This window comes from Macaca nemestrina, chromosome 11, assembly GCF_043159975.1.
Source record: "Macaca nemestrina isolate mMacNem1 chromosome 11, mMacNem.hap1, whole genome shotgun sequence".
NCBI classification, from domain to species: domain Eukaryota; kingdom Metazoa; phylum Chordata; class Mammalia; order Primates; family Cercopithecidae; genus Macaca; species Macaca nemestrina.
In genome coordinates, this window is record NC_092135.1 from 89595393 (window position 1) to 89739571 (window position 144179).

The following is a 144179-nucleotide window of genomic DNA, read 5'->3' on the forward strand; positions in this document are numbered from 1 at the left end:
CTATGGTAAATACTGGCTAGCTGTTTGCCAAACTTGCTTGATTTTCCTTCTGAGTACAGAGATAGGCTACATTTCTCAGCCTCCCTGGAAGTGAGGTAAGGACATGAGAATGAATTCTTCCCAAAGGAATGTGGCAGAAGTGATACAATCCTGCACAATGCTTCCAGGTCTGGCCTAAAATTACCTCTTACACAATTCTCAAGGCTCTCTCCTTCCTTATTTGCTGATGGTGTGTCAATGCAGGGTGAGCTTGGAAGGCATTTGTGAAAGACAGCAGAGCATTTGTCAGGCTGTTTCTGAAGAACTGTGGGGCAGAATACCCTTCATTCCCACTGGCTTGAACTGATATCAGATTGACAAATAAAATTCTATTATGTTAAGATACTGAGATTTGGGGGTTATTCATTTTAGTGCTAGCATAATCTTAACTAATAGAGATATTAGCATTGAAACTGAGGTACTACTCTGTAATAAAAACCTAAAATATGTGGAATCAGCATCGGGTAGTGAGGACATTAATGTCAGAGGATAGGAAGATGGAGACTCATGTAATACAGTGGTAAAATATGTGTTAACTACTCACAATAGCAAAGACATGGAGTCAGCCTAAATGCCCATCAATGACAGATTGGTTAAAGAAAATGTGGTACATATACATCATGGAATACCATGCAGCCATAGAAAAGTATGAGCTCATAGTCTTTTGCAGGAACATGAATGGAGCTAACCGGAAAACCAAATACCGCATGTTCTCACTTACAAGTGGGAGCTAAATGATAAGAACTCATGGACACAAAGAAGGAAACAACAGACACCAGGGTCTACTTGAGGGTGGAGGGTGGGAGGAAGGAGAGGAGCAGAAAAGATAACTCTTGGGTACTGGGCTTAATATCTGGGTGATGAATTAATCTGTACAACAAATCCCATGACATGAGTTTACCTGTATAACAAATGTGCACATGTACCCCCAAACCTAAAATAAAAGTTAAAAAAGAAGTAAGGAAGATAAAATCTGTGTTAAAACTGTCACCGGAAATAGCATAAAGGCAGCCAGGTACTTATAGAGCCTGTAGCTCTAGGGAAAGAGATTGGAAAACAGAATTTTGTGATACATGTTGGTGGTTACTGGCTTCCATTAGGAAGGTATTAGAAGAAAAAGAAAATGAATCAGTAAATAGCTTGACAGGTTCCAAGCAGAAATAACAATAAATAGAGAGAAGAAATTTGGGGCATCAAAGAGATTGAAACACCAACTGTTTTTAGATTCCAAACAATAGGAAATACAACTAAAGGTGTAGTTTTTTCCTCCCAAACCGTGTGACTTCAGGGATGCTGGCATCAAATTGGGTGCATGTAAGAGAGGCATGAAGCTGAGGAAGCAAGGAAAGAAATAACGGATAATAGTTATGTTTATGAAAGAACTTTGGGTAGGGTTCCACATAAGCCTAGACTTAAAAAGCCATTGACTGCCTGAGCCTTAAAATCACCCTTGAGGCCGGTTGCGGTGTCTCACGCCTGTAATCCCAGCACTTTGGGAGGCTGAGGCGGGCGGATTACGAGGTCAGGAGATGGTGACCACAGTGAAACTCTGTCTCTACTAAAAATACAAAAATTAGCCGGGGGCGGTGGCGGGCGCCTGTAGTCCCAGCTACTCCAGAGGCTGAGGCTGGAGAGTGGTGTAAACCCGGGAAGCGGAGCTTGCAGTCAGCCGAGATCGCGCCACTGCACTCCAGCCTGGGCGACAGAGCGAGACTCTCTCAAAAAAAAAAAAAAAAAAAATCATCCTTGAGCCCCCGGACAGACAGAGAAGTTTCTTATCAAACGCAGAATCAGGGTCGAGGAAAAGCACTCATTCACTCTCAAGTAGGGCCTTCGGGATTCACGAATGATTCTATTTACATGAAATATTCAAAAAAGGTACATCTATGGAAGTAGGAAGCAGATTAGTAGTTCCTCGGCATTAGGGTGGGAGTTACAAATGGGCATGAGGGGCCTTTGCAGGGTACTGGAAATATTCTAAAGCTGGATGGTGGTGAGAGTTGTACAACTGTGTGAATTTACTAAAAATCATTGAATCGTATAGTTCAAATAAGTAAACTTTACGATATGTTAATTCCATCTCAAAACAACCTTTTAAGATAAAAACCTGTGCTGGGATGGATCCAGAAGCCAGCCCCAGTGGCCGCCTACTTCTCTTGGACTGGGAGCTGACTCTGGTATGCTCTCTACTGGCGGGGTGTTGCCGACCCAGTGTGCATGGATTTAATTGCAATGGAGAAATAGTCATGGGGACATGTCCCTTAACTGTAGCCCTACCACAGGGTGTCTGTAGCCCCATGGTGAGGTGTCTGTCTATAGCCCCGTTGCTGGGTGTCTGGATTGGTGATTATCCTAGGTGCTGCCAATGCCTCTTTCCTTCTCCCCACTGCTTCTGTAGCCCTATGGTGGGGTGTCCGTAGCCCCATTGCCTGATGTCTGTTTGTAGCTTCACCATGGGGTGTCGGTGTCTATAGCCTCATTGCTGGGTGTCTGTTCGGCTCTTGGGAGGTCTTGGCTCTTTCTAACTAGTAGGAAGAGTCCTGGTTTGGGAGACTTCTTCTCCATCAAGATGATTTCGAGGAGGTTTCTCAGACGGAGAAAAGGAGGATAGTTTGGAAGGGATACTCTTGGAGTTCTTGGTTGGGAATCTGATTTGGAAGGCCTTCTGTCCCTCTCGTCTGTGTATTTGCATATGTGGAAGGGATCCCAGAAGGGGTTGCGGATGGAAGTCCAACAGGCCTAACTCAGGGAACCCTCCTTATTTGTCTGGTCACATTCAGTGAGCCCTAAAGAAAGCTCAACAGGCCTGTCTCTTGGGGCCTCTCTCTGCTCTTCACTTTACCCAGAGACCCCATGTGAATTACCATTCAGAGGTCACCTATCCCCACCTGCAATGGATCCAAGGCAAAAGGGACCAATGGGAAAAAGTTTGAGCTTTGCCAGGTTGATACTGGGTGCTGAAGGAGGTGCTATGTTTGTTTTGATGTGTGTATTGCTGGGATGGGAAATGATAATTCAGTTTCCCATACCGCCTGTTGGGTAGCATCTGGCAAAGTAAGAATCGTGCTTATGGTTCCATAAAACAGGAAAGGGTGATTTTTTCTTGAAAAGTGGCTTGAACCCCACAGCTATGGCGCAGTGAGCAGGGCCAGCAGAAGCCACTCTGTTCTTCTGGAAGCTGCAGAGAAAGGGAGCCCGGAAGCCTGGTATGCCGGCAAAAATGATAAGAAATTCTTACCAGCCAAGTTCCTGGTCTTTCTCTCTCTCTCTGTCTGGGTAAATGGTAAACGTCACTATTTGTCTCTCTACAAAGATTTGATTAAGAAAAAGGATTTGTGAGACTAGTCTTAAGCGGTAGCAAATCTGGTGTACTTTGTGCTAAGAATTTGTCTTTCTGTATTCTGTAATGGAGAAAGGAGTATCACCGGATAGAATGTGGGTTTAGGACCCTTCTAAGCCTGCTTTTCAAGTCAGCCCATCAGGCTTATGAGTCACAAACTTTGCTACAGGTCTCTGAAACCAATACTGTATGAAATTTCTCTGTCTTGTTTTGTTTCCTTAAGAGCTTAACCTTGTGACCATGTGGGGAGACTTTCTCTTGGGTTCCACCATCAGAGGACAGGAATTTTGAGGTTCATGTCATAGTTAACCCTAAAAATTTCCTTGGGCCGTTAAAAGCCTTTGCAAGCTTCAAATTTGCTTCTCTAGGCTCCTTCTGGGAAGAGCAATAGAAACTGCTCATTAGCTAAGGCTTTGCTTTTTGACAATGGCGGCCTGGCTTCTATCCTTGGCTTCTGAAATGACTCCTTTCTGTTTTTTTATTTATGTAACTTTGCCATTTATTGAGGTTTTTTCCCCCCTCATGGATAGTTTCTGATTTCCCGTCTTGAATTTTCCTTTCTCTAAACGACCCTGGGGAAGATTCTAAATCTTGCAAAAAAAGAAACTGCTTACCACGTCTTTGAGACACCTGTGTCCCTGGTTAAATTATAACCTTAGTTATAACTGATTAATTTCATGTAGGAAGTTACCTGTGGTAGAATTCAAAAGTAAAAAATATTGGCCACTTGGCATGGCTAGAGTTGGGGAATAAAAAAATTTTAAAGGACTTTTTTTTAAGAGTGCTATGGTTAAAAGTCAGCTTAATTAAAAGTGGATAAACAAGCTATAGGCATATTTAAAAGGCCTCTATGGTTTTCTCTTCTTGGAACTTGTTTTTCTGGAAAAAGGTTTTTTCTTCTCAGTTGATGGAATTATTTTTCTCCATTTTCTTTCTTTGTCCACTCTTAACGCACACACAACAGGCTCTTCTGGTAGCCTGGGACTCATTGGGAAAAAGGAGAAGGCACCACAGACCCCATTTTGGGTAAAACCTCCATTTTCCTCATGAAACCCCAGGAATTAAAAACGGGTAGATCCCTCTCAAAATCAAAGTCTCTGTTCTGTTTTGCATTGTGTTATCTGATGGTTTTGAGTTTTAGGGGTATCAGAAATTACTTTGCATTGTGAGAGAGCTTTGGTGTGTAATAACTAGGTAGGAAATATGCTTTAAGGGATGGCTAATAGTAGTTATGGAGGGATACTTGACCCTTTGCACACTTGGATCAGACAAGCACGCTATTGTCCACCTGGAAGATAAGGAAACATCTCCACCCTACACTGGAAGATAAGATCCCCATGGGGGATGGACTGATGACAAAACAGGTTGATTGGCTTTGGGTTGTCTTGCAATGAAATGTCTGGTAAAAGCACTGCACTGTCTTCTTCAGTAGTATTTCCTTCCTTCTGGGGATCCAGAATCCAGTATAATATGGCAAGCTTAATTTTGGGGATATGTCTTTGCCTTCAGCTGCTTATTTACTGCTTATTTGGCCCTAGAAATGCATGCTTTCCTGGCCCTGTTCCTCCAAGGGCTCCACTCTGAAGCCAGTAATCCAATTAAGAAACCGGCAAATGAAAACTCTTACGAGTGCCAAATCTTCTGTCTGTCTGTATTTATAAGTGTTGGGTGTCTGTGTTATGTTTATATATAAAAGAACTCTGATTAATTGGCTTTGAAAACTAAGCACTTAAATCAAATATTTTGTCAGAAAAATAGAAAATTTAATGCCTTTTTGTTCATGTGACTTTAGCAATCTTTTGGAAATAATGACAGTTTTAAAGAGTATTGGTAATGGCTGGGCCCAGTGGCTCCCGCCTGTAATCCCAGCTCTTTGGAAGGCCGAGGCAGGCGGATCACCTGAGGTCAAGTGTTTGAGACAAACCTGGCCAACATGGCAAAACCCCATCTCTACTAAAAATACAAAAATTAGCTGGGCGTGGTGGTGGGTGCCTGCAACCCCAGCTATTCAGGAAGCTGAGGCAGGGGAATCACTTGAACCCCGGAGGCAGAGGTTGCAGTGAGCAGAGATTCCATTGTGGGACTTGGTCTCAAAAAAAAAAAAAAAAAAAAAGCCTTGAAAATGTAGACATTTGGTCTAAATTAAGGTCAGATATCAGATTTGCTATGTGCTTTAAGGTCAAACTGACTAGATTGACTTTGTAGGACTAACAGCCACAAGATTAGAAATTATGGCTTAGGAGTCATGCAGGGAGAGGCAACAAGATTCTGACCACTCCTAAACTGCTCCTAAGATCAGTGCTTGAGATATTTTGCAGACCCTGCACTTGATGGATCAGCTGACCCCACCCAGATCGATAAACTGGCTCATCTGATCTTGCCGCCCCCACCCAGGAACTGACTCAGCACAAGAAGACAGCTTCAACTCCCTGTGATTTCATCCCTGACCAATCCGCACTCCTGGCTCACTGGCTTCCTCCCACCCAACAAGTTATCCTTCAAAACTCTGCTCCCAGGCCAGGCCCAGTGGCTCACGCCTGTAATCCCAGCACTTTGGGAGGCCGAGGCGGGTGGATCACAAGGTCAAGCGATCAAGACCATCCTGGCCAACATGGTGAAACCCTGTCTCTACTAAAAATACAAAAATTAGCTGGGTGTGGTGGTGCATGCCTGTAGTCCCAGCTACTTGGGAGGCTGAGGCAAGAGAACCATTTGAACTTGGGAGGCGGAGGTTCCAGTGAGCCGAGATCACGCCACCGCACTCTAGCCTGGCGAGGGAGCAAGACTCCCTCTCAAACCAAACCAAAACAACAACAACAAAAAACTGCTCCCCAAATGTTTGGGGAGACTGATTTGAGTAATAATAAAACTCTGGTCTCCCTCGAAAGAAAAATAAAAAAAATTTAAAAAAAACCTGTGCTAGTGATCACAGAGGAAAACAAGCACTTGGTAAGCATGAAATTTGGTGTAACATCTTTGGGGACATCTAGTAAAACCTATTCATATTTCAAATATTTATGTCGTCTTTCCTAGCAATTCCACTTCTAGGAATTTATTGTAAGGAAATGGATATGTGATACAAGGTTGTTTCTTGTAAAGTTGTTTACAATATTGAATAGTAGAAATAAATGTCAATCAATAAGGGATTAGTTAAATCACATTAGGATCCATCCAAACATGGAAATAGTCTACAAGTCTTTCCATGGAAATCTTACTGTAGTTACATGGAGAACTATCTAACAACAACAACAACAATGCAGTTCAAGTATGGTGTTTATGGTATGGACCTATATATGTTTACCAAAACATAGGGGGTATGCTATGACATGAATGTTTGCATCCCCCCAAAATTCATATGTTGAAACCTAATCACCAATGTTATGATATTAGGAGGTAGGGCCTTTGGGAGGTTGGGGGGAGTGGTCAAGAGGGAGAGTGGAGCCCTCATGAATGGGATTAGTGCCGTTATAAATGAGGCTCCAGAGAGCTGTCTTGACCTTTCTCCATGTGAGGACATATGGAGAAGCTGTCCTTTCTATGAACCAGGAGGCAGGCCCTTACCAAACACTGGATCTGCCAGCACCTTGATCTTGGACTTCCCAGCCTTCAGAACTGTGAGAAATAAATGTTTGTTGTTTATGAGACACCCATTTATAGTATTTTGTTATAGCGGCCCAAATTTACTAAGACAGGGTATGAGAGTAGAGGTTCCAACTTTTACTTTTCCTGAAATAAGTGAATTCCTTTTAGCCATTACATATTATCAGGCAAATAGCAACAAAGACATATATACTTTGGAAACAAGTGTGAAAATAGTTAAATTTGTGTGCATGTGTGTAATACATTTGATATTAAATAATCCATTTGACATACATTTTCACATTTTAATCTGGCATTGATGAATTAAATCTTATAATTCACCTTTGTTTAGTTTGTCCTGTGAACTGATTTATATTAATAAGTTAGTACCATAAATAAAATCTGGTCTGTGTTCTGGAGAAGATTCAACTCTGTGATACAAGACATAGGATCATAGTATCTTTTTTTTTTTTTTTTTTTTTGAGACGGAGTCTCGCTTTGTCGCCCAGGCTGGAGTGCAGTGGCCGGATCTCAGCTCACTGCAAGCTCCGCCTCCCGGGTTTACGCCATTCTCCTGCCTCAGCCTCCCGAGTAGCTGGGACTACAGGCGCCCACCACCTCGCCCGGCTAGTTTTTTTTTGTATTTTTAGTAGAGACGGGGTTTCACCATATTAGCCAGGATGATCTCGATCTCCTGACCTCGTGATCCGCCCGTCTCGGCCTCCCAAAGTGCTGGGATTACAGGCTTGAGCCACCGCGCCCGGCCAGGATCATAGTATCTTAAAAAAAATGGGCTAAAATAGGTGTGATTTGACGTAAAGGTCAGTCCTTCAAGCTTCTCCTTCACAATCACCTAAAGAAAACTGAAAAGAGGGCATTTAGAACTTGATTTCTACCATGAAGGAAAGGCAGAAAGAATTTGTACATTTCTTTCATATAAGTAAATATTTAAGAAATTTACACATCAAATACACTGGGAGAAAGAAATGTGACTCTAAACACCTATTTCTCACAGTATGTTACAAACATATTTGCTTGAGGGATTTATGATATTTGTTGATAGATGCTAAAATCCAAAGTATCTTTCTGTACATAGATCAATCAAATTTAGGATAAAAATGAGTACATATATCAGCTCACGTATCAAACTTTTATGAATAGATTGGAGCCACTCTTGGGGGGCAGATAAGAAAAAGCCCCTCAAAAGGCAATTATTTTTCGAGCTTCTTCAGCATTGGCAGCAGGAAAAAACTGTGCTAGAAAGTAGTACCACCTTGCAGTTATTTCAAAAAGGAGCAAAAGTAGCATATTCTACTTGCAGCATGACCTAAATTCTAGGTCATGTAGATATCCACAGAAAACGATGAATTTAAATGAACAAAACCTGAATTGACAAGTTACTAACAAATTGGTAATTAGACATTGTTTGGAACCAATGACTATTCATGACAATAAAAATAGGGTGTTTGTAAGAAGGAGAGAAACACTTGGATATGAAGCATGGGACATTAACTGCCTGAAAAATAGAAAATAAGGAGGCTATTTGGGAGATAAAGCACTGAACTTTTATTTCATTTAAGAAACTGTGGTTCCTTTGAGTCCTTCTGTAAAGATTAAAGGCTTTTCTTAAAATTTAAAAGAATTCTAAATTTTTATATAGACAGTGTTTAGAATTGTATTATTTGTTTCAGCAGGTTACCATTTTCCCCTGTCATATCCTTTGACTGGGCAGTATGTTGTAGCATCATATTCTTATTCCTTGAGATCAGATGTTTTTAAACTTAGACTGTGAGGCAGGAGAAGCATCTGCATGGCAGGGCATCCTAGGCTCAAGGAGTGGCTGAGGGGTTGGGCATCTCACTGGCAGTGTTGCTGCTTCTTCTCCCTAACACGTACCTGCTCCCCTTCTTCACTGTTTTATTTATTTATTCATTCATTCATTTATTTAGAGATGGAGTCTTGCTTTGCTGCCCAGGCTGGAGTGCAGTGGTGTGATCTCAGCTCACTGCAACCTCCGCCTCCTGGGTTCAAGCGATTCTCCTGCCTCAGCCTCCCAAGTAGCTGGAATTATACAGGCACGCACCACCAAACCTGTTGGTCAGGCTAGTCTTGAACTCCTGAGCTCAGGTGATCCACCCACCCTGGCCTCCCAAAGTGCTGGGATTACAGACATGAGCCACTGTGCCAGGCATTCACTGTTATTTTGACTTTGAGAACAGTGGTTAGCAACTTTGGATGCACATTGGCATCACTTGGGGAGTTTAAAATAGTGATTTCTGAATCTCAGTGCCAGGAAGTCTGACTTAATTGGCCTCAGTGTGGTTTGGACACTAAGGCTCCTACACGTGCTCAAGTGATGCTCACCTACAGCTAATGTTGAGAGCCACTTCTGTGGCCTGCAATTTTCAGAGCATGATCCCCGGACAGGCAGTAGGGCGGCACCATGGAACATGTTAGAAATGCACCTTCTTAGGCTCTGCACCTAGACCTACTGCCTCAGAAACCCTGGGGTGGGACCCAGCCATCTGTGTGTTAACAAGCCCTCCAGGTGATTCTGATGCACACTCAGAATGAGAACCACAGCTTAGAGGAATGAACCCTTTACTGGTAAGAGGGAAGCAAGGATGAGTGGGAGAAGGTGGCAATTGTTCACCTATTTTTAAATATTCCAAACAAGGGGATTTGAATGCTTTTTCCCTGTGCTATGTTCCTTCACAGGTTTTACTGTGTAACTGATGACATCACATCAAATATGTCCATTATGAATGAGTTTCCTGATTCTTCCTCCAAATTAATATTTTTAGACTTGTCAGCTCTTGGGGGATTAGACACTAGTGAAAATGGTGTCATTAGCTATACACAGTAGATGGTATTCTGTATCATCTGACAGTGTTGTGAAGGTGAAATGAATCGGAAACGAACTGTTGTCAAGTAACTTAGTTTCTTTTTTTTAAGGTTCTGTAATTTTTTATGATTACTGTAACTACAGATATAGTTAAGACTTCTAGTCAAAGAAATTGTTTAATAAATATAAATCCCAAGGGAACACTAAAGATGCTATCTCTTATGTGTTAGAATCTCCAAATGAGGTAAGTTTCTTCAGTTAATAGCACTACTTGTCTCTAAATTATTTTCCCTTCTATATCTTCTACATATTATATTATTTCCCTGTTGCTGGGGTATGGTAAATGCACTTGATAGCAATAGCTTAAGCATTTCCTGAGAATGACCCTGTATGGCAACGCACATGAATGTGTGTTCGGAGTTCCAAGCTAAGGGATCAGGGATTGGCCAACTGGGAGATTCACTCCTTTTCAATAAGAAATATCTGAGCACCCCCCTCTCTACTCTGCACCCACCCCAGGCCATGGAATGCAAGCCATGCAGGGGATTGTTTTGGGTTAAGTGAAGGTTGCCAGGTGGAGAAAAATGCTATATAAACCGCACTCCTTTTGCAAGCAGTTGCGGATCTGTTCAGCCCACCACCATTGGACTCTTTATTCTGTATGTAAGGCCCCAGTAAGACCCCATGTCTCCTTTGGTGGCTCTGGGTCTCTTCTTGGGCCTCTTGAATCTGGTACCTTCCCCCACTGGAGTCAATGGGATTTGGAACAACAGCTGGTATAGTATGTTACCACAAATCTGGGTCAGAAACCCAAAAAGGGTTTAACACCAAAGAAGGTGTTAGCAAGGCTACATTCCTTCAGGAGGCTCTAGGGGAGACTGTGTTCTTGCCTTTCTAAGCTTCTTGGGGCTGCCTGCATTCTTTGGCTTGTGGCCTCTTGCTCCATCTTTAAAGCCAGCACTGGAACATCTTCAAAGTGCTGACTCTGACCTGTGAGCCTCCTCTTATAAGGATCTTTCTCACTACATCTGGCACACCCAGATGATCCAAAGAATCAAGCATCCACCACAATTTTTTTTTTTTTTTTGAGATGGAGGCTCACTTTGTTGCCCAGGCAGGAGTGCAATGGTACAATCTTGGCTCACTGCAACCTCTGCCTCCCAGGTTCAAGTGATTCTCCTGCCTCAGCCTCCCTAGTAGCTGGGATTACAGGCATGTGGCACCATGCCTGGCTAATTTTTGTATTTTTAGTAGAGATGGGGATTTACCATGTTGACTAGGCTGGTGTCGAACTCCTGACCTCAGGTGATCCACCTGCCTCGGCCTCCCAAAATGCTGGGATTACAGGCATGAACCACCATGCTCAGGCCCATTACAAATTCTTAATCTTGTCTGTCAAGTCCTTTTTGCCACATAAGATAACATTTACAGATTCAGGGAATTAAGATGTGGACATCTTTGTTGGGGGCTATTATTTCCTACCACATGTATAAAGAGACAAAGGGAATGTTCTCTGAGAGACTCCTGGGGACTTAACTGTAATGGACAGTTAAAGTAGCTCCTTAGAGGGCTTGACAAAGTGGTACACTTCAAATTGTTGTGTGCTTAAAAATCTCCAGGCGGTGGCCGGGTGCGGTGGCTCATGCCTGTAATCCCAGCACTTTGGGAGACCAAGGCCGGCAGATCATGAGGTCAGGAGTTCGAGACTAGCCTGACCAATATGGTGAAACCCTGTCTCTACTAGAAATAAAAAAATTAGCCGGGCACGGTGGCACTTGCCTGTAATCCCAGTTACTCAGGAGGCTGAGGTAGGAGAATTGCTTGAACCAGGGAGACAGAGGTTGCAGTGAGCCAAGATAGCGCCACTGCACTCCAGCCTGGGTGACAGATTGAGACTCTGAAAAGACAAAACAAAACAAAACAAAACAAACAAACAAAAAACCTCCAGGAGGTTTGTTTAAAAAATACATGCTCCGGAGTCCTCCCTTCAAAGATTCTGATTCAGATTCAGTAGAGCCATGGTTCAAATGGGCAGATGTTGCCTTATGTATGTGCAAACTCCCATTCCCCTGTCCCTAGCAGGGCTGCCATAGGTGACTCAGTTCAGGTGAGCCCTAGAGCTTACCTACAGAAGCTGATGGGAGGGCAGTGATGGAAAAAACCACAGAACCCACACAACTTTACAGCAGCAGCATGATTAACTCGGGGTGGACTCAGCGTGGACATCAGAGTTACTGGGGGGAATTAACAAAATACCGCTTTCCTGAGCCCCACTCTCAGAGACTGTGATTCCAGAGGCCTGGGGAGGGACAAGGCTTGTGCTGGTGAAAAAATCCTCCCAGGGGATTCTGACTAAGCACCACTGCCACAACCTCCATAGCAGCCTCCGGATCCTTGGTGGTCCTACCTGATCCAGCTGTGCCCAGGCAACTCTCCTGTATTCAAAAAATGATGAGCAAATATTCCTTTTTTAGTGACCGATTAAACTATAGATCGTAATGAATCTCCATTTTGTATCTCTAATTCTTTTTTCAGAGGCTGGCACACAGTGGGCACCCAACAAATGTTTTTGGAATGAGTCAGTGGTTCTCGGACTTTACTCTGCATCAGCATCACCTGGAGGGCTTGTTGCAACACAGATGCTGGGTCCCACCCCTAGAATTTCTGACTCAGTCGGACTGGGTGAGGCCTGGGATGTGCAATTCTAACAAGTCTCTGGGTGCTGCTGGTGCAGGAGATCCCATTTTGAGATTCCTGGAATAAATAAAGTTTGAATTGTGAAAGTTCTAATTCTTTTATTACAAAATGGAAATGTTTCTTTTTTCCTTTTTTTTTTTTTATTTTGAGACGGAGTCTCACTCTGTTGCCCAGGCTGGAGTGCAGGGGCACGATCTTGGCTCACTGCAACCTCTGCTTCCCGGGTTCAAGTGATTCTACTGCCTCAGACTCCCAAGTAGTTGGGATTATAGGCTTGCACCACCATGCCTGGCTAATTTTTGTATCTTTAGTAAAGATGGAGTTTCACCATGTTGGTCAGGCTGGTCTCGAACTCCTGACCTCTGGTGATCTGCCTGCCTCAGTCTCCCAAAGTGTTGGGATCACAGGTGGTGAGCCACCACATCCGGCCAAAAAATGGAAATGTTTCTATGTGGTCATGGGATTTAAAACTTTCCCCAGTTTTTGAGTTGCCCTTACTTTTTCATCATTTCAATTTTTTTCCTTTAAAAATTTTATCTTTGTGCAGTAAACCACCATGGCATGTATATACCTATGTAACAAACCTGCACATTCTGCACATGTACCCCAGAACTTAAAGTATAATAATAAAAAGGAATTTATATTCTAGAAATTGAAACAGAAAATCATATTTTTCCTGTAATAGCTGCCCTATAATGCTTTGTTGCTTGTTTCTTCTCTATATGTGAATTCCCTAGAGACAAAGCAATTGAAAATATTGGAGGAGTTCTTGTTGGTAAAGAATGTTTTCAGACTCATACTTAGCATTGTGGAGATATAACCTAACAGTAAATTATTTTCTCTTAACCTGAAGCTTACAATTTAGTTTGCATTTTTGATTTTTTGGTTAGTTAATTTTCTTTGTCATACTCCTTAAAGTGAGTAAAAATATTAAAAATAATGGAAGATAGTCACAGATACATTATGACCTCAGTCACTGCTAGAAACAGCACAATTAAGAAAAGTAAGTACTACTAAGTGATTTGTCCAATTTGCCTGAGACTTGGTAGTGGACACTTTTTTATTATAGAAATATAAAATTCATCCACTATATATTTTCAGAAAATGTATTTCTTTGGAAGACTAGCTGGTGCCCCCTCCCCCCACTATATTTATCCAGTAGAGATCTACATAGAGATTGATAGCCCTTATATGTATTTTTTTCAACCTAAGAAATCCTTAAGATTTAAGGATAGCTTTTCTTATTCATACAAAATTATAGCAATGTGCTTTCCTCAGAAAGAACTCCCTAAAGTTTGGATCAACATTGCAGACAGCCTTATGCCTTTGAATCTGGGTGTAGTAACAGTTGCTGGTGGTGAAGTAATAAAATGTATTGATTTTATTTATTGTACTCCCATGAAAAGGCTGTATAACTGGATTGATGGAATAGAAGATTACTGGAAATACTTATATAGGGCTGGGAAACTTTAATCTTGTACACAGTGCAGAATTGGACTATATTGCTGGGCTGAAAGGAGGCATCTTGTAAGAAAGAACTCTTCGTAATGAACTACTCTTGCAAAGCTATTCATCATAAATAACATTTTTATTGAGTGCTTACCATGTGTGCAGCACTGTATTAGATCTTTTTCTAAAGTGTAAGTTTTCTTTTTTGGCCTGTTATGTACTTTTATAAGATAAATTGGTAAAAAAAATTACCATTACCCCATATAATTCAACATAAAACACTTATTAAGGTATTATTTGCTTATGATGATGTACATGGATCATAAATGTACGATTAGATCTATTTTTGACAAAGCCATGCACTCCTGTAATATACAGCATCATCAATCAAGACAGACATTTTCATCTCTCAGAAAGTTCCCTCAAACTCCTTTCCCATCAGACACGCTCCCTTCCTCAAATAACCACTGATCTGTTTTCTCTCTGTATGCTCTCCTTTGTGTCTGGCTTCTTCGGCTCAGTGTAATGCTTTTGAGATTCAACCCTGTTGTGTGTATCAGTGGTTCATTCCTTTCTAGTTCTGAGTAGTAATCCAATGTACAAGGTACATACAAATTTGCTATGTACCGCTGAGGTTTCCCCAGTTGAGTGGGAGCATAGACAGGATCTAAGAGTTATCCTTTAGCTATTTTCTCCACTCGTCATACTTTAAGACTTAATATTCAAGCCATTGTTCCTTGAGGTGCAAACCTTGGACCTCCTTCATTAGCACTACTAGAGCTCCACTACTGGATCTGAGCTAATCAGATCAGAATTTAAATACAAGAGAGAGGACCCGCTATTTCTAGCAACCTCCCTCTTTAGGATGCTTCTGAACATTATTTGATACTATTTCTTTAAGCAAGTTTTTATGAATATAAAGGGTTAAGGAAAGGGCTAGAAAAATGGGAAACAAAATGTCCAAATTGCTCCCAGTAATTAATGTTGATGCATTACAACAGGGGGCAGACTGTGTGAGGTGAAGCAGCAGGCTCCTAGGGCCAGGCTTAATTAATTAGAGACAGAGAATCAGACTTGAGCAAGTTACTTCACCTCTCTGAGCCTGAAAAGAAGGGTGTGGGCAAAACAGAAGGGAAGAAGGTGAGAAGAGAAGAAAATAAGCCTCTGTCAGCTCATGGTGTCTCAAAGAGGCAGAAACATTTCAGTTTAAAGAAAACCAAAGCCTTCCTTGCTTTTCCTGATCACTCTTCCCACCTGCTATTTCCCTGAAGGCTGCAAGCCTCACCTGTTATTTTCCACGTTGCTGCCTCCCAGCAGAAATGGGAGTACGGTTCAAAATTAAAAGAGCAGCATATCAGTGCTTCTGAATCACAGGCTGAAAAAACACAGTCCAAAGAAATGGGATCTTTTCTCTCATGTGTGGTGATAAGGTGCTTAAATGTCAACTTGAGAAGAACAAGATAAATAATAGCAATGAGCCATGTGATGCACCCAAAAATGTCAGGCTGGTGCCACATGCTGTCCAGTAAAATATTTTGAATGATCTAGGGGTGGGGATGGGAGTATATACTTTTTATTTATGCAGTTTATTCTATCTTTAAGTGCCAAACTGCAACAAAACATTTTCATCACTGTGGTGAAATGTCTGGCTATCTCATGGTTGCAGTCGCTGCATAGACACTGTGCACAGATAAACACACATCTATTTCATCTGTCTTTGTTCAACATGTCTTCAGGCGTATCTCCTGGGCTGCCACCATCACCCGACTATCCCGGAGGGTGGGACTCAGAGCTTCTCGGGCTACCTGTCAACAGGCTAACACATCCCCACACACTGCTCACCTTTGCCCTTCCTCTCTTCTCAGGGTTTTTGGGGAGAGGGGAGATGAGGTAACTGAAGCCATCTTGACCATTGTCCTAGCCAGACCTTTCCTCTTCCTCAAGGGAAAGGCTTCTACCTGCAGTTAGTCAGGTCCACTGGGTATTTTAGAATATAGGTTATATTACATATCATTAATGGAATAAAATCTGACAAAAACACAAATTTTTGTTAGTAGTAATATTAATATCTATATATTTTAATAAACTATATTATATTTCTATTTTGAGACATGTATACTATACTTGTAAATAAAAAATTAATGTTGATATTTTTAGAAATCATAATTTTCACTGTAAGAGAAAGGAGATAACGAGTATAAATTTCATTTTCTTTTTTTGAGACGGAGTCTTGCTCTGTCTCCCAGGCTGGAGTGCAGTGGCATGATCTCAGCTCAGTGCAAGCTCTGCCTCCCAGGTTCACGCCATTCTCCTGCCTCAGCCTCCCAAGTAGCTGGGACTACAGGCACCCGCCACCATTCCCGGCTAATGTTTTGTATTTTTAGTAGAGACGGGGTTTCACCGTGTTAGCCAGGATGGTCTCGATCTCCTGACTTCATGATCCGCCCTCCTCGGCCTCCCAAAGTGCTGGGATTACAGGCATGAGCCACCGTGCCCAGCCTAAATTCTTCTTTTTTTTTTTGTTTGACGTGGAGTCTGGCTCTATCGCTAGGCTGGAGTGCAGTGGTGTGATCTCAGCTCACTGCAACCTCCACCTCCCGGGTTCAAGTGATTCTTCTGCCTCAGCCTCCCGAGTAGCTGGGACTACAGGCACACACCACTGCACCCAGCTAATTTTTGTATTTTTAGTAGAGACGGGGTTTCACCATGTTGGCCAGGATGGTCTCGATCTCTTGACCTGGTGATCCGCCTGACCCAGCCTCCCAAAGTGCTGGGATTACAGGAGTGAGCCACTGCACCTGGCCACGAGTATAAAATTTAAAAGAAAAACTTGGGTTGTTTTTTATTAAATTTGAAAGTGAACTAATTGAATATTGAAATTGAAACTTGAATTTGATATGTAAAATATTCAAACATATTTGGGATATAAATATAAGTTCTTAATGTCTTTAAAATGTTTTTTAAAAAACCCAGAAATAGTAAGAATCCAGTCACACGAGAGTGTTAATACCTACACGATGGGCTCTGAATACTATTCTTTACTAAAAACAAGTAGTTCTTGGAGGAATAACTGGTTCCAGGGGTGGGGTGGGAAATGACAAACCAAAAATGAATCACCTTATTATGCTGGGAAGTAAGGAAGCTGACCACTGGCCAATGGTGGACAATTTCACCATCAAAAAGAATAATGATGGCAATTTATTGAAACTCACTAATTAAATAAAAATTCATGAATTTGTAATACCCCAAAGAGAAAGCCAAAGTAACAAACAAAACTCATTTGTCACAGCTGGAGGTAGTCCATCAACTTCGTACTCTGAAAATTAATAATTAACAGGAAAGAATTAGGTCTTGATCTGCATTTTCTGTGAAAACTCTATTTGTAAGTTACAAAATAGTTGATGAGAGAGAGCTATTCTGACAGAAGTATTCAAATAAATGTAGAAAGAATGATAGAAAAATCACCATTTTACAACATGTAGCGAAATCACTGATTTAGGAAATGAGTATCAATGGCTGCTAAGACTAAAAAGTAAAATATTAATGAGGAGCTGGACATTCCGAGGGTGCCAAAGGGTCATACAACAACTTTACAACCAGGGATCAGGCAGTCACCACCTGAATCTGTTGATGAGTCTTAGCACTATTGAAAGCAGGGCAAATGGGTATTATTTACTTTCTGATGGGATGTAATATGAAGCACACAGTACCACCTTGAAGCATCCATGCCACAAATTTTAGCCCTGAATCTAACCAAGCCTTCATATGTAACTTATAGGTTATAGGGCATGGAAACAGATTGAAAAAAAATCTACAGAATCCAGAATTTTCTGGGACAGCTACCCAGTCTGTTTAAAAAAGCCACTGCTTGAATAAGTGGCAGTTGGGAAAATGATCATGCCTTGTGGTTATCACAAGGCATGATGACCTCTTTTGTCTCATGACAAAAAACACTTAAGAGCAACCTCAACTACAGCAAAAGAAACCCTCCACCTTCCTAGTTATTTCTGTGTCTTGAATGTGCACATGTACATATGTATTCTAACTAAAGAGTGTGGTTAGTATGTTGAGTGCTTAGTGTTTCTACTGACCTCTTGTGAAGAATGCAGCTGGCTTGTGATTCCTGCACTCTTTCCCAAATTCTCTGCCCTCTCCTTCTCACCTGCACTGAAGTTCATGAAACTAGTAGCAATTATAGGGGTATAAACAGAAATAGTTCTGTCAGAGGTGTTTGAACTAGAGCAACTCCATCTTGAATAGGGGCTGGGTAAAATATGGCTGAGACCTACTGGGTTGCATTCCCAGACACTGAAGGCATTCTAAGTCACAGGATGAGATAGGAGGTCAGCACAAGATACAGGTCATAAAGACTTTGCTGATAAAAACAGTTTACAGTAGAGAATCTGGTCAAAACTCACCAAAACCAAGATGGCCAGAAGAGTGACGTCTGTTCATCGTCACTGCTACACTCCCACCAGTGCCATGGCAGTTTACAAATGCCATGGCAACATCAGGAAGTTACCTTATATGATCTAAAAAGGGGAGACATGAATAATCCACCCCTTGTTTAGCATATCATCAATAAATAACCATAAAAATGGGCAACCAGCAGCCCTTTTATTCCTTTACTTTCTTAACAAAGTTGCTTTCACTTTAGGGACTCACCCTGAATTCTTTCTTGCACAAGATCCAAGAACCTTCTCTTGGGTTCTGGATCGGGACCCCTTTCTGGTAACAGTTCTAACTCAAAATAGAGCTTCTCTGAGGTAGTCACATATTCTGGGCATCACAGAGTCCAATGTTATAACATACACCAGATAATGTTTGTGAGTAATAACAATGGTTATAGTTGCATATACTGAGATAAAAGTCATCAAATCTCATCCTCTATGATGGAAATCCGTTTCTGTGCTGTGCAGGATTGTGCTTCAGGGGTCTAAAAAATTTCACCCTAACTGTGTGCAGAATACTAATACTTGATTAGAGCTCTCTTTCTATCAAATGCAGGTAGTTCTAATGGGAATCATGGTCCAAAATATGATACAAATCTCACTGAATCAGCACCCTCAGGCCCCCGTTAAAAAATCTGGAACATTTATATGTGTGTGTGTATCCATCCAGGTTCATTTAACTATTATAGTCACACTGTCAGAATTATTCTGATTTATTTAAAATTTTAATTGGTTGAGTTTCTTAGTGAATAGGTAGATGTGGAGCAATTCCAAGTAAGTGGCAGAGATTAAATATCCTTAAACCTTAATAGGACTATTAGTGTATAAAATAAATTTAATTATGTAATAGCCTATAATCTACCTAGATCAGTGATTGTTTCTTCTCCTTCTCTCGTTCCCTCTTTCTCCCTCTGCCCTTCTCCAGATCCGCTTGAGAATCTTATTAATGTCAGGGTTCCCTTCTGAAAAAGATGTAAACATGAGAAAAATTAGTCCATAATTTCAGAGGGCTCCTGTCAACTCCCCCACTGTGGCAGATGGTATCTTCTGTAGACAGCCACAATAACAGCTCCCATCCCACATGCTCTTCTGCCATGGGATTTGCTGCTCTCCCACCAAGAGGTAGAGTCTAAGTTTTTTCCTCTCACTTCTGGGCATTCCTGAGTGATTTGCCGAACTGAAAGAATGCAGTAGAAGAAATTTTCTAGGACCTCCAAGGTTAGATCGTAAGAAGCCTTGTGGTTTCCACCTGGGAGTTTTGGAGTGCTTGCTCTTGGGACACACCCCCTTACCACACAGCTGCCATCCTGTTAGGGTCACAAGCTGCAAAGAGAGGTCACATGTGGCCCCTCTGGTTGGCACACTCAGAGCTCATAGCCAACAACTAACATCCATTGCCAGAGCTGTGGGAGGGAGCCATCCTGGTCATTCATTCCAGTGAGGTCTTCATTTTGACCTCAGATAACAACTGACTGCAGCTGGATAGAAGAGCCCATTCTAGCCCAGCTGACCCACACAAGGAAGAGCAGTAATAATAAATGGTTGTTTTCAGCCACTGAGTTTTTGGGGTGATTTATTACATAGCAAATACAACAAACTGTAACAGCCACCACCCCTGTTGAGAACCACTGCTCGTAATGATTTATTGAGAAAAGGCAATAAGTAACATTTATAAAGTTCAGCTAAAAATTATAAAGCCCTACAACACTAGCTGTATATTTGTGCATCTTATAGAAATCACTACCTAAGTTTGTACAACACTGAGAGCGCTTCTGATATGAGAGGGTTTGGCTTTTTATTTTATTTACAAATCAATAAGAGTAAAACTTGCTGTTCAGAAAGTGTTCTCCCACTTCCACAAGTAAGTAAGTGTAACGTCTGAGTAGTGTTCTACATTGGATTTAATGTTTCAGAATGCAGCAATATATCTCTTTGCCCCTCTTTTTTCCTCCCTTCTCTTTTTCCCTCTCTTACCTTTGTTCCCATCTTGTCCCCTTCCATCCCTATTTATATACACATATAAACCACATACATTAATTACTATATTACTTATGTTCTATGTGGTCAATATTGCAAATCCCCTTATCCCCAACTGACTGCCTAACACTGACTACCTTGATTTTATTTATTTATTTATTGAGACACAGTCCCATGTGTCGCCCAGACTGGAGTGCAGTGGCACTGTCTCGGCTCACTGCAACCTGTGCCTCCCAGGTTTAAGCTATTCTCCCGCCACCACACCCAGCTAATTTTTTGTATTTTTAGTAGAGATGGGGTTTCACCATATTGGCCAGGCTGCTCTTGAACTCCTGACCTTGTGATTCACCTGCCTTGGCCTCTCAAAGTGCTGGGATTACAGGCATGAACCACTGCACTTGGCCAACTACCTTGATTTTAATACCAGGTAACATTAAGAAAAATCTTTTGAAAAGAATGTGTTATATGCTTTGACCCAGAAATTCCACCTTTAGATATTTTTCCTTAGAAATTAATAGTTAATTTGGAGATTTAGTCACAAGGATGTTTATCACAACTTTACATATTATAGGGGAAAATTAGAAATAACCTACATATACTTCAATAAGCGACTTAATAAATGATGGTATCATGTGCTACAAAATAATATGCAACAATTAAAATTAGGTAAATCTATTCATACTGACACAGCAAGATGTTCAGGATATATTGCTAAATGAACAAAAAAAGCAGGCCAGGAACCCTGACTTACGCCTGTAATCCAGCACTTTAGGGGGCTGAGGTGGGCAAATTGCTGGGCTCAGGTGTTCAAGACCAGCCTGAGCAACATGGTGAAACCCTGTCTCTACAAAAAATATAAAAATTAGCCGGGTTCGGTGGTACCTGCCTGTAGTCCCCACTACTTGGGAGGCTGAGGCTGGAAGATTGCTTGAGCCTGGGAGGTTGAGGCTGCACTGAACTGTGTTTGTGCCAGTGCACTCTGGCCTTTGTGACACAGCAAGATCTCATCTTTAGGAAAAAAAAAGGCAAATTGTGAAACACTAGGTATAATGAAATATTTTAATAAGCAACAATCAAATATGTATGTGCATGTATAGAGAAAACTAAAATTATATATACTGCTGTTAACAGAGGATATGTTTGGGTAGTGAGACGATAGCGTGACTTTCTATTTTCAACATTTTGGTATTACACTGATTACTTTGCAATATTAACAACTTTAACAACGTTTTATTTAGGTTGAAACTTTCTAAGAGAGTAGAAAACAACTGCCCCCCTGCCACACGGGGTGATGTGTTAATTTGATTGTTGTAATCATTTTGCAATGTATTCACATATCAAATCACATTGTACATTTAAAATATATACAGTTTTTGTCAAATACTTTATATTTAAGAAAAATTCATAAAATAAGATAGACTATACTATTGGAACTTATTATCTCTAAAAGTTTTTTTCTCTGTATATGAAGAAATAATTGAGTAAACTTTCAATGAATCCATGTCCTCATGTACAAACTTAGTTTTGCAAGGAATTCTGTCTTACTTACTATATGTGAATAACTTCTTCTTGGCACCATGCCTCTTATGATTTGTTGATTTGTGGTTTAGGACTTGTGTTACCATATATATTATTTTTCAAAGATTTCAAAATAGTTTTTATATGTGTGTATTCTATATCCTCAATGATATTGTAAATTCCTTGGTTATTGCATTTTCTTTCTATTGTACTATCTTCTGTGATGAATAAACATCAAGTGCTTTGCTGGTTGATGGTATAATTCAGGAGCTGCCAAACTACAGCTCATGGATCAAATTTGGTGAACCATTTGTTTTCGTATAGCCCTCCAGCTAAGACAGGGTTTTACATTTTTAGATGACTGAAAAAAATAACATCTTGTAACACATAACAATTATATGAAATTCAAGTTTCATTGCCCATATACAAAGTCTCATTGGAGTGCAGGTACATTTGTTTACATATTGTCTATAGCTGCTTTCATGCTCCAACATCAGAGTTTTAACAAAGACTGTATGTCCCACAAAGCTGAAAATAATTACTAGTCAGTTTCTTACTAAAAAAGTTTGCCAGCCCCTGAACATAATAAGTGTAAGTAGCATCAGAAAGGTCCCATTAAAAGTGTCCACTATTGTACCTTTAGTAGTATATGATAGATTATATTATTATTCTCAAGTCCTCTCTGCTTCTGTGTAACAGGATTATACATTTATAGCCATGTGGATATGACATTGCAGTGTCATCCAGTAGTATTCTACAAAGTATGCATCCCTGCTCTGATGTCTTTAGGCTGGGTCATTATATGCTTTGGCCAGTGGAACATTAACAGATGTGATGTGAGTGAGGCTTTAAATGTGCTTGCAGAGTTTGGCCTAGGTTCCTGAGCTTCTGTTAGCTGCCATGAGGTAGCAGCCATCTGTTCTGGTAACCATTGGTCCTAGAGTGAGAGACATGCAGAGCAGACCTGAACTTGAAGCCGAGTCAACCCAGCAGGTGTGCAGACCCATGAGTGAGAAATGAAGGTCTCCTGTTGAGAGTCACTAAGATTTGGGGGTTATCTGTTATGCAAAAACTTGACTAATACTGTCGAATTCATCCCTTATTAGTTATGGTGAGATTTGTGTAGCCCTCCTATACTAATAATATAAAAACCGGAAATCTTATTAGGTTTTGAAAGAAGTGATATGGATTACCCCAGGTAACCTGTAAATGTAACATATTTATACTGCTTTATGAGTACAGTCATAAGTTTGAGAAAAGTCTATTTATCTTTTTCACAGAGCTGTTCTAAAGCCTTGAAATCACATTTTCTGTGGATTTATTGTCCAATTGTATAAAAGACACTTGGTTGCTGTTAAAATGAATGAGCTGAACTAGTATGCTTCTCCAATCCTCTACTACTCTTGTCTGATGTATGGGGTGACATGATTTTCTGTATGCATTCTGTTTGTGATTGCTAAGTCTTGAAATGCAAATGTATTTTTACCTACAAAGTGGGAATCTTTTGTTGATATAAAATTTTGCCGTAGTAATAATCTAAATCTATACAAACTTTGTGTTATTTCCCATGGGTATTTAGAATCTGATTATATTAGTGAAGGTGTATAATTTCCTTAAAGCAAGGTTCCTTAACGGTGGCACTATTGACATTTTGAGCTGATTACTTGCTGTGGGGAGCTGTCTGTGCATTCTGCAATGTTTAGCATCCCTGGCCCCTGCAAGTTAGATGCCAGTAGCACATCCCCAGACCCTACTCTTCTTACCCTGTGCAGTCATGACAATCAAAAATGTCTTCATCTGTTGCCAAATGTCCTCTGGCAGGCAAAAATCATCCCATTTGAGAATGACTGCCTTATTAGGGGAGTTCTAATACAGTGTTTTTCATAACTAGTTACACATTATAATAATGTAGTAAGCCTTTTTTAAAAGTCTTATTTTGAGATAATTTCAAAATTACTGAAAAATTGCAATAATAATACACAGAACTCTCATATACCAATTGTTAGTATTTGCCAGATGTGCTTTTCATTCTTTCTCTACATATATACATAAATATTTTACTCTGACTCATTTGGGAATAAGTTGGATACAGGATGCTCCCTTGCCCCTTAATATTCAGTGTTTATTTCCTAAGAACAAGGACATTCTCATACATAGTCCCAGCAGGATTAGCAAAAATAGGAAATTTAAGATAACTACAATATTATCTAATCCACAGTTCATATTCAGGCTTTGCCAATTATCCCAAAATGTCCTTTGTGACTACTTCGTCACTGTCCACAGTTCAATAAAGGATGCACATGGTATTTTATTGTTGTATCTCTTGAGTCTCCTTTAATTTAGAATAGTTTCTTAGCCTTTCATTGTTTTTTTATAACCTCAGTATTTTTCAAGTGTACAGGCGAATTATTTTGTAGAATGTTCTCGATTTGAGTTTGTCTGATATTTCCTCATGATTAGATTCATGTTATGCAATTTTAGCACAAACATTAGTGAGTAATGCTGTAAACTTCTCAGTGCATCTCCTCAGGAGCCACTTGATGAAGGTAAATCCCTTTATTGGTGAGGTTAACGCTGATCATTTGATTAGGATGTATATTAGTTTCCTAGGGCTGCCATAACAAATCATCACAAACTGGATCACTTATAAAAGGTAGAAAGTTCTCTTGCAGTCTGGAGGGCAGAGGTCCAAAAATCAAGGTGTTGCTAGACCCTACTCCCTCTGGAGGGTCTAGGGGAGAATCCTTTTTATGCCTCCCAGCTTCTGTGACTGCCAGCATTCCTGTGGCTGCATCACTTCATTACTCCCTCCATCTCTGCATGGTCATCCCCTCCTTCTCTTTGTCCATGTCTTCTCTTCTGTCTCTTATCAGGACGTTTGTCATTGATTTAGGGTCCATCTGAGTAATCCCAACTTATCTGATCTCAAGATCCTTAGTTTAATTACATCTGCAAAGACCCCCCCGACCCCGCTACCACCACCATTTTTTTAAAAAAATAAGGTCACATCCCAGGTCCTGGCAATTAATATGTGGACATATCTTTTGGGGGTCACCATTCAAGCTAGCACATTTGGTGGCTGCCAGCTTGTTTCACTGTGAAGTTGTTATTTTCTCTTTGGCATTAAAAAGTAACTTGTAGGAAGACTATGTAAATATTTTATTCCTCATCACAATTCTCACCCATTAGTTTTAGGATTTATTGATAATTCTAACTCAACTGGTGATTTTCTAATTTCATCATTCCTTCTAAATTTATTAGTTAGCATTCTGTTTTAAGAGCTTCTCTCCCTCCCTTCTTTCTTTCCTTCATCCTTTTGTCTTAACAATATAGATGTGTTGATTCTCATTTTATTCACTGGGTTATAACCTATTATTAGTTTTATTTTCATGATCAAATTTTGCTACACCTGGCCTGCAAAAGTTTGCTTGCTTCTGTTTCCTTTGACATGATCTCCATCTTTTTGAGGATTTTTTTTACTTTCTGGCACAAAAAAATGTTCTAAGGTCAGGTTTTTCCCACCTCAGCCCCATTTCACTAAGGAGTCACTGGATTCTTTTAGTGGGCAATAGTGGGTTTTTTTTTTTTTTGTAGACACTGGATCTCCCTATGTTGCCCAGGCTGGTCTCGAACTCCTGGGCTTAAACGGTCCTCCTGCCTCAGCCTCCCAAAGTGCTGAGATTACAGGTGTGAGCCACCGCGCCCATCTTGGCAATGATATTTAGAAACCAAGATCTTGGTGTCTCAGGAGCTTTTTAGGAAAAAATGTTTTGCGTTCTACTTTGGGAGATTGTAATACATATATCCTGCGGCAGGGCCCAGAAGAGAGAGAGAGAATGTGTGTGGGTGTATGTGTAAAGTTCCAGGTTGTTCTGTTGCATAACATTGTGTGGGAACCACTGCTGTAATGCATTTAAAACATGATTTAGCTTGTGCTAATTTTTTCAGGCACACATTTTCATCTAAAGGGACAAACAACTGTCTCATATCTTAAATACTGGATACCAGAAAACTAAGCAAGATAAAACCTACAATATCTGAAAGAATTTACTAGGTATTAGATGTCAATGATGGATGTTTAAGATAGAAAATGTGTTGCATAATGTAAAATAAATATTGATTATGAAATCAAGCCAAGTTAGATTCAAGTCTAAATATAATTACAATTTCAATTAAAAGAGAAAGTGGAATTTTTACTTTTAAATTGTATTTCTCTGACTATAATCCCTTTTTCTGTCACTCTCTATCTCACATCATAGAATTCATCACTTTATGGGAAGGGGTACAGGGAACACAAAGGTTTTCACAATGGAATAGAAAAATCATCTATTTCAATACCTGTGCTTGACTATCTTCAATAATAGATAACTCAGAGAAGGAACAAAATTACTTCAGTGAAGTCAACTGTAATGTTGAATAGCTATATCACATTTTGGTATTGAGCGTGAAAAAGCATTTTTTCCTTATGAAATTTTAGGTTAATCTTTTTTTATTTCTTAAAAAAAAGAGCATTCCAAGGTACTAAGATTCATATCGTGGGGAAGAATTTTTTTTCTATCTACAGATGATCAGTGAATATACCGAGACTTTGAGTCTGTAACTTTGCCTTAGTAAAAAGGAATATAATATACCTCCTCTTTCAGAAGATTAATTAGAAGAAAATTCCCCCATTGCAGTGAGAATTATAATTCTTAGCATTAATAAGTAGTAATTGTCATTTTTGAGTATATACCAGGAATTTTACACATTATCTTTGTTTTACCAATAAAGAAACTAAAGTTCAGAGAAATGAAAATTTCCCAAGGTCATAAAGTTAGGAAATGGTTAAGCAGGGACTTCAGTCCAGTAAGGATAGGCTAAGTTATGGTACAGTAACAAACAACTCTCAAATCTCAGCAGCTTATAATAACGAAGGTGTAGCTCACGCTGTATGTGCATTGTTGGTGGGCTGTGGTTCCACTCAGTTACAGATTCACTTTAGAATTCAGGCTGACAGTGAAGCCTCTGTCTGTCTGGAGTTGTAGCAGAGGGGAAGGGGAGCACAGAAAACCACACACTGGCTCTGAATGCTTGTATAATACCTGAGAGAAGGAACAAAACCGCTTTAGTGAAGCCAGTAGTGCTGCTGAACAACTATGTCACATTTCGTTGTTGAACAATGGTATTTTGTATTTCAATAGCCAGAGCAAGTTACAGCTAAACCTGATGTCAGTGAGGTAGAGAAGTAGTGTCCTCTGATAGGGAGGGCCAGCCAAATATTTGTGGACAGTAACAGATTGATGTGTGGATGGCGTCATTTAACCTGAAGCCCATGTAATAGTTCCTTGGCCTTGGCAATTGATCTACATTGATCTACAAACAGAGGGAAGCAGAGACTGTTGTCTGATGATGGCAGAAGACTTGATATTGTTCTTTCTCTAACCAATATGGAGCTGCTGCAATCATTTTTCTACCACAAGGAAAGAAGTGTGACAAAAGCAGGAAGGCAGTGTCGAGAGGAAGGGAGCCACAGCACTGAGGACCCCATGAATCTCTGGAACAGTTCACCCTGAGAGTGGTCCACAGTCTGAACTTTCCAGTTTCATACATTCTCTCAGGTTTAATCCAGTTTGCATAAAATCTTTTATTACTTGTATTTCTAAGACATAATATTAAAATCCAAGGCTTAGCATAGTTCTGAACTGTCTTGAAAGAGGCACACATGTGTATATGTATAATATGCTTAATTTTGTGTAAAGCCAATGTAGCAACATTATGAACATTTTTTTTAAATAAAGAGAAAATGATCTATTAGCATATTACCTAAAACATCAACTATTGGTAGGTTTGTGTATACACTTCCAGTCTCCTCATCCCCACCATGTGCATTTATTTTTACATAGGTTGTTTCATTGCATACAAATAATTTTGTATGCTAGCCTTTTCACTTAAATGTATATTAAAGTTCTTTTCCAACATTGTTGTATAACATTTATAAGGATTGTTGGAACAGCTACATAATATTTCAGCCAATGGCCATAGTATAGTTAGATAAAAATTTTTCCTAATTTTGGACATTTAGGTTGCTTACAGTTTTTTTTATTTCATAGATAATAGTGCCATGCCTGTATAAATGTATGTGTATGAAGGAAAATTGGAAGGGTATATATAAAAACTGATATGATTGGATGCTTTTGTTCAGCCTCTGTGACCTCTAGACCATAAGTTGATGAAACTTACAGAATGTCTTTGTTCTAGAGACTTACACATGTAACACTGGTATCCTTTATTGTGCTAGGATAAAAAATGGTATAAAGATGTTTACAAAATCTTTTTATAAAAATTATGTATAAACATAATTTTTGTTAGATTAAATAATTATTTAGAATAATATTTGGAATAATTGATTAAAATTGAGAATACTAACTTCTGAATGGAAGCTAGTAGGATGGGGGACTTGCTAACATATTAGTAGTAAGTCAGAAGGAAATGCTTATTGCGATAAGTCAATAAAGAATATAGGCACAAATTATCTTGTGCTGGGATCCCCCAATGGCATATGCCATTCATGCAAATGTTTGGCCACTGTCCTCTGAGGAAGGTACACTGAAGGGGTCCAGCTCTATATTGTCCCCTGAGAGGCAGTTTGGTGTTCTGTATGGGTCAGATGGCCCTGCAGGCCTGGCCTGCTCACTGGCCTCCGAGAGCTCTCTGTCTCTGGTCCAGCATGCCCCAGTAACTTCACAGCTTGAACACTTTCCAGAGAACTCAAGATAGTAGTCCCCTTGCTCACCTGAGATTTGTTCAGATTTTTATCTATTTGTTAGAAATCATTAAAAGGGGCTTAGATGTTGGTATTCAACAGTAATGTCCAGGCAGTTCTCCAAGCCTATTTACTTTTCTCAGTCTCTTTTAGGAACTGGAAGACCAGTGGATCCTTGATTGGATGTTGAACTTTGTGGCCCTGCTAATCTTGGTCTAGAGGTACAGGGCTGCAACTGTAGATCTTGATACCTATTTCTCATCCCAGGTCTCTAGGTCTCAAACATGATTTCTTGACAGTGATATTAGCAGAAGCATTTAATCTGTGCCCACAGGGGCATTAACAGCAGGGCCAGTTTGTGCAGTGGATCTGATTTCCTAAATCAGGGAATTGTTCCTTGGCAGGGTGTAGGCTGGCTTGGGACAAAGCAGTTGTGAGGAGTGGACTCATAGGGGTGTATATTAGTAGCTTTTGAGCAGAGAACAAAAAAATGGGCCTACATTTCAAAAGAAGCCTAGTAAGAAAGAATCTGCTCATAATAAAGTTGGTCAAGTAGAGGCTCACGAGAAGAGGCTATACCATCTCTTCAGAGACAGTGGGAGTATAGGTTGATCTAGAAGTGAGAGGATCTGTAGCATCTGTTCCCAGAAGTGGGGACAAGGATTAAGGACTGCCAGTGAAAATTAGACCTTGTAAAACAGACAAAATGCAATTCCATGATCGCTGCATAAATGAGCAACTTGTGCAATCACTTTAACTGAAATGACTAATTATTTAACATATATCTTTGGCTAAATTCCATTCAGAGAACACAGAGAAATAATGGCTTATTTTTTTATTACAAATTTTAAAATGTTTAAATTTTCAACCAATGGTTTTAGTATTATCTTAGATATTGCCTTAGAGTCTGCTTTTATAGCACTTCTCTTCCAAAAAACTTCCAGTATAATGCCAAGAACATTTATCCTTCATAATTCAAATTTGGAGTTATGCCAAAGCCTGTTATAAATTTTATTTTGATATTTGGTTCTGAATATGTAATGTAGACCAACATATCCTTATTCATTTTCAACAAATGCCAAATTTTCAAAGCAGCGTTATACAAGTGACTTCTTTATCAAGACTTTAGGGTCCTCAGGCTATCTCAGGTGCACAAAATGGAAACTCCCTGAGGGCAGGGCCAAGCTTGTAGTATTCAGTGGCTTCTCCTCAAACTTAGTAAGCCCTTTACTGGCTCATTGGATAATACATGCTAATGAATTTCTTCTTATAGCTATATTTACTGAAAAAAAAGGTTAAGGGGAAGTAGAATAATACATTTTATCGGATGAAGGAACTTGAATGAAGTTCCCATTTGGTGAAATATGTGCTTAGCACATAAACAAAGTATATAGCTGTTTAAAAAGAGACAAGAAGCCAAAAAGTTTGTAGCATGTTTTCTCTTTTCAGTATTCCCCAATCTACAGTTTATTATTCCATTTTCTTAAGGGTTTTTCTCTGCACTCTATAATTACCCTGAAGGACCATCACTAAAGGGCGAATCTGGTACTTCTGCTTGCAGAAGTAGCCCCTTGGTACCTCATGGAGATGAAATTCTCAGGCTTTCAGTTCCCATTTGGTAATAGCCCCATGCACATCCACTCTGACAGGCGACTGATTGCTTTTGGCAGCAGAGTGAAGTGTGTGCACAGGAATGGCTGATGGAGGAAACTCTGCAGAAGAATTCAGGAGTGAGGACAGCCTGGACTGGTTGGGAAGGGGGCAGCTAAGAGAACAGGTGCCATGGATGCTGTTCAACAAGAATGGCAACTCAAAGAGCTGTGGATAACTCACAGGGAGCCCAACTGGCATGTCCACCTTCCCCATTTTCTGAGGGAGCCATTGCCCTCCCATGTATTCTTGGAATCCTTATCCACATTGCTTGCCCAACAAACATTCAGTAAAGACAAATGAGAGAACTTGAGAATAATCCAGAATAGCTTGGTACATGGAGAAAAGCAGTCATAGTATACAGCAATTACTCAGAGAGCTAAGAGTCTGAGGTCTTCAATTTTATTTCTGAATAAAAATTTACTTTAAAGTAGAAATATACTTGGCATCTTTAATCAGTCCCCTGTGAAATGGGCATAATTTCATTAATGTATGCCACACAGATGCTATTGTGAAGATTAATTAATGCTTTTAAAATGTGGACTTCAAATTAAAATTATTTCACCTTGAACCAAATAAAAGACCCTTAAAATTAACAGACATGTATATCTATACATGTTAAATACTAAGGAATTTCCTTTCTTTTTTTCTCTGCTAAAACTGAAAAACCCCAAACAATAGGATATTTTTAACCCCACCATGTAACTGTAATTACTAATGGCAGAAACAATGCTCACATAAATGCTGTAAGACTTAGCAATTCCTTGAAGAATCTGATTCATAAGGGAAAAGTGCTCTTCCGCTATTTTAAGCACTTAGGTGCACGTTCTCTGAGTGAGTCTACTGTCATAGCAACTGATTTACCACAGAAAAGCAGGGAAATGTCTTAAGTCAGAGGTGCTTTTCCTTACCCTTTATTTGGGAATCTTTCCTTGACTTTTAGAATTAAGCTTTGTGACTCAGACAACTCTCATGAAAAATTTCATTCAATGAATAACAATTCTGTGGCAGTTAAAAAATTTCTAAAGTGCCAGGTTTAATGGTTCAGATGTTATGGTTTAGCACCTAAGGTTCTGAAAGCATACCAGAATGTCAGATAGTCATGTCTGACATGACTCTCATTCTCAACGAATGAGAAAATGAACCTGTGGGTCTGTATAAATATATACAGAAAATTCAGATTGAGAGAATCCAGACCAGTCTGAAATTTAAAATTTAAAGTTCATCTGGATCATCCTAGTTTTTTTTTTTTTTGAGATGGAGTCACTCTGTCACCCAAGCTGGAGTGCAGTGGCGCGATCTCCACTCACTGCAACCTCCGCCTCCCGGGTTCATGCCATTCTCCTGCCTCAGCCTCCTGAGCAGCTGGGACTACCGGCACCTACCACCATGCCAGGCTAATTTTTTGTATTTTTAGTAAAGATAGGGTTTCACTGTGTTATTTAGGATGGGATCACCCTAATTTTAATCACATTATGGTTAATATGATCCCACATGGAATTACAAACTACTTTACATATTCCAAAAAAGTCAGTCAAATAACCAATAGCCTGAAAAAAGGTATCCCACATTTAGAAACTGAGGGGAAAAAATTAATCCTTTGGGGTAGATGTTTTAGTGGCTCCCCATCAATAAACAATGAAACAATTGGTGAGGCGGGAGATACTATGTAATGACTGTTGTGTGACGATAAAGTTCTAAAAAGGGTTTCATTTCCCCTATATTTGAATTTTCTAAAGTCACAAAGGTTTTGTATAAAATGGCCATAGACATTCACCAAATTAAAGTGTTCAACTTGGGAAAGCATATTAACCTTTTAAAAAAGAGGAGCGTAAGAAAAGAAAATACATACCTGAAATCACTTATACAAAACCCTCAGGGTCCAGAAGTGTTTTGTAATTTAGGACTTTTTGAATCTTGGAGTGATAATAAGATAAATTACACCAAATCATACATAAGATACCCAGTGGGGTCTGGGGTAGAACCCTGTAATGAAACAAATTGATACTGCTTCAGTGAAATGTGTGAACATTCACACTGATTGGGATCAATGGAGATTAAAAATAGCCTCAAGTCAGTTGAGGACAAGCTTTGTTGCCAAATGAGTTCACATCAGGTCAGGTTTTGATGCCAAATGAGTTATGAAAAGTCTTTCATTTATCAAATCTCTTTGGACTTCTAAATAGGTAGAAAAGGGATTGTCAACCTATATTGCCTTATGCAATGGCTACTATACTTTTCCCTCTGCTCATTGAGTACACCTGAAAATATGCACTGTTCAAAAAAGAAAACAGATGAATTAAGAAGTGTTGAAGCTACAAGAAGTTAGCAAAGAAAAATAGAAATATTTAGGAACATCTGCCTTTCAACACAATATTTTTACTGTTTCTAGTAAAAACAATAAGCTGAATGGATGGAAAAACTGACCTGAGATGTAGTGTGATGGTGCATTATTGGCACAAATATGGGCAATTAGGAAAAAACTTCACACAGTAGTGGAATGAGAATGTGAAATGGGGAATAATGTTCTATATATGGGCTGTCTAGCAACAATAGGTATTTTTTAAAGAAAGATTTCAGGCCTGGCGCAGTGGTTCACGCCTGTAATCCCAGCACTTTGTGATCCACTTGAGGTGAGGAGTTCGAGACCAGCCTGGCTAACATGGTGAAGCCCCATCTCACTAAAAATACAAAAATTAGCTGGGTGTGGCGGCAGACTCCTGTAATCCCAGCTACTTGGGAGGCTGAGGCATGAGAATCGCTTGAACCTGGGAGGTGGAGTTTGCAGTGAGCCAAGATTGTGCCACTGCACTCCAGCCTGGGCGACAGAGCAAGACTCCCTCTCAAAAAAAAAGAAATACTTCAAAGGAATTAAATTTAACAGAGTTTGAGCAAAGAACAATTCATGAATCAGGCAACACTCAGAACCAGAAGAGCTAGGAAGAGTCCACCCAGAAGAGTGAGCAGCAAGCTTTTATAGTCTGGACACAGAAGCAAAGTAGAGCAATCATCTGATTGGCTACAGCTAGGTATCTGCCTTATCGGGGCTTGGCGCAATGAGCTGGCTGGCTATGATTGGCTGAAACTCGGCTGTCGGTTATACTTCTAAGTTAAGTTTCAGCTTGTTTACATACTAAGTTAGGTTGCAGTTTGTTATACAGGAATCGCAAAGTATGGACACAACTTCAAGCTAATGCCTCGTGCTTATTTAACAGTATTATCATGTGACAGACAAAGCTGTGGAGAGGCAAAGAGTAAGGGATTTGGCATCAGTTAAACTGAAGTAAGCCTCAACTTCCCCATCTGTGAAGTGGGAGAGTTACAGGTTGTTGGAGGTACAAATAAAACCTGTAAAACACTTAGCACAGTGTTTGGTGTATGGCTAGCAGTGGAAAAAAGAAGCAACAAAAAGTTTTTACAGTTGGTAAAGATACAAATATCTCATTCATCCAGTATGTTTAGTTGACATCAGTGATGTCACTGGATTACACAGAAATGGGCAATATTCTCTATTAGCAATATGCCTCTGATGAGGCCACTCTTAGGAGAAAAATACATTTGAGTGATGTCTCTTGAATAGAAATCTTGCTTCGGTTATACCTTAAAATAACATCAAAGTGACTATAGTAAATCATAACTTAATTGTACATTTAAAAATAACTAACAGTGTAATCGGATGGTTTGTAACACAAAGGATAAACACCTGAGAGGGTGGATACCCCCTTCCCCATGGTGTGATTATTATGCATTGCATGCAGGCATCAAAATGTTTCACGTACCCCAAATATGTATACCTAGTATGTACCCATAAACATTTAATTTTTTTAGAAAAGAAGAAAGAACATTTTTTTTTTTTTGTCATTGTTGTTAAGATAACTAACTTCCCCATTCTGGCCCACTGCCCTAAACTTTCCACTTTGTTTTGTGTGATACTGGGTTTTATATCAACCAGTGTAGAAGCCCCCAGAATTTGGCTACATCTGGGTTCAGAAAACTATTTTCTTCTCCAGTTTTCTGAATTAATCTTATTTCTTGGTTGTCATATCTCATAACTCACATCCTTCTATGTAGTGAATTTTGAGCTTTCTCTTTCCCCTTCATCATAAAGCTACATACCTGAAAGACAGCGAGCCATTCCCTTTTATCACTTTTCTTCAATTTTCACTATAAAACTAATTCATATACTTCGTTGAATTTTCTTTTTAAAAGCACACACACATATATGTGTGAAGTAAACAAGTAAAAGGAAAAAAAATCTACCATGAACTTTCACAGTTTCATTACCTCAGTTCCACTCTCCAAAGATAATTGATGTTAACCATTAGGCCTGTGATCTTCCAAACAACTTTTTAGGTATATCCATAACCATTCACATTTTATGTGTTAGGGAGAAATTTATTGTTGATGACTTAGTAAAAATAAAGTAATTCTATACATACTGTTCTGCAGCTTGGTTTTTTTCATCTTTAAAAATGTACTATGGACATCTCATATTGTTACAAATATAACTTTCCCATTTTTGTAGTAAGTTGTGTTCTTTAAGCATAATTGTGTGTAGTCATTAATTTATTCATTTGTTTACTTAAGTAATATCTGTTGATCATCAAAATGAGGAAAATATGTGCTAGTTGCTGTGGAAAATACAAAGTTGTAAGATACATAGTTTTTGCCTATTAGATTCTTATTATAATCTGGAAAAATAAGACACAAAAATATATAACAATGATATTAAGTAGTATAAGTCAGAAGAAAGTAAATTAACTTTTAAAAAGCTGACCAGGAAGGCTTTTTAGGAGATTTTGGATTTGTACTGAGATTGGAAAGATTGATTGGATTTCAACAAATGTAAAAGAGGTTAAAAAAAATCACATTAGCCAAATCTTCAAGGGAAGAAAAAATAGGACATGTTTAAAGGAAGGTCACCTCATTTTGTCAAATCCAAATGTACTGATTGTAAAACATCTTGATTTCAAAGATATTAAAAAGTGGGAGGGTGGGAAATATTCAAGTTAAATCAAGAAAATATAGCATTTGGTCAATTTGATTGGAGTGGCAGATTTCCAGAAGGTAGAACCAGTGCTAAATCTGAACAGTAAGTAGAGCCGATAATGGAGAATCTTGAATGCCAGGGTAAATCTGATATTTTCTGTTTTTATTTTTTTCCCAGATATTTCTTTTTTATTAAAAGCTATTAGAAATTAGAATGAGACCAGATAACCTAATCTTAAAGAATAAGTCAGCCGGGCATGGTGGCTCACACTTGTAATCCCAGCACTTTGGGAGGCCAAGGCAGGTGAATCTCTTGAGGTCAGGAGTTCGAGACCAGCCTGGCCAACATGGTGAAACCCCGTCTCTACTAAAAATACAAAAATTAGCCATGCGTGGTGGTGTGCACCTGTAATCGCAGATACTCAGGAGGCTAAGGCAGGAGAATCCCCTTGAACCTGGAAGGCAGAGGTTGCAGTGAGCTGAGACTGTGCCATTGCACTCCAGCCTGGGTGACAGAGCAAGACTCCATCTCAAAAAAAAAAAAAAAAAAGTCTATATTCTAGAGTTCTCATTCAAATGATGTCTTTAAAACTATTGGTACATTTTGGCAGCCTCTTCCATTGGCTGTTTCTTTCACTAAAAAGTTAATATTTTAAAAATTAATTTGCTCATGTGTTATTTCATGTGCCCAGTATTATGCTAGGCGCCAGGGTATCATTGGTGAGCAGGACACATTCTTAGCTCCCAGTGCTCATAGCCTGGTTGACAGACTTTCCAGCACCTTCTCCTCACTTCCCAGACATCATCTGCGTCAAACTTTGCCTGCCTATCAACCATTAAAAATAAGCATCACCTAGACGTCACCTTCTGCTGCTTCGGCCTTGTTCCTGGTTTGTGGTTATGATTTCCTGTTTGCCTTGCTGAACTATGATTTCTTGAAATCCCCATGCCCTTTCTTAACTCCTAGGTGACTTTTTTCCCCAATGTACTTTTACTTAAAGCAGAACTATTTACAAATAAAATTTTATTTTTGTTACAGCATCTTCATAATTATTTTCTAAAATTAGAAAAAAAGTTGGCTTTTAGATTCCCTTAGTGTTGATGAAGACAACTGCAATGAAGATGCTGTTGTGGACTTAGAAATATGCTAAAATCCACCACAAAAAGTTTCCTTTTATAAACACATATGGAGAAAATCTCTATTTGGGACAGAATTTGGCATGAAGCTCTGCATTCACACTTAAGATTTTTAGTTTCCTTGAGAAATTGACCCCTCTAGTGTTACGAAATGTCCCTCTTTGTCACTAATAGTATTCCTTCTCCTGGAGTCTACTTCATCTCATGTTAATACAGCTATTCTAGTAGTCAGCCTTCAGGATAGTCCCCAGTCATCCCTACTTCACAGTATATAGACCTTTGTGTAGTCTTCTCTCACATTGTACCACAGTTAGTCTGTGTGACCAATAAAATATGGCAGAAGTGATGTTATTTCACTTCTGAGATTAGATTATAAAAGACTATGGCTTCTGTCACAGCTCCTGCCCTTGCCTCTCTCTCTCTCTCTTTTTCTTGGATCACCTCGGATCACTTCCTCTCAGGGAAGGCATGTCATAAACAGCTCTGTGGAGAATCTAGGTAGCAAGGAGCTGATGCCTCCTGCCAAGCACCACATAACTGGGCTTGGGTGCAGATCCTTCAGACTTGGCCAAGCCTAACTCCTAGACAATAAGAGACCTCGAATCAATACCCGGCCAAGCCACTCCAGATTCTTGACCTACAGAAACAATGAGGTAATAAATGTATGTTGACCACCCCACATTTGGTGGTTGGTCAGGACTCATAAGACTCAAAAGAAGGCTATATTCACAGCTACGGTTTATTATGACAAAGGATACAGAGAAAATAGCAGGATAAATATTTTTACTGGGCAGAGTCCAGAGAGAACCAGTATAGGCTTCAGAGTCTTTCTTCATTAGAGGCCACACAGGATGTACTTTCCCCCTAGCAGTAACTTACAGGAACATGTGTGAAATATCTCTACCCAGGATCCAAAGAATTTTTGGTATGCTGGTCACATAAGCATATCTTGCTATGTGACCAACCATGGCAACTGAAATACAGGACTCCAAGAATGAAGCCAGGTGCACATCATTAATCTTGATACTTGTACGAAGCAACCTGAAAAGCTAGTATAGCACAATCCATTGCTTCAGGTGTACACAACAAAATCATCAATCCCTGACATCCAAGAGCCATGTTCTCCGTGACTGGCAAAGGGTCAATCATGGTTCTAGGTTCTGCTGGAGCCATGCAAGGAATAAAGGACCACATCTGCTCTGTTAACTCTTTCCTCACAAAAGGTGGCCAACAGTCAGCACTAACTGCAAAATATATAGATAAATGAGACTTTAGATAATTCCAGCCCCCAGACTTCAAGTCTTCCAGCTTAGCCTCCAAGCACTTTAAAGAAGAAACAAGCATTCCCCACTGTGTTCTGCCAGGATTCTTGACTCACACAAACTACATGAAATAAGAAATGTTTATTGTTTGAAGCCGCCAACTCTTGGGGTAGTTTGTTATACAGCAATAGATAAATATACAGGGTAGTATTTTCCTGTTCTTTCCAAGTGTGGCAATTTTTTATTGAATGACCAATATGAATTTTATATTTTAGGAAACTGGATTTTGTTGTATTTCATTAAATAGTACTAGGCTTCTGTTTCATTGCTAGCTAAGTTACAAGTAGAATCCTCTTGAGGATTGCTCTCAAGTTTGTTAAGGTGGGTCCAGGACAGTCTTTATCTTAGGGCTAACTTATATCTACTACTAACCTGATAACAGGCCAGGTGCAGTGGCTCACCCTATAATCCCAGCACTTTGGGAGGCCAAGTTGGGCGGATCACTTGGGGTCAGGTGTTTGAGACCAGCCTGGGCAACATGGCAAAACCCTGTCTCTACTAAAAATACAAAAATTAGCCAGATGTGGAGGTGTGTGCCTGTAATCCCAGCTACTTGGGACGCTGAGGCATAAGAATCGCTTGAACCTAGGAGGTGGAGGTTTCAGTGAACTGAGATTGTGCCACTGCACTCCAGCCTGGGTGACAGAGTGAGGCTGTTTCTCAGTAATAATAATAATAGTAAAACTGATAGCTGTCTATAGACTATTTGGAGGATTGGTAAACTTTTTTGGTAGTGGCCACATAGTAAATATTTTAGACTTTGTAGGCCACACACAGTCTGTTGCATATATTTCTTTGTTTTTTCAATCCTTCAAGAATACACACATCATTCTTAGCTTGTGAGCTGCTGAAAAAGTCTGTGGGCTGGATGTGGCCTGTGAGCTGTAGTTTGCCAACACCTGATGTCCTGTGCATTAAGAGGTCTCTCTATTTTGGCTGAAAGGACCATTAACTAGTCCAAGCCTTGTGTAAGTTCCAAATATTTTTCTGCCTACTCATTCTCATGGTTCTTTCCCCAGCCTTGGGTAGTTTCCTGTCATGCTTGTCCAGAATAGCACGCAGTCAAATACCTGAATGAACCTCTCTGTAGATTTCCCAGACCCTGCAGCTCCCTCCTTGATGGTACTCAGGGTTACAAATCCTAAACACCTTAAGCGCTCTGAACTCTGGGTTCCCCCTTCCAGTGCTGTTATTTTCTTACATATAGTTATTCCTCTGTGTTGGTTCCTATGTCTAGCGAATATAAATTTCTAACAGAAACTGTTTCATTCTACTTAATATCTTCCTTGTTAAACACAGTACCATATTAACACATATGCAGATCATCATCGTGCCATTAACAAAAGCTATATCTCAATGGCCACAGGATTTCTAGTTGAAACAAATCTTAAATGATCTATCTGATCTTAGTCCAATTCTAAGCCTTCCTAGTTGTGAACATGTACATTTGAGGGTCATACTCTACTTTTTAAGGTAGCCCATTTCACCATTGGACAGCAATAATTATCAGAAAATGTACTTCATAATGAGCTAAAATATAATTCCTTATCACATGGACTTTTCAGTTCTTATTAAATTTACATTCAACCTAAATCTAGAGGACCTTTTCTTACCAATTGCTGTTAACCCTTGTTGTGCATCATTGATTCAGTCTGTGAATATGTCTTGAGTGTCTTCTCTGTGCCAGGTTCTGTGCTGAGTTTGGGCTGGCAGAGGTGAGAAAAGGGAGGTAATGATTGGGCCTCATGCATCTTTCAGCTTGGTGGGTTATTTAGAGAGAAATCTAAGCATGCAAATATGTGTAAAATTTACAACGTGGTATGTGCCCTGAAGAAGCATGGTGTGATAACACTAGGTATAGGAAGATTTGTCTTAGTCAGGGAAGTTAGGGAGGACATTCTCGAGGAGCTAATGATTTGAGATCTGAAAGCAAAGTGGGAGATAATCAGACAAAATAAAGATGAGAGATTTTTAGGAAGAGAGGTCAGCCTGAGTGAAGGTACTGGGGTGAAAGAGAGCAACTATTTTTAAATCTAAATGTAGGACTTTCAGATAACCCTGTTAAATACTCACTCAATGAATACACTCAATCTCAGAAATATCACTCTATCACTCAGAACATGTTTCTGATATTTTCGGTGTACTTGTAGAAGCAGATTTCATTCCAATATAAGAAAGCATTTTGCATTGCTCTTTGGAAAGGTATTATTGTCCCTACCTCAGGTTTTGTGGGGCCAGAAGCTTATACAGGGCCCCCAGAAGGCCCTTTTTAAGAAAAAAATATAAACTATACACACAAAATTTAGTACAGGGTCTGGAAGAAGACCTTGGCAGTGAGAAGCACCAAATGGAACATTTCATTAGGTTCAGGGTAAAAAATCTACCTACTGTCTTTACAGATTTGGACAAAGGGTATGTGACCATACATTGGTGAGGTAATCAAGAGATTTCATATTGTATAGAAATTTGGACTTCATAGACCTGTAAGTTTCCTCCAGATTCAAACATTTTGTGTTTATTTGGCTTACGTTTGAGAATGGAATAGGTCAAAGTTAGCCTCCTTGCAGTTTTGGCCCCCTGCCCCTACTCAGCTGGTTTGTAGAATGAATTATCTGATGGCCAAACAATGATGGGATGTTGGCTGGATGCGGTGGCTCACATCTGTAATCCTAGCACTTTGGGAGGCTGAGGCGGGTGAATCACTTGAGGTCAGGAGTTTGAGACCAGCCTGACCAACATGGTGAAACTCTGTCTCTACTAAAAATACAAAATTACCTGGGCGTGGTGGCACATACCTGTAACACCAGCTACTTGGGAGGCTGAGGCAGGAGAATCTCTTGAATCCAGGAGGCAGAGGTTGCAGTGAGCCAAGATCATGCCATTGCACTCCAACCTGGGCAACAAGAGCAAAACTCCATCTAAAAAAAAAAAAAAAAGATGTGGTGTTTGGGACTGTGTGGGTGTGGTATGGGTGTGGTGTGGGTGTTGGGGGTAGAGGAGTATATACTTAAGACTCTGAAGTAAATGAATCCTAAAGTTAAATGCCTGGCTTCCACCTCTAGTCAACCGTTTTGTTCTAGCACTCACGTCTCAAGTCATAGAATGAGAGCTAAAATGTCTTATGAATCAAAGGCTGGGTTTGAGTCACATGCCAACCAATGTGTGCTCATGGAGAACACCTCAGTGACAGCCCAGAGACAGCATCTCCACCCCACTCCTGACTATTCACCTCACACCCGATTCCTCTGTCCAGAAGAGGCTTGAGGAGAGGGCATGGATGTTTAGTGCCATCCATCCTCCCTGCTGTGTACATGCATTATGGTGCTTACATGGCACCACTGTCAGAAGGAAAAGAGTGAGTATCGCAAATAAGGACTTCCTACCCCACAACAAAAACAGAATCTTTGCAGCCAATTATGTGCTGAATCATTATTATAAAACAGGAAGAATCCTAATAACAACAAAAGATTAAGAGCAGCACTGTGTATGTATGAGCACTTCTGCATTCCCAGAGCAGTTGTCTGGGCGATTATAAAGCTCTTAGCAAACTTTAATTAGAGCTCACAGGTTGGTAAGTTACATGGCTAAAGTTCTTGCTAGTGTGGTCACCAGAGAAGTAAACTCAGGTGAGGTTAAATGGTCAATTTATGGACACCTGGCCATGCTCATCTGTGTTTGCTTTTCCAGTCTGTCAGGTTCTTTGGAATCTGACTTGTTAGCAGCTCTGCCAGGCCCCATCCCCTTGCTTGCAGGTGCTCATGTCTGAAGCTAATGTGTTAATCTTATCAGCTCACGAGCCTGGGGTTCAGCCACGCCAAGTCTGGACCTGCTGGCTTTCTTTGGAGTCAATCTGCAAGGGACATCTCTGAGCCCAGGGATAACAGTCCTGAAGTCAGTAGATTGCCAGGCATTATGTGGAAACAAGGACGCTGCTTTTCAGTAGGCAATAATTGACTTCAAAGGACTCCAAGTTGGTTTAAGTTTTTTCTATTTTAACATTTAGGAACAGTGGAAAAACATACTTTTTGTTATTTGTGTCTTCTCAGAAATGGTTACCACTTCTAAGAAGATGGGAAAATTTTAAGGTTAGTAAGGAGATAAGAAATGAAATCCCCTTGAGGATATGTAAAAAGCTAGTGCTTTCTGTCGTGTGTGTCTCCCACCCCACCCAGGCTTCTCGGGTGTCTTTGGTTTGTGCCCCATGAGGACACATGTGAGTTCTATCTCAGGCAGGGGCTCTGGGATCAACGGTGGGTGAGTGAGTTTGTTCACCCTGGATTCAGCCTCTGCTCCTTAGGAATTTCTCAAACATTAAGTTTCCTTTAATATTATCCATTCATCAGTATGTTGACACAAATCTACTTCAAATCTATATACATTTTTTTTGGTCCAGCCAACAATTGGGAGAAGAATAGAATATTGTCTATTACCTATCAGGCAAGGGTTGATTGTCGTTCATGTATCCTAAAGCAAGACTTTTAAACTTCACAAGTTTTCATCAGGTCTGGCACTCTGAGGTTTGAGGGAAACAGCAGCTGTCTACCCAGACTTCATCTCATAATCTCCAAAACTGCAGTTCTGTTCCTTCTTACTCTTTTTCCTGGTCTCTTCTGTCCTCATATTCCATATTCTGTCCTCATGTTCCTTCTTTCTCTTCAAATTTTCATTCTCTCTCTAGGCCTTTTCTTTTTATCTGATGTTTTTCCAAAATTATTCGAATCGGGTTTTTACATAGTCATTCATCTTTCACTGTGTTTTTGTTCAAGGATACCCTGATGATTTACTTTTATGCTTTATAAAAAATGTTTTGTGTATAAAAATTCACAATGTATGACTTTTTTTGGTCTCAGCAACTAATTGAACTGATAGATCTAGGAAAGAATTAACAACAATTCCTGGTGTTTTTCTTAACTTTTAACTAATAGCTCAGAAGCCATCTTCCCGTAAGATAATTTTTTTTTTCTTAAATTCCTCATTATTCTTGTGTACATCAAAGCTCATTTCTCTGTCTCCTTGCAGGGTCCAGTCATCTCTTCCTTTCTCGTCAGTGAGTTGGTGGCTCCGTACCTAGAAAACCTTAAAGTTTGCAATAATACAAACAGGTTAAATAAAAGAGTTGTCCTGAGACATGGGCTTTGTGAGGAGAGCCTATGGGATAGCTCTTACTGTTCTCCACTCCAGGCATAATCTCAGGACACTACACCACAGGTGAAAGCTGCCTGGTTAGTGTATTAGTCAGCTCGGGCTGCCATAACAAAGTACCACAGACTGAGTGTGTTAAGCAACAAAAAATTATTTTCTCACAACCCTGGGGGCTAGAAGTCCAAGATCAAAGTGTTAGCAGGGTTGGTTTCTTCGGTGGCCTTTCTCCTCGGCTTGTAGACTGCCATCTTCTTTCTGTGTCTTCACAGGGTCTTCCCTCTGTGCCAGTCTGTGTCCTAATCTCTTTTTATAAGTACACCAGTCCTATCAGATTAGGACCCACACTAATGACTCATTTTAACTTAAATACCTCTTTAAAGACCCTATCTCCAAATACAATCATATTCTGATATACTGGGGATGGGGCTTCAACATGTGAAGTTTGAGGGGGACACAATTCAGCCCATAACAGTATATTAAAAACTCCTCATCTAGATGCCATATTTCCAGCACCAACCAAGCTCCCAAGCACAGCTCTAGCCTATGAAGTCTGTGCAGAAGGTGGGTTATACAGTTCCATCAGGGTCAGAGGTTGCAGCTCCCTCTCTTACATTACAGATTCTCATAACAAATCATAACAAATGTAAACAAGCGGCTTATCTGATTCTCCAAATAGCAGCAAACCAGTGTACAGGGTAATCACCAACCAGAAAAAGCTCAGCTGCGGGGGCAGATGTGCCAACAGCAGCAGGAAGTGACTTCAGCACTAAGCGGGCAGCAGACGAAACCTTAAAAGGGCAAAACTGTATTGTCAGTTACCATGTCACATAATGACAGCCGAGAGTAACAATACTTCTGAATTTGTCAACAGTAGGTGACGTTATTTTTAAAAACCTATAATAGAAGGCTGTGGACGTTTTCTCATTAAATGCTGTATAGATAAAATTGTGTATTTGAGGGCGATACACTTGTTATTGGGGTAATTTACCTATGTAAAAATGAAAATTTCCAAGTTCTGCTGGATAAATGCTTCTTTCTGTATGTATGACAAAGTCCTGCTTGGAGGTCATAAACTTTGCTATAATCCTGGTTCTGAGGGTGGGGGCTTTCCTGTCAAGATGGCCATAAGATTTAGACTGACCTCCCACAGAGGTTCAACAAGGAGTCACTGAGATTCACTAACAGTTTTCAAAAAAGATGTTTATCAGACATCTTTCCATTGAAACCATACCCCCTGTAGTGCACAGTGAATTAATATTTCAATAACTTCTAAAATGTTATGAAGATTGCAATTGTATAGCATTATATTTTGTGTATAGGTGTATTCAAAGTAGTAATCTATTTAGTAAAGACATATGACAATGTTTGTAATCCTGTTGTGGCATTTCCTCCTGTGTTAGTACAACAGGAGGCTTAGAAATGGGTGCAGCCCGGGCATTTCTCACCTGCAAGAGGCCCTACACCTGGCCGTGTGGTGGGCTCAGCCTTTGCCTCCTCTGAATAACCTCCTCTCATTTGTATATTGTGCCTCTGCCCACCTTCTGTCTCATATCATAGTTATTTATGAAGCTGTTTGATCCATCTTACAAGATTGTGCTTTTAATTCCCAATGGCTACCCCCCACTGTTAATGTTAGCTTCTGTGTTGAATCCAGGGGCACTCTATTGCTATCATTCCTCTACAAGAAAAAGCCTAGCTATACCTATTTTTTTTTTTTTTGTATTTGTTAATCCATTTGAGACTTTTGTAGCACTTGTTGTAGCTGCCTTCCAAGGTCAGCCTCAGAATTCTTCTTTAGGCTCAGAGGAAGATTATCCAGAATGCCTTGCAGGAGAATTTGTACAATTCTCTGCAGTGATGTGCTGGCAAATGTTCAACAACTGGTTCTGATTCCTAGTGTTTGCTGGTTATAGATGACGCTGAATGTAGAATTGGGAAAAATATACCCAATTGGCTTTTTCTCCCTAAACATACTTCATAAGCTTCTAGCATACCATTGGTTCACAGCTCAGGGATAATGAGAAAAGCTATTTTGTAAGAAATGGAGAAGCCAATTGAATCCCTTCTCTACCCACAGAAGGCAAGCCTGTAATTAATCTTCACAAAACTGTGTCATTTTCCAGGTTTGCCTCCTCTTCTAATTTCACAAGATGCTGACAAACCCTGGAATAGCTTTAAAGTCATAAGCAATGAGTCATAAATGGATCTACTCAGAAGTTAGGGTCACTAATTGGAAGGCAGCTAAAACTCTCAGAATTGTTACTGCACAGATGCCTACTTTGAGGTTATAATTATTAAAACCCCCAAATTAATTTTTAAAGCATTTGCTGAACTTCGTCCCACTTTACACCTCCATACACTGATGACTTAGACACATGCTAAGGTGCTGTGACTCAACAATTTTTATCAGAGGCAATGGTACCACCCCCTTCCCATCCTACCTCTTTTCCCTACTTCCATCTGCTGGAGTGAGCAGATTTTAAACTTGATTAATTAGATACTTTGTTTTGCTCTATCTCCCTCCCAGCATAATGTTTTGCTTGCAACAGATATAAAAAATATATTGAAGTTGAATTAGCTGATTTCTTATAGTATATGAGAAATCCCTTTTTTCATCTCTCTAAAGGTGCTCATAAATGTTCATAAATACTTGCGTGAACAAGTTGAGACAATTTCTAATCTGAAGGAAACTCTTTGTCCTTAGAAGAACTGGCTTTCCTGTCTTGAACAATAGAGATTGGACAACAGAAGGTATCTGGCCTTGCTCTACCCCTTCCTTGTTATAGTAACAGGGATGTGGTTGTCCATCTCCACAACCACACTCTTCCCAAAGTACTACCACCTCAAGAGCTTTAGCCATCTAGGACCCAAATCTTATGCTTAGCCATGCTGGTTTCTGGGCCTGGAGGGTGGGAAAAATCTGAGTCTTCAAAATATGTAAACCAACTAAAAAGATTGTAGTGAAAAAGATCAGTGTTAGGGAAGATGTGGAGAAACTGGACCCCACATATATTGCTGGTGTGAATGGGAAATGATGGAGCCACTTTGGAAAATAGTTTGGCAGTTTCTAAAAAGTTAAACATAAACTTGCCATATAACCTGCTAATTCTACTCCTGTCTAGCTAGCTACCCAAGAGAAATGAAAACATATGTTCATATGAAGACATGCATGGGAATGTTCATAGCAGTTTTATTCATAATAGCCCAAACTGGAAACCATCCAAACGTCTATCCACTGGTGAATGAGAAAACAAAATGTGATCTATCCATACAATGAAATATTCTGCAGCAATGAAAAGTAAAGAAGTACTGATACATGCTACGGTGTTGAAGGAGCTCAATAACATGATACTAACTGAGAGAAGCCAAACGCAAAAACCTGTTTATTGTACAATTCCATTTATGTGAAATTTCCAGAAAAGGCAAATCTATAAAAAACAGAAAGCAGAATCATGGTTGTTTTGGGGCTGGAATTGGCTATAAGTGGACACAAAAGATCTTTTGGGGGTGATGGAGCGTTGGCAAATTTCACACAACTGCCAATTTATTAAAATTCCTTAAATTGTGTTTTCAAATAGATGAGTTTTATGGTATGTAAATTATGCCTTAACAAAGCTTTTTACAAACAACACAATAAATGAAGACCTTTATTATTTCTATTTAGCTCTTGCTCTTCCTTGTCTGATTACAAATCCCAAAGGGGCTACATGTCACCCAGCTGCATTTTTTCTTTTTACAAGTAGGTGAGGAAACTGGATAAATACGTTGTTGGAACAGGGAGAGGTTTGGCCCAACAAAGCCAATACATTGCCAGAATTTTCTTTAGCTGCAGGCACACTAGTCACCTTATCTGCAGGGGAGGACATGGCTCATTCACTGAGTTATGCCCTGTGCCTACCAGCCTTCCTTTCATGTAGGTGGCTCTGCGGGCGAATGACCAGTGTGTGCTCCTGTTGTCCTATGCATGCTGGGGGATTGTGTTGTATGTAGGGTACTGTACTGTCTTGATCCCAGGAGACAAAGGCACTATTTGTTAAACTGGAGCTAGTCTTACCTTAAAGGATAGGATCATTTCTTTGACCACAGATCTCTACCTTACCAAAGGATATGCCCTTACATCAGACCAAAAAAGAATAGGAAGCCCATAGGGAACCTTCTGATTTTCACCTTGGTCTTCTGATGCTGCCTTTGAAATACACCCTGGAGCTTGCTCCAGAACTAGAACTAGAAGATGACACTTTTCATAGGGGATCAACTAGGAGTTGGGGGGATAGAAACTGGTCAGAAGCCTGTGATACTGTTCCAGTCCCAGGGGAAAACAATAAACTATTTTTTTTTCTTTTTTTTTTGCTTATCAAATTGGCAAACTGGCAAAAGTTGGGATGTACATACTGTTCTAATTTGGAGTACTTAGGAAATAATGGGCTTGAGACCCTAATTTGGGTGGCTTAATTCGTTTCCCGCAATACCTCTACAGAATGTTTCGCCCTGGTGGTTTAGTTCTGCCCTGTGGCTCCAGCTACCTTTCTGTTTTCACATCTTTGACTCCCTTGTTTATACCTGATTTATTTAAAGGTGTATTCACCCTTCTATTTTGTTTAGTTTGATTTTTTTTTATTGTGGTAAGAACACTTACTGTGAGATACACCCTCCCGATAAATGTTTAAGTGCACAAAACTGTGTTGTTAATTACAAGGCACTATGTTGGACAGTAGTTCTCTAGAACTTATTAATCTTGAATAACTGAAACTTTGTTGAACAATAACTTCCCATTTCTCCCTTCCCCCAGCCCTTGGCAACCACCATTCTACTTTCCATTTCTGAGTCTATTTTAGATATCTACTGTAAGTGGAATCATGCAGTATTTGGGCTTCCGTGACTGGTTTATTTCACTTAGTATAATGTCCTCTAGGTACATCCATGTTGTCACATATGGCAGGCTTTCCTTTTCATAAAGGCTGAATAATATTCCATTGTATGTATATACCACATTTTCTGTTTCCATTCATCCATCAGGGGACATGTAGGTTGTTTCCTTATCTTGGCCATAAATAATGAATGTGGGAGTACAGATACTTCTTTGAGATCTTTATTTTAATTCTTTTGGGTATATACCCAGAAGTGAGATTGCTGGATTAAATGGTAGTTCTATTTTTAATTTTTTGAGAAACCTCCATCCTGTTTTCCATAGCAGCCACACCATTACACATTCCCCCCAGCAGTGTACAAGGATTCTAATTTCTCCACATGCCTGCTCACACTTGTCTTGATTTTTTCAAAATATAATGTCCACCTTGTGAGATGATACCTGATTGTGGCTCTGATTTGCATTTCCCTGAAGATTTATATTCACCCTTCTAATACTGGTGCCTGGCAATGCCTAGAACATAGCAGATGCCCACTAAATATTTGTTGAATGAGTGGGTTAAGCCATAAGAAACTCCATCCTCAGTACAAGCACAAATGAAGATACCATATGAGCTATTGGGGACAGGGTGACTATGACACAAAAGCAAAAGGTCTCTGGGCTGGTGGGATTTCTATCCTTCTGGTTTAATATTAAAAGGCTGACAAAAATGGCTAGGACCCAGGGATTTGGACAAGTTCACCATGGTGGAAAGAGATAAGTGTTTTTAGAAGGAGTGAAATTAAAATATTTTGCATATTCTTTTAAAAATCATTACAGTATCTTCAATATTTGGACTTGCTAAATGCTTGTGCTCTGGAGGCAAAAAGCTAGGCATTTTTTTATTCAATCCCTCTCATCCTCCAAGCCTCTGCCTCCACAACTACCTTTACTAAATGTCTGATTTATTCTAGGATAATTTTTTTCAACAAATATTTGTTGTTTCCCTCCCTGCTTTGCATCTCCATAGGTTTTTGCAATCCTTTTGCTCACTCACCCCCCTCATCCCCCATCTCCTGTGACAGCTGCTCTGCCCTTATCTAACCCTTTCCGCAGATGGGGATCTCTGTGGGAGCAGCATCTCTTTGTGTCCCATGCAGAAACTAACACTTAGGTACTAACATTTGTTTACTTGGACTGAATAATCGAATCATTTGATTAGTTTCAGAATAGTTTGTTAGGCAAGGGAGGCAACTCTGATGAAATGGCTTATTTTAAATGCCATTTTATGCACTATTTAAAAATAGCTCTTCTTCCAGAAACTGATGTCTATACATATGTGTTGGGATTCAGTTTAAAATAGAAAAGCATTTTTTCCTAAAAAACTTTCACACTAACTTGATAGTTATAGAGAGAATATTTTCAGTTGACCAAGATTATCAAAACAATGCCTAATTCCAGGAAGAAAGGAAGAAATAGTGGTGAAATTCGACCTCTTTTTAAAATTGCTGCTATGAAAACATACAATCTAGTAAATGATATTTTGTTAGTTTCATACTATCTATAAACAGTTTCGGTGGAAATCTTTGTTTTGTTTTGTTTTGTTTTGTTTAAGGCAGGGTCTAGCTCTGGCATTCAGACTGGAGTGCAGGGATCTCACGGCAGCCTAGACTTCTCCAGGGTTAGCCTCCTAAGTAGCTGGTACTACAGGCCTGTGCCACCACATCTGGCTAATTTTTTGCGTTTTTTGTAGAGATGGAGTTTCACCATGTTGGTCAGGCTGGTCTCAAACTCCTGGATTCAAGAGATCCACCCACCTCGGCCTCCCAAAGTGCTGGGATTATAGATACGAGCCAGCACACAGACCCTGGAAAGCTTTCCTGATATCTTTCCCATACTCCTGTTGGCATGAGTATTTCTGGAAAGACCACAGTTTTCTGCTTGCATCTAGCACAGTGAAAGAAGCAACATCAATTGGGTGATATTTGTGTGAAGTGGATTCTAGTCTTGACTTTGGCAATAAATAAATGAGTGATCCTGAACAAATCTCTCAGGACCTTAACTTCCTTATCTGAATCTGTATTATAAGGCAAGTGAGCATCAGGATCTATGATCTGCAGCTTGTAGGATTTCCAGCCTCCTTCTTATTTACCAATGCCCATGGCTGAGGCTGTTTGGTTCACTTCACTTTCTTGTTTCCTTCTATGCAGCAGTATCCCAACCACTCTCAAAAGAGCCAGAACCAAGTTTCTGGAGGCTGAGCAATGCCCAGGCCAGGATAGGAAGGCTTTCTTGTCATTCTTGGGATGGGGGCAGGGAAGGGGCAGGTGAAGAGACCTAAGCACCCAGGGCAAAGACTGGAGAAGAAATTGCAGTAAGAATGGATTCTGCATGCCCAGCATCTTGGAGTGGAGGGGAAGAGAAAAAAATGGAGTGAGAGCAGAGAAAAGTAGCTGGGCTAGGAGACCTGTGCTCAGGTTGGCTGGGCTCCAAATCCTAGGGCTGTCAGTAGGAAGCTTGGATTCTTACACAATACCCACTCCTTTCCAAACCCCACAAACTCTAGAATAACCCAGCAGACTTGCTGACAGCCAATCCTGGTTTAAAAGCTCCATCACATTAGAGGCTAAGTGTAAATAATACCAAGTGAGGATTAGATCTCTTGGAGGAAAGAACAGGACAGTGTTGTGAGTCTAAAGTGGTAAGAAGCCCCTCTCCATCCTCCCTCACCAGAGGAAGAGTCTGAGAATAGAACTGGGCCCAGGAAAAGAGACCCATGGGATCTTTCCTTTTTTCCCCCAGTTGGAGCTCACGCAAGCCCACCTGGGCCCCAGTGGATTTTGTTCCCTTGGGGGTTTACCTCCATGGCTGGACTTCACACTTCCCCTGGCCCTCATTCTTCTTTGGATTGCATCCATCCCTTTCTTTTTAGCCTGGAGGCAACATCCTTTTAAGTTGGGGAGGGGAGAAAGTTACAAGGGGAGGCAAATAGATGCCACAACTTCAGTTCCTGTGTGATTTTGCTTGGGGTAGACTGGACCTTCCTTCCATTTTTTTTAACAGGTCTAAATAAAAAACCCAACACATAAACAGTGCAGGCAGTGTTTCCCAGCATGAGGTACATCAGGTATTTTAAGGGAACACTATGCTTCTCCATTTCTTCTTAATGCCTTGAGTCTTGCTTTTCAGTCTTGGCTGATAGCTGGGAAATACGGACCTGCATATTGCCTCTGCTTGTCTTATCTAGTATTTAATTTTTTAAAAGCTCTCCTGACAAGGCAGGTAGGCTGATGTTTCCTGAAACATTCTTTACACCACTCCTCCCACAGTTAGACTTTTTTTCTTTTAAAAAGAAAATTGTTTAAAATATATTTCTAATAGCTCATGACTATTAAAATCTAAGTGCTCTGCCCTTTCTGTTAAATCCAGGATCCTATTTTTGCTTCTCCAGGACACGATTGTATTTAGAGTTAGGGTGTTGCTGAGAATGGCAACCCCTATATCACCTACTTTTCACTTTGGGAAAACCCACAGAAAAGTTTCTCTTCGACCTAAGTGTGGAAAACCTTTTGTTTTTTTTTTAAAAAACAGTACATTTTTACACGTGATAATGTGATTTTTATCACAACCATGTTTCTTTTTATATTTTAAATTGATACATATTTGATATACATGTTTTCAGGTTTATGTGATAATTTGATACATTCATATAATCAAATCAGGGTAATTGGGATATCCATCACCTTAAATATTTATTTTTTCTTTATGCTGGGAACATTCAAATTATTCTCTTCTAGCTTTTTTGAAATGTGCAATTGATTAATGTTAACTATACTCACCCTACTGATCTATTGAACACCATTTCATGTTTCTTTTTTACATCGGCCCAACTCTATTATGGTAGTAATTGTGTGAAACCCTAGAGTGTGCCCTGCTGTGGAATAATTCTCATATTGGCCTCATCTTATCATTATCTAACTGTGTGTGTGTATGGTTTGATTTCTCTTAGTTTTGGAAAATGGTGTCTCTCTAATCTGTGTACATTTCAGGCTATTCTTTTTTTCTTTTTTCTGAGATGGAGTCTTGCTCTGTTGCCTGGGCTAGAGTGCAGTGGCACGATCTCGGCTCACTGCAACCTCTGCCTCCTATGTTCAAGCGATTCTCCTGCCTCAGTCTTCCAAGTAGCTGGGACTATAGGTGCCCGCCACCATGCCCAGCTAATTTTTGTATTTTTAGTAGAGACAGAGTTTCATCATGTTGGCCAGGCTGGTCTTGAACTCCTGACCTCAGGTGATCTGCCCGCCTTGGCCTCCCAAAGTGCTGGGATTACAGGTGTGAGCCACTGCATCCAGCCTTCAGGCTATTTTTTTTTAAAAGCTTTTTATTTTGAATTAATTTTTGACTTATCCAAAAGTGCAAACATACAACAGAGAGTTCCTGTGTACCCTTCACCCAGTTTTTTTTTAAATTTTTAATATTGTTCTGTTGAATATGCTTGTGAAAATCACCTAAAATTCTTTTTGAAACAAGTCTCATAGTGAACACTATTTTGAACACTCAGATGTTGTGTGCATCAAAACAAATGGGATGGAAATGACCAATAAGGTTATCTCAGGTAGGGTGATATTGGAAGGATGACCTAGCTTAACACTGAACTGACCCTTCATGTCCCAATAATTTGCTCAAAACTGATTTGATCACAAGCAAATAGGAAGCAAACAATATGTTCCAAAGAAAAGTAGCCAATAGGACAATATGGTTAAAAGTCTTAATTTATGGAAACTGGATTTAAAATATATTAGTAATTAGTATTAATCATGGGATTGAGTCACAACCTTTTATGTGGCTTTAAGCATTTTGTCCACATATCAGATTTTTCTATTTATAATTATAATAACCCTTAATTTGCTTCTGGCCAATGGAATATTAGTCGAAATTATCAAAAAGTCCAACAGTTTAAAGCTTGCTTATATGTGGTTTATATTGAAAGTTATGAAGCATTGTTATGGCATGATCCTATTTTGCAGGGGGTCAGGGGTGTGTGTGTGTGTGTGTGTGTGTTTATAAATGTGTATGTATGTGTATGTGTGTAGGCACGTTAAAAACTACCTGACAGGAAATCACTCAAAGTTTCAACCAGGTAGGTGATTTATAATGTCCTTTTTTTTTTTTTTTTTTTTGCATATCTGTATTTTCTATTTTTTTAGTTGAGTAACATTGCTTTTATACCAGGGGAAAATTAACAAAGCACTGAAATAATAAAATAAAGCATGGAACAAAATATATAATTCCCAGTTTTAATAGATTTCCCTATTACTTGCTCTTTAGGTTGTTTTAGCAAGTCCAATTTTATTGGTTATTTAGGTTGTTTCAAATATATATTGTTGTTGAACAATTCTCTTTTCCAACTTCTCAGTATTGTAAGAAGCAAATAACATAAATAATTGGCAAAAAAGGAACCAATTGTGACAATCAGACAAAAATGCTGATGACGCACAGAGAACTGCCTCACTACCTTGTGATACATACACACTAAAATTACCAACACTGAAAAACCAGTGATTGTATTCACCCATTTTCAATAAGTATTATTTATATCAACTGTTCTGTTGACAAAGTTACTTTTAAAATAAAAGTTTTTACAATAAAGTTTAAAGTAAACTATAAGTACTTTTTATTCGGTCAAATTATCTTTTTCATTTAGCCAAATTGTTTTCAGCCAAATTATCTGCTGTAGTTTATGAAATTTGAAACATTTTGACATTTCCAGTCAGGACTTAATGTGCTGATAATTCACAAAAGTCCTGAGATGTGAAGCAAAAAGAAGGCTTTCATCAATCCTGGGGCCAGTCTACTTTCTGGAATATGTGCATCGTACAATATGAGGAATGAGCAAGGGTTATATTCTGCAGAAAGTTATACAGCAAACTAAACAAATGCAGTAACAGGTGTATGGCTCTGGTGGAAGCTTGGTCAAATTGAAACTGGAACAAGAATAAACCTTTCTTTATTTATACTTTAGGTGACAAGGTAGCACATTTGTACATAATAAGGCTGGCCTGGGGATGGAGGGAGTCCCTGCTCTGACTGTGACTCAGTGAGACTGTCTGCCTGGTCCTAGTCCATGAGAAAAGCACGCTATGATCTCACAGAAGCCTGAAGTGACTCTGAAACTTTGCAATAAAAAGAAAATTTCATCCTTTAAGATGCTGAGTTACCAGAGAAGTCACAAGGATAAAATGAATGATGGAGGTTTCTGGCAGATGTTATCACCATATTCATAGCATGTAGCCTTTCGTGTATATTGGGATGGAATGGGTAAGAGACAGGCTTGGGGCTCAGTCTCCTAACTGGTTAGAAACTAAAGATGCCTTGGAGAGGAGAGTTGAGAGTCCATATTTTTCACAGAAATTCTTTTTGAGCCACATTGACATTCCTAAAACATTGCACATACTGATGCTATGGTTTCAGGGTCATTTGGTCTCTAATACCTGCAAACTTTGCCTCCCCTAGCATAGTTTTAGAGCATTTGTTTAACAACAACACCCCAAACTAAAACCTTACCTGCATAAACCAAGCATATCTGTGGTTTGGAAAACAGGCCAGGAGTTTAGAGTTCTATTTCTAACTATGCAGCTAACTTCCCGAGTGGACTGGAAGAAATCTTTGATTCCTTTGCTCCTTAGTTTCTTCATATTCATCCATCCTTCTGAAAGGTATTCCTTAAGTACCAGGACCCTGTGGATACAAAAATAAATAGAACCTAGTTCCTTTGTCAAGATCCTTGGAATTTAGGGGACAAGACAAACAATAATCAAAGATTGCAATCCAGTGTGGTAAGTTTGTTGTTGGAAGTAGGCACTGAGTGCTAGGGGAGCATAGAGATGGAATGTGAAATCAAGCTTGGAGCTGGGGAGGTGAGTCAGGGACCACATCAAAGGAGTAGTGATATCTTCCTGCAAAGTTAAACTCTGTAAAATGAGAGGGCTTATTAGTGGATCCAGAAGAATATTTAATCTATATTCCTATGTTAATTGAAGAGATGGTAATTTGAGGTCCCTATATAGCGAGAAGTTTTTCCAGAGCTGTAAGAAAGAAGCAAAGTTCAAACAAATTTGCCTAATATATCCATGGCTGCTTATCCCTAGAGAGTGGTCTAGCTCTTAAGATCTTTCTAATATGCTCCAAGAAGAAAATATTTGTTCTTGGGACATTCCTGTCACTTAATATATTTGCCTTTAGACATTTGAAGGGTATCTGGCTTTCATAAGAAATCCCGGTTACCTGTGTCACTTTCCTCTCAACAGCCCCTTTCTTTGCACATTTCCTTGTAATGAACTATGAACTCTAGGTTGAATCATTCAAGTGCTGTAATATTCACATGAAAGCAACACCAAACTTTGTCTCCATTTATAGGTTCATGTCAAAGCTAGTTTTTCACTAAATGTCTCTGGTTACCATTTCATTTGATTTTAAAATAATACTTCACTTTTCTAAAAGTTGATCTGTTCCAAGTCTTAACTCATTGTAGACACAGTTATAAAATCATAAGTAGACAAATAATTCTCATTTCTTGCACATACGTTGGTTTCTTCCCAATGTCCACTTTTCCTCTTCTTTTTCCCAAGAGAGTTCAATTTGTTCCAGGATGGATACTAGTTAGCCAAGGTCAACTTTAAGAATTCTATTCCTTAGTCAGTGATGGACTTAGGAAAGGGCAATTCTGGTCCCTTTGGGAGAAGTCAGCTGGCAAGCCTCTGGAAAAGGTTTCCTTCTCCTAAAAGAGACACAGAAGTTGATGTTCTCTCTCCTTTTTGGGAACATGGGTGCATCTAGATGTGGCCCTGGAACCACAGCAGCCCTATTGCCACCAGCTGGAAGACAAAGCCAACAGTGGGAGAAGACAGAGCTGGTCGAATCCCCCAGGAGTAAAATGTAGCCTGTGGTACCCTTCCTGGACTGTATCCTACTTGGAGTCTTCTTGTTCTGGGAGGCAATAAATTTCTTTGTTATTTAAGCCATGATGAATCAGTGTTTTCAATTATTTGCAACCAAAAGCATCCTAAACAATAGCCAAGTATGCATGGAAGTTCATGCACTTCTCTCACAGAACATTATGTCAGACATTTAGTTCTAGGAAACAGGCTTATCTGATTTCTCAGTTCGAGGAAGCAGGCTTATCTGATTTCCTAGCTCCTGGCAGATTAGAAATAGCAAGTTAGAAATAGAGAAAGTTAGAGACAGGCAGCTGGACAGAGAAGGGAGAGAAACAAAGGCAGAAACAAGAACTCAAGAGGCAGCATTGTGGAGTTATTTAATGCTGGGGCAAACAAGTTCTCCCATCTCTGTAGCTCTTGTGGGTATGAGAGCATAGTTCAGTGACTAACCCATAATGACAGTCATGTGTCTGTCATCAAAGGAAGTTTGTTTTCTGTTTAAAGTACTCTGTTTCAGAAGGGGGTGAAGCTGAATAGTATTTAAAAATATTTCTTTGTAAACAAGGAAAAGCTTACATGATTAAAAGGATAAGCTTATCTGAAAAGGCACACAGAGAACAAACTCACTCCCTGGCTATGCTAAAAAAAATGAGTGCTAATTATACACGCAAATGAAACCTATTAAAAAGTTTGCTTCATCCAGAGAAAAGGGAAGAAAAAAAAAACCAGGCAGTAGTTTGATTGCTGCACAGAACAGCTCATTTCAGTTTTGGTCCCCATGAGAAGCCCCAGCAGAGAAGCAAAGCTAAGAAGTGAGGACATGGTGTTGCTCTTCTGCAAGTGACTTTATTTTGGCTCAACGGCTCAGCAAGCCTGCCTAAGCTGTTTCCTCAGAAGCCTGCCAGTAGGAAGTAAATAAGCTGCTTGACTCTACTCATAGAGGGGGTTGAGCACTCCTAATTAAAATGTAAATAATTCTCAGGGCCAACAGCTTGTAGATGAAAATGACTGGAAAGATCACAGAAACTAAAATTGCACCACGCAAAACAGGTTCTAAGTCTTTGTCTACACAAACACTAAGCCTACCAATTGATTTAGTCACCTCCATGAGAAATCACTGAAGCCAAGTTATTTGCAACCATGCACCAGGAACCAGGTAGCTGCTGCTGTACTCTGGTGACACCATGGACTAAAGCGCAGGGTGACTTGCTTACCAAGTCCACGGGGCATGGACAACTCAAAAAACAAGGGCTTTCCGCAATCAGCTGGTGAATCTGTGGTCCCACACAGCTCTGCCCCAAGGGTTAGGATAGCTCCTCCTGCCCAGCCCATCAGAGGTCTGGCCAGAATCTTCCAAGGCTCATATGTGGAAGATGAGCTATCTGGACAGGCGCCACCCAACAGAGTGTTACCTTGGTTTTAAAATCACCCTTCATTTGAGAAGTACCCTGAAATTTTAATATGCAAATAACAGCTAAATAAAAGGAAAAGCCCAATACAGTTTCTAATTACCAACAAATGCATATGTATCTTACACATGGTAGGTACTCAGAATTTTAAAAAATGATTAAGTGATCTATTAACCTGAGTACTACATGAGGGAAACATAAAGAGAATTAAATAATTTTACTAAGAATGAAACTTAAGGCTATTGAATTTAGTGGTTTTCAATGGCCTTTTTGTTTTCTTCATGCTAGGATAATGCCATACATGCTAGGATTATCTTACTGGTAAATTACTATTGTTGTTGTTAGACAACATTTTGTCGGCATTCTCCTAAACACTCCACATTCATTATTTCATTTTATTGCCACAATAGCGTGGGTACAATTATTAACTCTATGGAAAAAAATGAGGCCTAGAGATGCAGAGTAATTTGTCTGAGGACACAGAATGAGGACATGCTGGGTCACCAGGCAAACATAAGTTCATTCCTATGGCACAACTACATATTTACTGATAATAGTTGTACTGAATTTTTTCCAGATTTTCTTTCATTTTTTTTTAAATAGAAGAGACTGAAGATTCTCTCATCTGCATTCTGATATGTTGTTTTCAGGAAGAGAGAAAACTGGAATCATGCATAGAGGATGGTGAGAAATTATGTATGTTCATCGAGTGTCTCACATGTTTGTCAACAGAAGTGAAAAGATCATGACCCAATTTTAGAGTTACTTATTCAGACAACTCTATTATAATGAGTTACTTCAACACTATAGTGTTCTCCCATTCTAAATTCTAAAAAAAAAAAAATTAATGTTTTTTTTAAATTCTTCTGATGCTTACTTGATTTTTCAGGTTGATTTTTTTGAAAACAGACTTAAACTTTTTTGACATTCTATATTCATTCATTCATTCTTTCATTCACTCACATAATTACTATTTATTGCCTTCACAATATCTGGACAATTCTGTGAGGGTTAAGACACCAGCAGTTTCTGTTTTTCATACAATCTTTCTTGAAAGTTTCTTTTTTCTTCTTCAATAGCTGGTTTGGGTTCACAAGATATACAGGGTTTGATTTTGATGACCTCCAAATGGGTCCAACCTGCACTGCCTTCTGCATATATAAGGTAGCTCATAACCATGTTTTTGAATACTATGTCTTACTATTTTGTGTGTGCGTGTGTGTATATATATGTCTTTTGTAATATATGTATGTTACATATATAACATGCATATGTTAGATGTTACAAACACATGCCCAGTGTTACAGCAATACAAGCTTGCTGGGAAAAAAGTATTAAATCACAAGAAGTGTATAAATTTAAAATGAAATATTTCAGAAATTTTATTGCCAGAGGTAATCAGTTTTAAAAGTTTAGTGTTTTATATTCTATATTTTGAAGTTGACTATTTTGTGAATTCATTGCTCTGTTCCCTCCCCCACTTTTGTGTGACCTCTTTCCTTGTTTTTTTATTGGCCCTCTCTGCTCAATTTGATTCCACTTCCTGCAGTTACTCCTCTGGGTGGGCCCCATCCTGCAAGGGAGTTGCTGTTCTCAGGTCCGCTCTTTGGTGGGTCACTTTGTCTCACATCTTTCAGACACCTAGTTACTTCCCTCTTCATTCACCTGATGGACACTGTCTGTGGTTTGCCCCTACCTGCTTTTATTTAGTGGTTTGGGGGGCTATCTTATAGCCAGTTTGGTTGCATATGTTGTTCATGGGAATTTGGGTTTACTATTTCATTGTTCTGTATGTTTTTATGTAAAATACAGAAAGATTCAAAAGCTATGTTACTGTTACTTCCATCTTCTCAGAGTCTCCCTCTACCATCAGACTTCCTTCTTTGAATAACAGGTTAAAGCTAGTGATGGAAGATGATCAATGTTATCCTTAATTGGCCCCAGACTAATTAATATGGTGCTACTTAAGATAATGTTTGCCAACCTTGCATGTACATCAGCAACACCTTAGGACTGTAAAACTGCTGATCCCCAAGAGCTTTCCTGATTTAATTGGTCTGGGGTAGTGTGTTCTCACATGATTCCAGTGTGTTGATAATCACTGATATGAAGAAAACAAAATTAAAGCATTTCAACTCCCTTAGCAATCTACTGAGACTAAGCCAATTACTGTGTGCTCAATCTGCACATTAAGTGTGGTCCCTTTCCTCACTCTAACCCCCTATGTCTCAGGTGAGGCTGACTCATTCTCCAGAAACTAGAGTACCCAAGTCATCCATACATGACCAATCAGTGTACTTCACGCTTGTCCAAGGATAGACATGTCACCCAAGCTGAATCAATACAAAATTTTCCCCATGATATTCGCTAGAGTTACTATGCATCACTCTCTTTTTATAGAAATTGTGAGCTTCAAGATCAGTGTAAACAACTTCCTTTTGCCATCTTTACCCCCGAATGAGGAGAATCTGCTTGGGAATGAAGCTTAGAGAGGAAAACATTTGACAGGTGGAAAGAGTAAAAAAGTATTCTGATTACACTATTGATGGGATTTTTAGGGGTCCAAATACAATACCTTATTTTACCTAAATTCAGAACAAATTTAGAGATAAATGCAGGCTAGGTAATTGGAAAAGAAATAGTTTTATGATTAAGAAGCTGATTGAGCTCATGGCTTTGGATTGCAGCCCAAAAGAATTCTCTAACACTCTGCTCCTTAGTTTATCTTAGTTCATGCTTCTACTTAGTTCTCCTTAATGCAACAGGCCACTGGCATGGCTGGAATCTTTGGACCTTGTCCTCCACTGTGGACTGCTCAGCACAAGGAAGGCAGATGACAAGACAGACAAACTAATCAGAGAGAATGAAGGGCACTGGAAGAGCTGAACCATGCCCAGATGCCCATTTCTTTCCCAAATCCCCAGTTGGATAACTCTCTCCCAAGTCATGGCTCACAGTTTGGTGAGTTTCTGCTAGATCTTAGATTTCTACTTTCCCGAAGGTAGAAATAAATGAGCACACTGAGAGAAGGTGTGAGGGTTCTGTTCATGCTTGCTCACCCTGAGAAAGAAAACGGGGAATAAGTATTCTCCACTTAAAATTGTTTGAGCTTCTGAATCCAGCAACATATGAAGCCAGCTGTACTCCTGAATTTCCGAGTAGTGATCATATACATTTTCTTTCTTTCTTTAAACAAGTTTTACTTAGGTGTTTGTCATTTGCAAACCCAAAGTCTTAATTAATACATTAACTAGTTTTCTTCTGTTTAATAAAAGTAAATGTCAAGAGCCATGGATGGAGTGACTCTAAGGAAAGACCATCCTTTCTTGTGCTGTAAGTGGGCCTCCTTTGAGTGCACATTAGGCTTCACATGTTGGATTTGGATCTGATTGTCCTTTGGGATCTTCATAACATGGCTTTGTCTGAAGGCCTTCCACTGCTCCTCCACCCCTGCCTTTTGGTCTGGTACAGCAACAGTTTCATTGACACTGGTCCCACTGTGCTGCACCGTCCATTGTAGTTCTATACTTCCGAACCTTTTATAAACAGTACTTTGATTAACGCTCCTCAAGTTATTCTACTTTTAAACTTTGAATGAAGCATCTTTTTCCATTAGGTCACGACTGATAGCAGATCAGTCATTATGTTACTTTGACACAGTCATATCTTGGCTGGCACTAAAATGTTCTTAAGAGTGTTGACATATTCACTTTCAAATATATCTACTATACAAAGGTCAAAACCTTTGAATATATTGTCAGTTTTTTCCCTTGATAAGTACAAAATTTGGCTATTTAAGAGAGATCATGTTTTCACAAGAAATAGTTATTTTCTCTTGGTTAGATTAACAAGAATAATAAAACATGAACATCTAAACGGGAAGAAATATTTGCTTATCTCACAATTCTTCCAGTGGTGAGAAGACCTTAAAATTTTTATTTAGTTGATTTAAACTGTAAATATTATTTTAAGATATCACATAAAAAAGAAAATTGAGCAAAAATTTTTTCTGCGGGGAGGTGTAATATGCTATGGCTTTTTGGGTACTATTCTCAGATGAGTGTATTCATTTTTTCTACTCTTTTCTCTCTTTATTCCTCTTTGACCAAGGGTGAAAAAATCTAAAACGTTATTTCTAACCTCCATTTTTTTCTCATTATCTATCTACTAACTTCATTTGATATTAAAAGAACATACATAATTAAAACTGCTGTTTGGCGCGGAATTTTAAATGGTACTAATGTGCCGCTAACGTTTTCTTTTAGCTACTCAATGTAAACAAGTCAATAGCTTTTGCTGCATCCCCAAAAAAACCAATGAAAAAACATAATAGGAAAAAGAGACACCCCATGCACAATAGTACAAAAGGGCATGCAATATTTATGACCAGCCTTAACAAGAAATGTGCATGACCTAAATGAAGACAATTATACAGCTTTATTGAGAATATAAAGAAGATGAACGATGACAATAAAAGTTAGCCTTTCTGTATTCTTCATGCTGGGCTCTGTGCTCCATGCTCCCCTGTGTCACCTCCTTATCTGTGAAGCAGAGAAGCCCTGTAGTAGCTGGCACACTGCTCGTGAGCCCGACTCAGGCCTCAGGCAATTTACTTAACTTCCCTGTGCTCCAATTTCTGCATCTATAAAACCAGGACAGGGAAAATACATACTTCACAGGATTGTGGTGAGATTTAAATACGTCACTATAAAGTGTTTAGTACAGTGCTGGGCAAATGGCAAGCCCTCGTTTATATTAGTTATGTTCACCATTTCTTATAACAACCCCATGACGCAGGCGCCATTATTATAATCATGTTACAGGAGAGGAAACTGATTATCAGAGAGGATAGCGGCTTGTCTAACGTTATCCAGCAAGTAAGCGACTGAGATTCCTAGGCTGACCTGTCCAACTCAAGAGCTAGGACTTGTGATTTATTACATATCTGTGTTTTCAGAGAAGGCAATGGTCATTTTTATGACACTTTCTGGAATAATTCTAGAGTTAATCTTAAAGAATAAACAGGTAAAGTTTTGTTTTGTTTTGTTTAATTTTTTTTTGAGATGGAGTCTCGCTCTGTTGCCAAGGCTAGAGTGCAGTGGCATGATCTTGGCTCACTGCAACCTTCGCCTCCCGGGTTCAAGTGATTCTCCTCAGCTTCTTGAGTAGCTGGGACTATAGGCATGTGCTACCATGCCGGGCTAATTTTTTTGTATTTTTAGTAGAGATGAGGTTTCACCATGTTGGCCAGGCTGGTCTTGAACTCCTGACCTTAAATGGTCCTCCTGCCTCAGCCTCCCAAAGGGCTGGGATTACAGGTGTGAGTCGCTGGGATTACAGGTGTGACCACTCCCAGCCAGGGTAATGGCAATGTTCTTTATCTTGATTTGGTGGCGGTTAAATGACTATAATCCTAGTCAATTTTTTTTTTCATTATACTTTAAGTTCTGGGATACATGTGCAGAATGTGCAGGTTTGTTACATAGGTATACATGTGCCATCAACCAGTCATTTACCTTAGGTAGTTCTCCCAATGCTATCCCTCCCCTTCTCCCCCAACACTTGACAGGCCCTGGTGTGTGATGTTCCCCTCCCTGTGTCCATGTGTTCTCATTGTCCAACTCCCACTTATGAGTCAGAACATGCAATGTTTGGCTTTTTGTGCCTGGGTTAGTTTGCTGGGAATGATGGTTTCCAGCTTCATCCATGTCCCTGCAAAGGACATGAACTCATCCTTTTTTGTGGCTGCATAGTATTCCATGGTGTATATGTGCCACATTTTCTTTATCCAGTCTATCACTGATGGGCATTTGGGTTGGTTGAAGTCTTTGCTATTGTGAATAGTGCTGCAATAAACATACGTGTGCATGTGTCTTTATAGTAGAATGATTTATACTCCTGTGGGTATATACCCAGTAATGGGATTGCTGGGTCATATGGTATTTCTGTAAACTTTACATTTATAAAGGGTGAATTTTATATGTGAAAATCATACTGCAATGAAACTTGGGGAAAAAGAAGATTTCTATTATTAAAAAGACAAGCAGTCAATTGGGCAGAAATTTATACAAATATGACAGTTACTATGTTTGCTGTACCACCAATCAAACCAAACAATCTATAATCTATGACCCAGCAACATCAGTTCTAAGTACACATCCAGAAATGACTACTTACATCTGCCTAAAGACTTGTAAAAAATGTTCATAGCTGCCTTCTTTATAAAAGCTCTATATTGCAAAAAACCCACATTTCCATCAACAGTAAAATGGGTAAATAAATTGTGGTGTACTTATACAATGGAAAACCACACAGAAATGAAAAAGAATGAACTATACTGCAACCTGGATGAATTTCCCAAACATAATGTTGAATGAGAGAAGCTTGACACAAAAGAGTATGTACAAGATGTTTTCATTTATAAGCCTATAAAACAGGCTAAATTTATCTATACCAATAGAAATTAGAATAGTAATTACTTGGGGGTGGTTACTGCTAACTGGGAAGAAGACTGGGGAGCCTTAGTGTGCTGGAAATATTCTATATCTTGATCTGGGTGTTGGTTACATGGGTGTGTACATGTGTAAAAATGTGTTGAGCTATATAATTAAAATAGGTTTACTTTCCTGTACGTAAATTACACACAAAAATACCTAATCTGAATTAACAAGATGAGCCAAGGATGTGTGATCACTAAAGAAGAAATCAACTGACTTAACTATTATGGACACATAGGTACACACTCCATCTCGGTAATCAAACAACTGTAAATGAAGTTTTAAAAAATATATAATATCTGGGGTTGAGCAGGATGAAGAAGTTATGGGGAAGATCTTGAGATGAAGATTTGTGGGCAAATAACTGTTAAGGAAGTTCTTAAGTGAGAAACCAATAAGGGAGTTGGGGAAGTAGAATAGGAGGAGGAAGAAGCCAAGCAAGGGTCCAATTGCAGGTGAAGTTTCATTCTCAGTCTAAATCCACAGGAGTTCTGGAGTGTAATTGACACTGTATGGTTTATTCTGCATCAAGGCAAATAATCTGGGTGTTCCTACTCCTCTATAATTCTGGGGTTCACTACTTGCTGCCCTGGGGTGAGGGGTGGGACATCAACTCCACCCCACCCCACTTCTGGCCCTCAGTGCATCCTGTCTAATGGTGTCCTGTAGCCCGAGGGTAGATCTCTGAAGAAGCGGTCTGGTGAATTAGGTTAAGAGTTGAGTGTGCGGAAGCTGGGAGATTCGGAGATAAGCAGACAGAAACAATAAAGGGGATCCAGGGAATCCAGTCAGAGCACAATCATGTCTCCAGCACTTATGTTGATGCAAGTTTGGAGATCAAGCATGAGGTTGAAATGACTAGTTATGAATGTTGAGCAACAAAGAAATAAAATGAGGAATGAATGAATGGTCTTTCCCAAAACAAGCCAGTCTTTCCAATAACTTCCCCATACTTTTTTTTTAAAAAAATAGGTGCTTTGTTTCCAAGTTAAACAGAAGATACACATGGGAGATTCATAGACAAAGAGGTGAGGAGTTGATTTGTTCAGAAAACATTCAGATCCTATTCAAATCTTAGAATTTGTTGAGTTATGTATGTGCCACAGAGAAGCACTTGGGTTGTGAAATTGTGTGTTTTTTCTCTCTGGTAGGCTATTTATTTGGTCGCTGTCCATTCTTGTCCTACCTTGCACAGTCATACACGGTCTCTTCTTTGCCAGAGTACTTTACATTTTATTGCATTTGATTTTAATGACATTCTGTGAGAGGGTAGATCAACTGTTTTCCAGATGAGAAAACTGAGGCCAGATAGATTAAATTGTTGCCTCTCAAATTTAACAACACATCACACTACTTGAAAGAGCTTTGTAAACTACTACTTGCAGTGTTTGAAAGTGAGGACTAAACCTGGGTTTTGTTTTAGTTTTTGAACTATTTTTAGAGATCGGGTCTGATTATGTTGCCTGGGCTGGAGTGCATTGGATATTTACAGGTGAAACCATGGTGCACTACAGCCTCAAACTCCCTTTGCTCAAGCTATCCTCCTGCCTCAGCCTCCCAAGTAGCTGGGACTACAGATGTGAGCCACTATGCCTGGCTCTAAGTTCTGTTTTTTAAAAAGCTCCCTAGGTGATCCTGAAGTACAGACAGATTTGGGAGCAAAAGGCTTAAATGATGTTCTTAGGATCCTGAGAAAGATAAGACAACACTCCTTCCTAAGTCATTAATGTATTATTTTATTTATCTACCTATTTATTGAGCATTTACTTTGTGACAAGGATTCTGTGAAATACTGGAAACACAATAGTGAAAAGAGAGTCAAAACCCCCTTGACCTCAAACAAGATTATAGTCTGAGGAAGGATTACAGGTGTAAAGTGGGAGGAGCAGGGTATTGCATGCTGTTGTTCTCAGGACACTATTCATCTTGTTGAATGGATAAAGCCTGCAGTGAACTTGGGGATAAAACAGACATTGAACTAATAATTCCAAAGGCGATTAAGCCTTATAAAACTGGGGGTTTAGTGTATTTTGAGAATGATAATGTCAATCATATTCACATGCATCTTAACATATGAGAGAATCACTGGTCATTTTGGGCCACTGGCATTGTCCTATCAAAATTGCTAACTGGTTGTATATATCAAGTGCTCTCTTTTATGAAAACATTACAGAAGCCCATGGATAGTCTGATGTATGGAAGTGTTTCTGACATTTTGGTCTCAAATTCCACAAAACAGATTAAACTCCTTACTGGAGGAGTTTTTTATAGTTATCTAAACCAAAGGCATTCCTGCAGATAACTTGTCTAGAGTCTAAATAGATATACAATTCCTCCTCTATTCCCCGTCTTCTTCTAATGATCCAGCAGAGGGAGGAACAGGGGAAGTTTTTTTACGATAAGACAGGGAGACATAATGGCATTTGGTGAGGTTGAGCACGCAGATTTTAAGGTTTTAAGGCCTTTGAACAAGTATTCTCCAAAAGCAAGTATGAGTCATCTAAGGCCTGCAGCCCACTACATGGTGAGGACAATGGCCCCTGCATAGAGATTAGAGTGTAAAGGCCTCCCTGGAGCAGGGTGGGAGTCAGCAGTAGCTCCTTGGAAAGTCCAGGGAAGAGATGGAGGGACCCCAATTCTAGCATACTTTCCTCTACACACACTATTACCAACACACACACACACACACACACACACACACACACACACACACACACACCATTAGCCCATAAAGTTGGATTCTTTTTTCTTTTTTTGAGACAGGGTCTCCTGCTGCTGCCCAGGCTGGAGTGCAGTGGCATGATCCCTGCTCACTGCAACCTCTGCTTCCCAGGCTCAAGTGACCCTCCTGCTTCGGCTTCCCAAGTAGCCAGGACTACAGGCACAAGCCACCATGCCCAACTAATTTTTGGACTTTTTGTAGAGATGGGGTTTCACCGTGTTGCCTGGGCTGGTTTTGAACTCCTGCGCTCAAGTGATCCACCTGCCTCGGCTTCCCAAAGTGCTGGGATTACAGGTGTGAGCTACCGTGCTTGGCCAAAGTTGGATTATTGTTGTGTTTAAAAATATAATCCATTTCTTTAAAGCATCTTTATTGTATTTTAAGTAAGCCTCATGGTAATTCTAAACAATAGTTTAGTCTTACTAACACTATTCTTACAGGCTCTTGCCTTTCTGATTTATTGAGCCACAGTGTCTTCTTTCATCTTTTTCATATTTTTTTAGTTCATCAAAATGCTCATGACAATCATGCTAACTTCTTTAATTTTTTTTCCTATATCTTTCTCCTTAGTATCATTTATGATCTTATACTTGGGTCAGGAAGGGATGGAATGGTATTAAGAGTGGAGGTGGTTGGCCAGACGCGGTGGCTCATGTCTGTAATCCTAGCACTTTGGGAGTCCAAGGTAGGTGGATCACCTGAGGTCAGGAGTTCAAGACCAGCCTGACCAACATGGAGAAACCCCATCTCTACTGAAAATACAAAATTAGCTGGGCATGGTGGCACATGCCTGTAATCCCAGCTACTCAGGAGGCTGAGGCAGGAGAATTGCTTGAACCTGGGAGGCGGAGGTTGCAGTGAGCTGAGATCATGCCATTGCACTCCAGCCTGGGCAACAAAAGCAAAACTCTGTCTCAAAAAAAAAAAAAAAAACCAAAAAACAAAAAAACAAAACAAAACAACAACAACTGGAGGTGGTTAAGTGCTATGATTTGAATATGCCCCTAAAGTTCACGAGTTGAAAACTTGATCCCCAATACAACAGTGTTGGGTGGTGAGGCCTAATGAGAGGTGATAAGGCCATGAGGGCTCTGTCCTCATGAGTGCATTAATGCCATTATCACAGGAGTGGGTTTATTATCAGAGGAATGGGTTTCTTATAAAAGGACAAGTTTGGCCTCCTTCTGTCTCTTTCTTATTCTCCCTTTGCCCTTCACCATGGGATGATATAATAAAAGGTCCTGGCCAGATGCTGGCCCCTTGAACTCAGATTTCCCATCTTCCAGAACTGTGAGTCATTTAATTTCTGCTTATTATAAATTACCCAGTCTCGGGTATTCTGTTATAGCAGCACACAAGGACTAAGACATTAACTTTTGGATTTTAAAGTGTTTCCCTGAAGACAGCATAATGTCAACAAAGCAAGTAATTAAGCTGGGTAGGTGCTGATCGCGGGTGAAGAGAATGCCAAGTTGTTAACGCAGCAAGTCATTAAGCAAAGTGACTACCAAACTCAATAAAGCCAGATTTGTCCTGGATAAACTACCCTGGGATAAAACAAAGTTGATTACATTAGGCAAACTTTCACCCAGGGAAAAGGTTAGAAACAAAGGATAACTCAGTCTCAGGGCTGGAGACCTGGAGGTGATGTCAAAAGATCACTGGGTCCCTGCCTCATCTTTAAAGATATGATTGACTGACTCTTCTGGCCTCTATGCCTGGTCCATTCTATTTTTCATAGTTAATTAAAACAGACATATAACTTATTTTTAAAAGTAGTTTACTCCAATGTTCAATTCTTCTAAATTGTTTTTTCTTGTGTCCAGATGAAGGTTCTCTCAAATTTAAAAGTATATATATATATATTTTTTTGGTGAAACTATCTACTTTTGGTGAAGCAATTCTTGAAAAGAATTGTTTATCTGCATTTTCATGAAAGGGATTAAGCCAGCAGGTTCTGGAGCCAGACTGCCTGGGGGAAGAATGCCAACTCAATCGCTTGGGCCTATGGCTTCTTAACCACTTTCTTAACCTGCCTGAATTTCCTCATTGGTAAAATGGAAATATTATACTACCAGTTAGCTACCTCAGGGGGTTGCAATGAGGATTAAATGGGGTAATGCATTTAAAGCTCTTGCTTACTACTGAAAGGTGATAAGTACTCCATAATGGTAACAATAACAATAATAATTATTGGTTTTTTTGAATGTTCTTTATTCTCCAATCTTACTTTGTATGCCAAAATATTTTGCTATATATTATAGATATATATTTTACTATATATATATTTTTTGTTATTAAATATTTCCTATATTTGAAGGTAGTAATTGAACCAGTCAGTTGTCTTCTGCTGAGCATTAAAGAACTAAAATTCTCCTTTGAAAACTTTAGAGTTATCTCATTTTATTCCTGGACAATTGGTCTGAGGTTATTTAACATAGTAGTGGATATCCCTATACACTCAAAAGACTAAGAAATTGGCTGTATTACAGTATTTAAAAAATAACAATGACCTTGAATCATTAAAAGAAAGGCTGCATGATAGTATATTCAAATTTTTCTGAATTTAAAGAAGACTCCATCCAAGATATTTTTTTTCTTAAACCAACTCTAAAAGGGAAAATCAGCAATTACTCAAGTCCTGAGAATACAGTAGTGAGAAATAATACACGTATTCCTTGCTTTCATATTACTTATAGTGTGGTGGGAGAGGCAGATATTAATCAAATAGACATAAAAAGAGGGCCTAATTAATAAGTGAGACAATGCTATAAAGAAATGAAGCATGTTTCTATATGTATAAATTCAAAAGAAGAATGACCTCACTAGGCTTCCCTGAAGAAGTGACACTGAACAGAAACCTAAGGATTGAGTAAGCAATAACCAGGGCCAATGGACAGGGCAGTTAGGCATGGGGAGCAGCTGTAGAAGAGAGCTGTTCTGCCTGAAGGGGTTTTTAGGGGGAAAGAGCTTCAGACAAAAAGAGGATCAGAAAGAAAGGCAGGCTGACTAGGGAGCTGACACCAGGGGAGGAGTACCACTAGATAAAACCAGAGAAGGAACAAGGCCAATCCCTGCAGGCTTTTACAGGCCTTGCTAATGACTGTCACTCTTATCCATAGGAAACTCTGAGATTTTAGGCAGGTTGTGTAGAATATGATCTGGCTTGTATTTTGCAAAGGTGTCTATGACTGCAGTTTGGGGAATGGGCCAGTGAGTTGCTGAAAGAGATCAGTTAAGAGGCAATTGTAAAAGTCTAGGAGAGACGTGCTAGTAACTTGAACTAGGACCTTCATAGTAGAGATGAAAAGAAGTAAACATGTCATAAATATTCATGACAGAACTTAGTGATGGGTAGATAAAGAGGCTGAAGAAGAAGATGTTAGAATGACTCCTACATTTCTGACATGAGTAATTAGAAGGATAGTGACCATCTTACTACATGGTAATAAGAGAACACGGTAGCATCCAGAGTTTGAATGCAAGATTAACAATTTTACTTTGGACGTTTTGAGTTTCATATAATTAGAAGATTTCTGTTAAGCATAGAATGAAAACAAAACAAAAAAATGATGGAGGTCTTGATGGATGTTTCATCCAAACTGTGGTCAATATATTTCTTTAGTGACTGCATTTGTGTTTGTTAGTTTTACTACCTGTCTTTCTAGAACAGTTAGGACAAACATTGCCAACTTCCTTATAACATAGAGAGTAATAATAGCACAGGATCTGGGACAGTCCAGTTGAAGATGTTAGACTGAACACATACATTCGAATCTCTTTCCTTCTGAACCCAGTTGAGAGAACAATGAAATAATTGTTAACAAAACATAAATGCACAAGGACAAAGGGAATGAGATAGGAGACAACAGCAATAAAACTTTAGAAACTGGGAAGCAGATAGACAAGTAGCAACTGAATTAAGACAACCAAGAAAGCTGAATCTTTAGCTTGATGATAACCAACCCAATTTACCTTACAGAGCCCCCCAGAATTGGAGCACATAGCTGGGTGTGGTGTTGCATGCTTGTAGTCCCAACTTCTCAGGCAGCTGAGGTGGAAGGATCACTTGAGTCTAGGAGTTCAAGGCTGCAGTGCTTTTTGATCACACCTATGTAGAGCCACTGCACTTCAGCCTGGGCAACATAGAGAGGCCTTTTTTTTTTTTTTTTTTTTTTTAAAAAAAGAAGCACAGATATCTTAGGAACTATGAATGAGGGTGGTGCTTAAACATGGGATTTGGTGAGACCTCTTTGTAAGTAGCTAATGGATACCGAATTCCCTATTCCTATTCTTTTTTTTAAAATTAATTAATTTATTTTTTATTATACTTTAAGTTCTAGGGTACATGTGCACAATGTGCAGGTTTGTTACATATGTATACACGTGCCATGTTGGTGTGCTGCACCCATTAACTTGTCATTTACATTAGGTATATCTCCTAATGCTATCCCTCCCCCTCCCTCCACCCCACGACAGGCCCAGGTGTGTGATGTTCCCCTTCCTGTGTCCAAGTGTTCTCATTGTTTAATTCCCACCTATGAGTGAGAACATGCAGTATTTGATTTTCTGTTCTTGCAATAGTTTGCTGAGAATGATGGTTTCCAGCTGCATCCATGTCCCTACAAAGGACATGAACTCATCCTTTTTTATGGCTGCATAGTATTCCATGGCGTGTATGTGCCACATTTTCTTAATCCAGTCTGTCACTGATGGACAATTGGGTTGGTTCCAAGTCTTTGCTATTGTGAATAGTGCCACTATAAACATATGTGTGCATGTGTCCTTACGCCTTATACAAAAATTAATACAAGATGGATTAGAAACTTAAATGTTAGACCTAAAACCATAAAAACCCTAGAAGAAAACCTAGGCAATACCATTCAGGACATAGGCATGGGCAAGGACTTCATGTCTAAAACACCAAAAGCAATGGCAATAAAAGCCAAAATTGACAAATGGGATCTAATTAAACTAAAGAGCTTCTGCACAGCAAAAGAAACTACCATCAGAGTGAACAGGCAACCTACAGAATGGGAGAAAATTTTTGCAATCTGCTCATCTGACAAATGGCTAATATCCAGAACCTACAAAGAACTCAAACAAATTTACAAGAAAAAAACAAACAACCCCATCAAAAAGTGGGTGAAGGATATGAACAGACACTTCCCAAAAGAAGACATTTATGCAGCCAACAAACACATGAAAAAATGCTCATCATCACTAGCCATCAGAGAAATGCAAATCAAAACCACAATGAGATACCATCTCACACAAGTTAGAATGGCGATCATTAAAAAGTCAGCAAACAATAGGTGCTGGAGAGGATGTGGAGAAATAGGAACACTTTTACACTGTTGGTGGGACTATAAACTAGTTCAACCATTGTGGAAGACAGTGTGGCGACTCCTCAAGGATCTAGAAGTAGAAATACCATTTGACCCAGCCATCCCATTACTGGGTATATATCCAAAGCATTATAAATCATGCTGCTATAAAGACCCATTCCTATTCTTATCAGGTGGGAGACTGCCTCTCATTTTGGTGCCAAGAACAAATACAAGGACTCTGGATTGGGGTTACCAGGAAAGGATGTAGGGTACAATATTGCAGGCTGGGGATTAAGTATATAAATTGTGTACTGAGACTTCCTCAATCTTCTTCCTTCACTTAGCTCCCAGAACACTGTTAGCCAGGCTTATGTTTTCTTAGCAGAAGGCTGGAAATATTGTCTGGGCAATCTTATCAGCCTGAAAGAAAAGATATTGACATTGGCCCAGTATGTTGGCCTATGTCACATCATCCTGTAGCAAACCCAATGGAGAGTCTCCTCATGCATACAAAACATCCTCTTTTCAATGCTTCATTCTTTTTTTTTTTTTTTTTTTTTTTTTTTTTTTAAATACGGAACGCTTCACGAATTTGCGTGTCATCCTTGCGCAGGGGCCATGCTAATCTTCTCTGTATCGTTCCAATTTTAGTATATGTGCTGCCAAAGCGAGCACAATGCTTCATTCTTAAAATAAAACTAGAGAGCTAGGAATCACTAGATATTTGAGGAAAGCCTATTAATGAAAGATAGAGACCAAACCAAACCAAACAGAAGAAAACAACTTGAAGGAAACAAGCTCTGCTAACAGAACAATAAAATAAGAAAATATATAAAATAGCAGGATTATCTATAAAAGGAATATTCAGTAAGCTCAAAAGAAACCTAGATGTTAAAAAGATGACATTAAAAATAAGAAATTTAATGTAAGAGATAAAAGATAAAGAAATCTCCTAGGAAGTAGAACAGAAAGACTAATAAGGATAATTGAGGAGAAAGGATATATGAAAATTAGAGGATCAGTCCTGGTGATCCAACATGTAATAATAGTATTACTAAAAGAAGAGAACAGAGGGTAGGAAATTATCAAAAATGTGTAACATTGAAATCTTACAATCTCGGTTTTCAGGTTGAAGGGCCCACCAACTACCAGAATGATGGAGAGAAATTCATGTTCACCTGAGAGTATCATTATAAAACTGTCATTGATATATCCTCAATACCTAGAATAGTGCCTGGCACATAGTAGTCACTCTGTAAATTTGTATTGAAGAATTTAAACATTCAGCACAAGAGGGACAAAAAGATGAGACTACAAACTTCTAGAATAAAACAGGTTTAATATTAAAAATGAAGAGCCAGAGTGTCATCTGTCTTCTCAATAGCAACACCTAAATCTAAAAGAGCAGTGCTTTCAAAATTCACAGGAAAAGAGACTTCTATGCCTTGAAAGAGTATTGTGTAGACTGAAGATATTTTCAAATTTATAAGGTGTCTTAGTCCATTTTCTATTCTTATGAGTAAATACTATAGACTGAGTAATTTATAAAAAATAAAGGTTTATTTAGCTCATGATTCTGGAGGCTAGGAAATACAAAAGCACAGCACTGGTATCTGGTGAGGGCCTTCTTGCTGCATCACAGCATGACAAGAACATCACACAGCGATAGGGCAAAAGAATGTCAGCTCAGGTCTCTCTTCCTCTTTTTATAAAGCCACCACTCCCATCATGGGGGCTCCATCCTGATGACCTGATCTAACCCTAATTACTGCCCAAAGGCCCCACCTCCAAATGCCATCAGCATATAAATTTGAAGATTAGGTTCCCAACACGTGAATTTGAGGGACACAGTCAAATCATAGCACAAAGCCTCAAAACATTTACTTTCTTTGCATTCTTTTTCAAGAAGCTACTTAGTTATGTTCTTTACTAGGAAACAAGCTGAGAAAGAGTAAGACATAGGAATCAGGAAACAAGATCCAAGACTAGGAATGACCAGGAGAGTCCCCAGGAGTATGAGGAAGGCAGCCTCCATCAGCTGGGCAGTGTCGGGGAGCAAGTAGTTGCCTCTAGGGCATGAAAAATGGAAGATGGGAGCTAGGGATGGTTGTTTTCCAAGCAAATCTTGTAGAAATATTTGATTTTTAATGCTGAAGAGCATCTTATCCAGATGGAAGCAAGTCAGATTTCCTTGAGAAGATGAAGTTGTTAGAGTCCTAATGCATTTGAATATATTAAAAGGAGATTTCTACAATTGAGGTAGAGTTTGAATTAGTAATAACTACATAGAAAACTAAATGAAAAGCAACAAGATAACTAAGACAATACTTCCAAAAAGTAAGACAAAAATAGATCCCCCTGGCTGGGTGTGCTGGCTCACGCCTGTAATCCCAGCACTTTGGGAGGCTGGAGCTGGTGGAACAGCCTGGCCAACATAGTGAAACCCCATCTCTACTAAAAATACAAAAAATTAGCTGGGCGTGGTGGCAGGTGCCTGTAATCCCAGCTACTCAGGAGGCTGAGGCAGGAGAATCACATAAACCTGGGAAGTGGAGGTTGCAGTGAGCCGAGATCGTACCACTGCACTCCAGCCTGGGGACAGAGCGAGACTCCGCCTCAAAAAATAAAAATAAATAAAAATAAATAAAAAATAAATAAAGCCTGTAAAGCCTTGGACCATTCCTGGTCTACATTTGGGCCTTTTGGGGCTTCCTTTTTGTTTTACTTCTTGCCAATCTGCCTTATTTTATTCACTGTCGTTCCTCAGGTTATCAAATTAACATCACATTTCAGATCAAATCAGCTTCCCAAATGTTTCACCCAATTCACTTTCCTTAGAATTCTGTGTGCTCTCAAATATGTTGAAAGATTATACCAATATCTTGCTGAGTGTCAAAAGCAGATATGATAGGTTCCTATCTGTATGTAGATGGTCAATTCCTCCAGAATACATTTGGAGATCTACTCACTACGTTATAAGTAAGCCAATCCTCACTTTGTTTTTTATTGTCTAGATTTTTAAAAGATGAAAATTTAGTAATATTTTATCAGGAAAAAGGCTTGTTTTAAAAACAACTCTTCCATCATAAATTGACAATTTTATTATTAATTTCTGAAGGTGGCTTTCTCATCTATTATGTGAATTTTACTAGTTTTAAGAGTCAATGTATTTCCGAGTTTTTGGTGGTACTTCACTGTTCCTCCCTCAACAAAGCAACATTCACAGTAAGCCTTTCTGGTGCATAAATTACTCCAATTTGCCAATATAGAAATTGAGGCCTGCTGGCTTGTCTGAAAGTCACAACCAGAAAGTGTCGGGGTTTGGACTCAAGTTCAAGTTTTCTCATTGTAAGCTGAGTGTTCTTTCTACCATGTAAGCTAAGTGCCCATAAGTGTGTTGACAGTCTCTCTGGTCTCAAATTTGTGATATGAAGGTATGGAGTAGATGTTATTTAAATTCATATCAGTCCTAACATCCCATAAATTACTGCAATAGAGGACAAGATTAAACTTGTATTACTATCAATATTTATTCCTTCCACACAGAAACTATGGATTCTACTAAGTGCCAAAAAGTCGATATAATTATGATGTCCCGTTTACTTGCATGTAATTTTTATTCCCTGTCTTATTTGTAAATACCAAGGTTCAAAATGGCCTTGGGTTTTATTTTCACTTTTGCAATCATTTGGGAATTTTATCAAGGCTGAACAAGAGATTTGGAAATTCATAATGCATTTCCCAAGAAGCTGCAACATTGTGAAATTCATGGGGCTCTAACCTTTCTGCTGAGAGAAAGGGAGCTGACTGGACAAGACAGCTCATTTCCAGTAATGTTGCTGGGTAATTCTCTGGAAATAAGGGTGAGGCCATAGTAATCACAGCCCAGTTGTGTGCTTCTGGTTAGAGCCTATATTCAGGGACTATAGTGGGACACCACACAGTCTTTTTTTTTCTCCCTCAGCCCTGGACATTCACTCAGCAAGGTATACTCAGTTATCTAGGAGAGGCCATAAATGATACAGTCCAGCCTAATGCCCCTTGGAAGCTAAGAAGGTACAAAAACCAAATTGCTGCCAATGATAAAGTTTCAAACTGGACACAGATAAGAGACAGAGTGAGATTGCCTTTTGCCTACCTCTTGGCTAAACTGTGTGTAATTAACTGTGTGACCCACTTCTTCAGGCATTCCATGCCACTTGCCAACCACTTGCAGCAACTGGGTAGAGATCTTCTTCAGTCTGAGTGGTTTTAGGTCTTGATAAGTAATAACTCACATCTAATGCTTAAAGACCCGGGATCAAAATCTCCAAAAAATAATTTTGAAAAGCAAATGTCTATGAAACTGGTCTTTGAGTTGGTTATATTTTAAAAGGGGTAATCTCTAACACCCTTCATAAATACCTAAAAGCAATTTCTGAAGGCTATCTAATGCTTTGATTAGAAGTTTCTGATCCTTGAGCATGCCACTACTTAATGAACCATTACTTAAAGTTTATTATTATCAATACTTTGGAGAATCAAACAAAACCATTCTGGCCTTTGTTTTCCCACACGTTCATAACAGAGATGTATAACTGGAAGATGGGTAATAATGGTGATTATATTTCAGATACTGCTCTGAAGCCAACTAAACTTTTACTGTGTATCAACCTGCCTTTAAGTGCTCCCTTTTTAGCAGTACTCTGTCCCCACCTTCTAACATATCAACAGAGCTCTTTCTGTCCTCTCCTCAGGAAGATTTTATCCTGGAAAGAATATGATAAAATTTGTCAAAATGATGTGTAAAAGACTGGTTCTGTTTACTGTGTTCCCTCTTGAAGGGATATTTTCATTTTAGTCACTCTTAGGACAAATGAGAGAGTCTGACATCAAGGTTAACTTTGGGTTACAGAGTGGAAGAGGAAGGGATGAGCTTTCTGTAGACCCTTGTACTACATCTGCAAATGACTGAAATTTAAAGTCATGAAAAAGATTTCTAGATTAAATCTGCAAATGAATCAAGTCTAGAATCGTGAAAAAGAATCATGAAAAAAATGCTTTTAAAGCTGGTAGCAGAGCACATGGTGAATGCTCGATAAATGTGAGTATTTTAATTATAATGTTATCATTATGGGTCCCACTACTGAGCTCCTGAGGGTACTGACTGAACGGAGCATTCATTGATAAGTTCCAGGTGATGGTATAATCCATATTCAGATCTTGTTCAGAGCACACTGGCTTCTGCCCTGGACTGGTAACTAGAAAAGAATGCATTTAGCTTTCCTGACCCTTGCTAATGGGAGCCATCTGAAATACCCTGAGTATTATAATTTTAAGAACTCTGACAGAAAATTTTACAGAACTTTGGATGTATAGAAGTTTCCCTGGAGAGGGTCACAAACCTAGAAACTTTGCTGAGATGTCAAGTTGAATTGAAAGGATCCCAAGGCCAGTGACTAAGTTACCATGCGACCGAGCAAGGCCAGGCAATCTCCTGGCATGTCTCATCTTCCTGATATTGTTATCAACTTGTTTCACATTCAGTCAATGGTATTATTTTGTTACGTGTCCTCCAATTGCTAGTTCTGGTACTCCAAGTAAAGCTCTAAGAAAGTGATTGTTGTTAGTGAGACAATAGAGTTTTAGTGTAAATTAGTGTGTGAAATATATAATATGAAGTTGGTTTTGGTCTGTGACTTGAATGAGTGTTTTATATTAAATAAACGAAGATTAGTGAAAGTTATTTTGTGAGTATTCTCACCCAGTGCAAAACTTGTTCTTGGAGTAAAAATAAAATTTTGGTGAAAGATGGAAAGGCAATAGTTTGTTCTGCAGATATCCTCCTGGGAATGGGGTAAAATGACATATATCTCAGCTTACACATTGCAGCACTTTTTAGAGTTTGTAATATCAAAAAATTGGAAATAACTCAAATGTGCATTAATGAGAGATTAATTGAATAAATTACAGTAAATTCATCAATGCAATAATATGAAGACATAAAACAGAATGAGCAAGCTCTCTCAATATCACTATGGAAAGAGCAATAAGATATAAAGACAAAAAGCAAGGTGAAGAGAGCATTGTAAAAAGAAGTGGAGGAAAGAATATATACATAAATACACATTTGCACAAATTATCTCTGGAATAATGCACAAGAAAATGGTAACTTTGGTGGTAGGGAGGAATGGAAATCACTAGGGAACACAGGTAGTAGAGGAAAATCTCACTATATATACTTGAGTCTTCTGATTTTTAATCTTGTGAATGCATTTTATTCTCTAAAAAATAGATATTTTTTTTTTAAAGAAAAGACAGTGATCTATAGGGTTTAAATTAGTGCCTAGGAAGCAACATGTCTATCAATAGAATGGAAAGAAAACCAAGAAATCATATAAAATTTTTCTGTTTTTCTGAATGTTGGAAATTTTTAAAGTTTCTAGAAATACCCTCTAGAAATGTCAAACAATTATTGTGTCATGAACATCTCTGGCTATTCATGTTTAGTTATATTAGTGAGTGTCCTATTGGAGAATAATAAGGAAAAGCTGATTGATGAATTAGGATTCTTTTCCCCATAGTATATATTAGCAGATCCCTCATCAGAAAATCATTGTAGTGAATATAGTGATTGACCTGTCAACATCCATTCAACTTCACCCTTAAGGTTAGCTGGCATATAGTTGGGCTGCCAGTGGTCGGCCTGGATTAATTAAATCAATCACAGCAATTCCATTTTCCTTGCCAATGTCTACTTGGTTCAGGGATGGGTAAACTAAACCAATCTAGAAAGGACATTAAATAAAAACTGAGGGAATCCTTTAGTTAATAATATATTGGTTCATTCGTTATAATAAATGTTTCATACTAATGTAGGATACTAATGGGGGAGCAACTGAATGAGGAGTATATTAAGAACTCTGTATTTTCTTTGCATTTTTTTCTGTAAATTTAAAGCTGTCCTAAATACACATTTATATAAAAAGAGACTAAAACCAGAAGTGTACACTGTCACCAATTTCTCTATATTTTCAAATTAAGAAGAAATTATTTACTTTTTAAAGATTATTCAGTTTAAAAATTTTTTCCCTCTTTATAAACTATTTCCAGCTTTTTCTTTAATTTTTTTGCTAGTAACCCAAAATTACTTCTTCCATGTTACTTTGAAAATTAGATTATTGGTTCATAGGGCCAATCTAATTAACTTAAACTATCTATATTCTATTCCAAAATTTTTTGTGAATTATTCAAAATAGTGCAGAGTCTCATGTTTTCCATCCTATTATTCTATCATGGTATAAAAACAAATAAGAAACACAGTGTGAATACAATTGCTGAAAAGCATATAAACCTTTTTCATCAATTAAGTTTATTTATTCTTTGAACAAATTTAATGCATGAAACATACTGATAAACTGATGTAGATTGAGAGGCTGTTTAACTTTCTTAACTTGGATATTCTTCATTTATCTGTCTTTTTGGGTCAATAAGAATCCTAATCTTTGATTCTGGCAAAGTTCAGAAACTAATTTTTACCAGTTTTTTTAGATATGATCAGATCTACTTAAGAGTTTCATACCAATTATAAATTCATTGTGTGGTGATTTTAAATCCAGCATATTAAACTGTTAATTTACAATTTGGCCATATTTTCACAGCAACTATTATCTGTTATCTGTTTTTCTTCATAGTTGTTCTCAGTTATTATGGTACTTAGAAAATGGTATTTGTGATGAGATTTCTTGACAGATAATAGGTCATGGCAAGGGGAATTTACTCACTTGAAAAAATGGGGCAGGGTCAGCGCAGATCCCCTTGCACTTATATAAGGTAGGCTTTCCAGTGTCTGCTACACATTGAATCTCTCTTCCTGGGACAACGCTAGATATTGATTGACAAAGGTTCTCTTCCAGAGTTCAGATCAGCATGCTTTTTCTGCAAAGGGTCAAAAAGAAAATATTTTGAATTCTGTGGATCATTTGGTTTCTGTCACAACTACTCAACTCTGCCCTTGTAGACTGGAAGCAGCCTTAGGTTATTTGGCAAGCAAGTTTGGGGCTATAATTTGCTGATCCCTGTTTAATTCTTTTTTTTGTTTGTTTGTTTTAATTTTAATCTCCAAGCAGATCACTCCATTTTAGGGATGAATTCCAGGATAGCTTACATTTAGTTAGAGTTATTTGTAGCTTGTGATGTGATCACATGGTCTTTTATATCAAGTGGTAGAGGCACAGACTCTGGAGCTGGAGAAACATGGTTGGAATTTCAGCTCTCCTCAGCAATAGGTGTGCAGCCTGGAGCCTCGTTCTCCAAACTTCCTTTTCTCATCTGTGGAATGTGGATGATGACCTCTATGATAGAAGGGTGCTGTGATGATTAAATGAGAGCATATGTTAAGAGCCTGGCACAAAGAAAATGTTCAAAAAATATTGGTTTCCTTCTCTAACTCTGCAACAACATTCTCCTCTCTACACACATGTGAGAATTGGGCAACACCCCAATCTCGTCAATACACATTTGCAAGCCCTCTCTCAGATGGCTGACCTAGGAAATTCAAAATTAATTCGAATGAGCTTTAATTTCAGACAGTGCTATTTTTAAAAATTTCTTTTCAGTTTTGGGGAATCCATTTTGTGTAGTTCAGTTCTTGCAACCTCTTGCGTGTTGAAAACAATAGCCACCACAACCACAACATGTGATGATAGCATTTAACCAAAGGCCTTGATTCTGATAACTCTCAGGGAGATAAAGGAAACCTACATACTATCAGATTTTAAAGGGTCACTACTCAAAAGAAATAACATGGAAAAAGTAACAAATTTAGATTTTATCTAATGTTTGATATGACCATGTCTAAGCTTTTAGAATTGGTTTTATTATAAAATTGCTTGGGGAATTCACTTTTAGTGTCATAGTAGTGGGTTGTGAAATCAATATTACTTGAAATTTTTCCCCTTTGAAAAGTTTAACTTAAGAATATGCATACACATATAAGCCACTAGAGGTAGAAAGTACTTTCACAGCAGGAGAATAATTGTGTGTGCTTACTTACTTGTATAAATACACTTAGACACTCTAGAGTTAAGTATATTTAGCATCAGACTTTTTTAGTTGGGGGATATTTAAGTTCTGCCATAATTTTTAAGAAAATAATTTGCTTGCTCACTAGAGAAATTGTTATAATCAATGCTAACACAGCTCTTTAACATGAGTAAAGTAATAGTATCTTCAAAGAACTAGGGTAGTACAAAAGCAATATAATTCGGAGAAATAAAAAGTACCCCAACAGATGAGAGATATTATTGTTTCAAGCATGAGAATTGAAAATTGGGTGTCTTGGTCATGGAGCCTTGTCTTTTATTCCTGGTGTCATAACTCTTCAATATGTGATTCATTGCATTTGTTTCTTGGTTCGTTCATCCGTTCATTTCCTTGATACATAGTTAGTAAAGAATTACCACTTGTGAAGCACTATGCTAAGTGCTAGGAACCATAATTTATTCAGAGACAGACACATAAATTATCAATTACAATATGTTTTATATGTGCTACTACAGAAATATGTACCAAGAGCTGAGAGAGTAGTACAGAAATAAAGATTCATTCTGAAGGGGCTAGACAAGAGTGTATGGGGAAGAAATGGTCAGAGAGGCTTCATAGAGAATGCAAATGACTCTTGAGCTGAGTAAAGAAGCTCTTCAGGGTTTTTTGAGGATGACAAGACCAAGAATTCTAAACAGGGTAAACTACATGATCAAAATCAAAGAAGTATAGTAATGTACTTTGAATGTGCTTGTGAGTAGTTTGATGTAGCTGGAGCAGGGGCTTTATGGTGGGGAGTGGGTGGAGGTTTTATGCCACAGTATAAATCTTCGTCCTTTATCCAGTTGGCCAGTGATCCTTTGGCTACCATTCTAGTTTTTCTCTATAATGTCTAGTTTTCAATGGCCAAAACCCTAGATGTATTAGTGAAGTGTTTTTAGGTTTCAAGGAGCACAAATATGCCTCTAACTTTTGGTGATTTCAATTTATTATCAGGATACGAATACATTAGGAAGCAAGTATAGGAAAAATTTTAATGGAATAATCAGGCCTTATGTGAAGCTGGAGCATTGTTCATTGGTCTCCAGAATCACATATTAATGCAACTCTGATATCCTAAGAGCAGTAATAGAGGTTGTCGTCCCACGGACTTCTCTCTTTGCTTCTTCCTCCTTCTGTTACTATTGTACTCTCTAAGTCTCAGTTTATCTGGTTCATGGTTTCTATTTACTCATTGCTTCTACTAACTTATGAGCCTGCTTAGTCTCTGCTTGGTTTCCTGGTTCCTACACTACTTTGCTCTGTGCATCCCTCCCTGTGTACTTTTGTTCAGGAAAGAATTAGCAATAGGCCCAAGACTGCTATTCCTAGAAATCTCCTTGCAAGGTTGGCTACTGATGGGTATCTGGAAACTTAGGTTCCAGCAGGGTTCTGGCCATGCCCTAAATGATAAAAGTGGCCCACTCTGTCTAAATTGTTAGTATAAACAGCATAGTTTATTATGCTAACCACCTGCTTTCCTTCTGGCAGTCAGGGCTTTGGTATATGCCAGGAAAAGGGTGCCTCTGTGACAACCCCACAATCAAAACCTTGAGCTTCCCTGGTAGGCAGTATTTCACACCTGTTGCCACAACTTGTTGTAGAGGAATAAAGTGCCTCTTGTGTGACTCCACTAGGAGAGGACTCTTGGAGGCTTGCTTGCAACTGGTTTCCTCAGACTTTGCCTTATATGCCTTTCCCTTTGCTGAATTTGCTCTGTATCCTGTCACTGTCATGGCTATAAGTAGGACTATATGTTGAGTCCTGTGAGTCCTCCTAGCAAATCATTGAACCTGGTAGGTGGTCTTGAGGACCCCTACACCGCTTTGCTTTGGGATTCTTAGAATATCTTATTCACAGCACATTACCTGGTCTTTACTATGCTTGACCCCTGGCTATCTCTTCATTCTCATCTGATACCCCTCCTCTCATTCTAATTATGCTGGATTCCTTGATGTTCCTCAAAATTTCCAAGAATGCTCCTGCTTTGAAACTTTGTGTTTGCTTTTCCCTCTGCCTGTGCTTTTTTCCCACAGATATCTACATGGTTTGTTCCCTCACTTCCTTCATATCTTCATTCTTATCTACTCTTTTTTCCATAGTAATAGAACCACTGATTTTTGGCTGGGGACACAGTCACCAGAAAGTCACCTTCCCGATCCCCCTTGATGACAGGTGTGTCTATATGAGTAAATGCAAGCCAATGGGATATAAGAGGAAGCTGGGTGTGCAACTTTTAGGAAACATCCTGAATTAGAGTGGGCTCTGTTTTCCCTTGCCTTTTTCCTTTCTATTGAGTGAAATGGGATGTATGATGCTTGGAGCCTTGGCAGCCGTTTTGAATAATGAGGCAACCTTGGAAATGGAAAGTACAGTCAATGGAGCTACAAGATAGAATAGGCTTGATAATGTGGAGGCCAATACCAAACCTCTAGAATCTACCTCTGTACTTTAACAAGAGCCAGAAATAAACTTCTGTTTTATTTACGCCCAGCCAGTTGGCATTTTCTCTCACTTGAAGTAAGTCCTAATCCTAACTAATAGAAGTACTTATCTCTAGTCTGACTTCTTGAAGCCAGGAGGCAGAATTATATAGTACGAAGCAAGGTACCATATGAACTGCACTTTGTTTTAAAGGAAGTTGTGGGCATGACAGGAAGGCTGGAAGATAGAATGTTATCATGTGGGAAATGTCAGCTGTGGAAAAGCATTACAGTAATGACTCCTTCCCCCACAACCCAAATGAATCACACTTCTCTGTGTCTACATGCTTCTTTGCAATATGATGCTGCTACTCCTCCCATCAAAAGGCAGAGGTTACCTGTCCATCTTCTTGAATCTGGTTTGAGCTGATGACTGGCTTTGACCATCAGAATGTGACAAAAGTGACATTATGCTAGTTCCAGAGTCTAGGCCTTTAGAGACCTTGCAGCTATGGTGCAACCATGTAAACAATACTATGGGAGTCCAGAGGTGGGAGGACCTAACTGGATATACAGAAGGAGATGATGGTGGGTCCAGTGAGGAGAGTTTACAAAACCTATTCTTGAGGTGAGAAACCATCTTCGATGTTAAAGGAGGAGTAGGGATAATACTGCCTTCTCTGCTGACCCTCTGTACTTGGTTGTCACATGGAGCATTAGTTCCCAGATAAAGATTTCAAGAATCAGTAAAATCTCAACCACACACACACACACACACACACACACACATATTAGGGAATGGATATACTGATGTAGTGTTGCCAATACTCTGGGTTTTTTTTTTTTTTTTTTAAGAAAGGACATTTGAAATGCTATCTACCATCATCACCATCTCATTAAATACAACATAAAAACAGGAAGAATATTATCTCATACTAAAGGACAAACCTTTAAATTGCATGCTTTCCTCCACTGTCCTTGGTTTTTGTACTGTACATGTATAGTAGTCTTAGACCAGCATTTGGTGGCCATTAGCCTTTCAAGTTTTACCAGTTAGGTTAACAACACAACATTTGGTTTCTTCATATGGCAAAGACTTACAGTTTTCCTCTAAAATCCATACTTCCCTTTTCCCATAGAAATAAAGGCTACACTAGGTACATGATTACTCACCTAGAGCCTACATCTTTAGCCTCTTTCACGGCTAAATGTGACCACATGATTAAGTTTTGGCTAATAGGATGTGAGTTGAAGTAACATGTAAGCTGAAGGTACGTGCAATTTCTGGGTCATTTCTACCTTTAAAAGTAAACTGCTTACTTTGGCGTTCCTCTCTTTTTCTTTTCCACAGATGGGAATCAGTGAGTGTGGCCACAACCCACTGATGATATCACCTAAGGGAATGGTGGGTGGAAAATGGAAGGAATTTGAGTTCCTGCAAACTCAAATCCTGCAAATCTGCATTGCTCTTCTTGGGACTACAACACAAGGAAGAAATGAACTTCCATCTTATTTAAGCCTCTGCATATAGATGTACACTTCTTGGTGTTTCCTTTTTAGAATAGCTAAGGCTTTACCTTAATAACCAAGAACTCAGCTCTCTCTTGCTTTCGCAGTGGTATTTGCCTATCAACTTCCCCTTCAAAGGTTCCACGTTACTCCTATCTATCCCACCCACTTGGGATAGCTGAGCTACGAGGTCACCAGAGAAGGACATTTACATTTCCACTTAGGTGTGGAATTCCCCTAAATGGAGAAGGCCAGTTATCTTCTTACTGCTCTTGCACAGTTTCTTTCACTGTTCTCCACTTGTTCTTTATGCCTTACTTAGGCTGCAGTTAAAGAAACGCTCCCTTGGTGGTTTGGCTGCTCAACCAATGGGCATAGCTCACCCTCAGGACTTTCCACCTTGCCTAGCTCACTTCCTTTTTCTGCCTTCTGAGCATTGCCTCTTTTATTTTCCAGATGCTAGATAATACACATTCCCTTTCAAAACACACAGACACTTTCAAACAATAGTTATTGAACATGTACTTTGTAAGGTAAAACATAAGATTAGAAACAGGAAAAGTACCTGACTTTTTGGTCTCCTTGGAAATACACAAATAAAGAGGAAATTATAAATTTAAGTGAAAATTCCTGTAATTGGGATATGTACAATGTGTTACGGAAATACACAGGAGAAGTGCCTGACCCGATGTTGTACAAAAGGGATGTGGTCAACCATGTCAAGTGAAATAAAAGCATAAAAAAGGTGAAATAAATGTGTACATTGGCTATAAAACACTGTACACCTATGAATAACACATCATTTTAAAACTTCAAATAATTTCAGAGTATATAAAATTAAAAGTGAAAGTTCTTTTTCTCCCACATCTTAATACCCATAGTGATTTGTTATTACTTGTATGTTCTTCCAGATATATAGTATGAAAATAGATATAATATATTGATATATATAGTATGAAAATACATCTATATATCTATATATATAGTATGAAAATGATTCTATACATATATAGTAACATGTATCTGTATTTATTATAGATAGTAAATATCTATATTTACTATAGATATATATCTATAATAAAAACCTACTGATATATGTTTTTATTTTGTAATAAGTTAGTATACATATTATTATGTAGCTTCTTTTTTTGCATGTACTTGTTTCCTTATCAGTATATTGACCTCATTTATAAAATTACATATACTTCCCTAGTAATAGTACACTAACTTAATCTTCCTTTTATAACACTTAGGTTTCTTTCTTTCTTTTTTTTTTGAGATGGAGTCTTGCTCTGTCACCCAGGCTGGAGTGCAGTGGCACAATCTTGGCTCACTGCAACCTCCACATCCTGGGTTCACACGATTCTTCTGCCTCAGTGTTCTGAGTAGCTGGGACTACAGGCGTGCGCCATCACACCCAGCTAATTTTTGTATTTTTAGTAGAGACGGGGTTTCACCATATTGGCCAGGCTGGTCTCGAACTCCTGACCTTGTGATCCATCTGCCTTGGCCTCCCAAAGTGCTGAGATTACAGGTGTAAGTCACCATGCCCAGCCTCTTTCATTTTTTTCCCTTCTAAAATCAGTGTTTCAAGGAACATTCTATCCATTGGATTTAATGATAAATATTAAGAAAAAAAAAACTACAAGTGGAAATTCTATATCTGCCCCAAATATGTGAGAAACAAATTAGACATTTTTGCATATGGAAAGTATCAGAAGGTACCTTCTTCCCCTTTTCTTTCTGGGGAACTTACTTGAGGAATCACCACTCTAGCAAAATGAAAATCAAAGTAAAACTCTGATTTCAAGGGGATTTAAAATGTATTAAAAATGTGAATGAGTAATCAATCCAGTACAATTTAAAAGACAAGAATTGAGGATCATAGCCTGGTTCTTGAATGGGGAACTTGAATATTATAAAGAAATTGGCATGTCCCAAATTAGTGGTTAGGTTTCTTTCAATTCCAAACAAATCCCGAGAAAAGTCTGTTTTTAAATCATGACAAAATAGTCTAGGAAAATAAGGTAAGCAAGAATGATTAAAGAATGTTTACAAAAAAGGGGTCTGGAGGTTGGTATTCGCCTTTATCAGATGCTGAAGAATCATAAACATACAACAGTCAGAGCATGTTAAATACTGAGAACAGTCAGATAAATCAGATAAAAGTGATAAACTGGAACTTGAGTTTATAAAATAGAAAAAATACACAATATTTTAAAAAATAAATCTAAGAAATTGTTTCTTTAATAAATAAGATTGGAAAAATAAAGTAACTTTTTGATGAATATTTTATTAGAGCTTTACATCACAGCATACATAAGAGGTAAATATTTAATTATAAAAATTGAAGAAGGTATAGAAAAAAGTTTATATCATCTCATCATGATGAAGGATTTCCTCAAGCAAAAAAGCAATGGAAGACATGATAGGAAAAGACAATAAATTTGAAGATATAAAAATATAAAGTTTCTGCACTAAAAATACAGATAAAAGGAAAAGGCAAATCACAAATGGGAAAGATGTGTACAACAAATGTTGCAAAAACCAGGATTACTATCATTTGTCAAAACTCTGATACTGGTAAAATCCAACTCTCAGCCTGGTCTGTGCCTAAACTCTCACAGATGAATGTATCTGAAGAAAAATACAAAACCATGTGCATTGGTCAACTTTAAATTAGCGGTTCATTTCCTTCACATGAGTCTTTAGTTGGCTTCTAAAATTGTAATAAATTTCCCCATTTCATTCAGTCCCCCACATCCCCAATGACTCTTTCTAACTTCTTCTTACACTTCAAACTTCCAGCACCTCCTCCCCATTCTCACTCTAAACTGATGATCTTGCTTATCTCATTGGGAATAGTAGCTATCAGAAAAGACCTTCCACACACTCCTACCATCATAGCAACTCAGCCTCCTGTTCCAGAAAATCCCTCTATGCGCCTATTCACCTCTCCACAGCAGCTCTAGCTCCCATCATCTCTCACCTACTCAAGGACAAGGATTTGTTTTCAGCAATTTGACTTTTCCCTCTCTCTATTGAATAATGCCATTCAGCCTACAGTCATGTTACTGTTTTTCTTTCACATTAAAAAAAAAAAAACCTCTTTTGTCCCACTTTCCCCTTAAGTGATTAGCCAATTTCTCTGCTGTCCTTTGCAAAAAACCTCCTAGGAGGAGCTATATGTGCTTACTTTCATATTTCTAATTTATGAACTCTGTTCTCTCTTGAACTCAACTTAGTCTTTCATCCTTCACCAACTTCATTGTCACAGTCACCAATGATATTCATTTTTGCTAAACCCTGTGATCAATCCTGTTTCATCTCACCTGATCAGCAGCATTTGACACAACTATCTCCCCCTCTTCCCAGAAACATTTGATTCACCTGGCATCCAACACACCACTCACCTTGTTGTGTTCTTCCCATCTCACTTCTTATGTCTAAAATGATCCTCCTGATCTTTCCACATCCCCCTAACTGCTCCACTTGTATTCCTTCCCATTTCTGTTAATGACAATTCCATCCTACTAGTTGCTCGGAATCAAAATCTAGAGGTCATATTTGACTCATCTCATTCTCTCATGCTCCACTGCAGCCAGACAGTGGACCTGTTGGCTCTATCTTCCACATAGCTTCAGGTGCTAATCACATTATACCATTGTCACTGCTACCACCCTATTGCAAGCCACCACTCACCACAAGTGGATTAATATGATACCTCCTGATTTTCCTGCTTCCACTGTTGCTCCTTTTGCTCTCCACCCAACAGTCAGAGTGACCCTGTTAAGTGAGGTTAGCATATCAAGTCTTTGCTTAAAACACTCTAATAGATTCCTGTCTCAAATTAAGAAGCCAAAATCAGCACAAAATCTTCATATATGATATCCCTGCCCTCTCCCCTGGTCCCTGCATCTTCTAAACTTTCTTCTTACTCACTGCTTCAGCTACAGTAGCTTTCTTGCTATTCCTGGAAAAAGCCAGAGATACTTGGGTCTTTTCAATGGCTCTCCCTATGTCTGGAGTGCCTTATCCTAGATACCCACCTGACTCCCTCCCTCCCCTTCTTTGTTTTTTTACTCAAATATCACCTTCCCTCACCACTTTCTACACTCCTACCTGCTAAATCCCCATCTCTTCCCCTGCTTTTTCACTAGTATATACTATATAATTTTACTTATTTTATTGTCTATCTCTTTACAATGTAAACTCCATGAAGTCTGGGATTTTTGTATTATTTTTTACTGACATAGTCCCAGAGCTGGCATGTAGTAGCAGTTCAATAAAATTTTGTTGAATAAATTAAAGAATTATGTTTAATGCATACATACAAAGGGCAAATGGAATACAAATCTCTTTTGAAAGTCCTAAAATGTAATTTGATAACACATATCAGAAGTCTTAAATATATACTTAATAATTTCACTCCTAGAAATTTATCAATGCAGGATTTCCCTAACTAATATAAAGGAAACATTGCTCTAGCATATTAATAGGTATTTGGAAAACAAAGAAAATTATTAAAAAAAAAAAATCTCTTAGCCTCCTACGGTTTTCAGACTTGGTTGCACATTGTCATTACTTAAGGAGTTTTAAAATATGTTGATGACCGAGTCCCACCTTGGGAGATATTGATTTAATTGTTTTGGACTGGTTGTCTCTCTTTTTGTGATTATTAGCAGCCTTTGGTGAAGTTACTGAGATCCATTAGTTCATTAGGGGCTCTAGGTGGTAATCTTGTTAACATCTCTGGGCTTGTATTTTTTTGTACACAATGTGAAAGGGTTAGCGTACATTACTTGTAAGCATCCTTAGAACTGGGATATGCTATGCTCCTATGGGTAATACTCTTAATTAGGGGTTTGTTTGAAAGCATTTACTGTTTCTTCCTGGTGATTTACTGGCATATGTTTGTGTGCATGTATATAAGCTTGATAATGCTCCAAAATAAGAAAAGGTATCCATCTTTATTATAAAGAAACCACAATAGTGAGTCAGAATTCTAAAAAGAGATACCAAGCCTTCTACTCCAACATGTCAGGCATGCTATTAATCTCCTATACATACTGTCACAAACTCCCTGTAGGGCCTGTTAAGGAACAGGGCTCTGCAACTGGGCCAGCTGGGTTTTTCAAAACTGTTATTTATTTATTCATTTTATTAATAGGACAAGGGGAAACATCAGAAAACAGTAGCAAGCAGCTCTTTTTGAAGCATCTTGGCACTGTATGTTGTCCCGTCAGTCTTCAGTTTGTTTATTTTCTAATAATATTGTTTCTTAACCTGAATAAACAAAAAATCCAGGTAGCTATTTGAGGTATGATACATTTGAAAAGCCTTTTGGAACACAGAAGCCAAAGTTGTTCACTCTATCATTAAATGTCATTAAAAAGATGCTGGGCACAGTGGCTCATGCCTGTAATACCAGAACTTTGGGAGTCCAAGGCAGGAGGATTGCTTGAGCCCAGGAGTTTGAGACTACCCTGGGCAACATGGCGAGACCTGGTCTCTACTAAAAAATAAAAAATAAAAACAATCAGCCGGGTGTGGTGGCATGTGCCTGCAGTCTCAGCTATATGGGAGGCTGAGGCAGGAAGACTGCTTGAGCCTGGGAAATCGAGGCTGTAGTGAATTGTGATTGCACCTCTGCATTCCAGCCTGGGTGACAACAAGACCCTGTCTCAAATAATAATAATAATAATAAAGATAATGTAGCTGGGTTGAATTAACCCATTTAGGGATGCATTTCTTCCCAAGGGAAACTACAGATTTATTCCTCACAAGTAGATTTCACAATCCCCACACAATCAGATTTGGGGGATCAGATAACATGTTCACTGCACTTATCACTGTGAATTAGAAAGCCTTTGAAAAATCCAGTTACCCATTTAGATAAACAAAGTTATGTACTTTTTAGGGCAAATAACCTGTTTTGTAGAAAAAGTTATTACATGTAACAGGCAGTTATTTTGAAATGCAAGCTCCACAACTTATTATAAAATGAGATCAATTACTTCACATAAGTAACACATCAAAAAGTGTACATCAGATCAAGCCTGGTGGCTCATGCCTGTAATCCCAGCACTTTGGGAGACTGAGATGGGAGGACTGCATGAGCCCAGGAGTTTGAGACCAGCCTGGGCAACACAGTGTGATTCCATCTCTACACAAAATAAAACAATTAGCTAAGGCGTGGTAGTGCACACCTGTAGTTCCAGCTACTTGGGAGGCTGAACCTGGAGGATCGCTTTAGCAGAGGAGTTCCAGATTACAGTGAGCTATGGTGCAGCCACTGCCTTCAGTCTGGGTGGGTGAAAGAGTGAGACCTTGTCTCTAAAACAAAAACAAAACCCAAAAAAGTGTAAAGTCCTTATAAGTGTAAAACGCCTGGCCCATAGCAAATGCTCAGTGTATTAGCATTTATCACTATATGAATGATTTATGTGGTTATTGCTGCAATCATTACTAAACATTACTTCTGAGTCTTTTGGTTAAATTGTTTTAGGAAAATTAAGAAAAGACCATTGGTTTTTTTTTTTTTTTTTTTTGAGTTGCCAATTATGTTACAAAGTGGATTATATCTGTATGGTGAGTGAGCACACTGTGGTTCTTGTCAATTTTAAAAATTGTTAAGTTTCACTATACAAGATATTTAGAATCAAACAGTACTTGATACAAACAACTGTTTCATTGATGTTGTAATAGTTTTAAATAGATGGATAGTGCAAACAAAGTGAAAATAATTTTGGTAATTCCAGAAACCAAAACCTGTGAGTGAGCGTGGGTACTGAGCGCTGGGTAAAATTTACAACAAAACCTTTATCAATGGGGACCCAGATAACAGAACCTTCCATGTGCAGGATCCTAATGGATGCCTTTCTGTATTATAGTGGATCTCAGCAAGCATCTTTACACTAAAACGTGGTGTTGAGGTTATGGGCATAAAGTGGAAGAGTCCATTATCTCAGAGTAAGCTTATGTTTAGGCTGTGAAAAATGGAGGCTTGAAGAACAACAGCCTTAGAGAAAAGAAGACCGTGAAGTAATCTTGTGAATGTATTAAAGAATGAGTAATACAATCATTATGACCTAAATGAGTAGACTGAGTGGCAGATCTATTTCACTGAATGGTAATATAAGATACCTGCTTAGCAATAATTGTTCTTCTTGACCTCTCCTTTTTCTTTTTATTAACCACACCTTTGGGAGTGATTTAGCGGTAGCTGAAACCAACTAGCCTGGGCCGAAGGGTTTCTGTATTGTCCAGAACATCTTGTTTCTCAAGGCTGCCTTTCGTTTTGGTTAATGAGAAAGCATATGGTTGCCATTTCCTTTCTGAGAACTGCTGAGTTGGTAGGGAAGGAAGTAGGTGTTCAGCTGAGTTCTCTCCTGTGGAGGAAGGGAAGGGCGGAGCCACAGCTTGGAGCACCAACTTCTGCTTTTGTGGGGCTTGATTTTCTGCTTCTGATTCCTTTTTATAAAATGTCCATACAGTTAGTCTGAATAGCCCAACCTAATCCCTTTTCTGGGGGCAAATGATTGAGAGTTGAGTGGCAAACTTTCTTTATCCAAACTCTTGGCCATAACTCTTAACATTCTTAATTGGTTTCCTGTCTATTCTTAATCTCTTGAAGATCTTGTCAAACCTTAAAAAAAAAAAAAAAAAAAAAAAAAAAAAGAAAAGAGCTCTGTCTTAAATATTGCTTCTGTGAGAGTATTTTGCCTGTGTAAGAAAATACAGCTTTGAGTACAATCCAATTGAAGTGTCAAGTCCTGCCAGATAACCATGGTAGAATCAGAGCTTCTGATCTGGATTGGGATTGAGGTTGGACACTGGTTCTGCCATTAACTGGCATGTTTCATCATTTGTTTTATTTGATGTTGAAATCATGCTTATAATTTTATTTTACACCACTTTCCAGTATGACATCAGTGTCTTTGGCACCTTGGGCTTTATTAGTTCATGAAATGGAAGCTTCTGTTTCCTTAAAAATGCCTAGACTCTCTTGCTAACGTTGTGACAATTTTTGCAACTCTTTCTAGGGCTATAATATCTATGCTGCTTGTGTGCAAATATTTGGGAAGTGGTGGTTGATCTAAAAATACTCATAAAAATAGGGAAAAAATTAAGGCTTCTGACACTTTTCCCAACATTTCTGCTACCACCACCAAGAGTTAACTAGATGATTCTTTAATGCCCCACTACTTTATCCTGCTATTTTATTTCTTCAGTCTGTTTTTGACTCTTTTTTTTTGTTTTGTTTTGTTTTTGTTTTTTGAGACGGAGTCTCGCTCTGTCGCCCAGGCTGGAGTGCAGTGGCGCGATCTCGGCTCACTGCAAGCTCCGCCTCCTGGGTTTACGCCATTCTCCTGCCTCAGCCTCCTGAGTAGCTGGGACTACAGGCGCCCGCCACCGCGCCCGGCTAATTTTTTGTATTTTTAGTAGAGACGTGGTTTCACCGTGGTCTTGATCTCCTGACCTTGTGATCCGCCCGCCTCGGCCTCCCAAAGTGCTGGGATTACAGGCGTGAGCCACCGCGCCCGGCCTGTTTTTGACTCTTATAATTACACCACTGCAAGCTAAGTCTATACATTACCTTTAGGCTGGAGAGCTCTGGGGTCAAGATTTACTAGATTCAAAACCCAGTTCAGCCATTCTCTAGCTATCTGGTCTCTGGTAAGTTCCATCGCCTGTAAAACGGGGATTAAAAAGGGGAAAATACCGAGTATGTACTATTTGCTAGGCACTAGTTGGACAATTTATGATCCATTTAATCAACCTTCTGCGAGGCAGGGATCCCCATTTTATTATGGTTAAAAAAGCTGTAATAAAAGCCAATTGACCTAAAGGTCTCACAAGTAAATAACTGGAGCCCAGGTTTGTCTCTAAAGCACATGCTCTTTAGAACTACGCGACATAAAGAAAACTTTATTGATTTTTTCCCCCAGATTATGTTTCAAGGGTTCCCACTGCTGTTGAATAATTAATTCCTTTTAGATGTACAAAAACAAGTGCAAAGTAAAAGAAGAAAGGCAAAATGGGGAAGGTGTGTAATATGAGAGGCAGGGCGTAAGGAAAGATGAGAAGTCTACAAAGGAATTTACGTGTCTATTTGCTTAGTATTACACAGTGGAAGGCCACGTTCGACATTTGTGTTGCAGTCCTGCCTGCTCAGGGGTTGCTGGGTGACCTTCTGCAAATTACCTCACCTTTCTGGGTTTCAATTTAAGTATGCCTGAAATGAGGCGGTTGAATTGATCTCCAAATTCCCTTCTGGTGCTAAACTTCCAGCCTGGTAGCCACTGACCTTATCACCATGCCAGCGTGTTTTCCCTTGGTCCCGGACCAGCCGCCCTTGCCCGAACTCTGTTCTTACTCGACTGCGAACTATCTAACGTACTCACAGGTTCTAAACTCCACCGTTCCTCGTGACCGAGGGACTAAAGGGCCCGGGTAGGGGCTCAACTCTGAGAGAAAAAAGGCAAGAAAACCCCAAAGTCGGACAGTGAGTGTCAGAAGACCTCAGCACGAAAGCGAGGCGGCACAGAACTGCCACTCCGCCGCAACAGCTGAAGTGGGCGGAGAGCGGGCGGGCGGGGGAGGCGGGGCCGAGAGCGATTGGAAGGACGAGGGGGCGGAGCCCGCGCTGACAGCCCCCGGAGAGGAGCGAGGGAAGCTCTGCGGGCAGCGGCGGCTGGGTCCCGCCTCTTCGCTTCCCCTCCCCCGCACCAGGCGGGCGTGGCAGCAGGCGTGCCGACGCAGCGTGACGTCACAAAGGGGCGGGGCGGGCCGAGGGTCCTGCCGGCGCGCGGGCGTGTTCATCAGTCGCTGTTTGGGACGCTGGGCGTGCGGTGTTCTGTCTCCGCTCCCGTTTCGCTGTCACAACCCGTTCCTTCCCGGAGCCCGGGACAGGCTGGGCGCGCGCCCGTGTGAGTGAGCGGGACTCAGGGCAGAAGTGTCCCCTCACTGCGTTTTTTTTTTCCTTTTATCCAAAGAACGGGGCAGTTAGCACGCTTGCCGTCCTGTCGCCCGGTTGGGAGCGGGGTTGGTTTGCGGAGTGGTTCGCCTTTTTTCTTTAGAACTTGTGAGCCCTTTTTTTTTCCCCTTTTTCTTTTTTTAGGCTCAGTGCTGTCCGGGCTGGTTTCCCCGGTCCCTGACTAACCGCTTTCTGCCCCTTCTGTCGCCACCCCTGCCCAAGGTCGCCCCTCTGCCCTCGCCCCTGTCCCGGGAGGGTGGGAAGCTTTGACCCCGCCCTGCCCACTCGCGTCTCCGCAGCCGTAGCCGCACCTGCCCCAATATGAATAGGGTCAACGACCCACTTATTTTTATAAGAGATATTAAGCCCGGACTGAAAAACTTAAATGTCGTCTTTATTGTCCTGGAGATAGGTAAGTGGGGTTTGCAGCCCACTCCACCGCCCGCTGTGCGTCCCGGGGCGGGAGACAGGGGCGCCGCCGCTGCGCGCCCGGGGCTCCCCTCCCCCTCCTTCCCCTCCCCCACCCACGTGGCTCCAGTGGCCTCCGCCGGAGATCGGATCCTACCTGAGGCGGGAGCCCTGGGCTTGGTCACTTTCCACCTTCCAGATGTATTAAAATACCGGAGGAGGAGTTAGCCTTTCTGGATGTCCTCATTATCTAACACCCCCTCCCTTTGATTTTTAAATCCTCACAGGACGCGTGACCAAAACCAAAGACGGCCATGAAGTGAGATCGTGCAAAGTAGCAGATAAAACGGGCAGCATCACTATTTCCGTGTGGGATGAGATCGGAGGTCTTATACAGCCAGGGGATATTATTCGGTTGACCAGAGGGTAGGTGTGCAAAAAAGTCGGGGCAGTAACAGTCTGCAGAATCGGGATTGGCCGGCTCCCGGGATCTTGGCAAGACCTGAAGTCCCCGGCCTTTTCTGTGGGCCACTCTGAGGAGTTTTGAGCCCCTTTGGTGTTAACTTTGGATGGTGGGCAGCGCTAGGATGTAACACACCTTTGCGGTGAAAGGCAGTCGGTTTCAGCTGGGAAATCCGCGCCTACACCCCGGTTTACAGGTTAAGCAGATTTTTAAAATTTTTTTTTTTTCTTGAGACGGAGTCTCGCTCTTTCGCCAGGCTGGAGTGCAGTGGCGCTCTCTCTCCTCGCTGCAGCCTCTGTCTCCCGGGTTCAAGCAACAGATTCTCGTGCCTCAGCCTCCTGAGTAGCTGGGACTACAGGCGTGTGCCACCACGCCCAGCTAAGTTTTGTATTTTTAGTAGAGATGGGGTTTCAGCGTGTTGCCCAGGCTGGTCTCCAACTCCTGACCTCAGGTGATCCGCCCGCCCCCACCTTCCAAAGTGCTGGGATTACAGGCGTGAGCCACCACGCTCGGCATAGATTTTTAATTCTATTCAGAGTCAATGAGTCTTTTTAGGAGACTGATATAGTCCATATTTTTTCTTTTTTATAAGTTGTTTTCTTTAGTATAGTTGCCACTCAGTTGTTTCCCACTCCTCCTCCATTTTTAATGACTTGAAATCCTGGCCAATATTTTACTTATGTTATTTAGACAATGTGGACATAAAATTATAGGTAAAGGATTTAGCGTTTTCTGTGATATGTCAAATTTGTACTTGGAAAAAGAGGGAAACTTTACAGTATCTGGAAGGCTCATTCTCCAAAATGATTTCTTGTGTCTTCTGTTGTAAGGAGGATGTTGTTCAAAAACCAAAGGGATACACAGAAAATGTTTGACAGAAAGACATCCGCAATACCTTCATCCAAAAGAGTCAATTGGCAGATTGGTGGCTTTAAAAAATAGTACAACTTTTTTAAAAAAAAGTAGATTGCTTGTAGAGATTTACCAAATTTTTATTTTAGAAAGATAAAAGGTCAGAAAAGGATCTTGGAAACAGAATTTGGAAGCTTTTGAGATCAATAAAATTGTAATAATTTATCATAACTGCAGGGAAAGTGGTGGAGATTGATGTTGGCCTAATAAGTAGAATCTTAGAAGTATTGGAAAGCACTGAGTAGGAGTTTAGAGCTCCTTGATGTTACCTTACAGGCTTACAACATCTTCAGGAAGTGAGGTAAAGTGTCATCAAAGCAGGAAGTGAGAGTCAGGACTTAGACATTTTCTTCTCATAACACTGACTCATGACAGTAACTATGTTTTTTAAACTTCCACATCTTTAAAAAACAAAAGAGAATTCCTACTTAGGGATGTATGGTGAGGATTGATTAGTATAATTGGAGTTTTTGGCTCCCGAAATATTTTTCACCCAATGATTGAAAGTATTTTTTATGCTAAAAACAGCATCTTATTTCAAGTATTTCATGTTCTGTAGTGACAGTCATAGGTGTTTCCATCAAAAAAATTATTGGAAAATTAAACTTATTAGTTAGGTATCTATAGAATTTTAAGGGGAACAGTTACCTGGGAGTACAATTTAAACGAAAATTAAAAACTAAAGAAACTCTTTACTACAGTATGACCTTGAGAAGTTACTACACCTCATACTTCAGCTTCCTCTTCTGTGAAATGGGAATAATTATACTTTATTTACCAAAATAACACACTCAGCTTGAAGTTTGGCCCATTCTAAGGCCCTTAAATTCTGGTTGAATCTAAGAAAAATGGCTTTTGAAGAAAAACATACCTAAAATCTAAATAATGGTTGGTTCAAATATCAACATGTTTATCAGAATATCCTGAAAACACCTCAGTGTTCTCATTTCTTAAAGTGAATGTTAAATATTTTAATTGTAACCAAATTTTTTCTCAAAATATGCATTAATTTTTATTTTAGTAAGGTGAAATGTTAATGCACTATCTCCTAAGCCACACTTTGTATAACTTAAGAGTGGTGAATGGTGTCTTTAATAAATAACCCTTATTAAAATTAAGAGAACTGTATAATAAGTTAAAGTCAAGAAGTAACCATAGTAGTTTTACAAAGAACCATTGAGAACCAAACCTTGGATTGATTTTATAATATTAATTTACCGTTTATCTATCTAGGATTATTTTATTTAACGATGCTGTCTACTTTCAAAATTGTTCGGAGTAAACAATTGCCAGCTCGTTTACTACAAACCCAGTGTGGTATTAAAAATTGCATGTTTGGAAAAGCAGATAGGTGAAAGATTTGTGACCTTAGTTTTTTTTTTTTAGCACTTTAAAATTCTACCAGATCTTTAGTAGCTTAGAAATCCTGTGTCTTTTATGGAGGCAGAAGGAAAAACATATCATCATTTGACTAGACTGTAAAGGAAACATTAGGGTGATTTTACATATCCTGTGGCTGAAAAATAGTTTCTGTTTAAATGTCTGCAATTAAAAGCTTTTCTTTTGTTGATTGACTAAAGATGTGATCATCAGGTATAACAATGCTTGCTTTGCAAAAAGACTTATTTTCCAGGGTTTGTTATGATTTATATAATTATGTCAAAATTCAACAGAATTTTTGTATTCTTTTGTAAATAGCAAGTTATCAAAGTTAGATTTATTGTATTTGATTTACTATGGTGGATAGAGAGGGCTTGATCCTCACTTCTACCTTAATACAAAAAATATATAGTGTGACGATTTACTTGATTTAAATAGAAGAAAATAAATATATTTCTAAAGAAATAATGTTTCTTTTCTCTCTAGGTATGCATCCATGTGGAAAGGATGTCTGACACTTTATACTGGAAGGGGTGGTGAACTTCAAAAAATTGGGGAGTAAGTATTAAAATACATTTTGTATAATTGCATACATTATAAATAATATCTACGGAATAATTGGTAGGTATGAACTGTAAACCTTTTCTTTGGCTTTTTTGACTAGTAAACTGAGTGTCTTTGGTAGCTTAATTGAAAAAATAACTTCGTGTGTACAAATGTAACACTTGTCAGTACTGTTTTGTGTGGTTGAAAGTGTCAGTTTTTCCTGGCAAAGAGCGGTAGAAGAAGCTGCAGTTGAGACCAGCCTTAGTGGGAGCATTTCTGTAGGTTTTAGAAATGTTCATTTTTTAGGTGTCACAAGTGCCATTTGAAGTAAATTCTCTCTTATAGTGATTCACCAAATACGAAGCTAGTGATTCACCAAGTTTCAGGCCATACGTTTAAATTTTCTTTTTCTATGGTTGTGAGTGAATATGTACTCATGTTAAAAGGACTTGCAGCAATGAAAACTGAAGTCCTCTATTTATCCACAGTCTAGGTGCGGTGCAGGCAGCCGCAATGCGAGATTCCATACACTACTACCCTGGTAATGATCTCCACCCTGACCTGGAGGAGCCATCCTCTCTAGGGGTGTAAGGTAATTCAGCCTCCATGTTAGCCTAGACATTGGGTTGTATTCATAAAGTATGGTATAGGCAGTGAGCCAAATCATCAGTCCATTCTGTTTGGTTAATGCTCAGCCATCTACTTAATGCCTGTCAAATTGGAAGATATTTAAAGAGAGAAGCCACAAATGGCACCAAATAAAAAAAGGAAAACTGTTCTCCACTGAGGGAATAAGATACTTACTTGGAGAACCTGTGGTTAATAATGAAGGAAAAGAAATGATCATGCTAGCTTTTAAAGATCAGAAATGTTTAACACTTTGCCTTTGTTAGAAGGAAAGTTAGAATTCACTTAGGGTAGTATTCATAGAGTTATATGTTATGAAAGGTCTTAGTGTCTATTACTGAAAGGTTCAGGATTCTGTCCTGACAGAGGTGTTGATAATAATGGGGGTCAGTTATGTGGAAAACCATTAGAGGTCACTCATTTCTTAATGACTGCTCTTTGTCAGGGTCGGTCTAGGATTTACCAAAACTGGTTCTGATTTGTCTTCGGTATGGTGAGGAGCTAATAAAATGCTTCTGTGTAATGTTAGTACACATTATATGGTCAACTTACAGGAAGCACTTAGGTAAACTGGTGGTTATGTAGCCTGTTTTTATTTATTGCCAGAAACCACTCTTAATCCTAAATGATTATCTTTGCAGATCCACAGTGATCGATCAAAAGAGGGACTGAATGGGAGTGGGTGAATGGATCGGTGCAAATCCATTACCACTGCTGGAGAAACCACCCTGGAACCCTAAACATGGTTCACTCTCATGTTATTTTTCCTTTGATCAGCTTTTGTGGAGAAACAGGACAGAGTTGTTTTTGTGTCCTTGATTTTTGATGTGATTTATTTTTTCCAGCACTAAAGAAGAATTTAAATACAAAATAGAATGTTATATATCTTGTAGACAGTCAAATATTTGATGTTTTATGGGACATAATCATTTGGGAAGTTTTTGTTGTAAATGAAGAGATAGTTTGTTGCTATTAATTTGACACATAAGCTCATTCCTAAAAGTTAGAGATGTTATATAAAGAAGGGTTGATGACTTTATTTCAGAAGTTATTTAATTTGTTCTTTATTTTCTTTCAGATTTTGTATGGTTTATTCAGAAGTGCCAAATTTCAGTGAACCCAACCCAGATTATCGAGGACAGCAGAACAAAGGGGTAATTGTGTAGTATACTTTTATGATTAGGCTAATTTTGACTGTGTTACAGTTCTATGACTAGGTTAGCCCTGTTGATACTCAGTATAATGAGAATTTTTAAAAGAATACGTAATTTTTATTGTTATGTTTTGTGAGGATGTATATCTGAGGTGTCATCTACTAGATATATGTGCCATTTTGCACTTCGTGGTATGGTGACTAATTATCAGGAAATAGGATATAACAGAGCTCTGAAAGGTTTGGGAAACATTTCTTAACATTTTAATCTTGAATGACCTAGGCAAAATCTTTTAAAATTTTAATTAAAAAAAAAAATACCCAAAACTTTGAAAAAGAAAGGATATAGTAATGTTGTAATAATATAATTGTGTTTTTATTCTCATTTGGTTAAATTAAAAACTTTTTTTTAGGCACAGAGTGAACAGAAGAATAATTCCACAAATAATAATATGGGTACAGGTACATTTGGACCAGTGGGTAAGATTTTGTTTGTGTGTTTCATTGTGATCAGGTGTAAGAATTAAGAGAGTTATAAAGATTTAGATGAAAAGCAATGTCTTTAGGCATAAATTAGTGATAAAGATGAACTGCCAGTAAACAGGGAATCCCCAATCAGCTGATTCTCTAGAAAGTCGATAAACTTAAGCCAATTTATTGAGAATTCTAGGTTTTGGTGATATCTGTGAAGAGATACCATGCTTTTTTAAAAATTGATTCCTATAAAATTTCTGTAATCTAGTGATTACTTATAGTAGACACAGAATTACTGGTTATTTTGGTGCACTGAAAGCATTTTATCTTTAGAGTCATAGTTTACCTTAATTTTTCATGTACAAGGAGCTGCTGCTTTAAAAGATGAGCTGCTGCTTTAAAAGATGAGCTGAGCCGTTTAAAGGCTAATGACCCTCAAATGTCATTTAACGTGACCCCCAGACATCATGTTTATGATCCTTATAGCCCTGTTAAAGGTCTTCTGAAGTCTTAAATATATGAGGAAAGGTCAGTCTTTTGTGATTGGAGTTCATTAGGATGGCTTAAGTTTTGGTTTGGTTTTGTTTTTGAGACAGGGTCTCACTCTGTTGTCCAGACTGCAGTGTAGTGGTGTGATCTTGGCTCACCGCAACCTCCACCTCCCAGACTGAAATGATTCTCCTGCCTCAGCCTCCCAAGTAGCTGGGATTGCAGACGTGCGCCACTACCACCCAGCTAATTTTTGTATTTTTAATAAAGATGGGATTTCACCATATGGGCCAGGCTAGGCTTGAACTCCCAACCTCAAATGATCCACCTGCCTCAGCCTCCCAAAGTGCTGGGATTACAGGTGTGAGCCACTGAGCCTGTCCAGCTCATGTTTTAACTTGAAGGCTACATGTCTTGGCATAGCTGATCATATTGTGGGAAACTCCATCTTTGCCTTTAAAAAGTTAGAATAACATTGTCTGTTTTGAGATATTAATCATATTTGAGCCAAATTCCAATATTCACTATTTTGCCCTTTCTTTTACTTTTATAGTGTAGGCAATGCATGTTTTTTACTCTATTAATAAATTTCTAATTTTGATGCCCAAGTTGGCTTTTTTCTCTCTATTAGTACAGCATCAAGTTAACGTATTTATAGCAATACATTTGGAAAAACTTAGAGCCCACCTTGAGTGTTTTTTTTTCAGTATGAAAATGAAAGTGTGTGCTTTACCTAATATTTTTAAGCATTAATAACGTGTTGGCACTTAAGATAGTTCTACTTCTATAGACTACCTCTGAAAATAGTGATGAGTTTTTGTATTCTTTTTTAGGAAATGGTGTTTACACTGGCCCTGAATCAAGGGGACACCAGTTTTCACATGCTGGCAGAAGCAATGGCCGGGGACCTATAAATCCACAACTCCAAGGAACCGCTAGTAATCAAACAGTGATGACCACAATCAGTAATGGCAGGGACCCTCGGAGAGCCTTTAAAAGATGACCTATGCTAAATACTCACGTGTAGTTTTTATACTACATGCCCTACTTGAACACTTACTGCACTTTTATTTATTGTTAACTGTGAAAAGTATGTCCTTTATTGGGTTTCCTTTTATATTCTTGGTTTATTAAGAAGAATGGTTTGTTTTTATAGCAAAACTGTTAAGCTGCTCAAGTCTCCTGTTGAAGAATGGGAACACTGAAAAGTAGGGGCATTTATTTTTAGAGCAAAAAGATTATTGGATAGCCTCTAAAAAACCTGCACCCATTTCATGGGTGAGTTACATCAGCTTTATAGCCTCTATGAGTCTATCTTCTGTATAAGTTTTGTAATATTTAACATAAGGCTTAATGGGAGATGTTCTTTTGTCTTGTATTCAGATATTGCCAACTAAAGCAATAACTATCAAAAAACACAAGAACTTGTCAATGCTAGCAGTAATTTTTGAGTGTTCGTGGCTCTCAGAATGATTGACTTTGTTGAGTGACTACCATTGAGATTTTCCAAGGACTGACTCATCTCAAATTTTTGTTGTATTACCAGAAAAACAGATTCCTTATCAGAATTTGGAATAGAATGTAATCTATATTTCAACAAGTAATTTTAAAAGAAAGCTACATTTATTTTAGAGTAGTGCTCCTAACATGTATTATCAACTTTGTGGATTACATTGGAGGAAAATTTAAAAGTGGGGCCTTGAATATTTATTTTTTGCAACTACCATGTTAAATACTGAAGTATAATTTGAGAGAGTTATAACGTTATAATAAACATTGATCTAATTATTTAAAAAAATTGTAAACATACTGGAGGTGAGTCAAATTGAATTATATAGTAACATGCAGTCTTAAGTCCTCGTTACTTAACAGGTACTCAGCCTGGAGTGAAAATCCTGGGTACTAACTTTGAGAGGGGTGAGTGTGCATGTTGTCAAAGTTTCTGAACACAGTTCATGTAGCCTTATTAGCAAAAGTTTTAAGAAATGGCTCTATCAAAGAAGCAATTACAGCTTTATTCAGAAATGTAAAGGTGGAATTTATGTACATGTCGTAAGTGGTACCCACTTCCCCTTTTTACTGTAGGGTGGATAAACTCTTAGGTTTAACTCTTTGAATATTATGTCTTGAATAAAGCGTGTGTTAATGTTAACAAATGTACCTAATTTTTGCTCTTTCAATGACTTACAGTGGAGAGCCAGTACATCTTAACTACTACTGTTGTAGTGATGGTATCAACCTTATGGCTACTTAGCTCTGCATTTGTTGCTTTGTTTTTTTTCCACTTCAAATCACAAAATAAGTAGATTTTGTTTTCTGAAAACTCCATAGCATTTGAATACAAAAGGTTGTGCCAGTTTATCCTACTGCAGTGTGTTTAACAAATATTTCAGTACACAGTATGTGTTAGGCACTGTGTGGAAAGTGTTAAGGGTTAGACAAAATCCCGAATAATCTCCACAAGTTTATTTGTCTTCTATAGTACTTTTGTAACTGGGGTTACAAAAATTATAGAAATTTTGTTCCTTTATTCATATGCATATTCATGATTATAATTTGGCTTTGTTTGTGATTAATGTTTTCATAAGATTTTCACATTACAGAATACCTCAGAAGTTGTCTAAGGATTGTGATAGAGAATATGTTTCTTAAAATTGTGGATGTTTAGAATTTTTAAAAAACAGGCCGGGCGCGGTGGCTCAAGCCTGTAATCCCAGCACTTTGGGAGGCCGAGACGGGCGGATCACGAGGTCGGAAGATCGAGACCATCCTGGCTAACACGGTGAAACCCCGTCTCTACTAAAAAAATACAAAAAACTAGCCGGGCGAGGTGGCGGGCGCCTGTAGTCCCAGCTACTCGGGAGGCTGAGGCAGGAGAATGGCGGGAACCTGGGAGGCGGAGCTTGCAGTGAGCTGAGATCCGGCCACTGCACTCCAGCCTGGGAGACAGAGCGAGACTCCGTCTCAAAAAAAAAAAAAAAAAAAAGAATTTTTAAAAAACAAATTAGTATATGATTGTTTTATATAAGTAAGATAGGAGCAACACTTTAAATTATTTGTAGGAGGATGTGGCATTAAAGGCGATTTTAAAAGAAAAGATTTTGGAGTTTTAGAAAATTTAATACTGTCAGGTATGGAATGCTGGGCTTCCAATCCTGGCTTCATTGTCTCGTCACCTGTGATGTTGGGTGAGTTTTATTAACACTTGAAATGTCTCTAAGCCTTAGGTTCCACAACTATGAAAACAAGTAAGTATCAGTATCCTTTCTAGACTTGTTTAAGATTTCCATGTAAGTAAGTATAATGACTTGCGACACATAATAATGTCGTCTTATACCCCAACAGTAGGAAAAAAATGCAGAATTCAGTATGAAAGTATTGTTACCCTGTAATACAGTGGTCCCCAACCTTTTTGGCACCAGAGACCAGTTTCCTGGAAGACAGTTTTTCCATGGGATGGGGGGGATGGTTTTGGGATGAAACTGTTTCACTTCGGGTTATCAGTCATTAGTTAGATTCGCATAAGGAGCGTGCGACCTGAATCCGTTGCACACGCAGTTCACAATAGGGTTCGTGCTCCTATGAGAATCTAATGCCACCACTAATCTGACAGGAGGCAGAGCTCGGTTAGGCTCCCTCGCCTGCCACTCAGCTCCTGCTGGGTGTTCCTGTTCCTAGCAGGCCAGAGTTGATACTGATCTAGCGGTTGTGAACCCCTGTTTAACAAGTTGAGATTAAATGGAGAAAGACCTAAGCTTTTACTTCTGTGATTGACACTTGCTTCAATAATGTAACCTTGTTCTGTGTTTTTATCATTTATTAACAGATTTCTTTTTTCTTAAGGGAAGCCTCCAAAAGCAAAGCAAAGTGAGTTACAATCCATAATGAATATTTGCCTTACCAGCCTACTGGAACACACTCATCAAGAAGTTAAGAGGAAGAAAGTTTTCTACCTTCCTCCTTCCTGGTGCTCTCAGCTATCAACTTTGAAATAAGTTTAAACAACACCTACTGAAAACAAAAACCACTCAGTGTAAAAATATCCCTCACCAGAATTGGGTCCCCCATATCGTGTCTACAAAACGGTTCTGGAGTGGATCAAAGTCTCATCAGATCAGCTTGCCCCTTCTTGTTTGGGCAGGTTCTAGGAGAAGTTGCTCTAATACAGAAACTGAAAGATAAAATCCATAAAGCCAGATAATGATATTTAGTGGGGAAGGCTATAGTGTGCTTTCCCATAGGCATTTAAACACTCAGTTTTTCCTAGTGTACCAATGCTTTATACTTTGTCCCTATAGCCTTTGTAATTTTAACTTTGATGACAGTTTAACTTGAGGATAACCTGAATATGTATAGTAGTGTTTGTCATTTGTATTTTTATCATTTAACATTTTAAATGAATGTTTAATTTGCTGGGTTGAGTAATGCCAAGGGAATGATGCTAAAAACAAATAGATGTGAGGTTAGTAAAAGATTGAAGTTACAATTTATGATAGGAGAACTTCTAAAGTATAGGAAAGTAGGTAAATGGCCTTAAAAAGTTTTCTCAGAAGGTACAAGTTTTACATCAGTCTGCGGACATATAGGGCTTAACATTTCAGTTTAGTTACTGAAATGACATTTTCTGGTGTCATTAACATACTGGCTGTTTGCTCCAAGCCATTTTAGGCTGAGAATGACTCTTAAGTTCTAAGTTCTTCTAATGAATTTCAAAGGGTTCTAGAAACAGCAAACTGAACATGATATGAAATAGTAACAACATGGAATGCCCCCAAATTCCTCTAACCTGAGTTTACTTGCCCTATTACTACTTTTTTTTTTTTTTTTTTAAAAGATCTGTCTCTTGTCTTTGTTTTATCCCTTACCTGATGAAAGTCTGAACATTTCTAGTGGAGAAAGAAGATCACAGTTCTCTAGTATGGGCATTAAGAGAGGGGTACAGGTAGGGGTAGAGGTGAAAACCTGCCTCCACTGGGATGATAACCAGTGTGCTGAGGTTTCAGCCAGTGATTACACTGGGTAATTAACCAGTCCCATATTTCACAAAGGAGTTGTAATGATTAACAGTTCAGGTATGCTTCTGAGGAAATCTAATTGCGACCTTTGGAAAATAGCACTGTTATGAATGGTGTGGTGTTACACCCTGAGGGAAAAGCTAGAAAAACATTTTACTTTTCAGGTATATTTAAATTATATCCAAATGTCTCACAGTTTGCTTTACTGGGGACTGCCTGAGTTTGGAATTCAAATACTGTAACCAAATTACTCCACGTTTCTGAACTAAAATGATCTATTGATGTTTCTCAAAGTATAGATCACAGATAGGAAAAGAGGAAATCAAGTCTGGTTTATGACAAACGTTTTTCCATGTTAACATTAGACCCAAAGATGTTACTAAGGGCTTTTTACTACTGTGAGATAACCAGCATGATGTGAAGACAACGAACATTTTAAGAAGTTTGACTAGTAGACGTTTCTTTTAAGTCTTTTGGAGGGTCTTGGTCGACGACCCACAATTTTATTGTGGCTCCCCAGGATTTGAGAACATGTGGGCTTGGATGATCACTGTTGACCTATGAAAGAGCACAGGTCTCTTGAGAGTTTATTGACACAACTACTGATTACACCCCCACAATATGTCTCAACCTCTGTTGAAGGGCTATTGATATTTTTAAAAACGTTACTTCCAATCAGAAATTCAAGTAAGTTTTATGTCTTCTACTCCATCAAAATTTATGTTTCTCAGCATAGGGTAGTCTAGTTTCTTGGTTTGTATATTAAATAGATATTGAGTAAAATTCTTAATGATTTAGAAACCATCTACATGAGGCTTCCAGGAACTTGTTAAAAGTACAGGTTGTTAAAAAGTACAGGTCTGCATTACTAGAATAACAGTACATTTGGGAGATCTGCACTTGAAACCCTGCGGTTGCCTGCTTCCTGCCCTTGAGATCTCCCTTTGTATTGAAATTATATATATACACACATATATATATTTTCTCAGTTTCTTTTACCTTTGTGAGGCTAATATATGCTGAAGTTTTGGATTATAAAACAAAAAATTGTACTTAAAAGAATGTGCCTCCAGAGGGCAGAATTGTTGGGTAAAGCATATAGCCCTGAGCAGAATAAGAGGTTTAGTATGGCCTCTGATTGTGGGCATTGCAAATTTTGAATAAGGTTCAAATAAAATTATCTAAATTATATATCAATGTGAGGATCAGATATTAATAGGGAGGTTACATGACTTGAGCCTATCTAGATAAAAGTAAAATGCTTTTTTTGCCCTAAGGTTTTGAAAATTTAGAGTTTATTGTTGCTCATCTCAGCAAATTCATGTTATCGGTATCCTCTGCCTTCCTCCTGTCCCTCAATTCCCTACTTTACTATATGAAAGAAGGCTGGCCAAATTGAAAAGTAGTTGAGTTGGAGACTTGATAAATACTTTTGAAAATACAGAAACCACCCTTCATGTTCCACGTAAAGATCTCCTGTTCTGTACAGAGAGGCAACTACAATGAATATTTTCTGCAAGTAACATGGAAATCATGATTTGATTGCCATGTTTTTCTAATCTTCAGTATCAAATGTTTATAGCCCTGGTAGGAAACAAACTTCTGACCTAAGTTGCTGGACTACTTGAATAAAAAGGTAGTCAGCACAGCTAGTGCCATCTACTGGGTCATTAATGCATAGTTTCTGTTAAGAAATCTGGCTTAGTTTAACACGTGGGGGAAATGGTTCTGTTCCATTGAATAGCAATTTTTGCGTGACGGTGGTGTAAGCATGATATGGAAAATCATTAAGGGGCACCTGGGCCATTTGTTTTGTTTATGAACAATCAACACTGACATTAAATTTCAGTTAAGTAGATTAAACCCTGAACTGCCCCTAAAGCTATAGAAAATATGGGAAAGGTTGCCAAGTTTTGTATTCTCATTACATCTGTCTATTGTTGGTGAGAAGTGTAAACTGTTAAAAATGCCTTTTGGTGAGCGGTGGTTTGGTAAAAACAATTGAAGTGGAACACGACACTTCCCTTAGAAATTTCATTCCTTTACCCAATGGTATTTGGTAAAATCCTGGTCAAATGACTGCTGCTGTTGTAGTTATGTGAGCTTTGCAGAACATAAACTATTTTAAATGCCAGAATGTGCTTCCATGAAAAAGAACATGGTTTTGGGCTGAGGAGATCTTGGTTTGAGTCCTGGATCTATTTACTGGCTCCAGGACCACGAACCTCGTTATAAAATGATATTGGAGCTATGTACTTGAAGTGTTAGGAGGACTGTGTGAGCTAATGCATGCAAAACCTCTGCTCCATATCTAAGGCTCAACAAATGTTAAGCCGTTTCTCCATCAGCATTGGAAATAAGATAAAATACTGTTCATTTCTCCATGCCATTATTAGAATACAATCTGTAATTTAAAATCTGAAATATTAAGCAATTTATATGAATTATTACAATATGTTCTTTTTAAAACAAACCAGTTTTTCCTGTCTTGTCTGGGCACAGAAAAGCACTTATGCTGACGATTTACCATCACAGCATGTAGAGTTGGGTCTTCATTACAAAGACCTGCCCACTAGCTGAGTACACTGGTGTTTTTCCATTCACCTCTGCCCAGCAGGGACAAGATGATAAAAGTACAGAGAACTTGTGGGTCCAGGTTTGTGTCAGAAAGGAGGTCAGTGGCTTGCTTAGGGCCAGGCAGAGGACACATTGGAAGGAATTCTCTGTTCCTGGTGACAGTCCTCGGGATTGCTGTGCACCCAGAGGTGCATAGTGATTTATTGGCTTCTGATAACTATAGTATTGGATGACTTCCCAACATTTTATTAAAAATTTTAAACATATAGCTATGCTGAAAGAATTTTAGCGTACATATCTATATACTCACCACCTAGATTTTGCCACTATCAGATATCTGTGCATCCTATTAATACATTTTTAATTATGTGTTTTGAGACAGAGTTTCTCTCTCACCCAGACTGGATTGCAATGGTGCAATCTCGGCTCACTGCAACCTCTGCCTCCCAGGTTGAGACGATTCTCCCACCTCAGGCTCCTGAGTAGCTGGGACTACAGGGGGGAGCCACCATACCTGGTCAATTTTTGTATTTTTGGTAAAGAAGGGGTTTCATCATGTTGCCCCAGGCTGGCCTTGAACTCCTGGGCTCAAGTGATTCTCCGGCCTCGGCCTCCCAAAGTGCTAGGATTACAGGCATGAGTCACCATGCCCGGCCAGCCATTAATGCATTTTTAATACATTTTTAGTCAATTACAGACACCATACAATTTTCCCTAAACATTGCAACATGCCTATTCATTAGAATTCAGTATTTTTCAGGGTTTTTTTTTTTGGTAAAATTTACAAAGAAATACGGAAATCTAAGTTGTGCATTAGTGAGTTTTAACAAATACCTAACTAGGCTTATATCACAACCTCTATCAAGATACAGAACATTGCTGTCATTCTAGAAGCCTCTCCAATGTGCCTTCCCCAGTCAATCTCTTTTTCCATGGCACCAGCAGCCATCACTCTTTCGATACTTTAGAAAACATTCTTATTTGAAAGGAAAATTTCATATGTGCCAAAGTCATCTCTAGATTTCTCCAAGTCTTATAACTCTCAACCATGCCAGAGTACAGCCAAACCTAACCCCATCATGCATCTCAAATATAGTTCCAAGATTTTGGTATTTTATTCTTTCCCTGTTTCAACTTAGCTCCAGCTCTTTTTTTTCCATCAAGATTTACACCTGTCATCCTTGACATTTGGGCAGAAACTACTGAAATGAAGGAGGACTTGCCATCCAAGGACTGGCTGAAAGGAGTTAGCACACCACTCCTCTGCCCTGAACAGCTCTAAACAAGAGAAGGAGCCTGTGGCAGGGTGCGATATGAAGTCCTCAGAGATAGAGTGCCAAGCGTAGAAGGGGGTATCCTGGAACTTCAGTGTTTGCAGTTTGGGTGCTCAGTTCTTCAGCAGATATTGATTCTCAAGCTCTGATTTTCTTAAGGTATGAGCTGGGCTGACGTGCCCTCTCAGGATTTTATACTCCTAGGTTGGCATTCAGAATCGGCATAGCCAGACAGTGTAAGTTACTTGTCAAGCAAAGACACCCCGCCCTCCGCTACAATCCCCCAACCTGAGTCTACAGGGAAGCATTCCTGAGTGAAACAGACTAAAAATATATAGTTCTTTCCCAGTCCATGTGCACGTGCACGTATGTACACAAACACATGACACATTATCACTGCCAACAGAGGTGTCTGCATTGAACTCCACATTTCTGAGTCACATGCATATCAGGTCTTTGCTTTTCCTTCTCATCAATTGTTTAACGATCCTCTCCTTCCACTTCTTTAATGGGCTGCTATACTTTGTTGAACACTATATGCCAAGTACTATGCTAGTGAGTTACCTACGAATGACCCTGAGAGGGAGGTTTTGTTATCCCCATGAGAAGGATTGAGTAGTTTGCATGAGATCACGGTGACTGAGTTCAACACACCAAAGCCTATACTGTTATGACTGAACAGTAGTGAAACGTTGTGGCTGCTGCTGACCCTGGATGGTGCTTCATAGAGGAGATAGAATTGGAGTTAGTTTTGAAAGGAAGTGTATGCAGAGGCGAAATGGAAAACAAAATATGGAATTTTACTAATTTACATTTTTACCTGAGATTAGTCATACTTTAAATGTCAACATATGACAGACCCAATTAGTCAAATTTAAATCGACAGAAGTAGTATCAGATCAACAGGGAAAATATGGAGTCTTGGATATTGGGAAAACTGGATACTCTCCCTAACCCCCACACAAACCGTAAAAAACCATGGGTGAGTTCTATTAAGAATGGAGAAAATTTTCTAAAAATGGCTCAAAGTTCAGAGGCATTAAATGAAAGATTGATCAATTTGACTACAATTACATGTTAAAAAATAAAATGACAACTGGGAAAAATATGTGTAATATCACAAAGGGCTAATATTCCTAACATAAAAAGAACTTGTATAAATAGAGGAGACAAAATACACTATGGAAAAATGGGCAAAAAATATGGACAGTTCACAGAAAAAAAGTTCAAATGGCCCTTAAGTATATAAAAAGAAGCAACTTCACTCATAATGAAAGATGTAAATTAAAATACCACTGAGATACCATTCGTAACTTATAGATTGGAAAGAATATGAAAGTCTGAAAACACACACTCTTCGCTGGGTGGGGTGGCTCATGCCTGTAATCCTAGCAGTTTGGGAGGCCAAGGCGGGTGGATCACCTGAGGTCAGGAGTTCGAGACCAGCCTGGCCAACATGGTGAAACCCTGTCTCTACTAAAAATACAAAAATTTGCTGGGCGTGGTGGTGCACACCTGTGATCCTAACTTCTCAGGAGGCTGAGGCAGGAGAATTGCTTGAACCTGGGAGGTGGAGGTTGCAGTGAGCCGAGATTGCACCACTGCACTCCAGCCTGGGTGACTAGAGTGAAACTCCATCTCAAAAAAACAAAACAAAACAAAACAAAACAAAACAAAAAAACATATTCTCTTGGTAACACTATTGGAATAGGAACATTCACTCATGGAGGAAATGCAAAACTATATAATCTCTATAGAGGGGAATTTGGCAATTTTACATTTGACTTTGCCTTGTGACCTAGCAATCCTGCTGTATTAGTCCTTTTGTATTGCTACAAAGAAATATCTGAGGCTGAAAATTTATAAAGAAAAGAGGTATATTTTTTTCCATGGTTCTTCAAGCTGTACAAGCATGGCTGTTAGCATCTGCTCAGCTTCTGATGAGGCCCAGGAAGCTTTTGGTCATGGTGGAAGAGAAGAGGAGCCAGCATATTACTGTACAATCATGGTTGTTAGCATCTGCTCAGCTTTTGATGAGGCCCGGGAAGCTTTTGGTCATGGTGGAAGAGAAGAGGAGCCAGCATATTACTTGATGAGAGGGAGCAAGAGAGATACCAGGCTCTTTTAAGCAACCAGGTTTCACATGAACTCATTGCTACTGAGAAAGTGTCCAACCATTCACAAGGGATCCACTACCTTGACCCAAACACTTCCCCCTAGGCCTCATCTCCAACAGCGGGGATCATATTTCAACATGAGATTTGGAGGAGACAAGTACCCAAACTGTATCACCCACGTTTAGTAATGTCTTTCCACAGTAGATGATTTGCAAATAGATGGTGGTATACCCCTCCCATGGAAGCAGGAAAGTATGTTTGCATGTCTTTGGTTAGTCCTCTTCTTTTCTACTGACAGTGGGCCTGTTCATGTGTCCTGCTAGATCAAAATGCCAATAGCAAACTTAATGGCTGCAGAAGATTGAAAAGTGCTTGGGCATTGAGCTTGCTCTCTCTTGAAGTACTTGGAGCCCTGAGACTGCCATGAGACTGCCATGAGACCATATAAATGATCACTAGCTAGCCTGCTGGAGGATGAGAGGTCACTTGAGAAACCTTGGCTCACAGCCTGCTAATACTAGACACATGGATGAGTCTGTCTTAGACTATCCAGCTCCAGCTGAGTTGCCAGCTGACTTCAGTCACATGAGTGAGAACAACAGAAGGACAGCACTGAGCTCTGCCAAAATTGCTGACCTACAGAATCTTGAGCTAATGAATGATTGTTGTTTTATGCCATTAAGTTCTGAGGTAGTGTGCTATACATAGCAAAAGCTAACTGATACAAAACTAAAGATACAATGGCACAAATACGAAAAGACATGTTCACCGAAGCATTGCCTATAATAGTTAAAGACTGGAAACAACTCAGATGTCCACCAACTCAGGAATGGTTGAACATACTACAGTGTGTTCACCCCATGGAATACTAAGCAGCTCCAACCGGGGTAGGAAATTTGTATACTTTCATAAAATGATCTTTAGGATATATTGTTAAGTGAAAAAAGGTGCAGAATAGTTAATAGAGTATGCTACCTCTTATTTAATAAAGGGAGAATATAAATATGTATTTTGCTTTTATTTGAAAAATGAAAGAATTAATAAAAAACACTAATAATGATTTTTTAGAAGAGGGGACACAGATAGAAGTTAGATATCTCTAAATTTACTTTGTTTTGTAGCTAGAACTTTAGAACCATGTAAATGTTTTACACACGTGCACACTTACAATCAAGATAAAAAAAATACAGTGATGTGTCACTTAATGACAGGGATATATTCTGAGAAATGGTGCCATTAGGCAATTTTGTCCCTGTGCCAACATCATAGAATATACCTACTACACACCTAAGCTATATGATGTAGTCTATTGCTCCTAAGTTACAAACCTGTATAGCATGTTACTGAAGTGAATACGGTAGACAGTTGTAACACAATGGTGAACATTTGTTTATCTAAACATAGAAAAAGTACAGTAAAAACACACTATAAAAGTCAAAAAATGGTACACTTGCATAGGGCACCTACCAGGAATGGATCTCAGAGGTTGGAAGTTGCTCAGGATGAGTCAGTGAGTGAGTGGTGAGTGAATATGGAGGCCTAGAACATTATTCTACACTACTATAGAATTTATAAACAGTTAGGCTACACTAAATTTATAAAAAACATTTTCTTCTTCAATAATGAATTAGCTCACTGTAACTTTTTTACTTTATAAACTTTTTAAATGTTTTTTAAGTTTTTAACTCTTGTAATAACACTTAGCTTAAAACACACATTGCACAGCTGTACAAAAATATTTTCTTTATGTCCTTATTCTATAAGCTTTTCAAAATTTTTTCAAATGTATTTATTTATTTTTTTCTTTTAAAGCTTAAAAACAACCACCTAAGACACACACACATTAGCCTAGACCTACACAGGGTCAGGATCATTAATATCAGTGTCTTCCATCTCCACATCTTGTCCCACTGAAAGGTCTTGAGGGGCAATAACATGTATGGAGCTGTCATCGCCTATGATAACAATACTTTCTGGAATGCTTCCTGAAGGACCTGCCTGAGGCTCTTTTTGAGGAGGTGTCACTTTTTTTCAGAAATATGTCCATGGTGGTTTACTCAATTTGCTTCTTTTTTAATCATAGATTTGCATATGTAATGGATTGTGCTATACCATTAAGACAGCTATGATGTCACTGCAGTTACAATGTCACTAGGTGATAGAAATTGTCCAGCTTCATTACAGTCTTATGGAACCACCAGGGCTTACATGGTTCACTGTGGGCCATTGTTGACTGAAACAATGTTATGAGGTGCATGACTATATATCCAAAGCAAAAGCAAAATGAAATAAATGAAACTAATTGTGTTGGTGCCCTAAACACACAGAGGAGAATTACTTCAAGTATTTTTAAAACACGGTCATTTGTCTATGCATTTTTAGTGGATATGCCTTAAGGTATGAAAATAAATTAAACATAAATAAAAATGAATTAAAAATAAAATTAACTTACTAATAGTATTAATGTTAAATAATAACATATGTTAATATTGTTACTCTGAATCTGTTATATATATTTTGCAGGATAAATAACATGCAATTTGTTAATATTAGGAATCAAGAAACTATATATATAAAATCAAAGCTGCTAAGTAAAATTATAAATTGTATTTATAATTACAAATTTGAATTGGAAATATCATTATAAAATCATAATGTATTTCCTTTACAGAAGCACATTTTCTTGCCCTGTTATTTGAAAATCAGTAATGAGCACCCTCAGAACCCAGATTATAGTCTCTAAATGCAATTTTCTGCTAAAAGGAATAAGAATTCCTTGGAGAAATGACAAATGTATGAGATAAGCTGAAAACATCTTGTTGAACATGAAAGAAAGGAAACCCTTAAAAAATACTACATTTTAAAGGACTTAGGAGCCAATTTGAAGGGATTATTTCTTGCCAAATATGGTAAATTGTGTATACCAAAACAATTGTGATAAATCAAAATTCATATTAAAATCTGTGAGTTTAAAATTATGCTTGGCCATATGTGATGGCTCATGGCTGTAATCCTAACACTTTGTGAGGCAGATCGGGAAGATTGCTTGATCCCAGGGGTTTGAGACCAGCTTAGACAACACGGCGCGACCCCATCTCTACACAAAATAAAAAAAATAAGCTGGGTGTGGTGGCGCATGTCTATGGTTCCAGCTACTGAGGGGGCTGAGATGGGAGGGTCCTGTGAGCCCAGGAGATCGAGGCTTCAGTGAGCCATGTTCACGCCACCACGTTCCAGCCTGGACAAGAGAGCAAGACCTTGCCTCCAAGAAAAAAAAATTATATGTGTATATATATTATATATATACATATATACACATATAATATATTATATGTATATATACATATAACACATATAATATACATATACACATACAATACATATATGTATTACATATATTACATACATATATAATATATGTGTATATATGTATATATGTTATATATACTCAAAACACAGAAAACTCATTGTTCTGCAAAAAGATAAATAAAAAGAATAATAGAATATTTATATTGTCTTTCCTATAGAAACCATGCCTCAGGGTAATCTAATAGTTGATATGGAAAAGTTCTTCTTTATAAGAAATTCAAGCTAATAAATTAAGAAGGAATAACAGCATTATAATATCACCATTTTGCTACTTCTAATGAAATAATGAATCTATGAAATGATCACCAATGTTTTCTAAATCATTTTGGAAAATTGATGAATACTTTCTCATAAATGGATCTAGTTGACAATTCGGAACCACCTTGATCAATCACAAAACACTAGACAACCAGACATTATGCACCTCCTGATATGAAGCAATAATAACTAACACTAGCATTCTTTCAAAAAAAATTGAGCCTGACTGTATTCGGGTCTCTATATCTACAAGTTTATGGAAATTAGAGTACAAAGAACAAGTTAAATAATCCAGAAACAAAGTTCGAAACCCTACAAGACCAACAGCTATGTTTCTTCAACAAATAAATTGCAAGGAAATTAAAGGGGTGATGATTGTGGAAAGTCCTCTCAAGGGAAACATAAGTTAAATGCAATTCGTGAATTTTATTTGAATTTTGTTGTGAAAAAATCCACTGGATAAAAGTATGCGATGGACATTTGGGAAAACCTGAACTGTGATTAGATATTGATAATATTAAGAAATGGGTCACTTTTTTCCTAGTGTGACATGGCTTGTTGGCTATGTTGAAGAGTCCTAATATTTTGGAGATACCTGTTGTGTCCTGTTCTAGTTTCCAGTTCCACATTTAAGGAGCCTGGACATCACTACTCTACCATAACAACAAGTAAAAAAACTGAACAAACTGAAAAGTCAACAACTCTTCTTTGATCTATAAGAACAGTGAGGTCATAGAGCAAACAACTGCCTCACAGATTTGTAGAGTCAGGCAAATACAAAGAATCACAACCTACCAGAGCAAAAACCCAGGAGCAGAAAGCTCCGCGGGAACCAGTGCAGGGTAGGAAAACTTGAACAGTAGCGGATGATTTGCTGGAGGCTCAGAGCGACAATTCTAAGAGATTAAAAACACCAGGAAAACCCAATCACTGAGGGGCTCCCACACTTTCATGAGTTTTATCTCCTGGAGCTCTAGCAGGTTCTCATAGTGAATATCAAAGAAAAATCCTCTTCTGCTTCTGGCAGAGGGATGGGAAAAGTAGCCATTTTGAAATAAACCAGAGAATTCTGTTCTGAATACATGAATGATAAAAAAGTGAAACAGCCTATTGCTGATATACAGAAAGTTTTAGTGGTATATATAGAAGATCAATCAAGCTATAACATTCCCTTAAGCCAAAACCTAATGCAGAATAAGTTCTAACTCTCTTCAATTCTATGTAGCCTGATAGAGGTGAGGAAGCTGCAGAAGTAGAGTTGGAAACTAGCAGAGGTCAGTTTATAAAATTTCAGGAAAGAAGCCAAGTCCGTAACATAAAAGTGTAAGGTAAAGCAGCAAGTGCTGATGTAGAAGCTGCAGCAAGTTCTCCAGAAGATCTAGCTAAGATCGTTAATTGAAGAAGTTGGTACTATAGTTTGAATGTTTGTCCCCCCAAACCTTATGTTGAAATTTGTTTCCCAGTGTTGAAGGTGGGAACTAATAGGAAATGTTTGAGTCATGGGAGCAGATTCCTTAAGAAGGACTTGGTGTCATCCTTGTGGAAATGCGTGGGTTCTTGTTCTATTGGTTTCTGTGAGCATCTGGCACCTCCCCTCTCTCCTGCTTTCCCTCTTGACATATGATCTCTACACAACAGCTCCCCTTTGTTTTCTGCCACGAGGGGAAGCTTCCTGAGCTCTTCATTAGAAGCAGATGTTGGCAACATACTTCTTCTACAGCCTGCAGAACCATGAGCCAAATAAACCTCTTTTCTTTGTAAATTACCCAGTGTCAGGTATTCCTTGATAGCAACACAAACAGAGGAAGACAGGTGGCTGCTTTAAACAACAGATTTTCAATGCACAGTTGACCCTTGAGCAACATGGTTTGTGCCTGTGCAGGTTCACTTTTACATTAATTGTTTTCAATCAAATGCAGATTGAAAATACAGTATTCATGGGATGTGAAACCCACATATATAGAGGGCCATCTTTTCATATATGCAGGTTCCACAGAACTGACTGTGGGACTTGAGCATGTGTGTATTTGGGTATATGTAGAAGGACCTGGAGGCAATACTGAAGGATGATTAGACAAAAGAGTTTTCTATTGACAGAAGATGCCATCTAGGACTTTTATAGCTAGAGAGAAGAAGTCAATGCCTGGATTCAAAGCTTCAAAGAAAAGGTTGACTCTCTTGTTAGGGGATACGCAGTTGGTGATTTTAAGTTGAAGCCAATGCTCATTTACTTGCTCATTTACAATGCTCACTCCAAAAATCTTAGGGCCCTTAAGAATTATGCTAACTCTGCTCTGCCTGTGCTCTATAAATGGGAAAACAAAGCCTGGATGACAGCACATCTGTTTATAGCATGGTTTATTGAATATTTTAAGCCTACTATTGAGAACTACTACTCAGAAAAAAGGATTCTTTTCAAAATATTCCTGCCCATTGACAAGGCAGCTGGTCACACAAGATGAAATGATAGGATGTTAGTTATTTGCCTCAAAATAGTACTGTGGGTGGGAGTATAGATGAAGTGAGATTATTCATAAGATGATAATTATTAAGGATTGGGGACTAGTATAAAAGGGTTTATTATATTTTTCTATCTTCTATTTATTTTCATTTTTTAAAAAGTTTAAAAATTTGAATGGACACATTATCTGCCCTGAGAAAGCTAAACCTTTATACTATGATATAACAATCTAGGAATGCTCAGAATTTGGGACAGGCCAGGTATTAACCTTGTCCAATCTTACTATATCCTGAGTGGGAAGACGTAACTATCACTCTGGATGATGATGCGAGAGCAAAGGATTTCCCTTCTATTGGAAAGTTTAGATCTGGGGCTTAGGAGGCCAATTTAGGTATAAGCATGCTTTTAACATTGAAAGGGACTGGTATAATAATTGCATTAAATAAATTAATGTGTGCCAAGCACTTTAAACAGTTCCTAGAATATTCTAAGTGCTATGTAAATGTTTGTTGTTGTTATTTCATGTTAACGATTTCCCCATCATCAGCCATCCTGAAATAAGCACTAGTGCTGGGAAGACCTCCTCTTACCTTTGTGAGGTAGTATTGAGACTCTATACAAACCAGAAATTAAGACCTCGGACTTTTGAAGGACAGAAAACTGACTAGTCCCTCAGAGTGCCTTGTCTTCCCCTTTGTTTTTTTGTTTCTAGAGAAGGGAGACAGTTGTAGGACTGGCTTTCTCAGCAAATGCAGCAATAACAGAAGTTGCCAGCAGCGCTGGAGGCAGAAAGGTGGCGGCTGCAAAATGCTGGCAGCAAGGAGGGCAGCAGAGTGCACAGCAGGGACCCAGCGAGACAACAGTGCAGATGGAGCCAAGGAGCTCAGTGCCAGTAGGGCACCACAGGAACACAGGGGAGTAGGAGTAACGACTTGCCACATAGGAGGGAGTTAATGTGGGGTCACAGACACCAAAGAGTTTACCCACTAGTGGGAGAATACGTTGATTCATCATTGATTGGAGCTTTTGGAGGATGGTGTTTCATTCACTGCCTTCTTGGTGGTGGTTGTGTGGCTGCTTGATTGTGAGTGTGTATGTACCATGAGCATGCAGATGTGGATGTGTTTGTATGGCCATATGATTGTGCAGCACCAGTGATACCAGGAGGACTCAATCCCCTGGTAAAAAGGAGCCTAACTTCATATTTAGATTAAATATTTGAGTAAGCAAACATTGCTGAATAATCAACCTGATGAATATTTTTCCCTCTACAGTGAAGTCGCATTTCATACACATTTAATTTATGACAATTCACTAAGGGTACTTGGCTTAGCAAACAAGAAAGCCAACAAAATCCAATAAAAACAAGAAAGAATTGGGAAATAAAGACAAAAATATTCATTTTAATAGTGCATCCACCATGACACCAACAACTGGCGCCCCCCTGGTCTGTCTGGGTTCTGACATGGTTCTTAGAGGGTGGCATCTTGCTGCTCTGTGGGACTCTAGCCCTTGAAAACACATCTATCTTTCTGTTTTTAAAATAATGTAAAGCAACTGCCTTACCCAGAACTCAGTGAAGAATACCCACTTCTCTCACTCTATAAAAATAAAATTTTGAAAATTAGATTTTTCATGTCTCTGTTACAGTAAATGGAATCATTTGTAAGTGATTTATTTTATTGTATAGGGCTGTATACATAAAACTGTGCATCCTAAGTTAATTTAAAGAAATTAAAAAAAATTTAGGCAATGCATGGTTTTATTTTATATGCTGACTTTAGACCCTATCCCTGCAAAAAGCATGAGTCCTCTGTATGATTTATATTATACACATTGAATCAAAACAAATGCCTCATTTGAATGTGGTGAATCAGTGTGGCACAGAGGATGTGTCAAAATTCGGTGTTTATTATTTTGTTTCATATAAAACAAAAGTAAGTCCTTAAGAACAGGGTTGGGAGAGCACTGAAGAGTGAAGATGAAGCTTAAATGCAGCATCTGGGGAAGGAAGGGCCAAAGGATGTGGGAAAATAACTCTTGGTAATGTCCCAAAGGGAATAAGCAGTAATGGGTAGGGGTAGAAATGTGACAGCGCTGTCAGAGAACATGAACTTAGCTATGTAAATTCTGAAGCATAGGTCTGGTTTTACCTGCTCTTACGTGACAAATTGTTTGTCACATTTGAGCCGTCTGTGCAAACCCCCACCCCTACGTTTTAGCCGTGCTGTGAAATGGCATGAAGCACCCATTGGTCCAAAACAACCCGGTAGCCGCTGCTCAGTAGGAGGGAAAGTGCTCTTGGCGCTGCCTGTTACCTTCCCTGTTCTTCTTCTGAATCCTTCCTTGGGATTATGAACATATCTAGGGTTTCAGGCTTGTCTGTGTTTATTGTCGATTGGAGGCAGAAGAGCTTCTTGGGAAGAGAAGTCAAGCTAGGCCCATTGCTGGGGTTTAGTAGCGTCTACCCTTGCAGGACCCACTGGTGAGACTGCCCAATAGATGTGATTGAGTGGGAGAGGGAGGTGGTGGGAAAGGGTGAGAAACATCCTAGGAAAAAAAGATCTGGGCATGTGGAAGTTGACCAGAACAAAGCCTTTCTTAACAGGGCAAGAGGAGGCATTGAGTACGATGCAGTGACTTTTCTCAGAGTCCATCCTTAGCCCTGCATGCTGGCTGGGTTCTGGGGAAGGAGAGAGCTTTGGAGATAAAGGGAAAGGGCTGACTCAGTAACCCATGTAACATAGTAGAGCTCAAGGTTGCTCTGAGATTCCTCTCGCACAGGTTCAAACAGCTGGAGCCAAAGCAGACATTATACATCCACTTGCCCTGCTAGACTCAGCTAAGGGTTCAGGAGGTTGCCAACTTGTATGTTTCCTGCTGGACCGGTGAGAGCAGCAGGGCTGCTGCTGAGCTGGGAGCAGGCAGGGGTGCACATGCAGAGGAGTGGGGACCCCTGGATTGTGAAGGGCTCCTGGAACTCTTGGGTTGGGTGAGTATTTTGCAGGGAGCTGGAGTGCCTGAAGGAGCCCTCCATGGTGAGTTAAAGTCGGTATTAACTTTTTGGTTTTACATTTTTTGGGGGCTTGAAATTATCTCCTTACACATCCATGGAATTAAACAACTTCATAAAAAGTAGTCTCAAATGTGTCCATGCAAACTAAATTTATTATGCTTTAAAACTCTAACTTGTCTTATCTATGGGTGATTTAAGCCTCTTGTGTGGTATAAGTGTGGGTTTCTTGGCTTTCTTGTAGCATTTTCTTTAGATTTTGGAATGTTATTAATGAAACTAATGTTTTAAAGTAAGAAAAAATTCATTGGAAGATTCTCCAACATTTTCAAGAGCAGTTTCAGAGAAGAAAATTAGTTTTCTAAGTTTGTTTTATGTGATTTCCACACAGACCTCCTAAAGCAAAATCAATATGCAATAAAATCCTGGGTGCTGGAGCTGTTGCTGTCAGTTTCTCACTAATAAGTGTATTAGACCTAATCCCCTGTCCTACTCATGCACCTTCGCCTACATTTGTGTCCAGGTATAATTTGAGAAAACCACATGTAAAAATATCTTGCTACATGATAATTTCCACCTTGTACCCACATTATTTCCTGCACTTTGTTTTTCCTGCTCCAGTAGAAGTTTTGCAAATTTGTGTGAGATACTTTTTTTTAACCTTTTCATGATGAAAGGAGAGAAAGTTAATTTACAAGAATTGGCTGCTTTTCTGATTATGGAGGAGGGAGAGAAAAATAAGTCAGTAAGCAGAGATCTATTCTTCATTGTTTACTTCTTACCTCCATCTTCCCTGTTTCAGGTTGGGGACAGGGCTAATCCCAATTTCAGAGGAGGCTGACCTGACAGCTGGGCTACTTAGAGGTCTGGTTCTTCCTTGCACCAAGGGGGGTTGGGCAAAATTCTGAAACCTGCCATGCAAACACTGCTGGTTAATCCTGGCAGGTCATGTCTACTGGCTTCTCTTTTTCCTTTCTTCCACAATCACACACAGAGCCTTGACTTCAAGCTTCTGGGAATTAATAAAGGCAGAGACAAACATTACACTTCCGAGATTCTAATTAACTTTGATATGGATTTATGTGTAAAGTTGGATGAGTCACTGATTTTAATAAACAGGAAAGAAAATCTTAAAGATTAATGTAATAGCTGAGAACACAGGCACCAGAACTTTGATGCTTGCTTAATTTTTTCTCCCAGCCCATGTCATTTGGAGAAAAAATATCAAAGACAGTTATGAAGGGAGAAAGGAAAAGGGATTATGCAAATTATAAGTGAACAGGACTAAATCATTACTCTTGTGCAAATGAGCTTCTCCTTCATGCACTTTTCAGGAGTGTTTTAGGGCTATATTTGCTGAGGATACATTCCTGAAGGTAATGAGAAATGGAGGCATGATGGAAAGAGCCTGATTCTAAACTAATTGATCTTTCTAAGTATTACTAAAGGTTAAAAGGAAAGAAAAAGAAAAGAAATCTGAAGTCCAGTAAGAACTTCACCTTGTTTACATTAATATCCATCTTTTTAAAAAAGTGGCAATAATGGGCCGGGCGCGGTGGCTCAAGCCTGTAATCCCAGCACTTTGGGAGGCCGAGACGGGCGGATCACGAGGTCAGGAGATCGAGACCATCTTGGCTAACACGGTGAAACCCCGTCTCTACTAAAAAAATACAAAGAAAACCACTAGCCGGGCGAGGTGGCGGGTGCCTGTAGTCCCAGCTACTCGGGAGGCTGAGGCAGGAGAATGGTGTAAACCCGGGAGGCGGAGCTTGCAGCGAGCTGAGATCCGGCCACTGCACTCCAACCTGGGCAACAGAGCGAGACTCCGTCTCAAAAAAAAAAAAAAAAAAAAAAAAGTGGCAATAGTGAATTAGTGACATACACACTTTGAGCTTCCCTTTCCCCACACCCAGCCTAGGCAGTGTCAGAAGTATAGAGCAGTATGACTATTTTTCCAGCTGTCCTTCCTAGTGGTCTAAGCTCCTTATTAGCTTCAGGGCTGCTGCTGTCCTGCTTCGTCTGTCTTTTGCCCTGAGTTGGGGACTAAGGCAGAGTGTAGGTTTCCAACTGTTAATCGAAACTTCTCATGTTAGGTGCAGTGGTTAAAATCATCAGCTCTGGCCGGGCGCGGTGGCTCAAGCCTGTAATCCCAGCACTTTGGGAGGCCGAGACGGGCGGATCACGAGGTCAGGAGATCGAGACCATCCTGGCGAACACGGTGAAACCCCGTCTCTACTAAAAAAATACAAAAAACTAGCCGGGCGAGGTGGCGGGCGCCTGTAGTCCCAGCTACACAGGAGGCTGAGGCAGGAGAATGGCGTAAACCCAGGAGGTGGAGCTTGCAGTGAGCTGAGATCCGGCCACTGCGCTCCAGCCCCGGCGACAGAGCGAGACTCCGTCTCAAAAAAAAAAAAAAAAAAAAAAAAAAAATCATCAGCTCTCGGTCTCTCAAGCCAATCATATTCCCATTTGACGGAATAGTCCAGTGTTGAGCATCATCAAGGTTAACTACTTTAGCCTAAAGCTCCCTTTGGCCTGATAGAAGACAGTAATACATATACAGATTCATTTTGAGTGATTGTACAGATTAAGTATTTAATTTTTCCTAAATAATAAGCTAACATTGTGTTAGATTTGAAACAATGCACAAGGCCGTATTGTGTTTGATTAACCTTGACTGTGGATATTTTTGTAGCTTAGGCAGCTGGTTTGAACAAACTTGCAATTTCACAGCCTTACAAAAAAAGTCATTAATCTTTTATCATTTTATAAAGTAGGAACTTAGTATGTATTTACTGATAATGAGGGGACATATGTAGGTTGACATAATTTATTGATATTTTATTTCACATTTGAGTTTTGTTAACAAATACTTATAAATAATATCCTGGGATGTACATCTTTTCTCACCTATAGTATTTTTTCTTAGAATAAATATCAATGAGACTGTATTGCCCCTGAGACTTCTGAAAAAAGTAGCTAATAGTGAGTTAGACTTTGGAGGCTGGAGTTTGGCTTTGCCGCTTATTAACTGTGCAACCTTGGGTAAATCACTCAACCTCTCTAAGTTCAATTTCTTGAGCTTAAAAACGGAGACAATTTCACTTGCATCTTAGTGTTGTTCTGTATTAAATGAAATAACCTATGCAAATTGCTTAAGCCAGTGTTGGCCACATAATGAAGCGCTTAATTAGCATAGCTATGATTATTATTTCTAGAAATAGGATTGCTGGCTTCAGTGTATGTGAAAATATTGATGCATATTGCCAAAGTTTATTTTAAATTTGAAATATAAAGTTGTGGGTCTCATTAATGAGCATATTATAGTAAGAGGTAATAGGCATGTCCACAAATGCAAGAAGCTTCCCCTACTATTCACTTGTTTGTTTTCTCTCTTCTCTCTTTTTCTGATAACAGGACCTTGGTTTTCCTTTGGAGAAACACCTTGCTCCCATTCTCAGTCCATGTAGTTCAATGGAGTTGATCCCATCCTCTGGCTTCAGAAGGGAGCAAAAGTATATGAGAAGGTTCTGGGTAATAAAAATATCATACCTGACTCCACCCCTTGACACAGTGATTGGCTCAGTAATAGGCATGTGACTTGAACTGGGCCAATGAGAACCCACTGTAGGATGTTTACTGATTGATCAGGAAAGTGACATCATCCTTTTACATCCTTAGCATCCTTAGGGGATGTTAATCTTGTTGACCATCTTTGTTCCTGTATAGAAAAATTCTTCTGGGGAATAAAGCATGGAGGAATGAAGAGCTAAGATACAGAGGAGCTTCCCAAAGACCGTGTTTGAACACTTGGAAACAGCCATGCCTGGACTTCTGAGTTAAGCAAGTCAATATATTTCCTTTATTGTTCAAATCGCTGTTTGTGTTGGGTCCTTTTTGAAAGGTGGCCAAATCTGCCCAATCATATTATACTCCTCAAGGCCACACCCTGTGTGAGGAATAAGCAGGGTTTCCACCAAGTCAACTGTCAGAGTGATTTACCTTCCATGATATTTCTGAATGATAGTAGACTGAAGTTAATGTGAGTTATGTGATGTCTGTCTGATGTCATTGGATGAAGACCTACACTGGACGGTTTCAGATTTCTTTCTAAACCATGACTGAAGCCATAGATGCCTGTAGATTACCTGATAACAAACCATGGTTCTATAAATGTATGTACGTGTCTATAAAAGTCAATGCAGAAAATTTAAAAAAAAAGTCCAGACAGGTCGCAGTTGCTCAAGCCTGTAATCCCAGCACTTTGGGAGGCCGAGGCGGGCGGATCACGAGGTCAGGAGATCAAAACCATCCTGGCTAACACGGTGAAACCCCGTCTCTACTAAAAAAAAAAAAATACAAAAAAATTAGCTGGGCATGGTGGCGGGCGCCTGTAGTCCCAGCTACTCGGGAGGCTGAGGCAGGAGAATGGCATGAACCTGGGAGGTGGAGCTTGCAGTGAGCCGAGATCGGGCCATTGCACTCCAGTCTGGACGACAGAGTGAGACTCTGAGAAAGAAAGAAAGAAAGAAAGAAAGAAAGAAAGAAAGAAAGAAAGAAAGAAAGAAAGAAAGAAAGAAAGAAAGAAAGAGAGAGAGAGAGAGAGGGAGTGAGGGAGTGAGGGATTGAGGGAGGGAGGGAGGGAGGGAGGGAAAGAAAGATCTTAATGGGCTGTTAAAATGAAAATCTGCCTACTGTATCTATTGGTATTAATTTCGAAGACTTCTCTCCTGTAGGTTTGCATCGCAAAACATAAACATTACTTATATTTGATGTTTTAATTTGTCCATAGCGATTATACAAAGGCTAATACAGAGCACCCATGTGGAGGGGTCACAGAAGGTAAAGCCAAAACATAACATGAAGACCAAATATGGCAGGGCTTTGAGCACCGGTGCAAGGCATTTGCATGTGATTCTCTGCAAAATGGAGAGAATAAGAATATTGAATAAGAAAGCTTCTAGAGGATTAATAGGGCAATAATATGCAGATGAGAGTAAAAGGGAAGACACAGATGCCTGTTATTGGGCCATTGCAATATTTCAGAATGAGATAAAGAAGTAGGGCAATGGCAGTGAAAGGAAATGATGGATGGGAGAGACATAGAGAAGGAGGAATAAATAAGACTTGGCCTCCACAAGAATATGGGGCACCAACGAAGAGAGAAAAGTGAAAGATAAGCATACAGTGATGTTTTAAAAAGTGAGTTTGGGAAACTGCTTTTCTTCAGTGGAGGAGCTGCGGAGAAGATAATGAGTTTAGTTTTATACATATTTGAGCCCTTTTCTGTTTGGCTGTCAGCTCTCTTAGAAGCTGAATGCAGTATGTAGAGTAGGATGTAACCATGAGGTTGCCCTGGAACTCAGAAACTGCTATAGTTATATAGAAAAGTATGAAAAGTAACTTCAAGAACAATGACCTTTATCCATACCCTGGGATTATCTTAACATAGGTAAAGGAAAAAAATGGCTCCTTAAAGAATTGTTTGGTAGTGTAATAAAGAAAATGGTGAGTCATGGAGACAAAATTTGGCAGTTCCACAAGAGCACCATTTAGTGGCATGAGGCTTAGGTCTGGTGTGATTGCCAGATGTGGCCCAGTGTGTTGATGGATGGATGCACCAGTCTATTTTAACCTTATGCCACTTCATCATTTGTTCTAATTTTATCCTAACCAAATATACCTTCTAATTATACTTTGGTTCCTCATATAGTTTCTAGGGCAGAAGAAAAATTCCTTGTGAGTAGCAGATCCCTTTACATTGTCTGTTATTAAATTGTCACTTCTGAGTTTCCACAATGTTGAGTCATCACCCTCACCATCTGTCCAACTCTGGGGTGCAGGCAAGACAGAATTTCTCTCTCTATAAGACTGCAGTCCAGTCTCTGCCTGGGGGTGACCTACCAGTCAAGGCTCCCTGCTAAGCCCTCATGGTGGATAGACAGCTGACCTTCCTCCTGATATGTTCTGGCTTTTCCATGACCACTTCTGCTCTCTAACGCCAAACATACCAGGCAACCACGAATTCAGCGAGGCCTCTAATTTGCTAGGAGAGTTGTCACGGATTGCGAGGATTAACAGCTAGAACATTTTTCCACTTGGGGAACTTGAAGGCACCACACAAATCCTATTTACTTCATTCACTCATTTGTGTGTGTGTGCGCGTGTGTGTGTAATCATAAAGTTATTCTTCATTGCTATAGGAAAAAAATAATGAGAAAGCAAGCAAGCAAACAAACAAAAACTGTTAATGTCCCTATGCAGAGGCAATATGCACTTTGCCTGCACAGTTTGCACTTTTGCATATTTCTTCCTAGGCAATTTCATTTCTACTTTAAATTTATATGAAATTTTAAAAGCTTTATTATCTGGTTCTCAATACCACTGTAGATTAGAAGTAGCAATTTAGAGAAAGAGAAGAAAAAGAAAAGTCATAAAAAGTAGATATAATTTTTTAAAGTGAAGAGTGCTCTGGGGTCATTTAATGGGCACAGTCACACACAGCTCAGTAATCCTGAGGTCAGTCACTGCATTATAATTGGTGTAAGAATACATTTATATCTTGATGACCTCAAATTGTCATTAAATGGTTAAATTAAATTTGGTATCTATCTTTTAAAAGTCAGAAATATAAAAAATGCACTTTTCAACTATATTGTTCAAACCGGTTAAAAAACATAAGAAGTGAACCCTTAGCTGTCTAGAAAACCTGGCTATAGAGAATTATTCCTTTTCACTGGGTTCCAAATAAATAAGATACAGTTAAAACTACTGGTTTCTTCTCAGTATCCATTCCACCGTTCTTCCACTATTTAGAAGCCATGCTCGTGGTGGGACTGACCACACCTCTGGCTCCAGACATAGGCTCTGCTTGGCCTAAGCTACTCATGATAATCACATCCCCCTGCCGGAGTAACTAGTTCAGGAATGAGCCTGTAGCCATGCCATAAACCAATAGCTCATAGCATTTTTCTGATCACAGGTGATCATATATCTGCGAATTGGGGTAGGTACTGGCCCCAATTTATCAGTCAGAGTAAAACCCTTAGCTTTTGTTCAGTGGCTGTGGAAGAGAGGCTCTCTTCTGTCATCTGAGATGCACATTTGAATCCTGGAACTACAGCAATGATTATCTTACCATGAAAAAGCCTGCCTGAGAATTAAAGCAACCCATGGAAGCCAGCAGAGCTGAGGGAGATAGAAAAGAAGCCAGAATCCTGAAATCCACTCTATATTTGGGCTTGAGTCAGTAACTGTCACCTGTGTTTAGGCTGTTTTGACTTGTGAGAAAGCACAAATGTTGTACTGTGCTTTGATGGAGGTGATGGTAGGCCATCAGCATGTCCATGTCTGGCAATTCTGTTATGGACATGCATCTAAAGGTCAGGACACCAATTGAGGATGGGCTTGAGTAACATGGAGGGAGATGGTAGCATGCCACACAGGCACTGCTCAATATGTAAATATTAATTGAGTGTGTTTTGAGTAATCAGAATGGGTTGGGACTTGCTGGGAGAAAAGATAAGATGGAGACTAGAGATCTGAAGACTGAAAAGCCACTTAGGATCAGGAGGAGAAGTGGGACCTAGTGAAGGAGGCTCTGGAGTAGATAGGAAGTGAGCTCTAATATTGCCACATTATTGTGCCTAATGAGAAGAGAACTGGTGAACTACAATGTCAAATCCTTTAGAGAACCAAGATAATCAATGCACAAGACATGCTTGGTAATTTGGAGGCAATTGGTGACTGCGTGGAACGCATAAAAACCAAGAGTAAGTGACTTTGAATGTTATTAGGTTTATGATAAATATGGTATAAACAAAGTTTCCCAGAGACACTGGCCCAACAAAATATAGTCACAATGAGAGACACAAAGTGGATTTTTTTTTCTGGTCCCGCTTCTATTTGCTCTGTATATAAATCCAGAGGATTAAAAATTCTTCACACCTTTCTGGGGGACTCCAGAGTTTTTTTGTGTTCATGACAAACCACTGATTCCAAGTGGCATCTGCCATTTTCCTCCTCTCCTCAGCTGGCTCTCTGTGGGGACAGGTAACGCTTACAAAGGCGCAGGGTAAAGCAGAGAGGTGACTCCTGGGAGGCTAGCCAGGCAACAGCCACTGCCCGTAGCTTGTGGCATTCATCCTGGAAGTGTGACACCACCATCAGGATGTAGCTAGTCCCCAGCTCTGGAGTTCAGAAGTCTCCTTTCATCAGCATACCGAGACAGGGCTATCCCTTCAGTGGGGCCTGGATTAACTTAGCTCTCAGAGGCTTGTCTCCTATGGACCCATTTGTTAAATTTTAGAGAGCAATATAACCGTCGAGAGATGAGAATGCCTGGACTGGCAGACGTTTGGTGAGCAAGGAATCCAAACATTAGGACTGATTTGATTCAAGAAGTGTCTCCTTGCTAAAACAGACTGAGGTACTCTAGGGATGGTGTTGCCTAGAAATTCAAAATGTTCATGCTTAAGCAAAAATTTTTTTTTTCCTCTAGGCAACAGTTGCATAATTATTTGTCAACATTTTCTTCCTCTGGGACCCTGTTTTTTTTCCCCTGCTTCTGTGACTGATCATCTTCTATTCATGTGGTTTTTCTTCCAAATTCAGGTCTGATGTGCTTGATTAGGATTCTGCTTACGAGCAAATGCCCATTCTGCCTCCTTGAGATTTCTCTCAGTAACCTTGACTGGAATTTTAAGTGTTCACAAACATTCCTTTTATACATTTTTAAAGGCTACCTTTGGTGTGTATTCCCATAGTTGAAAAGGTATATCCAGTGATGTGGATATTTTCTAGTTCATTCTTTCATTCTATAAACATTCCTACTATGTGTCAGGTACTATGTGAGATGCTGGATAATAATTTAAGATAGACACAGTCCTGTTCTTCACAGCTTCTAAGAATGAATACTGAGAGAGATTGCCCTCTAGTCCCTACATATTGTGATAGTTCCTGTTGCTGCCGGAGCCCCAAATGGCAACGCCTCTGGGAGTACCCATTGATGTCTGTCAGTGTTGGTTGGTTCTCTTGCTGGTAATTCCACGGACCTATGTCCCTGGCTGCCAGAGGGTGCTAGTGGGCAGCTGGGTCTGTCCATAAGTCTGGGCTGAGGGCAGCCAGGGCTATGAGAGCATGCATAATGCATACTGAGGGCGCCATCTTCTGATGCTGCTGAGGCTGATGTCTTCAGTGCTAACCACTCTGCTTCTCCAAACTTCCGGCTGTTCTAGCATTTCTCATTCTTACTGTAGCCCCTTTGTCTAGGACTCACTGACCCCTAATCCTACTACCAAGATGTACATATTGACTCTTTTTTCCCTTAGGATGAGGGTTTTTTTCCTCTTCTGGAAAGTAATTATTTTTCCTGCTTCAAATAGAATTTTGGTTTGCCTGCTCCACCATTCCTTTACATATATGGAGATATCCTAAACCCCTCAGTAAACACACCTCAGGGTCAAGTCAATGCACCTGTAACAGATTAATTTAATTCTATTAAATATATATACACAAATACATACAGAAAATTAATCCAGGGCCTAGCAAAGGACCTTGCATAATAAAAGGAAGGGCAAGAGGGAGATAATGAAAAGAGGGAGGGAAATAAGGAGGAGGAACAGAATAAAGAAGGAATTACTAGTGCACAATTCAAAATGTCTAGTAGTACATAATAAATGCTTAATAATGAAAGAGGAGGAATGGATGATAGTAAGTAATGATTTACAGTTTTCCAGAGATTCTAATACTTTTTAAGAGAGTATATGTTATGTAAACATAACATCCATTTTAGAATGATTGAAGAGAAACAAGTCTATTCATTGCCAAGAGACAAAATGTAGCTCGAATATGTAACAAAATATTTAAAGCAAAATCCTCAAATACATTTACAAATTACTTTATATTTCCAGGGATAGAAGTGTCATTTCTTCTGAAATTTCAGATGGCAAGGTTGAGCCAAATTCATATTAACCATTTCTGGAATCCATGTGAGAGAATAACAGTATAGAAATTGCTTATCCAGAGTGTAAGGGGGCTGCAGCATCAGCTGGAAATTGAATCTGCGACAGGCTTTTCACATCATTGAGAGGCAGAACCACATGCTGTGAGATGCTGAGGCCCCTGCTGTGAAATGGTGTACTGCACATTTGCTGGGTTTGTTGTATTGCTAGGCTCTTTGCGTTTTGTGGTTCAGGCAATAAGCAGCAGAATATGCGAAATGAAGACAGGTATATTAAAGATATCTTGTAGCTTTGGTTGCACATATTTAAACTGCTTAGAAACAGTAGCTCCAGGTTCATACTTTCTGTCCTTTATACGTGTTTAATCAGTTTGAAAGCCTATGTCTGCTTTGTAAAGCAATAACTAGGAGGCTGATCTTTATGTTCAGAAAATAAGGGACATGTCAGAAACACTGTCACCAGGAATCTTATGCATATGAAACGGTGTGTAGTAGGTAGAAAGAAACAGATCCAGAAAGGCTATTTCTCCCTGAACGGAAATACTTACTATAAGAGTAATTGCATGACCCTAAGCAGAGACCCTCTCATCCAGCTATAGGCAAAAGTTTCCAGAGAAAGTGATGTGTGCTTGTATGAGCTCTGTCTCTGAAAGGAAGGGGCTTGGATATTTCTTATTATATCTTTCCCCCACTTCAAGACTTTAATCCAGATGAAGTGACATGAGAGTGACTCTGGTAGGAGACAGAAATGATTCTATGACACTAACACAAAATATTACATTAGTCTTGTTTCCTCGTTCAATGGTAAGTAGTAAAAATTCAACTTGCGCTATCTTAAACAAAGAAAATAAAATATTGACTCCAGGGTGTATGATCAGCCTAAGCTGGATCCTTCTATACAGAGATTGCTGTCAAGAACCTGACTCACTCCATTAACTTGACTTGTTTTTTTCTTGGTGTTGACTTTGTTTTTAGGGTCTTTCTGAGCAGCTGAACGCTTATACTCTACCATCTTAGCAACACCAGCTGCAGTATCTTTCTTTTCTACTACATCCAGAAACAGTTCTTAAGCTGATGCTCATTGGTCCAGATTGTGTATATCCATTTCCGAACCCAGCACTGTTACTCTGGATTAACAGAACCTGGGTCATATACCTTCTCTTTCCCCTCAATCAGATTAGTCTCAACCCCACCCACACCACTGGTCTGACAGTGAGAGAGGGATGGCTCTATGAACTCCACTGGAAAAAAAAGCACAAACAAAATAAACACACAAAAAAGGAGAGAAAATGTAAGCAAGTGGAAGGACATTCTATGTTCTTGGATACAATGGCTTAACCTCACAGAAATGTCAATTCTCAAGTTAATATATAAATTCAAGGCTTTCCCCCACTACCCTGCTAAACTGCCACTGAATTTTTCCCCTGGACAAATGGAATCTAAAGATAATTTGGAAAATAAACAAAAGAAGAAGAAATAGGTAAATGCTGGAATAAAGAGTAATGAAACAAACCATGCTTTATTGTCTCATTAGTGTTTCTAATATTACCTGTTATAAACAATAGAGCATTCTTTACATGTATTCATGTTCATGTGTGCAAGCTTTTTCTCTGAGTTATCTCCTTAGAACGGGAATTAGTAGGTTAAGGATATGTTCATTTACTAAATAGTTCTTTTTTAATTTTAAAGGTTTAAAAACTTTAACATAGTGTGACTTATTATGTATATTTCTGTGTAAATATTTTCCCAGTACAGTTTACATAGTTATTAAAAGTGCTGGGAATGATAGAACTCACCCCACAGAATGAGAGTTAATTGAGAGTTGAGTTTACTGAACAATTAATATAATTACATTACAGAAAATCTAAAAGTAACACACATTGCAATGTAATTAACTGAACTTCCAGTATCTGTTCAGTGGGCAAGTCTTATAACTCTTGGTTGGCCTTTTTCTTTTTCTTTGATCATTTTGGTTCTCCGTGGCCCATGATTTTCATTCTGGTCCTCCTCCCATCTCTCTTGAGTTGATCAGTCCCTTATATCAAACATTTAATTACTGGAAAAGAATTCTCAGAGTCTTTGAGTTTTTTAAAAATCCACACAGGAATACGTTTTCTGTTTCAAACATGTAGCACAGTGCTTGGCTAATAGAAAACCTTCTGTTCAACTAAAGTGTTCATCAATTATAGTTTATAGCTCCAACCACCCCTGACTTTATTTGCATAGCACCATGCAAAGTTCCACACTAGGACTTCCAATGCATGTTTGAAAGTAATATTGCCAAATGGTTCCGATAAAACTACTAGGATTGCTTGAGAAAAAAGTATTAACCACAAACCAAAAATACACACGCCATGGGGAGCAGTTTGTTGACAATCCATTTTACATCTTAAGCTTTACATTGGGTCATTTCTAACCAAATGTTCATTTTTTCAAGAACATACTATGTTTTCAAGCAAGTGAATTATATATCCCAAAAAAGAAAGATTTTTGGGGCCAACACGTACTGTGCTGTATTAATTGGTCCATATATTTACAACGAAGAGTACTGATTTTGTCAAGAACCTTCTCTGAAGTTCATTTCAGAATATTTTTCTGAGAATTTTGCAAACTAGGGTAGCATTTTATAGCTGAATTTTAATTTTCACATTATCTTTATATGTGTATTAGTTATCTATTATTGTGTAATCAATTGCCCCAACATTTTTGTGTCTGTAAATAACAATAAGCACTTTGTTATTTGATCTGACATGGCATTTGTTATTTTTGTGGATCAGGAATGTGGCCTGGCTGGGTGGTTCTGGCACAGTGTTTCTCCTGAGGTTGAGTCAGTTGTTCACTGGGGCAGCAGCCATGTGAAGGTTTAACGGGCTGGATGATCCACTTGCAGAGTGGCTCACTTACATAGCTGGCATGTGGCTTCTTGCTATATGGGCCTTTCCATAAAACAGCTTGAGTAATGGTCTCAAGCAGGAGCATGATTCCCTATGGCAAATGTACCAGAATCTCCATGTGGAATTGTTCAAATATCATCTCCTATTTTGAGATTCTGATAGACTACTTCCTTGTACTGATAGGTAAGACATGGGAAAAAATTAGAACTAATAATGTAGGTAATGAAAGGAATTACTTGTATGTCATGATTTTCTGAAATCAAAGTCACTGGCATTATGTTGGCCAATTTTTGGATCGTATCTCAAAGCCATATTTATGACAATCCAATGAAGCAAGCATTATTTTATCCAATTAGCAGATCAGAAAACTGAGAAAATGTCTGCTCAGGTAATTGTTCCATGAAGCTTAAATTTGAATTTAGGCAGTTGACGCTGAAGCTTTCACTCCTAAAATTATATCAGACTATACTGTCTCCTCTATGGCTTTTATTTACAAAGCAGAAAGCTCCATTTTATTAGGAGAATTTTGAATATACAATAACAAGTAGACAGAGTAATTTTAGGAAACAACATGTACTCAACACCCAGCTCCACTATCAATACTTAGCCATTAATATCTCTTCTATGCTTTTCTCTCCTTATTTATTTTGAAGGAAATCTCAGACATTATTTAATTTTATCTATAAGTAAGTACTTCAGCATGACTCTCAAAAAGATAAGTGCTTTTAAAAATATTGATGATATCAGGCCAAAAAAATTAAAACAAATTTTTTATCATCATCATTCAGTGTTCAAATTTCCAATGTTTCATAAATGTTTTTCTTTGAAAATATTAAATTTGAATCATGATTCAAGTAATGTCCACACAATGTAATTGATTGATATGTATTTTAATTTTATTTTAATCTATATGTTCCCCTCTTTTTTTGATAATCAATAAACACGTATTTTCAGACTTTGTTTATTATGAAGAAAGCTGCAATAGATCTTGTAATTGTTTTTCTGGAAACTGATGCTTCATGTCTTCATACATTTTTTATTGCAGTGGTTTTTAGATACTGATTTATGAGTTCTTTAAATGTTAAAGAAATTACCTCATTTTCTGATGTGTGTGTTACAAATATCTTTCTCCAATTTGTTGTTTATCTTTTAACTTTTTTTGTGGTATTTCTTTATTTACAAAAGTTTAAAATTTGTATGTGGTCAAATTTCAGTATTTTCTATTATGATTTTGGGTTTAACATCTTAGAAAGGCCCTCTCCATGCCATACTTTGATATGACTCTAGCAGTCTTTAGTAGATTATCCCCCCACCCCCACACAAATTTGGTATGAGAAAATTTTCTAGACTCATATATTTCTGCCCTAGACATGGACTCAGATATTCTTCAAGGATGCTACTGCAAACTCAGAGGGGTTCAGTGAGATATTTAAATATTTGAGTGGAACACAGCAATACTCAATATCTGTTGACAGGCAATGACCTACTGGCACAAGGTAGTTCCCGTTTCAACATTAGGTGGCACTTTAATATTTTTAGTGATGGCATGTATTTGTAGCATTAGGTGTTTGTGGTTACCAGGATAAAAGCCACGTGCCTCTGGAAATCACTGTAGAACAGAAAATGAAGGTGGTGTGCCCAATTGGATTCTAAGGTTTGAGAAGCTGTGCAGTCCCCAACAGGTGCATATATCCTATTGTTAAGTAAGTGTCATTGTTAAAGAAGAAAATAAGTTTTTTTTCCAATTTATGTGTATTATTTTTTTAAATGGCTACTCAGTTGTTAGGAAGTGGATATTTAACAAGTTATTTGAACTTCTTAATAAACGAAACTCTTGAGTATTTTAAAACTTTTTGTCTAGGGGTGCTGTGAAAAAACTGCCGAGACACCAAGAATGTTATAAACTGTGAACGTCTGGGAGCCTCTGGATAAGACTCTGCTTGTTTTTGTCTGCATGTGGCTGAGTCAGAGCTCTCTCCTGTCACCACTGCCATTTTCTAATTTATTCCTGCTTGCCTTATTAGCGTCATCTTTGATCCGGGTTTTCTTTGTGGCAACACCTTTAACTTACTTGCCCAACATTTGAGGGTTCATTTAGCTAAAACAAGATAACATAATACAGTGGAATGTGGCTGGAGTGGTAGTCAGGTAAAACCTTAGGATTTATCCATTTGTTTGAGACTTGAGCTCGCTGTCTTGTGATGGTTGATACATGATGCTGCATTAATTTCCAGGGGCCAATTTCCTTACTGAATAGCCACGTCAGCAAATTTCAGACCAACCTGGCTGCTCTATCAGGCACAGAATAATGATGATCTATTATAATATGCCAGAGGCAAATGAACAACTCGGGCACCACTGCCGACCTCATGATTCTCCCACCTTCCCTCAAGACACCTGGAATTTAATGTGCTCATGGCTACTGGACAGATAGAACAAGGCAGAGTGCTGGGGTGAATTGGTACACGAAATAATAGTGAAGCTTAACTACTTTCTTGTCTTTCTTTAGATAGAATAGAATTAGAAATAATAATGTGGCCGGACACGGTGGCTCACGCCTGCAATCTCAGCACTTTGGGTGGCCAGGGTGGGCGGATCACGAGGTCAGGAGTTTGAGACCAGCTTAGATCGCGCCACTACATTCCAGACTGGGCAGCTGAGCGAGACTCTTGTCTCAAAAAATAAATAAATAAATAATAATAGAATTAGAAATAATCACAATATAGTTTTTATCGTATTTTTTTTTAGAACTCCTGCACCGTGTGCCCCCTCTTTGGAGACCACTACTCCAGGGCACTTAGTTCCTGAAAGGTCACATTTTTGCTGCTACAGCTTCTCCTGAGATAAACCAGTGAAGCCATTTACTGACTCTCATGCCCTTCAGCAAGTAAGCCATGGCCAGGTTTGCCTCATCTCCTGACTCCAAGTGCGGTACAAGAAGCTGTATCTGGCTGCTTTGTTTAGAGACAAGTTAGATCTGCTAGACCTCCATTTCCGAGTTTTTATAAAACTTCCAGCAGCATATTCTGGGTGGCAGAACACATTCTGGAGCTATCAGGGTGGGTTTGTTGACCTGGGTTTGCTCCACCTTCCTACACTCTTCTCCCTCCCCCTCCACTCCCTCACCCAGCCAAAGCCCTTCAAGATATTCATTTGCCCTTGGCATGGCCACATACAGAAGAGTAAGGAAAGAAGAAAAAGTTATTTACTTTTCTAAATACATTGAAAAATCTGTGGTAGAACTACATCTTGAAAGCCTGGGTGCTTTTGGTTTGCAAGAGCTTTTTGAGAGAAAAAAGATTTTTTTTTTTTTAAATTCCATAATCTTCACTTTAAGCATCAAGCATCAAAGGAAATCTTCAGTAAAGTTGATCCATTAATCACAAATATGAGATAATACAACCACCCACCCCTACCTCCCCCAGGCAGAGATATAAAATCCCTTTCTGCATGGAAGATGAGGAAAAGAAACTTCTGGAATTGATTATGTGCCAACTCTCCATGGTTCAAGACAGCAAGGGTGATCACAATCCTACATAAAGATCCTATAGAAGATCCCACAGAAAAAAATTTGCCTGTGACTCCTTTTCAAGTGTAGCCCAAGGAGACTGTCAGCTTCTCTGTGAATCCACTGGCTGGCTAGGGGCTGGTGTGGTGGCTGGGCAGTGAGGCCTTTGCAAGCAAATGGGCTTGCAGGCGGCTTCCTGTGTTTAGGCAGCAGAGCATTCCCCGGTCTCTGAGGCAGTACTGGGAGTTGGGGCAGAGAGTGAGAAAATCAAAAAGGACAACACAACAGGAATGAGGAGGCTGCAATGTGCATGGACTATTCAACTGGAAATCATCATGAGTACACAGGTATTTCTTGTTATTTACTTCCTCTTGCCTTATGACTATCATGTCTGACAACTATGGACCAGGTACCCTTTCCCCTGTTGCCATAACTCTATATACGCCCAAGTAGAACAAAAATGCAGCCCCCAGGGAAAGGGAGGAAGGCCCAGAAACTTGAAATGACTGAACTGAGATCCTGAAATGACCAAGGGGAAAGAAACTTATTCAACATGCATTTTTGAGTTTCTACAAAGGGCAGGCATTGTTCTAGGAATTGAGGATACAGAAATGAACACAAGAGGAAAAATTTTGCTTTTAGCAGCTTACATTCTCAAGGGGAAACCTAGAGAGTAAAAAGACAAATGAGCAGAATATGCAGCATGTTTGATGGTTTGCTGCACAAAAGATTCAATCAAGGAAATCAAATAAGTTGAGTAGTAGAATGGGATCACATCAAAGCAACACAGGTGCCAACCTGAAAGATCTGAAACCATTTGAGTAACAAAATAGATAACATAGTATTGGATTTTAACCCTGTACAGGATAAAACTCTCTCAAACCGTGTTTTTTCCTCTGCTGGCATAACACTACAGCAATCAACACAGAAGTCTTCTATGACCAAATGTGGGGGGAAATTTTCCCACCCGCCAAGCAGCAGATGCCAGCTGGGTGTCCTCCAATTCAGTTTTGACACTATCTCCATCTATCTGGACATAGTATCCGATCCCACAGGTTGAAGGCTCAGTCCCTAGGATTGTTCCTCGCCTCCCACCGCAAACACCAGTTACAAGTCCAGGCCTTTGGAACTTCTGACCAGCTGGTTTCAAGTTGGGGTTCCCATGACCCCCGTTTGGGTTTGATTAATTTGCTGGAGTGGCTCAGAGAACTCAGGGAAACACTTACTTATCTTTGCTGCTTTATGAAGAAGGATATTTTAAAGGATATGAATATAGTCAGGTGAAGAGATACATAGGGTAAGGTCAAAGGGGTCCCAAGTACAGGAGTTTCTGTCCCTGTGGAGTTGGGGTGCACCACCCTCCCAGCTCATGGACGAGTTATTCTTCACCTTCCTGTCAGCCTCTATGTGTTCAGCTCTCTGGAAGCTCCCTGAACTCTGTCTTTTGATGGACAACCTTGTTGTAACGTGGCTGGCCAAAAAGTGCATTATCTACACACAATGAGGCTTGTCTGTTTGGATTCCTCTTGGTCTCTCTGTGAGGCTTTCCTTCCTTGAAAGTAAGAAGCAGGGACCTTCTCTGGAATGAGGGTTTTATGATCCACAATCAGATTAGAGTTCTGCCTTGGGCAGGTGAAAGTAGGGCAGAAGAAGGTCAGAGAGAAAGATTTTGTCTCCAACATTATAACAAAGGACTGTAACAAAGGTTATGGGAGTTATGAACCAGAAACTGTGGATGAAAATCTGTGTGTGTGTGTGTGTGTGTGTATGTGTGTGTATAATCATAATATCAAAAACCCGAAGTATGAAATAAACATATCGTATGTGATCTATACTGATAGAAATAAATAGTCATGAATAAATAAATAAATAGAGACAAATCTTACTTACAAAGCCTTCCATTTAGTATATGCTACATACTCTCCCCTCCAGGAAGTAGAACTCTTTCTTCCTTGAGTGTAGGCTAGGCTTAGTGAGTAGTTCCAAATTAACAGACTATGGAAAGGGGGAAATGCAATTTTATAATGGAGAAACCTGGCAAACACTACCTTAGCCAAATGATGAAAGTTATATAGTTAGAAGTCATGTTGATAGCACATATCCTCTGATAAGGTGAAATGAAAGGGCATTTCTATCCACCTTTCTTTCCAAAAATTTATAATCCCAGTCTAGTTCTGAAAAATATCAGACAGACCAAGATTGGGGGACATTATACAGGATACCTGGCCAGTACTCCTCAAGACTATCAAGGCCATGAAAAAGAAATAGGAGGAAACTGTCATAGACCAGAGGAGACAAGGAAGACAAGCCATGATATGACAAGTAAATGAAATGTGATACCTTGGATTGAATCCTAACACAGAAAGAGAATATTAATGGAAAAACTGGTAAAATTCAAATAAATCTGGAGATTTGTTAATAATGTGTCAATGTTGGTGCTTTTTTTTTCTCTGACAAATATACTGTGGTAATGTAAGATATTAATGATGAGTGAGGGGTATACTGAAACTCTCTGTATTATCTTTCCAACTTTACTGCAAGTCTAAAATTATTCTAAAATAAAAAACTTTATTTAATTAAAACAAGACACTAGGAGAAAGAATCCCTTCTCATTTAGAAAAGGCCTTCCCAAGATTCTCAATATTGGTTGGAGCTCTGAAGTCATCAAAGATGTACATTATGGCTGAAAATTATGGATGTACATTATGCTAATATCAGTTGCCTTGGTTACAGGGGACTTGCCTCTTACAAGCAAAAAAGTCAAGTGAATTCAAGCTTGATTTTGCTCATGTGAACTACAAAAACAAGAACACCAGTCCTCTCCAGGAAATAATAGAATAATATAGCACAAACCTACTGGGCCTGGGAGGCTGGGGAGGAACAAGGGATATACATGGCTACCTAAAACTACTTACCACTTCCCACATCTTCCTGTATGATTATGTGTTTTCCTTGCTGTAGGCCTATTTTTTCAAAACCAGAATTTGAGTTTAAACACATTTGAAATGATTTATGTTCTATCTTGAACATGTACTATCAATATTGCTTTGATAGGTTATACTCATTAATTTATCATTTCTTTTATATATAAAAGGTTTCCATTCATTAAAATAGCAATAAAAAACCATAATAAAAATACTAAACATAATATGGAAACCTGGGACTTCTGGAACTTATTCCAAACAGGGCATAGAATATGTTTGTAAATTTAATTTCTAGCTTCACCATTGACTGTCTACTTGATTATGAATTTATTTCTCCTATTTCTCCAAAATATTTGGTTTCAGATTATTTTTCTTTTCATTATAAGTGAACTTTAGGGCATGTCATGTTCCCAGTGTATTTGCTCAATTTTTTCATTAAGCTAACATTTTTTTTACCTTGCTTAGATATGTGAGGCACATATCATATTCTAATCTAAAATCCCTGAGAACTTATGTACCTTGGGAAATAGTATTAACTCTTGAAATAATAATATTTTATTATTTTAAAATCACGTAAACATATTTTCATGTAATTCCACTTGAAAATATCTAGAGTCTGTTAACATAATAGTAAGGTGAAAGGTGATGATGTCACCCTTGGCTTTTGAATATCTCCTTGGCTTAGATTATCTTTGACATTTCTAGCTTAGAGCTTTTTTCTTTATTTAACAAAAACCATTTTTCTTTGCCATTTCTGTTCCATCTTCTTTGTGATGCTGGTGGACAAAACAAAACCTTCAAATGTTCAAAGGTAGCATTTAGCTAGCCTTTCATGCCCTGGGCAGAAAATCATAGCTAACTTCCACCAGCTTTCACAATGAAATCTGTATAAATAACCACTTGGTGTACGAAATTCAAGGAGTATCAGGGAAGGGCAGCATGGTGCAGTCAGCCCAATCTATCAATTCACTAGAGTAGGTCAAAGCACGACCTTATTGACCTTGTATCTGAGTTCCGGTAAGGGATTTTATTTTAAAAATGATACATATTTCTCAAGATAAAAATTTCTAGTAACTTTAAGAAGGTCTAAAGGGGGAAAAAAAAGGTCAGCTGGAACACAGAGATGATTCAATGGCCAAAGGACATTTTTGAAACTGTGACTTTAACTTAAAAAAACAGATTTCTGGATTCTGGGATCATGGGGAATTTCAGTTCTCTACTTTTCCCAGGCATACCCTTACACACAGAGTTAATTTAGATGCTGAAAAAAACGGACCAGAACTATTGTTCATTTGTCATATTTTTAAGAACAATTGGAAACTCTTTTTAATCCTAGGGTAATGGAGATGCTGGAGTTTTCCCAACTTAGAGAAAAAATATAATTAAAAGTTGATTTGTAACAGAATTTTTTCCAGAGACTAGGTATTTCTACTTCCTGGGATGGCAGATAGTAATTTAAACCTCCTTCTTTCATAACTACTCATAGAAGATTAAAGTTTTTAAGAATGGGTTGGGCTATTCCAGGGGTGATTTCTCAATCATAAGTATCCCTGCCCTTTGAAGGCTTTGGTTTGTCATGGTAACAAAAGGTCAGTTCCAAGAAGACACCAACTCTGGTCACTCACTTGTGTCAAACCAGTCATACTTCTCTTCGTTTAGTTTACGTTTAGCCAAAGTGAAGGAGAATACAAAATTATTTGAATGTGCCAAGAAAACTATTGGGAAATACTGCTTTGGACATCTTAAGCTTTCCAAGTTTTATTGAAAAATCTGTTCGGTATTAGGATATATTCATTTATTTTAAAAGGTGAATGTTTGGCCAGGGGCAATGGCTGACACCTGCAATCCCTGCACTTTGGGAGGCCAAGGCGGGTAGATCACTTGAGGTCAGGAGTTCAAGACCATTCTGACCAACACGGTGAAACCCCGTCTCTACTAAAAATCCAAAACTTAGCTGGGCATGGTGGCACACGCCTGTAATCCCAGCTACTTGGGAAGCTGAGGCAGGAGAATCACTTGCACCTGGGAGGTGGAAATTGCAATGAGCTGAGATTGCACCATTGCCCTCCAGCCCGGGTGACAGAGCAAGACTCTGTCTCAAAAAACAAAAACAAAAACAAGGGTGAATGTTTATTAACAACCTTGAGAGAGCAGAACAGGAATGGCCAGCTGTCATTTAAAAAGCTTTTTATTCAGTACTTTGGATGGGATATTTAGGATATTTTAATAAAAAAGTATTGAATGTTTAGGTTGGATAGTGTTATGCCTGCCCTTTGGATTTAAGTTAATTATAGGAAAATGTGGGTTTAAAACTTGAAATGTAACTGCAAGGGTGTATTCTTGATATTACAGCTATTGCTAAACTTTTCAGAATTTCAGTATTCTAGTTTAGTTCATCTTATTTTTCTGACAGCTTTTCTCTATCTCCATCAATAAAAACACGGATATATTTTAAATTAATGTAGATTTGCATTAATTTAAAATTGTGTGAAGTCTGTTGTTCAGACATGCTTTAAGAATTGCAGAATCCAGATGGCAATTAGCAAACAATTTTAAACACTCATGGAGACTTACCTTCCAACCCTAAATTCTAGGTTTTAAGTGAATAGTTTTAGGTACTTTGATAGAGGAAGAATTGGAATTTCACAAATTAATGATGGAAGAATATTATTGCCCAAACATAATTGCTGTGGCTGACATAAAGACTTTAAAATAAGTATCAAAACTGCCTCTGTCAACACTATCAGCCCATCCTGCATTTAAAATTCAACTTGTAAATAGGAATTAAAAAGGAGCTGAGAAATGACATGCATTCTAATCTGCTGTCAAAAGTTATTCAGTAGTTAAATTGTCTTGTTTTGTTTGTTTGTTTGTTTGTTTCATAGTACATACTATATACTCTGGGATTATTTTAACAATACAGCCTTATTTTCTGAAATGAAAGTGTCTCTCTTCCTCAAGGAGGCAGATTTCTCTTTGAAAAAAAAAATAAACTTGTGAGAAAAAAATTAGAAAAGAAGAAAATGAAGTTATCAAAGATAAAACAATTTCAGACTTGCCAATTTAAATAGCGTGTGTGTAAGCTTCAATCTTCTTTCTCTCTCTCTTTACTGCAGTTGAATTAGCCTAGTTTTTTCACGGTACATCTTCTTGGAAAAAATTACTGTAGGGACTCAGAACACGATGCCTCAAATTGTGGGCCCTTCACGTACGGAGTATTTTAAGCTGACGGAAATTGAGAAAAACCACAGAGGCAGGAAGGTGACTCTCTGACCTTCTCCCTCCCTTCTCCACGAGAGGCCCCTATGTGACAGGTGTCCTGCCCTGTACCTGGAGGAAAGGAACAAAGACACGGAGAGTCCAAGAAGAATCTGAACTGAAACAGGCCTTGCTAAATTTCTCTGAGTTTATTACTATGAGATCATACCCTCTTCTGTCCATTCTTACTTCTACATAACTGTCCTTTCCTCATCAAACCTAAGCACAAAATTACAGTTTTCCTGGGTCTTTGGGTCTCCATTTCTCATAAAACCTATATTAAATAAATTCGTTATGCTTTTCCCTGGTTAATCTGTGTTTGGTTACAGGAGTGTCAGCCATGAACCTTGTGATGGGAGAAGAAAGGTTGTTACTTTTTCTCTCAATTACTAGTAGTCAAAAATGTCCCTCACAATCCTTAAACCTGAGTTCTTGCTATAAAGCCTGTATTCTGGCCCAACTGTGTTACTTGAGGGTTATGAGATCAAGGGTATCCGTAGACCAAC

At 39.0% G+C, this 144179-nt stretch overlaps 1 protein-coding gene, 1 long non-coding RNA gene and 1 other non-coding gene across 13 annotated transcripts; 1 reads left to right on the top strand and 2 right to left on the bottom strand.

Annotated features, from left to right (window-relative positions):
- Nucleotides 1-16983: 16983 nt before the first annotated feature.
- LOC105468195 (uncharacterized) lies at nt 16984-94329 on the bottom strand. Of its 9 annotated transcripts, none has more exons than XR_011609938.1 (11): nt 94021-94329; nt 93213-93306; nt 79765-79967; nt 79382-79535; nt 54288-54461; nt 39349-39441; nt 32140-32273; nt 26821-26976; nt 19263-19362; nt 18041-18131; nt 16984-17265 (listed from the first exon to the last, which is right to left on the bottom strand). It is a non-coding gene; the product is annotated as an uncharacterized lncRNA (long non-coding RNA). The 9 variants fall into 9 exon arrangements; XR_011609931.1 differs by having other exon boundaries at nt 93924-94329; XR_011609934.1 differs by having other exon boundaries at nt 93826-94329.
- LOC112424356 (U6 spliceosomal RNA) lies at nt 72187-72293 on the bottom strand. The gene has a single exon (XR_003015104.2). It is a non-coding gene; the product is annotated as a U6 spliceosomal RNA (small nuclear RNA).
- On the top strand, nt 94044-105868 carry LOC105468196 (nucleic acid binding protein 1). 3 transcript variants are annotated; one of them, XM_011718239.3, is made up of 6 exons: nt 94044-94121; nt 95288-95426; nt 98242-98313; nt 100007-100082; nt 100495-100561; nt 101878-105868. In XM_011718239.3, the coding sequence occupies exons 3-6, from the start codon at nt 98252-98254 to the stop codon at nt 102045-102047; spliced, it is 375 nt and encodes a 124-aa protein (XP_011716541.1). In that variant the 5' UTR covers nt 94044-94121; nt 95288-95426; nt 98242-98251; the 3' UTR covers nt 102048-105868. The 3 variants fall into 3 exon arrangements, with proteins under 3 accessions (XP_011716541.1, XP_011716540.1, XP_011716539.1); XM_011718238.2 differs by lacking the exon at nt 94044-94121 and adding an exon at nt 94408-94545; XM_011718237.3 differs by lacking the exon at nt 94044-94121 and adding an exon at nt 94437-95004.
- Nucleotides 105869-144179: the final 38311 nt, after the last annotated feature.

Excerpts from the sequence above, each read along its gene's own strand:
- LOC105468196 (XM_011718237.3), top strand. The coding sequence starts at position 94,914 with ATGAATAGGGTCAACGACCCACTTATTTTTATAAGAGATATTAAGCCC. Across the intron at positions 95,005-95,287 it reads CTTTATTGTCCTGGAGATAG|GACGCGTGACCAAAACCAAA; the intron begins GTAAGTGGGGTT and ends AAATCCTCACAG. Across the intron at positions 98,314-100,006 it reads GAACTTCAAAAAATTGGGGA|ATTTTGTATGGTTTATTCAG; the intron begins GTAAGTATTAAA and ends ATTTTCTTTCAG.